The sequence below is a fragment of the Motacilla alba genome, chromosome 25, assembly GCF_015832195.1.
Source record: "Motacilla alba alba isolate MOTALB_02 chromosome 25, Motacilla_alba_V1.0_pri, whole genome shotgun sequence".
Taxonomy (NCBI): domain Eukaryota; kingdom Metazoa; phylum Chordata; class Aves; order Passeriformes; family Motacillidae; genus Motacilla; species Motacilla alba.
The window spans coordinates 472,412-589,838 of record NC_052040.1 but is presented as its reverse complement, the minus strand read 5'-3'; the positions used below and the strand labels follow the sequence as shown (position 1 = coordinate 589,838).

At 53.2% G+C, this 117,427-nt stretch overlaps 20 protein-coding genes across 23 annotated transcripts; 4 read left to right on the top strand and 16 right to left on the bottom strand.

Annotated features, from left to right (window-relative positions):
• Nucleotides 1–11,062: 11,062 nt before the first annotated feature.
• Nucleotides 11,063–11,767, bottom strand: LOC119711663 (loricrin-like). The gene is made up of 2 exons (XM_038162116.1): nt 11,746–11,767; nt 11,063–11,446 (listed from the first exon to the last, which is right to left on the bottom strand). Exon 2 carries the CDS (start codon nt 11,426–11,428, stop codon nt 11,105–11,107), a length of 324 nt encoding a protein of 107 aa, XP_038018044.1. The 5' UTR covers nt 11,429–11,446; nt 11,746–11,767; the 3' UTR covers nt 11,063–11,104.
• Nucleotides 11,768–14,473: 2,706 nt separating this feature from the next.
• On the bottom strand, nt 14,474–14,884 carry LOC119711483 (sericin-1-like). The gene is made up of 2 exons (XM_038161731.1): nt 14,635–14,884; nt 14,474–14,586 (listed from the first exon to the last, which is right to left on the bottom strand). Exons 1-2 carry the CDS (start codon nt 14,882–14,884, stop codon nt 14,474–14,476), a joined length of 363 nt encoding a protein of 120 aa, XP_038017659.1.
• Nucleotides 14,885–17,702: 2,818 nt separating this feature from the next.
• Nucleotides 17,703–18,446, bottom strand: LOC119711467 (keratin-associated protein 5-3-like). Its single transcript, XM_038161713.1, has one exon. The coding sequence runs from the start codon at nt 18,444–18,446 to the stop codon at nt 17,703–17,705; it is 744 nt and encodes a 247-aa protein (XP_038017641.1).
• Nucleotides 18,447–20,867: 2,421 nt separating this feature from the next.
• On the bottom strand, nt 20,868–22,405 carry LOC119711666 (proline-rich protein 4-like). Its single transcript, XM_038162119.1, has 2 exons — nt 22,292–22,405; nt 20,868–21,737 (listed from the first exon to the last, which is right to left on the bottom strand). The coding sequence occupies exon 2, from the start codon at nt 21,734–21,736 to the stop codon at nt 21,134–21,136; it is 603 nt and encodes a 200-aa protein (XP_038018047.1). The 5' UTR covers nt 21,737; nt 22,292–22,405; the 3' UTR covers nt 20,868–21,133.
• Nucleotides 22,406–24,346: 1,941 nt separating this feature from the next.
• LOC119711447 (keratin-associated protein 10-5-like) lies at nt 24,347–24,562 on the bottom strand. Its single transcript, XM_038161690.1, has one exon. The coding sequence runs from the start codon at nt 24,560–24,562 to the stop codon at nt 24,347–24,349; it is 216 nt and encodes a 71-aa protein (XP_038017618.1).
• Nucleotides 24,563–27,832: 3,270 nt separating this feature from the next.
• LOC119711668 (keratin-associated protein 5-4-like) lies at nt 27,833–28,678 on the bottom strand. Its single transcript, XM_038162121.1, has 2 exons — nt 28,661–28,678; nt 27,833–28,331 (listed from the first exon to the last, which is right to left on the bottom strand). Exon 2 carries the CDS (start codon nt 28,304–28,306, stop codon nt 28,067–28,069), a length of 240 nt encoding a protein of 79 aa, XP_038018049.1. The 5' UTR covers nt 28,307–28,331; nt 28,661–28,678; the 3' UTR covers nt 27,833–28,066.
• Nucleotides 28,679–31,995: 3,317 nt separating this feature from the next.
• Nucleotides 31,996–33,561, bottom strand: LOC119711631 (keratin-associated protein 4-9-like). The gene is made up of 3 exons (XM_038162040.1): nt 33,423–33,561; nt 32,892–33,353; nt 31,996–32,420 (listed from the first exon to the last, which is right to left on the bottom strand). Exons 1-3 carry the CDS (start codon nt 33,525–33,527, stop codon nt 32,223–32,225), a joined length of 765 nt encoding a protein of 254 aa, XP_038017968.1. The 5' UTR covers nt 33,528–33,561; the 3' UTR covers nt 31,996–32,222.
• Nucleotides 33,562–37,948: 4,387 nt separating this feature from the next.
• On the bottom strand, nt 37,949–38,787 carry LOC119711686 (putative small proline-rich protein 5). Its single transcript, XM_038162147.1, has 2 exons — nt 38,757–38,787; nt 37,949–38,302 (listed from the first exon to the last, which is right to left on the bottom strand). Exon 2 carries the CDS (start codon nt 38,279–38,281, stop codon nt 37,949–37,951), a length of 333 nt encoding a protein of 110 aa, XP_038018075.1. The 5' UTR covers nt 38,282–38,302; nt 38,757–38,787.
• A 1,868-nt stretch (nt 38,788–40,655) lies between these two features.
• Nucleotides 40,656–41,003, bottom strand: LOC119711709 (putative small proline-rich protein 5). Its single transcript, XM_038162186.1, has one exon. The coding sequence runs from the start codon at nt 41,001–41,003 to the stop codon at nt 40,656–40,658; it is 348 nt and encodes a 115-aa protein (XP_038018114.1).
• Nucleotides 41,004–43,735: 2,732 nt separating this feature from the next.
• On the bottom strand, nt 43,736–44,590 carry LOC119711685 (late cornified envelope-like proline-rich protein 1). Its single transcript, XM_038162145.1, has 2 exons — nt 44,564–44,590; nt 43,736–44,047 (listed from the first exon to the last, which is right to left on the bottom strand). The coding sequence occupies exon 2, from the start codon at nt 44,024–44,026 to the stop codon at nt 43,736–43,738; it is 291 nt and encodes a 96-aa protein (XP_038018073.1). The 5' UTR covers nt 44,027–44,047; nt 44,564–44,590.
• A 9,612-nt stretch (nt 44,591–54,202) lies between these two features.
• LOC119711466 (loricrin-like) lies at nt 54,203–55,771 on the bottom strand. The gene is made up of 2 exons (XM_038161712.1): nt 55,748–55,771; nt 54,203–54,886 (listed from the first exon to the last, which is right to left on the bottom strand). Exons 1-2 carry the CDS (start codon nt 55,769–55,771, stop codon nt 54,203–54,205), a joined length of 708 nt encoding a protein of 235 aa, XP_038017640.1.
• Nucleotides 55,772–57,596: 1,825 nt separating this feature from the next.
• On the bottom strand, nt 57,597–58,760 carry LOC119711448 (loricrin-like). The gene has a single exon (XM_038161691.1). The coding sequence runs from the start codon at nt 58,758–58,760 to the stop codon at nt 57,597–57,599; it is 1,164 nt and encodes a 387-aa protein (XP_038017619.1).
• A 3,310-nt stretch (nt 58,761–62,070) lies between these two features.
• On the bottom strand, nt 62,071–67,235 carry LOC119711465 (loricrin-like). Its single transcript, XM_038161711.1, has 4 exons — nt 66,999–67,235; nt 66,873–66,909; nt 63,015–63,269; nt 62,071–62,966 (listed from the first exon to the last, which is right to left on the bottom strand). The coding sequence occupies exons 1-4, from the start codon at nt 67,233–67,235 to the stop codon at nt 62,071–62,073; spliced, it is 1,425 nt and encodes a 474-aa protein (XP_038017639.1).
• Nucleotides 67,236–82,378: 15,143 nt separating this feature from the next.
• LOC119711590 (claw keratin-like) lies at nt 82,379–82,753 on the top strand. The gene has a single exon (XM_038161966.1). It carries the CDS (start codon nt 82,379–82,381, stop codon nt 82,751–82,753), a length of 375 nt encoding a protein of 124 aa, XP_038017894.1.
• A 9,119-nt stretch (nt 82,754–91,872) lies between these two features.
• Nucleotides 91,873–92,582, top strand: LOC119711591 (keratin-associated protein 6-1-like). The gene has a single exon (XM_038161967.1). It carries the CDS (start codon nt 91,873–91,875, stop codon nt 92,236–92,238), a length of 366 nt encoding a protein of 121 aa, XP_038017895.1. The 3' UTR covers nt 92,239–92,582.
• Nucleotides 92,583–106,404: 13,822 nt separating this feature from the next.
• Nucleotides 106,405–107,165, bottom strand: LOC119711564 (claw keratin-like). Its single transcript, XM_038161930.1, has one exon. It carries the CDS (start codon nt 107,163–107,165, stop codon nt 106,800–106,802), a length of 366 nt encoding a protein of 121 aa, XP_038017858.1. The 3' UTR covers nt 106,405–106,799.
• Nucleotides 107,166–109,274: 2,109 nt separating this feature from the next.
• LOC119711464 (claw keratin-like) lies at nt 109,275–109,595 on the top strand. The gene has a single exon (XM_038161710.1). The coding sequence runs from the start codon at nt 109,275–109,277 to the stop codon at nt 109,593–109,595; it is 321 nt and encodes a 106-aa protein (XP_038017638.1).
• Nucleotides 109,596–111,909: 2,314 nt separating this feature from the next.
• On the bottom strand, nt 111,910–112,338 carry LOC119711541 (claw keratin-like). Its single transcript, XM_038161894.1, has one exon. The coding sequence runs from the start codon at nt 112,336–112,338 to the stop codon at nt 111,910–111,912; it is 429 nt and encodes a 142-aa protein (XP_038017822.1).
• Nucleotides 112,339–114,303: 1,965 nt separating this feature from the next.
• LOC119711539 (claw keratin-like) lies at nt 114,304–114,774 on the top strand. Of its 4 annotated transcripts, none has more exons than XM_038161893.1 (2): nt 114,304–114,592; nt 114,650–114,774. In XM_038161893.1, the coding sequence occupies exons 1-2, from the start codon at nt 114,304–114,306 to the stop codon at nt 114,772–114,774; spliced, it is 414 nt and encodes a 137-aa protein (XP_038017821.1). The 4 variants fall into 4 exon arrangements, with proteins under 4 accessions (XP_038017821.1, XP_038017820.1, XP_038017819.1 ...); XM_038161892.1 differs by having other exon boundaries at nt 114,304–114,601; nt 114,659–114,774; XM_038161891.1 differs by having other exon boundaries at nt 114,304–114,601.
• Nucleotides 114,775–116,294: 1,520 nt separating this feature from the next.
• On the bottom strand, nt 116,295–116,615 carry LOC119711463 (claw keratin-like). The gene has a single exon (XM_038161708.1). It carries the CDS (start codon nt 116,613–116,615, stop codon nt 116,295–116,297), a length of 321 nt encoding a protein of 106 aa, XP_038017636.1.
• Between the last annotated feature and the right edge of the window lie 812 nt (nt 116,616–117,427).

Here is a 117,427-nt window from a genome sequence, read left to right as displayed (position 1 = left end):
AAGCAGCCCGAGTTGGCACAGGTGGCAGCTTGTCCCTGGGCGGCATCTTCAGATTCGCGGAAATCCAGCTGCCAGCCGGGCCCCAAGGGCCTAGGGCCTACCTGCTACTGAAAAGGCTTCTGCCCCGGAAATCAAAACTCACCGCCCCACGTTCCTGGTCTCAGTTTGCAGAGCTCCATGGGCACTCTCAAAGCAGCCCGAGTTGGCACAGGTGGCAGCTTGTCCCTGGGCGGCATCTTCAGATTCGTGGAAATCCAGCTGCCAGCCGGCCCCTATGGGCCCAGGGCCTACCTGCTACTGAAAAGGCTTCTGCCCCGGAAATCAAAACTCACCGCCCCACGTTCCTGGTCTCAGTTTGCAGAGCTCCATGGGCACTCTCAAAGCAGCCCGAGTTGGCACAGGTGGCAGCTTGTCCCTGGGCGGCATCTTCAGATTCGCGGAAATCCAGCTGCCAGCCGGCCCCTATGGGCCCAGGGCCTACCTGCTACTGAAAAGGCCTCTGCCCCGGAAATCAAAACTCACCGCCCCACGTTCCTGGGCTCAGTTTGCAGAGCTCCATGGGCACTCTCAAAGCAGCCCGAGTTGGCACAGCTGGCAGCTTGTCCCTGGGCGGCATCTTCAGATTCGCGGAAATCCAGCTGCCAGCCGGCCCCCAAAGGCCTACGGCCTACCTGCTACTGAAAAGGCTTCTGCCCCGGAAAACAAAACTCACCGCCCCACGTTCCTGGTCTCAGTTTGCAGAGCTCCATGGGCACTCTCAAAGCAGCCCGAGTTGGCACAGGTGGCAGCTTGTCCCTGGGCGGCATCTTCAGATTCGCGGAAATCCAGCTGCCAGCTGGCCCCTCTAGGCCCAGGGCCTACCTGCTACTGAAAGGGCTTCTGCCCCGGAAATCAAAACTCACCGCCCCACGTTCCTGGTCTCAGTTTGCAGAGCTCCATGGGCACTCTCAAAGCAGCCCGAGTTGGCACAGGTGGCAGCTTGTCCCTGGGCGGCATCTTCAGATTCGCGGAAATCCAGCTGCCAGCCGGCCCCTATGGGCCCAGGGCCTACCTGCTACTGAAAAGGCTTCTGCCCCGGAAAACAAAACTCACCGCCCCACGTTCCTGGTCTCAGTTTGCAGAGCTCCATGGGCACTCTCAAAGCAGCCCGAGTTGGCACAGGTGGCAGCTTGTCCCTGGGCGGCATCTTCAGATTCACGGAAATCCAGCTGCCAGCCGGCCCCTATGGGCCCAGGGCCTACCTGCTACTGAAAAGGCTTCTGCCCCGGAAAACAAAACCCACTATCCCACGTTCCTGGTCTCAGTTTGCAGAGCTCCATGGGCACTCTCAAAGCAGCCCGAGTTGGCACAGCTGGCAGCTTGTCCCTGGGCGGCATCTTCAGATTCGCGGAAATCCAGCTGCCAGCCGGCCCCTAAGGGCCCAGGGCCTACCTGCTACTGAAAAGGCTTCTGCCCCGGAAATCAAAACTCACCGCCCCACGTTCCTGGTCTCAGTTTGCAGAGCTCCATGGGCACTCTCAAAGCAGCCCGAGTTGGCACAGGTGGCAGCTTGTCCCTGGGCGGCATCTTCAGATTCGCGGAAATCCAGCTGCCAGCCGGCCCCTATGGGCCCAGGGCCTACCTGCTACTGAAAAGGCTTCTGCCCCGGAAATCAAAACTCACCGCCCCACGTTCCTGGTCTCAGTTTGCAGAGCTCCATGGGCACTCTCAAAGCAGCCCGAGTTGGCACAGGTGGCAGCTTGTCCCTGGGCGGCATCTTCAGATTCGCGGAAATCCAGCTGCCAGCCGGCCCCTATGGGCCCAGGGCCTACCTGCTAGTGAAAAGGCTTCTGCCCCGGAAATCAAAACTCACCGCCCCACGTTCCTGGTCTCAGTTTGCAGAGCTCCATGGGCACTCTCAAAGCAGCCCGAGTTGGCACAGGTGGCAGCTTGTCCCTGGGCGGCATCTTCAGATTCGCAGAAATCCAGCTGCCAGCCGGCCCCCAAGGGCCTACGGCCTACCTGCTACTGAAACGGCTTCTGCCCCGGAAATCAAAACTCACCGCCCCACGTTCCTGGTCTCAGTTTGCAGAGCTCCATGGGCACTCTCAAAGCAGCCCGAGTTGGCACAGGTGGCAGCTTGTCCCTGGGCGGCATCTTCAGATTCGCGGAAATCCAGCTGCCAGCCGGCCCCTATGGGCCCAGGGCCTACCTGCTACTGAAAAGGCTTCTGCCCCGGAAAACAAAACTCACTGCCCCACGTTCCTGGTCTCAGTTTGCAGAGCTCCATGGGCACTCTCAAAGCAGCCCGAGTTGGCACAGCTGGCAGCTTGTCCCTGGGCGGCATCTTCAGATTCGCGGAAATCCAGCTGCCAGCCGGCCCCTATGGGCCCAGGGCCTACCTGCTACTGAAAAGGCTTCTGCCCCGGAAAACAAAACTCACCGCCCCACGTTCCTGGTCTCAGTTTGCAGAGCTCCATGGGCACTCTCAAAGCAGCCCGAGTTGGCACAGGTGGCAGCTTGTCCCTGGGCGGCATCTTCAGATTCACGGAAATCCAGCTGCCAGCCGGCCCCTATGGGCCCAGGGCCTACCTGCTACTGAAAAGGCTTCTGCCCCGGAAATCAAAACCCACTATCCCACGTTCCTGGTCTCAGTTTGCAGAGCTCCATGGGCACTCTCAAAGCAGCCCGAGTTGGCACAGGTGGCAGCTTGTCCCTGGGCGGCATCTTCAGATTCGCGGAAATCCAGTGATTAGCCTGGTGCCCCGTCCCCCGGGGGCCCCATGCTGCTGTGTCAGTCTTGCACCTGTGAAAGAAAACTTACCATTTGAGCTCCCTGGTCTCCATTTTCCTGTGGCAACCTGGTGCTCTGGTGAATTTTATGTCCAAGATTTGTTCCCTGCAAATTAATTGGAATATATATTTAATTTTTTGAATTTTTAAAGTTAAAATAATAATTTTTAAAAAAAATCATTTTAAAAATCACAATAATATTATTTTTCATTTTAAAATATTTCCTTTTTTTAAAAAAATAGATTTTTTTTTAGAAAATAATCTACTTAAAATATATTTTAAAAACCCCTAAAAATCCCTGAATGTCCTTTGAAAATTCCCTAAACAGTCTTAAAAGAGCTGTAAAAATACCCCAAAATCCTTAAAATTACCCTCAAACCCCCTAAGAATGTCCTGATAAGACTCTAAATAACCCTCCAAAATTCACTGAAAACCCCAGAAATACCCTAGTCATTAAAAAGTCCTCTGCATACCCTCAATCATCCTAGAAGAGCCCTAAAATTTTTAAGCAGTCCTAAATAAGTCTCAAGAATGCCACCAAAAAAACTTCTAAAAACTCTTATTAGTAGTAAGAAAGCCCTTCAAACACACTGAAAATTTATTTTAAAAACCCTGAAAAAGCCCTAAAGCTACCTTAAACCTTCCCAGATAATTCCTAAAAAACTCCTGCCAAAAACCCCCTAAAATATCCTTTAAAAGCCCTGAAAAAAAAAAAATCCTAAAACAAGAAACTAAAAAACTGCTCAGTCCTTACCTATGACTCTTCAGCCTCCAAATACCATCCCAACCTTCTGACTGGGCTAACAGTCTGCATTTACTGGGGGTGCACCAGAGGATTCCGGGGCTGTCCCACCATCAGGGTGATCACCTGCACCTGCTGGGAAGGTCCTGGGGCTGTCCCACCATCAGGGTGATCACCTGCACCTGCTGGGAAGGTTCTGGGGCTGTCCCACCATCAGGGTGATCACCTGCACCTGCTGGGAAGGTTCTGGGGCTGTCCCACCATCAGGGTGATCACCTGCACCTGCTGGGAAGGTTCTGGGGCTGTCCCACCATCAGGGTGATCACCTGCACCTGCTGGGAAGGTTCTGGGGCTGTCCCACCATCAGGGTGATCACCTGCACCTGCTGGGAAGGTCCTGGGGCTGTCCCACCATCAGGGTGATCACTGCCTTGTGCTGCTGTTGAGGAAAACTGATGTTCTAAGGGTGCTGTTTAAAGTAAGCTCAGGGAATCTTAGAAAAAAGAATTCAAATTTCAATTATTATTTCTCTTTCTGTAACCACTGCTCATAGTTCTTGTTCTCCCGAGTGTGCTGTTCATAGCCACCAATAAAGTGACATGTCCCTACTTCGAAACCAAGCAGCAAGACTGCGAAGCTCACAACTCCTTGCTAATAAAATTGTTATTCTCTTGAGCCTTCTAATCCACCTCAAGGCTGCAGTCTTTCTTTCCATCCCCCGACAGCGTCAGCGGGGTCCGTGCTCAGCAATCTGCCCAGGCTGCACCCGAAAAGTCTGTGGGGTCAAAGGTATTGTGTGGGAACCATCAGGAATATTTCTCTGTCTGCTCTGGGGTGCCCTGACCCCCAGGGCAGCGCTGACTTTGACCCTCATTCATGGAGGAAATTTCCCAGACTTCAAGAGAGACTGGAATCCACGAAAGTGTGAAATTATAGAGAGCAGTGTAGGTGCATCACTTGGTGAGAAATTGAGGTTTTGGGATTTTTAGCGTGTTGTGGATGGAAGCGAGATGGAGAGCACAGGGTGTCATCCTGGGTTTCTTCTTCTTGGATTTGGGTGGCATTTTGTAACTGGGTGGAAAAGTCCGCATTGAGGCTCTTTGGGATCAGTTATTGGGTTAAAAGGGGAAATAATCCAGGTGTCAGCTCTTAACTGGATAATTTCATCTTAAAAGACCTTGGACCAAGAGATTGTTGGCCATTTTGTGCCTTCTGATGAAAAGCTGCCGAGCTCACAGCAGTGAGACTGTTTCACTGGCAAGAAATAATAAACGCTGAGTCTGAACATGAATTACTGCCTCAAGTGCCTTCAATGCAGAGCCAGAGGAACCCACAGCTGGGACCCTCACAGTGCTGCTGCCTGTGTCACCCCAAACTCAGCCCCGGTGGGAATCTCCCGCCCTGGGGCTCCCCCAAAAGCCCTGAGGGTCCCCAAAGAGGGAGAGCAGCCAGGGCTGCTGCAGCTGCCTCAAAAGCAGCCGGGACCTGCAGGGACTTGCTGCCTCTTGCCTCATCCTGCTGGGGAAGGAAATTTGGGCTCCAGCCCGTGGCCTGATCCCATTCCCAACCCACCGGGGGGCGTGGGTGGCTCTGCAGCCCCTCCTGTCCCAACCTCGGCGAGATGCCGAGAGAGATGTGCCCCTATCTGGAGATCTCGGGCCGGTGCCCGAGCTGCTGGGAGCGGCACGCCCTGGGCAGGGGGAGGGCTCCGGGCAGCCCCGAGGCTCCTCCGGGAGCCCAACGAGCTGGGCTGGGAGCGGCCGCCGCCCCCGAGCCTCTCCCGAGGGCTGGGGATGGATCAGAACCTGGTCCTGGATCCATCGGGGCAGGATCAGAGCCTGGGCACGGCTCCATCGGGGCAGGATCAGAGCCTGGTCCTGGGGATGGATCAGAACCTGATCCTGGATCCATCCGAGTAGGATCAGAGTCTGATCTCGGATCCATCAGGCCAGGATCACATCCTGATCCTGGATCCATCAGAACAGGATCAGAGTCTGATCTCGGATCCATCAGGCCAGGATCACATCCTGATCCTGGATCCATCAGAACAGGATCAGAGTCTGATCTCGGATCCATCAGGCCAGGATCACATCCTGATCCCGGCTCCATCAGGCCAGGATCACATCCTGATCCCAGCTCCATCAGGCCAGGATCACATCCTGATCCCGGATCCATCAGGCCAGGATCACATGGCGATCCCCAGGTGTCCCTGGGTGTCCCCACCGTGCCACCACTGCCCTGCCAGCTCAGGGCTCCTGCTCCTTTCTCACCACAGGAGCCCTGTCTGCTCCAGTCTGAGCCCAGTGACATTTGGAACAGCCTAAAAATCAGATTAAACCCCCTTTTCCTGCAGGAATTCTCCTGGTCTGCAACATTTTCTAAGCTTTGCCCGCGAACCCACAAACCCTTTGGGTTGTAGAGGAAAAAAAACCCATTTAGGGGACGTGAAATGCAGAGTTTAATGTGAGAAGGGAATTTCTGGCTGGCGTTTTTGGGGACCCAAGGAGGTGCTTCGTCCCTGACCTACATACACCTCTGCAGGAGTGCCGTAAACATCCTCGGAGCTCAGGATAATGAGGGAGGCTCCCTGGGAAGAGGCAGCCAGAGAACAGGACTGACCGGAAGGAATCCTCTCCTCCTCCCACCCCCGAGCCTGCCCGGAGCTGCTCCGAGCTGCTCCCGCCACTCCCGGCCCGGCCCCGGCGGATGCAGGTGAGAATCCACCGCTTCTTTTGGGGTTTAAAATCAGCTTTTGTGTTCGAGATGAGCCTTTGTGCTCCCATGGAACTGGTTTTACCCGGCGGCAGGACCGGATCAGCTCCCAGGCAGGAGGCTGGGTGCGCTCTGGGCACCTGCAGGAGCTGATTCATTCACGCCACAAGTGCCTGGGTGGTTACAGGGAGCAGCTTCCCTTTAATTGAACCGGGGAAAGTGGAGAAATGAAGGGAATCAGGGGGAAAAAGTCCTCAGAGAACCGGGAAAGGAAAGTTTCTTTTTACCTCTGGTGAAATCAAATGCAGGAAGGCTGAGGTGGGATGTTCGGGATCATTGGAAGGGATATTTGGGATTTTTGGAAGGGATATTTAGGATTATTGAAAGGGATGTTTGGGATTTTTGGAAGGGATATTTGGGATTTTTTGGAAGGGATATTTAGGATCATTGGAAGGGATATTTAGGATCATTGGAAGGGATGTTTGGGATCATTGGAAGGGATGTTTGGGATTTTTGGAAGGGATATTTGGGATTTTCTGAAAGGATATTTCGGAATTTTTGCAAGGGATGTTTGGGGGGACTTTCCTGCTGCCCTGACAGTGGCTGTGGCCTCAGGTTCTGCCCCTCTCCAGGACTGGAGCCATGTCCAGGCTCATCAAAGCCATCACTGACATGATGCAGAGCTCCCAGGGCAACGCCAGGAAGGGCAGGAAATCTGAGACCTTCAGCAGGAGCGAGTTCAAGAAGCTGATCCAGCAGGAATTCGTTCCTGTCAAGGTAACATCAGGGACTGGAGGGGGAAAAGAGGGTGGGAAAGGGACCTGGAATTGTTGGAGCAAGTCCAGAGGAGACCACAGAGTTGATAAAGGGACTGGAGCTGATGGATCCAGGCTGGAATGTTGGGAGTGTTGGGAATGTGGAGACCCAGAGCCCCTCCAGGATCTGCAGGGGCTCCAGGGAAGCTGGAGAGGGACTTTTCCTCAGGAACTGCAGGGACAGGACACAGGGAATGGGGTCAGGGTGACAGAGAAGTCAGATGGGCAGTTGGGGCACCAAAAATTTGGGATGTGAGAATGTCTTGCCCTGGGGACGCTGCAGCCACCGGGGGGAGGGAGGTCGTTCCTGCTGTCACCACATCCCCCTCTGCCCTCTGGGGTATTTCAGGGTGGTCGGGGGGGTTGGGGGTCTGCAGCATCCACCCCACATCCCGGGCTGGGCTGGGGTCTGTCCCCTCTTGGGGTTTTTCCTGCAGAGCTCCCGCGCCCCCTCCCCTTTTCCCGCAGGGCGCAGAAGGGGCAGCTCCACCTGTGCCCCAGGCTCTGCACCCCGGCACAAGTTTGGGCATCCTCCAGCACCGGCTGCTGCTCGGGATGGGGGGGTCCCGACCCTTCCCCACCTCGGCAGGGGCTGACAGGGTCGCGTGTCCCCTCAGAGGTCCCCGAGCAGCAAGTACAGAGCCATCCCCCGGCCCTCGGAGCCCGACACAGAGCCCATGAACAAGGAGAGGGCGCCGGCCAAGCCTTGCGTCTACTGAGGGCTCTCTGCTGCTCCTGGCACGTGGAGGGAGCAGGTGAGGGACAGCAGGGAGCTGTCACCCGTAGGGCACTTCCTGGGGTGGGGACAGAGCTGTCCCTGGGGCTGGTGTCACCCCCAGGTGACGAGGATCATCCTGGTGAGCCCGGCGCAGCGGGGAGGGTGGGATGGAGCAAGAGCTGGGCTCTGTAGGGTGTTTAATCAGCTCTAATTAATTAATTATTAATTAATTCTGCGCAGTAATTGGGCACCAATCAGTGCCAAGCAGAGCGGGTTGGAGGGAGGGACTCGAGTCCTGCCAGGTTTTGTGGGCAAGCCCTCCGTGTGTTTTCCTCCCTTTCCGTAGGATCCCCGATTGCTCCGATGCTGGGATCTCCTTCCAGCCTTTCCCTGCTCCTCCTTCCAGGCCAGGCACATCCTGGGACGAGTGAGGACCAAGCCCAGCTCCACCAGTTTACCTCCATGAGGCAAAAATATCCCCAGGTCTCCTTCGGTCCCGACGCTCCAGCGGTGTCTCCTCGGGGTGCTTGAAAAATGCAGCTTTGAAGGCTTGGGGGGGTGGTTGGGGGCAGCTTTTCTCTTTCTTTTTGTCATAAAAAGCAAAAATGGGGAGAAAGTGAAAAAAAATCCCTGGTAAATAGGGCTGGGATGAGCGGGGTGATTATTTGAGTCAGCCTGTACAGCAATAACGAACCCAGAGCGGCAATTCCTGGGGGAAAATTAAAAATTCATTGCTGGGAGCTCATCTCCAGCTCATTTGGAGTCAACAGCAGAATTCCCATGGGTTTTTGGCGGGGTGGACACACCAAAAAATGCACCTCAGCTGCAGCCAGTGCTTCAGCTCAGGTTTTCAGGGAGATCTTTCTGCACTGTAAATATCCCAAAGGCGTTTTTCCCCTGCTTATTTTCCCCCTTCTCACACAAACTCTTGGAACAGCACAAAAACCCAATAAAAACTGTCCAGCCTGGTGCCTGCCTGGATTTTTAGGAGCCTCCCGGGGCAGGAGGGTGTGGTGGGGAAGCTCTGGGGGCTGTGGGGTCCAGGAGGAGATGCTGGGGGTGGGGGAAAGTTTTTGGGATTTCTGCAACGCTGGGATCATGCAGGGGTGATCCCCCAGGGATGATTCCCCCAGAAATGATCCCCGGGGATGATCCCACAGGAATGATCGCCCAGAAATGATCCCCAGGGCTGATTCTCTGGGAATGATCACCAAGGGATGATCCTGCAGGGGTGATTCCCCCAGAAATGATCCCCCAGGGAGGATCCACAGCCACCAGAGCATTCCGAGGGTTCAGGGGGAACCCAGCTCTGGCACAAAACCCTGCATGAACCCACCTGGATCCTTCCAGTGGCCCGGAAAACACGGATGAGAGGTTTGGAATCAGCCACCTCAGAGGTCTTTCCCAACCTCCTCCATCCCGTGACTCTGAGTTTAGGGAAACACCAAGCCCAGAGGGATTTAAGGAATGTGACTTTTTATTGGGCACCTCACGGGGCCAGGGCACAGCTCGGCCCTTGCCAGGCTCCGGAGGGCACCGGGGAGGCTTTAGGAGCCCCCGGGAGGATTTGGGAGCCCTGGGGAGGATTCGGGAGACCCAGGGAGGCTTTGGGAGCCCTGGGGAGGCGGCAGGGAGCCCTGGGGAGGGTTTGGGAGCCCTGGGGAGGCAGCAGGGAGCCAGTCCCTGCCTGGCCTTTGCTGCTGGGGGTGCTGGGTGACCTGTGGGGACACAGCAGCTGGCAAGGGTTGGTACCAGAGTCACCATGGTCCCAATTGTCCCTGGGTCCTCTAACCCCTCCCCTGTCCCTCAGCGCTGCTGTGCAGGATCCCGGAGCTCCTTCCCAGGTTCTGGAGTAATTCCAGGATGGAGGAATCCGTTGGCTGGTCCATCATCAGCCACCAGACCTCCTGTCGCATCCACATTTTCTGAAAAATCCCTTCGCCCAGGATTTTTCTCCTGGGAAGCTGAGAAGCCTCAGAGAAAAGGGAAACAATTTTTGTCTCATTTGCTTCTCCTGTGTTTTGCTCGTCTGCAATGTGTTTGGGGATTGTTTACCCACAGGTGACTGTTTCATTGGCTTTTGATGTGAATTGTTTTGTCTCTTTGGCCAGTCAGGGCCAAGCTGTGTCGGGACTCTGGAGAGAGTCACGAGTTTTCATTATTACCTTTTTAGCATTGTGTAAATATCCTTTCTGTATTATTTAATGTAATATAGTATCATAAAATAATAAATCAGCCCTCTGAGAACTTGGAGTCAGATTCATCATTCCTCTCTGCCGTGGGTATCACTGCAAATACGACAACCTCCCTCCCTGCATCCCAACCCTGACCCCATCCCAGCTGGGAGGAGATTCCCCAAAGGAGGAAAATCCGCCCGTGCTGCCAGAGTCACCCGAGTGTGAGAGCAGGGAATGAGATCCGGGGCGGGAGCAGCCCTGTGGGGGGGTGTCTCTCCTTTTTCCCGGAAATGAGGCAGCTCCGTGTCACTGATCTGTCACTCCAACCCCGATTCCTGCCCGGCCAGCCTGTGTTTACAGCTCCCTGACTCACTGCGATGGATATCGCTGCGTTTTTATCTCCTTCCTGTGCCAATTGCCAGCCTGCAGTGGGAAAACCCCTGGCTGCTGCTTTTCCAAAGGTTCCTCTGCTTGGGCTGGATGAAATTAAGCCCAGGTTTAATTATAGCCCCTTCTCCTGCTCCCAGAACTTAATCCCTGCTCTGGAGCTGGCACCAGGAATGATGTGGGTAAAAAAGAGGGGAAAGGGTTTTTTTCTTCTCCAGGAGATCCCAGCCCTAAAACCCCATCCTGGGCTGGCTCAGGAGAATATTCCAGCCCTAAAACCCCATCCTGTGCTGGCTCTGGAGAACATCCCAGCCCCCAAACCCCATCCTGGGCTGCCTCCCTGGCTCTGGAGAACATCCCAGCCCTAAAACCCCATCCTGTGCTGCCTCCCTGGCTCTGGAGAACATCCCAGCCCCAAAACCCCATCCTGGGCTGCCTCCCTGGCTCTGGAGAACATCCCAGCCCCAAAACCCCATCCTGTGCTGCCTCCCTGGCTCTGGAGAACATCCCAGCCCCAAAACCCCATCCTGGGCTGCCTCCCTGACTCTGGAGAACATCCCAGCCCCAAAACCCCATCCTGGGCTGGCTCCCAGGCTCTGGAGTGTAAGGAAACACCAACACCAGCGGGATTTAGGGAATGTGACTCTTTATTGGGCACAGCCCGGCCCTTGCCAGGCTCTGGAGGGCACCGGGGAGGCTTCAGGAGCCACGAGGAGGTGGCAGGGAGCCGGTCCCCACGTGGCCTTTGCTGCCAGAGCTGGGACAAGGCGAGTGCCACGCTGTCACTTCATCTTCTGCTGCGGCATCTGCAGCACCTGCTGCTGCTGCTGCTGCTGGCCCTGCATCTGCGGCTTCCCGTGGCAGCCACCGCCACCGGAGCTGTGACAGCCGCCACCGCCAGAGCTGTGACAGCCGCCACCACCACCGGAGCTGTGACAGCCCCCAGAGCTGCCACCAGAGCTGTGACAGCCCCCAGAGCTGCCCCCAGAGCTGTGGCAGCCACCACCACCGGAGCTGTGGCAGCCACCACCCCCCGAGCTGTGGCAGCCGCCGCTGCTCTGGCGCTGCTGCCGGTGGCACTGGTCCTTCTCCTGGCGGGAGCACATGGCGCTGTGCTGGGTCACCTGTGGGGACACAGCAGCTGGCAGGGGCTTCTCCTTCCTGCTCCAGTCTCAGTCAGATCCCACATTTCTCCTTAAAGCTTGCACTGGATCCTTTTCCCGGCATTGTCCCACCGAAGGTGTTGGGGACACCCAGGCCATGCCTGGCTTTCCAAAGCCAGAGCCAAGACCCCAGACCCTCCCTCCACATCCCCACCTCTGCTCCATCCTCACCCACCCCAGAACAAATCCCAGTCCCCTTCCAGGTGTGGGGATCCAAAATCACCCCCCCGGGAGGGTTCTGGAACGCCCCCAGCTCTTACCTGAGCTGCTCGTGCAGGAAGAGATGAGGAAGGATGAGAGGGAATGAGGCTTTTGGGGACAGGAGCACTTTTATACCCTCTCTGCACACCCCACCTGGAGAAGCCCCTCCCTGTCCCGTTCATTTAATTCGCCGGTGGCTTTTTTTTTTATTTTTTTGCCTCCCCATTTCTCGGGCTCCTGGGGTGACTCACCTGATCCACGCTGGGATTGCCTCTCCTTATAGGTCGCCTTTCCTGTCCACAGAACTTTAATTGCCGGCTCTGCCTGCGCGGGGCCGGGCTGGGGGAGCCGTGTGGGTGGCCCCGGTTTCCCCAGGTCAAATTTGGTGTTGATCACACCCCGGGAGTGCTTTGGGTTCAGGGGGAGATGATGTCTCATCCCCAAACCACAACTTCCCTCCAGGATGGCCTGAGGTTCTCCAGGGCTGCAACTCCCCTAAAAACTGAGATGGGCCCTGAAGTGCCAAAAACAGATTTGGGAAAGGAGAAAACTCTGCTTTAGCAGGAATTCCCTCCGTGCTGGACATGGTGAGGGGAATGTCCAGCACCATGTCCAGTTCTGGGCCTGCATGGCAAGAGGGGCTGGAGTGAGTCCAGAGAAGGGAACGGAGCTGGGGAAGGGGCTGGAGAGCTCCTGAGGGAGCTGGGGGTGCCCAGCCTGGAGAAAAGGGGGCTCAGGGGGGAATTTCTGGCTCTGCACAACTCCCTGACAGGAGGCTCAGGTGAGAATCAGGAGGAATTTTTTCCTGGAAAGGGCGGCCAGGCCTTAGGAGGGGTTTGGAGTCACCATCCCTGGAGGTGTCCAAGGAAGGCCTGGCCGTGACCCTCTGGGCTGGGGACGAGGTGGGGATTGGGCACAGCTTGGACTCGATGGCCTTGGGGGGCTTCTCCAACCTCAGGGATTTTGGGATTTGCCTGGAATCACCTTTGGCTCATTCCTCCTAGAACTGGTCAAGACACGGTGGGGCGATGAGGAAACTCCAAGGTTTCCCGCCAGGAGGACCACAAGCAGCTGGAATTCTTCTTTTTGAAAGGAATAAGCCCTGCCCTGGGTAATGATCCAGGATTAGCAAGATGCCTAATTATCTGGCTGAGTCTCAGCCCGGGAACAAATCCATGGTTTTATTCCAGGTGAGCAGCTCTCATGATGCCGGAGGAGGAGGAGGAGAAGGAGGAGGAGGAAGAGGAGGAGGAGGGATTCCATGTTCTACTGGAGGCCTCGGCCACACACACAGTTGTGGGCAACTAGCAGACCCCCGGGACTTTCTCCAGAGCTTCAGGAACACCCTTTTTGCATTTTCCCTGATTCTCCAATTAGCTCCTAATTGGCCAGCAAATCCCGGATGCACAGCCCCACACAGAGAGCTCATGAGAGGCAATAATTTGGGATACTCCCTGTACCTTTCTGCTGCGTGGGCTGGGAATTCTTTAGGACCTCGGAGCTTGTTTGGCTCTTTCTGTCACTGCTTATGGAAGACATTGCAATCATTAAACAGGAAGCAAAAAAAAGGCTGAAATCTGGATTTTCCCATCTGGGAGATGCTGTGGTTTTGTTGGTGTGAAAAGGCTTGGAAAACACCGGGTGGAAAATATTTCCCTTCCTCCTGAGCTCTCCTGCCTTTGATTTGTCTTTGTCCAGGTTGATTTTATGGTGATCACAGGGAGATGGATGAGTGCTTCCTGCCATCCAAACCCCATCCACATTTGCTGGTACTCAAAACAGAGGATTTTGGGAAAGGTGGGAGGACAGGGCAGGTGAAGGAACCAGGTGAGCAACCTGAAGCTTCTTTAGTGTTGCTAAACTTCTGCCACGATCTAGAGCAGTGTCAGGACAAACTGTGCCTGGGTTTGGTCGCTGCTCTTCAATTGGGTTTTGCTCCGGCCTCAGTAGAAATGTGGTCAATGACCTCTTGGAAAAAAACACTCGAAGGAATTTTTGGCTCTTGGCATCTCCCTGTGCTAATTTCCTCGTGTTTTAATTGCTCTGAGTTTGTTAACAATGGGCACCTCAACATTTTGTGGTTGGCCACCTTGATGTGCCTTGGGTTTTGAATTGGGGGGCTCAAGGCAAACACCAGATTCAGACAAGGAGCCTTCCCGAGCCATCCCTGCTCCGAAAACAGGGAGTGAGCTGCTGCCTGCACCCTTTTCAGCAATGCCAGAAATTTCTGGTCCTCCTGACGCACTTGAGAACAATCTTATCACGGTAACATCCATTTCATGAATGGCAATACCAGAGCAATAAATTACCCAATTCGTTTTAATTACAAGCTGAGAAGAAATTTAGTAGCTCGTTGTGTAACGATGGAGCAACGCCCCTGGCACGACCCAGAGCTCTGGCAGGGCTGGGCACAGCGTTTCTAGAAAGGCTGGCTGAGGGTTTGCCACCAGCACGTAGAGGTACCTCCCCTAGGGGCGGCGTTTTGGGGCCAAACGGCAAAAAAAAAAAGGGGGTTCTTTGTCTGTAGGACTTTTTGGCTCAAAACCTCTCAGAAATAATGGATTATGGTGGCTCAAATGAAGTGACAGACTGATTCACACACAACTGTGCCAGCTGAGCAAAGCGTTTATTTCAGCACCCGCAGACAAGCTCAGGACAGGTTACAGGACACACCAGGGGAGGGGAAGGACACGCTGTCCTTGGAAATTGCTGGGCACATGCAAAGCTTTCAGAACATGGCACAGGATCCAGGGCATTCCTGTGGGTCACCTGCAGCTGGCGGGGTGATCACTTCATATTTGAGGACACTTGGTAGATTTGCTGCTGGCACTCCTGCGGCTTTCCATGGCAGGATCCCCCGCTGCTCCCGTGGCAACCAGATCCGCTGCTCCCGTGGCAGCCTGATCCGCTGGTCGCGTGGCAACCAGATCCGCTGCTCCTGTGGCAACCGGATCCGCCACTGCTCCCGTGGCAGCCAGATCCACTGCTCCTTTGGCAACTGGATCCGCTGCTCCCGTGGCATCCAGATCCGCTGGTCGTGCGGCAACCGGATCCGCCACTGCTTCCATGGCAGCCAGATCCGCCACTGCTCCTTTGGCAACCGGATCCGCCACTGCTCCCGTGGCAACCGGATCCGCCGCTGTGGCAGCAGGAGCGTTCCTGCTGGTGGCACTGGTCCTTGTCCTGACGGGAGCACATGGTTGGAGACCTGCTGGGGAAACTCATCCGTGAGTGAAGGCGTTGAGCAGGGACACTGGAAGTGTCCACGGCTGTGGGAGAGGTTTTACAGCGACTCCTGTGAGCCAGAGAGAAGTTTGAGAGGAGGATCCATGTTCACCCCTGAAAGGATTTCCTACCAAGGTCGTTGAGACAGAAACCAAGAAAGAAAGAAGGAGAAATAAGAGAAACCTTCAACTGCCTGTTCCGATGAGCTCTTTGTTTGTCTCTCATGAGCAATAAGTGTAAATTTATGAGTTTTGTAAGAATGTATAAAAATCATGCATGCTAGAATAAAATCAGGTTTGAAGCCTTCTGAAAATAGAGTTGCTTTGTGTCGTCTCTGTCCCAACTACGACGCAAGGCTGCCTTGGATGGGACTGAGCAGATTTTAAGGTCCCTTCTAACCCAGCCCTTTCCATGACTCCATGATTCCATGATTCCACAGTTCTAAGCCAGGTTCTTGAGGAGGAGAAGGGCTATCACCGCACATCTGCCCGTGGTGGCTCCTTTGGTCTTGTACATCAGAGGGAAGTAAAAAGAGAAGAGCTGGACAGGCTCCAGAGCAAGATCTGCAGAGCCCTCAGCCACCCGAGCCAGGAATTTTTATGTTTTCCTCCTCAGCAGAGAGATGGAGATAGGATGTGGAAGAGAAGTCCCCAAGAGCTCAGGATTGGGGAGAAGCTGGAGAGCATTAGGAGAGTAAAAATCTGATGGATCTGGACTCACCTGGATCAGAAGGAGCTTGAGAAGAGACGTTGAGGAGCTGAGACGCTGAGGAGAAACGCGGAGCGAGGGTTTTTAAAGCCTGGCTTGGGCTTCTCCTCCGGAAACCAGCTGGGGCCCCACTGGAGGGACCTGATTGCTCAGCACCCCGAGCACTTGACTAATTGGGAGTTTTTGCTCTGCTGTTTTGACACACGGAGCAGATCGATATCCTGACATCCCTCTTGTTACTCCATAAAAATGTTAATTGCCCACCACGCCTGGCCCGGTGGGACGCGGGGCTGGGAGAGTTTGGGATGGTTTCTGTCACCTTTGATTGTGGCATTTACCTGTTCCTTGTGCGCAATTCTGAACTGAGATGGGACAGGTGTTAGAGGGTGGGAAGGTGGGATTGTGGGGTGGGATTGTAGGGTTGTAAAGGAAACCCAGATATAAAATGGAAAGGGAACAAAAAAGGCCGTGGTGGTGGGTAGTAAAAATAAACATAATTGGACAGGGCATCAAAGAAATGCCGAAAAATTCTGAATAAAGTCAGCAAAGAAGCACTAAAAGCAGTGCTGGGATTTTTCAAGCCAGTCCTTTCTTTACTTAGAGGATTTCAACCCGAACAGAAGGAATTTAAAGCCCTGTAGGATGCGGAAAACGTCCTGGTAGGAGTGGGAGGACATTGGGATCTGCGTCTTTAACACTCCACTTTGGGGACAAAAGCGTCTGTGCCCATGGAGAGCTTCAGGTCTCATCTCCTGCAGGACTCTAGAGGCCACTGCGATATTAAAAATAGCCTGGATTGAATAAAAATGAAACACAGGGTCCAGGAGACTCCTTGGTCCCCAGAGGAGCTGAATCACTGGAACTGATAGATGAGGAAATCAGAATGCGACTCGGGATATTTCACAAACATTGGGAGAATGGAAATCCTTGTGAAACTCATTATTCACGATTAATTACAGCCCTGATTCCGTGATTGGGATAAACCTGTTCCATCGTTTGTCTCGGCAATGGAGACAAACACCCGAGCAGGGCCTGGGGGCACCTGGGCCCACGTATGGGGCATGATGGTGCTGACCCTACAGCTGCTCTCTGTACCCCCTACAAAGCTCCTGTTCCTTGGAGAGGCATCCCTGGATCCACAGGTACCATTCTGAGTGGGAAATGGGGGAAATGGCTTTTTTGGGGTCGTTTGTTGGTTTTGTGAAGGAATTGCTTTTGCAGGGGTTGGTGAGGGAGGCTTGGGGTGGTGTCAGTGTCAGTGTCCACCCTAAAACCCCCACCCTGCACCTGCTTTTGCTTCTTTCACTTTTCCTGCAGGAGAAATCCCCACCCTGGAGAAGTGGCTGATGGTGCCGTGTGCCACATCCTGACGCCAGGAGGGGATGGAGGCCCTCACCTGGGCTGAGGAGGTGCCAGGAGCTCCGAGCACGCAGTGCCGTGACTCACAGCAGCTCCACATCCCTGCTTGGCCCCAGAAATCCTCCCAGGGGATGCCTCTCCCAACCCTACCAGACCCTACCAGGAATTTGGGGGCTTTCAGAGCCATTTCCAAGTCTTCTTCCTGCCTTTTCCCCAGGGCTTCTTTTTTGGAGGTTTATGGTGCCAATCCAACTGTTGCCTTGCGGTCCCAAACAGACCTTCTGCATTTTCCCTCCCGGATAAAATGTGGATTTTTCTTACACAACTTCATTAATATTTAATTACCCCTTTGCATAAACACTCCGTGATGAAAACTGTTACTTTACCAACCAGGAAATTGCCTGGAGTGGAAACGAGGAGCCACCAGGTGGAACCATCCCTGAGCCTCCTCGTGAGGCCGCTGCAAACCCGGCTTTGGCCACCAGAGGGACCAGGAACCACTCAGACTGATGAAGAAGAGAAAACACGGATGCCAGGGGGGCTTTGAGCCAACATCTTTTATTCCTCCACTTCTGCTGTGAAATGAGGTGAAAAGCATTTTAAATTTCACAGCATCCGTGGGTCACAACTTCAGAGCGCGTTACAAGCAGAGGGACAGAGCAGGGATCGGTGACAACGCAGGACAGGGACAATTCCCTTTGTTTCCCCTCGCTCCTCACATCCTTTATTTGATCTTGCGGGCGGGCACTTTGCAGACCTGCTTCTGCTGCTGGCGGGGGATGCCCTTGGCCACGGGCACACAGCCCTGCTGGATTGGAGGGGGACAGGGACAGGGACAGGTCTGGACTGGAGGGGGACAGGTCTGGATTGGAGGGGGACAGGTCTGGACTGGGGGGGGACAGGTCTGGACTGGGATGCTCTGCACTGGGGGGGGACAGCTCTGCACTGGGATGCTCTGCACGGGCTCCCTACAGCATGGCTTCCCACCCTGGGCCACTGGGCCGTGGCACCTCTCGGAGCACACGGACCTCCCGTAGCCCTGGCACCCCCCTGATGCCCCGTAGCTGTACGTGGGCCTCCTGACGCAGCTGCCGCCCCCTCCGTGGCACGAGCCCGAGGAGCCCTGGCACCTCTCGGCGCACACGGACCTCCCGTAGCCCTGGCACCCTCCTGATGCCCCGTAGCTGTACGTGGGCCTCCTGACGCAGCTGCCACCCCCTCCGTGGCACGAGCCCGAGGAGCTGGAGTAGCCGTGGCAGCGCTCGGCGCAGCGGGGCTGCCGGTAGCCGTAGTGGCGGTAGTTGTGGCCCCTCATGCCCTCCACGCCCTCGCCCTGGCAGCCCGAGGAGCAGCAGGTGGCGTAGCCGTAGCGGAAGGGCGTGCGCCGCGTGTCCAGCCAGGAGCCCGAGGGGTCGTACCAGGTGGAGTTCAGGTTGAAGAAGGATTCTCTTCCGGAAGAGTAAATCATGGCGAGGCTGTGGGGGGAAAAAAACCTGGAAAAGAGATGGGTTGGCGTCAGCATCTCCTCTGGTTCCGTTTCATTTCCCTTGGGGTTTATCCTGATGGCCCTGCATCCAGAGGAAATTCCTGCAGCTGCCCAACGCTGGTCAGATTGTACCCAAATTGCATCCAAACCCTCTCTCTGACCTTCCCTTTCCCATTTTTCACCTCCAAGAGCAAAGCCAACCACAAGGCACCACCACATGTGGTGGCACCGCGGTAAATCCCACCCCAGGTCCCTCAAGGACTTGTCCTGTGGCAGAGTGTGGTCTGAAGGTCCAGGTGTGACCTCCCAAATCCAGACCCCCATCTAAGAAGGGATGAGCCTCACCAGGTCTCAAATGAACACAGGCACTGCCCAGGGGAGCAGAATGTGAGAGGCCAAGGGGCTGAGGGCTTTTATAGAGCTCCAAGTGTTCCCCTGAACATGAAACACGCAGCAGGAACGAGGATTAAATTATTTATTGGCAAAACATCTCCTCCATTTGGATGCTGTTCCCGGTGCCTGGCATGTTCTTCTTGACTCACCATTTCTGATAAGCATCTTTTAATTATAACATCGGTCCCCAGCGGGGCACATAAAAGACTGAGACGGCCTAAGCCCCACTTTGGATGTGTGAGCCAGGTAATAAAGGACTTATTCACCCTCTGCAGGGTGACCTGTGAGTCAGGAGCGGTGATGGCACCGCTGTGACCCTCCCCTCCTGCTGCCCGCGAGGAGCATTTCCAGCTGAAGCACGAGCAGGTGATGGGAAGAGCCAGCTCAGAGTCACCAAAAGCAAATTGTGCCCGTCGGTTTCCGTGATGCAGGGGTTGGCTCTGGGCATGAGGGAGCGAGGGCGGGCAGGGCCTGACACGGCTTTTCCAGGGAATTTCTGGCTGCCTCATCCCTGGAAGTGTCCAAGACCAGCTTGGACAGGGCTGGGATGGTGGAAGGTGTTCCTGCCCGTGGGAGTTGCAGTGAGATGATCCCTAAGGTCCCTTCCAACCCAAACCTTTCTGTGATTCTGTTTCTTCTCCATTTCTGCATTCCAGACTTCCTCCTCCCCTCATCCCCAAGTTGGTTTTTTGAGGTCCCTTCCGACCCAAACCTTTCTATGATTCTGTTTCGTCTCCATTTCTGCATTCCAGACTTGCCCCTCCCCTCATCCCCTCATCCCCAAGATGTTTTTTTTGAGGTCACTCCCGACCCAAACCATTCCACAATTCCACGGTCCTGCCCCGAATTCTGCGAGGTTTTTGGCACAATCTCCCACAGCAGCCTCAGGGTTGAACTGGGGGAGGCTTGGACTGGGTGGATGAAAAACATGGGGGTGAAAAAGGGGCTGATTCTGGTGCTGGTGCTGCTTAACAGCTTCATTAAAACCCTGGATAATGGGATGGACTTGGAAAATCCTCAAATTGGGGTGAGGGGCTGGGATGGGTAACTGGGATGGGGTAACTGGGATGGGTAACTGGGATGGGAGGGCTGGTGAAAAGCAGCTTAGGGGATAAACTGGACCAAATCAGACTTGGAAGTGAGGGCTGAGCTGGCCCTTGGTCTGTGGGCCCTGAGTCACCGTGCTGGGAACTGGGAAAAGGCTGGAAAGAAAATCCCTAATAAAAAAAAGGCTCTCCCAAGGTGAATTTCACAGGTAAGTGGTTTTTTATTTGGCTAGAATGAGACACGAGAAAAATAAATTGCTGTGGTGAAGAAAATGAGGATGAATTTCCTTTTTTACTTTCCCAGCTCTCCGTGGTGGTTGTGCGAGGACACGCCCGGGCCATGCCGAGGCAACGCAAAGAAATTCAATTCTTCATTTTCATGCCCTTTGCGGGAGGCTTTTCTGGCAAAGCGAGGAGAAGCAGCAGGTTACCCGTGTGCCTGCACCTTCCTGCAGGAGCGAAAAGGCATCCCCGGCATGCACAGCCACCCCTCCCGTGCCGGGCCACGCGCTCATTATCATAATTAACATGTAAATGAGGGTGCCCTCCCCGTGCACTGCTCCCGTTCGGGGGATGAAGGTGCTGGCACGGCCGCAGAGCAGGTGTTGGTGCCCGAATCTGGTGCCAGGGTGGGTAAATCACGGTGGGGAGGATTTTCCAGCCTGGAGAAACCCCTGCGGGCAGAGCTGAAACCCTCCCGTGCGAGCCCTGACTCCGATTTAAATGTACGAATTTCCTCGGGAGAGTCTTAATGGCTTTCGACATCTTCTGGCTGTAGTGTCGGTGATGCTTGTGGGGGCAAAAAAAAGAGAGGAACCGAGGGTTTGCTAAATAATTTTCAACTTTATTCTTGAATACACGGGGAGGAGATAAAGCTGCAGGAGTGGGTGATGCTCCTGCCCTCACAGTGGCTCCTTTTTCCCTCGCCAAGTCCTGGAGCTGCTTCCAAACACCCTTGAAGGTGAAACCCGGGAGAGCAGATCCGTGGCGGTTCCTCCGTGTCCGAGTGCCCTCAGGAGGGGGAACCCCCCCTGCTGCTCCCCAGGGAGAGCCAAAGCCCGGCAGGGGAGGACACCCCGAATTTAAAGTGTCGGTGCTGGGGGCAAGCAGGGGATCCCCAAATCTGACGTGCAAAGAGCAGCAGCGAGCCCAGAGCGGCTCTGGGAGCATCCCTTGGGCCGGGGGCGAACCCCCCCCAGCCCAGCCAGGAGTGGGGAGGGGTCCGTGGGCTCAGTTCTTCACGCAGAGCGGCACCAGCGTGACCTGCTTCTGCTGCTGGTGGCACGGGTGTGGTGGCAGGGGAACAGCGGGTGGGCAGCAGCGCTGGGCGGGCCGGGGGCAGCAGGGCACGGGCCGGGGGCAGCAGGGCACGGGCCGGGGGCAGCGATGCTGCAGCGGCGGGGGCTGCAGGACCACCGGAGGCTCCTCATCCTGCTCGGGACGCTGCTCCACTCGCCTGCGGGGCTTCCCGCACGAGTCGGGCTCCGGGCACGGCGGGCACGGGCGGTGCTGCTCCAGCGGCCGGCGGTGGATCTTCACGGGCGGGGGGCACACGGGGGGCACCGGGCTCACCTCCACCCGCCGCCGGGGCTTGCAGCTCTGCGGGGCTGGGCAGCAGGAGGGCCGCGGCGGGCACAGCTCGCCCGGGTGGCAGCCCCGGGGCGGGCTCTGGCTGGAGCCCTCGGTGTCGTGGCTGAGGCTGCCGGGGTTGGGGCAGATCTCGGGGGGGTCGTGGCAGTGCCCGGCGGAGCTGGGCCGTGTCCAGCCCTTGTGGCCGCAGCCCGAGCGGTGCTGGCACAGGTCGTGGTCGGTGCAATCTTTGTGCTGGAGCATCCTGGGGCGGAGATGACAGAAGCGGGAGTTATTGAGGGTGGAAAAGAATTCCAGGGGTTATCCAGTCCAGCCTGAGATGGATCTACATCACCCAGCCAAGAGCACTGAGTGCCACTTCCAGGAATTCCTCGGGCACCTCCAGGGATGGGCACTCCAAACCTCCCTGGGCAGCCCCTGCCAAGCCTCCTTTCCAGGAGGAAATTCCTCCCGAGTCCAAGCCGAGCCTGCCCTGGCAGAGCTTCTCTCCTCCTGGCCCTGTCCCCTGGGAGCAGATCCCGACCCCCCGGCTGTCCCCACCTGTCAGGGAGTTGAGCAGAGCCCGAAATTCCCCCTGAGCCTCCTTTTCTCCAAGCTGAGCCCCCCCAGTTCCCTCGGGAGCTGCTTCTCCCATGACTCACAAATCCTTTGAGGGTGACCAAGCCCTTGGGCATAAACAGCCCTGGGAAAACGCAAACAAAGCACCGACGCTTTTTTTTTTTTTTTTTTTTTTTTTTTTTTTTTTTTTTTTTGCTATTTCCAAGGGAAAACAGAGGAATCGGAGAGAATCCAACTCACCCTGCGAGCAGAAACGGACGGGCTGAGCAGGGAATCGGAGTCCTGAGGACAGAGCCGGGGCTGAAAGCTTTTATATGCGGCCGGGCTCTGCTGGGAATGAGGCACGTCCTGGGAATGAATAGCTGAGCACTGAGGCCGCTGCCGTGTGTGTGTGTGTGTGTGTGTTTTGTTCCTGGAGCTCGCTGTCGGGTTAATCAGCCGCAATTAGCGCCTGCCCCGGTGTGGCCAGCGCTCTGCAGAGGCAGTGGCCATTATGTCATTAGTCCTGGCCATGCTCGGACGGGCTCCTGCCCCGTCTTAGTCAGGCGGGATCCCGGGGTGCGGATACCTGGGATGCCGGGATGCTGAGTGATGCGCCCAGAAGGGGACTCTGCTGGCGGTGGGAAAACCACAGAAAGGCCCAGGAGTTCTTCCAGAGGAAGGGGAGGGAATCCACGGTGGCCCCAGGACCGCGAGGAGCAGCGGGTGGTGCTCCTCTGGGTGGCTGGGAGATGGGAATCCGGGATCCCCACGGGCACGGGGGGACAGTGGCAGGCTGGGGATGGGACGTTTGGAGGTTTACCCCCTGATTTAAATGTATTTATTCGCTCCCAAGCGCGGAGCACTTTGGCTACGGCAAGGAAAAGCCTTTTATGTGTGGAAAGTCTGGAATGGGGACACCAGAGGAGCGATGACCTCACACAGAAACAATTCCGGGCTCTGCCAAGCACCGTGTCCACCTTTCTGGCATTTTTGCTTTGATTCACGCTCCGTGGAGCTGCTCCAGTTTGCATTTCTGTGGCCGAGACATTTTTTAAGTACCAGGAAAATTCCTCTCCCAGGAGCCCCGCGGGGCTCCAAAGGCATTTCCATGTGGAGTGAGGGATGCTGGAAGCTCTGTCCGGTGGAATTTGGGTTTGAATCACTGGGAAAAGCATCCGCAGAATTCGGGGGTGTGTCTTCAGGGCTGTGCTGGCACCTGACAGGGCTCTGCTGTAATTTATTCCGTAGCTACAGGAGAGGTGGAATTGCCTGGCAGGAAGCCACGGGATTTGTGTGGAAAGATGAAAAAGACCTCGGGATCTGTTAGGGCCGAGCAGAATTTTAGGTTTAGAACTCATTGCCAGAGTCCCAGGTTTATGCTGGGTTTGGATTTTTTTTTTCACGTTGGAGGAGTTTTGGAGCCACTTGCCTTCCCGAGGATTTCACAAATCCCCAAGTGCGAACATTGAATTTCTGATCTGGTCTCTTAAAGTTTCCCACATTTTAATAGAACCCAGAGAAAATGACTCAGCGTTTCTGGATCCTTCAGGCTGGACCCAAATCTGATCAACCTGGGCTAGTGGGAGGTGTTCCTGTCCGTGGCAGGGGTGGGACTGGATGAGCTTTGAAGTCCCTTCCAACCTGGTCTGTTTAATAATCCAACCAGAACGAACCTGGTCTGTTTAATAATTTTAAAACCCTTCTTTAAAGCTCAGCAAATTCTTTGGGAAGATTCCCATTAGGAAAAAAAGACCTCCAGCTCTGGCTTTAGGACCGCAGAGATGCTTTGGTCGCAAACTGGATCTCAAATCAGCAGGAGAAAAATGATTTAAACTGATGCTCCTCTTGCTGAGGTGACATTTTTCACTTGCAAGTCCCATTTTCCCCCAGGTGAGCCCAAGGAGTTCACCAGGTACAAGGGGGCGTTGTCGTCCCAGAATGCCAAACATGCAAAATTAATTATGTTAATCAATTAGGCAAATGCTAAACACATCCCACACTGCTGTTTACGGGATAAAGAGAAATGAATAAACATAACCCAGGAGTTTGCAGAGTCAGAAGTCACAAATTTTATTGTCTTTCATGGCTAATTGGGGATTAAAGAAAGAGAAGGGAGAAGCATCCAACACCGCATCACCAAGAGGGGAAGGAAGAGCAGCGCCAGAAACTCGCTGGGCAGCGGCTTCAGCGCACAACCAAGGGACTAAAGGCAGCAAAAAGAGACGTTCTAGGTGTCCAAGCAGAGCAGGAGGAGCGTTTGGGTTGGGATCCGTGTCCACATCCGTGTCCGAGCCGGGGACGCGCCGGGCGAGCTCAGTTGCCGCCGCAGCAGCCGCCGCAGCAGCTGTTGTTGTTGTTGCTGCTGATGGTGTAGCAGCAGGACATGGGCATGCAGCAGGACTGCATGGGCATGCAGCAGGGGCTGCAGCACTGCATGGGGCTGCAGCACATCGGGGTCTTGCAGCAGCGGGGGCTGCTGTAGCAGCACACGGAGTAGTTATTTCCGCCACCGCAGCATCCGTTGGGCATCTTGGGGGTGGTGGGAGAGGAGGCGGAGCTGGAAGGAGCAGAGAGAGGCTGTGAGTGGGAGCAGGTTTGGGATTTGGGGTGAATTCAAGGCTCTCGTCATCCATTCACCTTTGGGGATTCTAGGAGGGCAAAGCCGGGGTGTCCTGTTTGTAAATTGTGGCAGCAGCTCTGGGTTTTTCCCGTGGTGCAAGTGCCCAATGACTCGTTCTGGTGTCTTAGGAAGAGGAACCCAGCACCGAGCCCTCACTCTGGCCCTTCTGGAATATTCTCCATGCCCCTCCCCTGTGTGGCCCTGTTGATACCCCCAGAGCCTCCCCGAACATTCCCAGCTCATCCCCACAACTCCTCGTGCAGAGTTTGTAAAACCCCAACGTCCAAGCCCCATCCCAGACCCCCAGCAATGCTTGGATCTGCTATAAATAGTAGACATCCAAATTTTGGATATCCAAAACTCCCTTTTGGGAGGTGAAGGAAGGGTTAGAAGTTCTCACTTACCCTGCTGAAGAGTGAGGAGAGGTGAAGGGAGGAGAAGATGAGCGAATGAAGTGAGCTGGGCCCGGAGCCCTTTTATACTCCCGGCCATCCTTCCTCCTGGAAGTGAGACAGCCATTGACCATTCCAGCTTCCCTGTTTATCCATCCAAACCCATATTTTTTAGCCATAGGTGTCGCCCGGAATTTGCATTTCGCCTCATTACTGGTGATCACCACGCTTCTTCTGCCTCGTCATGGTTTAGCCTGGAGATAATCAAAGGGCTCCCATGAATTTGGATGAATTTGTCCTCCCCGCAACCTTGCGAGGGAGCCAAAAAATGCGGCCTCGTATCTGCTGGATGCAGATGTTCTGGGACTGACTCAGCAGCAGCTGGTGCTGAATCAGTGCCGGAGCCCAGACCCAACCCCGGCGTCGTGCCGGTCGTTCCGTTGGAATGGCGTTTGGAGCAAATTGGGAAAATGTCAGGAAAATGGGGCTGTTTGTTTGTTCCTGGTCACTGGACGTGCACGTGAGGAGGGAGCCAGGAGTGTTTGGGATGTCTGGGGCTCAGTCACCCGCACGTGACTCTGTGTGAATCCGCTGTGGAATGGTCTGGGTTGGAAAGGATCTTAAAGATCATCCAATTCCACCCCTCTGCAGGGGCCATGGGCAGGGACATGTCCAGGCTGCTCAGAGCTCCATCCACCCTTTCCTTGGACACTTCCAGGTTTGGGAAGTTCTCGCTTTATATATTAATTTTTATTATTAGTTGTATTTTTATTAATATTTCAATTAAAAGGTTAAGGGGCAAGAGGCAACACGAGGGATGGTGGCTCCAGCACTGGGTGTGGAGCACTCCAAATCAACATTTCCCTCCTGCAGCCTTCCCTGGCATCCAGCTGAAGTCCAGGAATCCTGGAATCCTGGCCCTGAGCAGGGATGGAGGGGTTTGGAGTTGGTGCAGGACCCTCTGAGGGTGTTGGAAAGGGAGGGAGCCCAGAATGAACCAAAAGTGAGAAGATTGAGGTGGAAGAGAAGGGCCCAGCACAGAAACTTCTCCTCGCTGGGCTGGTGGAGCTGAGTGGGAGGCAGGGACTCAGGAAGAGACTTTGTTGAGGTGAAACCATTTTCTAGGAGGGAAAGAGGAAGGGAGGGACGTCAAGGTAGGGCAGAGCCTTGGGCAGCTGAACCCTGGCAGGAGCACCGGGCAGGAATTTTGGGAGGAATTTTTTCAGGGTCAGAAATTGCAGCTCTCAGTCGAGGACCTCGCCACATTATTCTGAGAGCTGCCTAATGAGAGGATGGTGGATCCTGCCCGGCCAGTTCCCTGCTGCTGCCTGACATCCTCAGGGATGAGGGGTCGGCCCAGGTGAGCTGGGACCAGCCCCGAGGATGGTGACAAGGACCTTGCTTTGCTCTCTGTGCAGTGCAAGGGGGAGCAGATTGAGATTTTAGAGCTGTTTCACCCCTGCAGGAAATGCCAGCAGCTCCTTTCCAGGCTTCCCTGGCATGAGAGCAATTCCTGGAGTGAAACGCGGGAGAAGCAAAGCGGTAATTGTGACTTCTGCGCGAAGGGCAGCAGAACACGCACGGCATTTCCTTCCTGGTGGGAGAGACAAATGCACTTGGACAGATCCATTTGTTAATTTACAATTAATGAATGGGGCAGAAACAAAGGGATGCACTCCACTTGTGCCTCCCGAGGGAGATTTTCCATTGGCAGCTGTGAGAAGGGAGGTTGAGGTGGGCATTTCCCACCTTGGATGGTCGTGTCCAGCTCTTGGTGGAACCAAGGCACCCGAATAATTTTTGGGGAGTGGGGTGTGGATCACAATGCAAACAAGGGATTGAAGCAGGGTGGAAACAGAGTCAGAAAAGGGCATAAAATGCATGAAAAGGATGGCAGCGCAGAACTTTCGTGCTTTGCTAGAGCCCCAACTGAGCCTTGAAGGCAGCAGAGGTTCCTCAGCATTTGTTTTACAACTTCAGCTCCGTGTGTGGTAACTCAGATGGCAGAACCTCCATGTCCTGGGTGTCAGACTGTCTGCAGGGACTGGCTGTGGGTCCTGAGGCAGATTCTGGCTGTCTGGGATGTGTCTGTGTCAGACTCTTCCTGAAAACATTCCTGTCTTTTGTGAGCTCATGAATTATTTTCATAGAACCAGAGACTGGTTTGGGTCAGAGGGGACCTTAAAAATCCATTTATTCTACCCCTCGCCATGGGCAGGGAACCCTTCCACTATTCCAGGTGGCTCCAAGCCCTGTCCAACCTGGTCTTGGGCACTTCCAGGGATGGCACAACCAGAAATTCCCTGGAAAACCAGTGCCAGGTCCTCACCACCCTCACAGGGAACGATTTCTTCCCAATATCCAACCTCAATTTCCCCTCTGTCAGTTCAACCCTTCTCCCCCTTGTCCTGTCCCTGCAATTCCTGATGAAAAGTCCCTCTCCAGCTTCCCTGGAACTGCTCTGTATCCTGGAAGGTGCTGTGAGGTCTCTACACAACCATTTTTTTCTCCTATTTCTCTGCTATTTTATACTGAGAGGGCAAATATCACCCCCAGAGGTGCCAGAAACTCCAGTTTGAATTAATTTACTACCAAGGATGCCCTGATTTTATTTGAGTGAACACCTTGGAGACAGGAGAATCCCAACACTGGGGAAAAACACCAGGAAAAGGTGAAAGGCACGGCAAAACCCTCTGGATGCACCAGCGAACAAACAGCTCAACACCAGGAGGTTGCAGGGTCACAAACTACAGATTTTATTGGTTTTTTTTCCAGAAAGATTGAAGCAAAACAGTGATGGAAAGAGTGAAACATCCCACACACCAAGAGGAGAACGAAGGGCAGCACCAGCGCTCACGGGAGAAGCTCGCTGGGCGGCGGCTTCAGGGCACATCACAAGCACCAGGCGAGGGAAGGCAGGAGAAGAAGAGGAGTTCTACAGCGTCTAAGCACAGGAGGAGGAGCGTTTGGGGTGTTATCCATATCCAAATCCGTATCCAAGAGGGAACGAGCCGGGTGGGTTCAGTTGCTGCCACCGCAGCAGCCGCCGCTGCTGCCGCCGCAACAGCCGCTGTTGTTGCTGCTGATGGTGTAGCAGCAGGGCATGGACATGCAGCAGGACTGCATGGGCATGCAGCAGGGGGTGCAGCAGGGGCTGCAGCACTGCATGGGGCTGCAGCACATGGGCCTCTTGCAGGTCTTGGGGCTGCTGTAGCAGCACATGGTGTAGCTACTTCCGCCACCGCAGCATCCGTTGGGCATCTTGGTGATGGGAGTGGAGGCGAAGCTGGAAGGGAAAGAGGGAGTTTGTCTTTTTCTCTGCTTGAATCTCCCAGAGCTTAAAGTATTCTTATCCCCAAATCCATCCCAAACTGGCCACGGATGTGCCTGGTGTCCTGAATCTCAGGACAGACTCCTGTGCTTCTGGCATTTTGTCCAGCACAGAGAGAATCCACCTGGCCGCAGCCCAAAACCAATCTCTGGTCCCCAAAACCAACCTGTGATCCCAAATCTTCTGCAGAGTCCCACCCCAAACCAGACAGCCCAGTAAACCCCGGAGAAGCCCAGGGAAACAGAGAATCCCAAAGTAAAGACAGGTAGCAAAGTCCAACTTACCCTGCTGAGCAGTGGAGGGAGGAGAGGAGAAGTCGAGATGATCGAATGAAGACCCCTGGGCTGGGGAGCCTTTTATACGCTCCAAAGCCTCCTCCCCTGGAAATGAGGCATCCCTCGGCAATTCCGACCCCGTGGATCACCGGTGTATCCCCTCACGTGCCTTCCTCCTCCGGTGTTTAATCTCTGCCTCTTTCTGTTTGCTCACCACCTCAATTGTGCCCCATAATTACTCCTCCAGAGGAACAACAGATGCAAATTTTCTAATGGATTTGCGTTAATGGCACCGGAGGGAGGGAGCTCTGAGGTGTTCCCATCCCTTCCCAAGGAATGACCTTGGGACACAGGGATGCTTAACAATGTGCCTGGGGGGAGCCAGGTGCTGAAGCAGTGGGACAACCATGCCTGGAACTTGGAGTTGTCATTGCTCATGTGTCCTCTCTGCCCTTTGGCTGGGATCTCTGGGGGCCGGTGGAAATTTTTGGTCAATGGGAATCCTTCTTTTCCTGCCTCTGTGGTCAAAGTTTAGGCTGAAATTTCCCCTTTCTCAGTCTTGCTCTTGGGCCTCCCTTCAGGGTGCTGGGTCCTCACACTCTCTGTTTTGTAATTTTTGTTCTATTATTGAGATTTTTTTTTGTTTTCATCCATGGAATGGATGGGCTGAGTCTAAACGAAGCGGCTTTCAAAGCAGCAGTGCACACGGGAGGGTTTTTCCCCGTGTTGGTTCCACACATCCCATTTTCTGAGATTATCCCAAAGGTTTCTGGGACTGAGGAGACTCGTGGTGATCACATTTGAGTGTTCACGTGAGGAACTGCGGCCACATGCAGAGCAGGGACAGCTCCTCGTTAGAAGATGTTGACGGTGCTTCCATGTGATGAGAGGGGCCTCTGGTAAAAGATAGGAATTCCAGGATGCTGAGGCAGCACCAATTCATGGCAAAAAGAGGCTGCCATCACATCCAGGAGACTCTGACTGTGAGGCTGACGTGGTGGCAGGTGATCCCTGGTGACTGGGACAGGATCTGCCTTTCCAGGATGTGACCATGACCTCTTGTGACGTCGGGTGTCCCCTCTGGAATTGTCCCCAGGGGAGCATTGTTTTGGTCACTCAATAATAACCAAGAGTTGCCTGCAGGAAGCAACGTCCTCCTTGTGTAAACCCTCAAACATCTCCCTTGAATCAATCATTCATCGCATTTTTATCGGGTTTTATTGCTATCCTGTTGGCCAAGATGATCCTGGTGTTGTAGTCATAGAAATACGGAACGATTTGGGTTGGAAGAAACCCCAAAATCATCCAGTCCAACCCTCCTGGATGGGCAGGGACACCTTCCACTATCCCAGGCTGCTTCAAGCTCCATCCAGCCTGGCCTTGGACACATCCAGGGATGGGACACCCATGGAATACCCTGTGCCAGGGCATCGCCACCCTCACAGGGAAGGACTTCCTCCTAATATCCCATCCAAACCTGCCTCTTCTCCAGGCTGAGCCACCCCACCACTGTCAGTATTTAGAGCATTTTCCCTGCTGTTCAACACCTTTTAACCTGTGCTGGGGTCAGAAACAACATCCACACAAAGTTCCTTTTATAGGCCAGGCCCCATCCTGTGATGTTTTTGGAAACTTTCATGGTGGTTCTGTGAGTTTGAGACTTTTGTGAATCCATTCCTGCAGCTTTTCCAGTGTAGGGTAAGACCACGTTGGATGTAGCTCTGGTCTAGCTGCAGGCGTCCCTGTCCATGGCAGGGGTGTTGGAACGAGGTGGTTTTTGGCACCTCTTCCAACCCAACCCATCCCATGATTCTGTGATTCAAAGATGGAATGAATATTCACAATATTCCTTAAAGAGAAAGCACTTTATTGAATGTTCTGGTCCGGGATATCCTTCTGTCTGATTTACAATAAATAAAAAAATTATTTACAATAAAAACCCTCCTGAAGACCCAAGCAATGTTTTCAGAGAGTCAAACACGTACAGAAGATGATTCTAATGCAGATGTTGCGTGTGAAGGTTGGAGGAAGCAAATCAAGCCAGAGCTCCGGGCATTTTCTCCAGACCTGCAATTCCGAGCTGAGTCCTGCATTTTAATAGCAAAGAAAGTCCCAGCCAGGGAGGGAAGGTATCGTTGACTCACGGGTTTGCTATTTTAGGAATGAGGCTTTTAGGTTGGATGCCAACCCTGGGTTTCCTTCCCGGCTCGGAACACGCAGGGGAAACGCTCTGCTCCCGTAAAAATTCAACGATTTCGGGGGGTTTCTAAGCTTTTATTTTTGGAAGATGGTGGTGGGAAGAAGATGCTGCCTGCTGTCCAGTGAGTAGTGAATCTCTGCTCTGGGACCAGGGGCAGGACCTGAGGGAATGGCTGGAGCTGCGCCAAGGAAGGTCTAGGTTGGATATTTCTGGAAAGTTCTTCCCCCAGAGGGTGGTGGGGCAACACCCAGGCTCTCCAGGGAATGGGCACGGCCCCAAGGCTGCCAGAGTTTCAGGAATGTTTGGATAATGCTCTCAGGGAAGCGGTGGGATTTTGGGGTGTCTGTGGAGGGGCAAGAGTTGGGCTCCATGATCCTGGTGGATCCTTTCCAAGTCAGGATGTTCGAGGAGTCTCTGATTTACGGAGTGCTGTGTTTTCTGATGGTGCAGTTACGCCTCCTTGCTCAGTCCTCGCCCTTTGAGTTTTAATTACTTCAGCTTTCCGTTCTGTAGTAAACCTGAGCTGAGGTGAATGCTCAGGAGGGGCAAGAAGGAATCAAGGAATGGTTTGGGCTGGAAAGGACTTTAAAGCTCATCCCCTTGCCATGAGACACCTCCCACTGTCCCAGGCTGCTCCAAACCCTCCAACCTGGCCTTGGACACTTCCAGGGATCCAGAGGTGCCCACAGCTCCTCTGGGCACCCATTCCAGAGGATCAGGAATGCTCTGCTTGCTTCAGACATGACTTTATTTGCGCCAAGAGCCTGGACAACTCTTTGTGTACCAAATGTTGTGCTGTGCCACTGGGGCACACCCAGGATCTTGGCCAAAGGCACAGATGGGGCCGGAATGAGGAGAAACTCTGGGCAAGGTGACAAATCCTGGGCCAGGTGACAAATCCCGGGCAAGGTGGAAAATTCTGGGCAAAGTGGCAAATTCTGGGCAAGGTGGCAAATTCTGGGCAAGGTGATAAGTCCTGGGCAAGGTGGAAAATTCTGGGCAAGGTGGAAAATTCCGGGCAAAGCCATGTAAGAACAACCAAAAGACCAAATGTTGTGTTTTGCTTAATGCCAAGTTTTATTGTCTACAAGTCAAGAGAGGAAAAGAAGAGCGGTCACAGTGACACCAAAGGTTTCCCAAACACCAAGAGGAGAATTAACACCCCACTAATATCTCATGCCTTCTACAATGGGTGGTAAATTCAGGTGTACTCAAGACAGTCAATAATTAAAGACAGCGATAACTAAAGGACAGAAAGAAGCAGCAGCTTAAGCTTGGAAAGAAGAAGAAAATCGCTATGAATTGGCTCCATCACCATGAGAACCAGAAGGGACGAGCAGCTTTTCACCGCCTTGTGCCCATTCTCGGAGCTCAGCAGGTCTTCCTGAGGCTGGCACAGCACTGCTGGATGGGGATGCAGGGGGTGCAGTACTTCCTCACGGGGGTGCAGCAAACCACCACGGGCTTCTTCACCACGCAGGAGCAGCAGGACAGGGACCCGCAGGGGCAGCAGCAGGGCCGTGGGACACAGCACACGGACTTCTGGCACACCTTGGTGCAGCACACAGACTGGCACGGGTCACAGCAGGACTGGCACGGGTCACAGCAAGGCTTCTGGCACGGGTCACAGCAGGACTGGCACGGGTCACAGCAAGGCTTCTGGCACGGGTCACAGCAGGACTGGCACGGGTCACAGCAAGGCTTCTGGCACGGGTCACAGCAGGACTGGCACGGGTCACAACAAGGCTTCTGGCATGGGTCACAGCAGGACTGGCATGGGTCACAGCAGGGTTTCTGGCACGGGTCACAGCAGGACTGGCACGGGTCACAACAAGGCTTCTGGCATGGGTCACAGCAGGACTGGCACGGGTCACAGCAAGGCTTCTGGCACGGGTCACAGCAGGACTGGCACGGGTCACAGCAAGGCTTCTGGCACGGGTCACAGCAGGACTGGCACGGGTCACAGCAAGGCTTCTGGCACGGGTCACAGCAGGACTGGCACGGGTCGCAGCAAGGCTTCTGGCATGGATCACAGCAGACAGTCTGGCATGGCTCACAGCAAGGCTTCTGGCATGGGTCACAGCAGGACTGGCAAGGGTCGCAGCACGGCTTCTGGCACGGGTCACAGCAAGGCTTCTGGCACGGGTCACAGCAGGACTGGCATGGGTCACAACAAGGCTTCTGGCACGGGTCACAGCAGGACTGGCATGGGTCACAGCAAGGCTTCTGGCACGGGTCACAGCAGGACTGGCACGGGTCACAACAAGGCTTCTGGCACGGGTCACAGCAGGACTGGCACGGGTCACAACAAGGCTTCTGGCACGGGTCACAGCAGGACTGGCATGGGTCACAGCAAGGCTTCTGGCAGGGGTCACAGCAGGACTGGCACGGGTCACAGCAGGGCTTCTGGCATGGGTCACAGCAGGACTGGCACGGGTCACAGCAGGGCTTCTGGCAGGGGTCGCAGCAGCAGGATTGCTGGCACGGGGAGCAGCACACGGTCTTGCAGGGGCTGCAGCACACAGTCTTGCAGGGGCTGCAGCACACAGTCTTGCAGGGACTGCAGCACACGGTCTTGCAAGGGCTGCAGCACACGGTCTTGCAGGGGGTGCAGCACACTGTCTTGCTCTTCACGACAGAGCAGCATCCCGTGGAACAGCATCCAGTGGAGCACATGGTGTTGGGAGAGGAGTGAAGGGTGGCTGGAGTGAGGATCTGGAACACAAAGGACTTTGAGATTCAACCCATCTTTCCACACTGCCCAGGCCCTCATCCCACTCCTATTCCACTGCCCAGGCCCTATCCCATTTCCTATTTCTTTGTCTTGAGTTGGAAACCCAAGATCCTCGCAGGAATCGAACCAACACTTGCTCTGTCCCAGAGATATTTGAACTCTCCTGGGAGCTTCCTGAATTTCCACCCCAAGCAGCTAATTTTCCACTGTGCTCTCTCCACCTTTTCCAAGAGGCAACAGATCAACAGTCTCAGAAAAATCTGGATTTCAGGGAGAGCCGTAGCTCATGGAACCCCCTAACACTAAAACCCTGCAATTGCAAAACCTTGGAATCGTAAACCCATGGAACCACAAACCCATGGATCCACAAAGCCATAGAACCAAAGAACATTTTCGGTCAGAAGACACCTTTGAAGGTCCATCCAGCCCAACGCCCTGCAGAGATCACACACAACGACCCAGCCTCAATCCATCTCTTGCCCAAAGCCAAATGAGAACCAAGAATCCCTGGTAGGAAGCACTCACCGTTCTCGTTCTTGCTGAGAGCTGGAGGTGTGTGAGGAGCAGAGGCTGCTGGAGACCTTTTATTGAGGTCGGAGTTGCCCTGCCGGACATGAGGTACCCCCCAGCAATCCGTGATTTACGCACTAAGCCTGTACTTATTCACCCAATGGGCCTTCATGTGTTTAGTCTTTGCCTCGTGGCTTTTGACCAACCCCTCAATTTTGGGTTATTATCAATTTGTTGTGTGAATTTTTTACAATTTTTTAATGTCAAGTTAATTCTTGTGGGACGCTCGAAGGCGTTGTTTCTGCTCGCTTTGCATATGGTAAGGCTGCTGCATGGAGATGATTAATTGACATAAAAATCCTAATTAAGATTGAGGTGCAGTGGATTCCATAGACGTGCAGAAGCTTCTGGACGTCAGTTGCTCCTTGATATGATTTTTAAAATAGAATTCCAGGAAGTGCAATTCCTTGGTCCCATGCTTTGCGTCTGAGTGCAGAAATGGTGGAGCCCAAAGTCCTTCTCTGGGGCCACCAGAAGGGCCAACCCAGAAAGTTCTCGATGTCCCATCCCTCGCTGCCTCATCCCATCCATGCATGAGAAAACATCTGGGAATAGAATCATGGAATATCCCAGGCTGGAAGGGACCCACAGGGACCATCCAGACCAACCCCTGACCCTGCACAGCCCCAAAAATCCCACCCCGTGCCCAAGGTGGTTGTCCAAACTCTCCTTGAGCTCTCTCAGGCCCAAGAGTTTGCCAATATCAATCATTTTCACTGCAAATTCATTGTACAAATTCGGAATTGGTTTCGGATCAAATCAGAGTGTTTTTCCAATTCCTCTTCGACGTATTTAAATAAAAGCAAAATGCAAAACCGCTCTGGAAGTTTTGCATCCTGTTTGTGCTCGGCATAACTTGATCTGCAAAATTCCAGTTCAATTCTTTTCAGATTCCAAGATGCCCTGGAGTAATGGAAGAGCCACCCACGGATGTTAATTCTGGAAAAACTCTGTGCTCAGCTCCCAGTCACCCGCTGGCAGTGATTATTGCTGATGCTAATGATCACGTTGTGATCAGCCATTAATGATAGATGTTAATATCTGTTTTGCATAAAAGCTCCGTGTGATGTCTTGAGCATCTCGAGGATCTAAAATTAAACCACGACTTTATTAAAAAATGATCTCTCTCCCGTCAAGGGAAATGTTTGGTGTCTGAGGTCACCCCCAGGGGTGGAAATGGGGGCTGAGCACCAAAGGACCCCCTGCATGCCTGGAGACCCCTCACTTCTGCTGGGGTGAGGGAGGGGAGATTTAGGCTGTGTTTGCACATCCAATTCTGGATGTTGAGGACACTTTGGGCCACCAGAACCTTCCATTTGGCTCCTGGCGACACAAATCCTCCGTTTCCCCTCAGTTCTGCTCTTGACATTCGGCCACGTCACAATTTGAGGAGCTGGTCCTGCTTCGAGGAATTCACAGGACCGTGAAGTCACCACTTCTCCAGGCAAGGCCATCCCAAGGTCAACGTTCCAGTTCCCTCGGAGCTTAATTTCCTATTGGCTTCAGCTCTGTTAATGACCTTGAGCCGGGTGCCGCCTAATTAGCGATTGACGCTCACACCGCATCTCCAGGTGATCTGCAGGGGATTCCAGAGCCTCCAGAGAAACTCCAGCACTAGAAATGTGGGGCATCGCCAGCAGGGAGGTGATGGAAGAGGGGTTGGCCAAAATGAGGCCGTTTTGTGTTGACTTTGTACGGATTTGGTGCGTCGGTTCATCCGGTGAGCCAAAAAAAAAACCTCATTGTTGCAGTTGGATGTGAACACCAGAGGTGTTTGAAGCTCTGCAAGGTGGATTCATAGATACAACAGCGATTTTACAGAGGAAAACATTCAAATTAGGGCCATAAAATGTCTCAATTATATTTTGCTTTGAGTGAAGGGATTGTGCAGGCTCTGAAAGATGCCCAGAGGAGCAGAGCTCTGTTTGTTTGGATTGGAGATCCAGGAAACCAATCCGGAGGCATATTTCCTCACAGATTGTCCAGGTTGTGGAATCCCCTGTGTTGTTATTTGACATGTTCTTAGCAGAGCAGAAACGTCCCTTCAGGCCACCTGGAGAAGAGGATTTCTCTTGCCAAACATTTGTGGTTCTTCGAGGCCTCCCCACCCTCACAGGGAACAATTTCTCTATTTTATCCCACCTAAAACTCCTCTCCATCACTCTGAAATAATTCCCTGTGTCCTGTCTCTGCAGTTCCTGAGGAAAAGTCCCTCTCCAGCTTCCCTGGAGCCCCTTGCAGATCCTGGGAGAAGCTCTGAGGTCTCCACAGGTTCAACATTCCCAACATTCCCAGCCTGGCTCCATGGGGGAAAGGCTCCTTATCAACTTCATGGCCTTCTCTGGATTTGGAAAAAGAAATAAAACGTGCCATGGCCAGTGATGGAGGAGAAAGCTGGAAGCTGGGGCAGCAGAGGGAAGTGAAAATCTCTGCTTGAAGACCAAACCACTGCTGTGGCCGTGAAACCTCACAAACTCAATTCCCACCTGCAGGGAGGGCAGGAATGAGTAAGAAAATTGTTTTTTTTTTTTCCAGGCTCCTGTGAGGCTGAGCCACCTCTTAGCAAGGGCGAGAACCCCCAGGCAGGTGAATCATTCATTGGCTCTGTCCCGACCTCAACTTTTCCTTTTTAACCCATTCCTCTCTAATGAGCATTTTCTCCAGAACCTATAAATAACTAATTCCAATTGCTTATTGACCAAGTGGTCATTTAGTGGCTGTTGCAGCACTCAGCTCACTCCAGGCTGTTTCCCACGCCAGGGATGGGTGATGAGGGGTGAATCATGCTGGGGAAACCTTCACTTATTTTACACTGCAGAAAACTGGTTAATTGAGGCTGTTCCGTGTTCCAAACCCTGCAGGTTTTGATTTTATTTTGGTTCCAAAAATAGCAGCGGCTCTGCAACACGCGGGGAAAACATGAACACACAGGTCAGGTGGATACCCGAACCCCAACATCTGCTGAGCCCAGGGCAAGGATTTGTTTCCCCCAGGAATTCACCCCACGTGCTCCTCCCAGCCCTGCAGGCATTTTCCATGGATTTCATGTTTCCTTGGCGTTCCTCCAGCTCCAGGGATTAAATTATTATTCCAAACCCACAGGAAAACAGTGATGCCACCAGACTAGCATGGAATCCCAGAGAAATCCCAGAGAAAAGAGGTCCCAGACCACCAAATCCAACCTGTGCCTGATCCCCACCTTGTCAACCAGCCCAGGGCACTGAGGGCCACCTCCAGGCTTTCCCCGGACACCTCCAGGGATGGGCACTCCAAACCTCCCTGGGCAGCCCTTTCCAAGGCCTGACCACCCTTTCCAGGAGGAAATTCCTCCTGATGTCCCCCCTGAGCCTCCTCTCCTCTCAGTTGAGTCCCCCCAGGAGTTCTCCAGACCCTTCTCCTGCTGCCCAGCCCCTTTCCCCAGCTCTGTTCCCTTCTCTGGTCACACTCCAGCCCCTCAACGCCCCTCTTGCCCACCGACCCAGCCCATTTAATGGAGCAGTGACTGAAAACATCCGGGACTGTTCGGTCGGCTTGAAACACCATTTTTATTGTCTTGCTGGAGGACGAAGCAGCAAAGCAAGGAGGGAACCATTCCCAGCTTTGGCAGAAGAAAGATAAACAGCTCAGAGCTCCTTAAACCGAGAGGTTTCATCCTAAAACTGCATCACCTCCGGCAGTTTTAGAAGGCTTTTCTTGGAGAGAAGTCATAAAGCTGCAGAGCCACGATCACTGGGACCAGCTGGAAGCTGTGGATGAGAAGCGAGCTGGTGCATCCTGGTGCTGGATCCTGCCCTCAGTACTTGGGGTAGGACGGTGGCAGCTTGCAGATGTTCTTGGTGACCTGGGGACAGACTGGGGGGCAGTAACGCTGCACTGGGGGGCAGCAGGGCTGCACGGGGGGGCAGTAACGCTGCACGGGGGGGCAGTAACGCTGCACGGGGGTGTAGCAGGGCTGCACCGGGGGGCAGCAGGGCGTCACGTAGCTGAACTTCTGCACAGGCTGCCTCTGGATGGTGTAGTGGCACGAGGGCCTCGAGTCGTGGCAGGAGGAGCGGGATCCGTGGCAGGAGGAGCGGGATCCGTGGCAGGAGGACTCATAATCGTGGCAAGACCCGCGGGAGCACATTGTCCTGGAGTACTGGCAAAGCTGTTTGGAGCAAGGGATCAATGTGGTGAGAGGTGGCTCTGATTCTCTTCTTATATTCCTCCCTTTTTCTTTTTAGTAATATTTTTTCTTGATGTCTCCTGTGAACTGTTTCTCTCCTTTTTTCACCTCCCTAATCCAGACCCAACACCCTTTCAATCCCGCCAGATCTGCTGGGAATGCTCTGGGAATTGGGGTGCGAAATCAGGTCCCTGTGAGTCAATTGGAGCCTCAAGAGCCCACCTGCCAAGCCCCAGCTCCAGCAGAGTTTGTGTCACCCGAGGATCCCTCTGGACCCCACCGGGATTCCCAGGAATCCTTGTCCTCCCTCCACCATTTCCCACCCCTCTCTCCCTCAACACATGTGGGAGGCACTTCCGTAAATCCCAGCTCCCACGAGACCCATAAAAACCTTTCTTGGAGATTTCAAGAACAGAAATGGTGAAGTTGGTCTTACCCTCTTCAGTTGCAGCGAGAAGTTTCTGGAAGCGAAGGCGAGCGACTGCGGAGGATGGGGCTGAGGGACCTTTTATCCTCTCCCGAGGTTATTTGGGGTGTGAGGCACCTCCTCACGATGACACCTTAATTAATTCTGCGCTCAATCCCGCAGATGTTTGCACTTCCCCTGATTTTAGGTGTTCCCTCCCTGACGCACCGGGCCCCATCCCGTCGGTGATTCCTACGGCAGGGATTTTGGAAGGGCAGCTCTCTCCCATTTCCTGGAGACTGACACTGATGTGACGGGTGTTAATTAGCAACGAGGGACACCCGGGATTGCATCAGGCACAGAAAGGTCTCAGAAACGCTGACTCCTGGGGTTGGTCCTCCGTTGGGTGCAGGTGACAGCTCAGGGTTTTAATTCCCCTGTTGTTGAGTGCCAAGAGGAAATGGGATTACTGCCTGCAATTCCTGGCGATGGCACAATGCCGGAAAATCCGGCGGGATCTCCTTGGCTCCCTGGGCTGGCAAGAAATAAAATGTTCCTGATTCTTCACGTGTCCCTCAAGTTGGCAGATGACTGGGATGATCCCACCAGGTTGTCCCACGTGAATCACAGGGTATTAAAGAGAAAAACATCTGACCCTGAGCTCTGTGCGAGGTTTGAGGATATTAACTTTTCCCATTCCTTGGTTTCTCTTTCCTTCTGCGGTCCCTCACATTTTTTTCACCTGACCTCACCAAAGGATTCAGAGAAGAGGAGCTGAAGTTTCAGCAAATATTGGGTTTTGTCATTACTGGTGGAAGTTTGGGCACTAAAGCTGGATTCATGGCCCTGTTTGACTCAGAGTTTGAAGTGTAAGAAAATGAAACTCCTTAACCTGGGAAAATGTTGCCCATTAGAGCAATTCTCTGACTGGGAAGGGAAGATTTCCCAAACTGGGGGTGTCCCACAGCTGTTCCCCAGGATAAAGGTGGCCAATTCCTCGTGGGGAGTTTTGTGGAGCAAGGGAGGATGGCAGGAATTCCTCATGGACGTTTGGTGACTCAGGTGAGGGTCCCTCAGCTGCCGCCCAGGTGACAAAGTGGGAGCTTGTGCGACAGTTCTCCTTTTGCCCACATTGATGCCCTCCAAAATCTTTCTACCTCCTCAAGAGCCTTCTAAAACCACCCAAAAAACATCTCTGAACCTTTCAAATTCAGGGCCTGCTCAGGAAAGCGGGATCTTAGAAGAGTTCCCATCATCCTTTGCTCAAAGTTCTTCCACAGGAATTTGGGCCTTCTGTTTTCAGAGGCTCAAAGGCTTTCAGAGATTTGAAATTTTATATCCAAGGTCTGAAATGGAGCTCGGAGTAAGTTATTGCATATTGAGAAGCAGCAATGTGACCTACTTATTCCACTTCCATTTAATTTCCTGGAATCACTGAGGTGGGAAAAGCCCTCTCAGATCATTGAGTCCAATCTTTGACCATCTCCCCCTTTCCTTTACTGACTTTCATTCATTCCCAAATGAATGTGGGAATTATTTGCCACCAAATTTTGGGATACTTTGGAAATACGAAGAAATTTGAATTGAAAACCCCTGAAAAAATTACCAAAAAAATCAAGGAAAATGAGAATAAAGGAATTCAAAGGCAACGAGGGTCTCATGAATCAGATTTATTGCTTCCCACACCCAGATGAGTCTGAAACAGAAGTGCAAGACAGAGAAAGATTCCCAACAAATAATTATGCTCTGAATAACTAGAAAAGGACATTTCCCAAATAATTAGCAAGAGTGACACCATAAAGGTTAACTAGGGGAGCATTTCATCCCCACAAGGCAGAGACCCAGGGGTTTCAGCGTGGACGAGACGAGCCGAGGTCGGGGTGTCCAAGGGAGGAGCCGGCGGCTCCGGCAGCCGGGGCTGGATCCTGTTCAGTACTTGGGGCACGCCGGTGGAAGATTCCAGATGTTCTTGGTGTACTGGGGGCAGTAGGGCACCTGGGGACAGCAGGGCACCTGGGGACAGCAGGGGGCAGGGGGACAGTAGCGCTGCACGGGGGGACAGCAGGGGGCAGGGGGACAGTAGCGCTGCACGGGGGGACAGCAGGGCGTCACGTAGGTGCATTTCTGCACCGGCTGCCTCTGGACGTAGCGGCAGGAGGGCTCCGGCTCGTGGCAGGAGGAGCGGGATCTGTGGCAGGAGAACCAGGATCTGAGGCAGGAGGAGCGGGATCCGTGGCAGGAGGACTCGTAGTTGTGGCAGGACCCGCGGGAGCACATCGTGCTGGAGTTCTGGCAGAGCTGGAGGGAAGAGAGAGATGGTCAGGCTGGAACAGCTGCCCCTTCCTTGGCTCTTCTTCAGGACTGGGATGGGAAATGTTGTTTCCCTCTGTTTTGGGATGTACGGGACATGGTGACCCTTCCTTTTGGAGGACACTCCATGATGGTGCGGCTCTGACGGGAATTTCCCTCCCAAGATGCTCCTGCTGGCTTTCCAAGGTAGAATTTCCCTCTAAAACTGCTCTGACTCGTCTGAGCTCTCTCTGCCTCCATCTCCTGCCAGTCTGGGAGTGAATTCCTTGCTGTCTCCCAAAGACTCCCAGATCTTCAATTGCTCCTGCTTTTCTGCCATCCCACCCGTGAGCAAACCAAGCACTCCTTGTGTCTGTTCGGACACCCAGTCATCAAAAATAAGGAATTTCTAAGACAAAGGAAAAGTCTAAACTCAGAACTCTGTGAACAACTGCTGCTCAAGAGTAGATAAATCAACATAATCCAACTCACCCTTGGATGGAGCAAGAGGAAGAGCTCGTGGAGCTGATGATGAGTGAAGGATGGACAGGGGATGCCGGACTTTTATATCTCCCAAAGGGTTGTCCTGGGAATTAGACACCTCTTGACAATGCTGACACAAACCCTCATATTCATATTTATCTCCTGTGTCTCGTTTTTAGCATTTCCGACTTGACGCAGTTAGGAAAAAAACCAACGATGACTTTTTCCTCAGCACTTTAATAAGCAAGGAATTACCCAATCTGCTTAGAAGGGAATTTTGGAGGCAGTTGCATATTCCCGTGGCAAAAATGAACCTACCCCTGGAGTTATTAAGTGATTTGTCATTGGGCAACTGGGATTGCATCAACTCTGGAGGGTTGACTCCTTCCCCGCGTGCTGCCCCTGGTTTTCTGTGGCAGAGTCACATTTTGATTGATAGGTTTTTTTCCCCTGACACAAGGGACTGTAATTAAGAGCCACAACTCCCAGGGACTTCATTAGAGGGAGGTCCTGGTGACTAGCTGGGACCCAACGCCTCGACTCCGGAGGTGACGCCAGAACGACGTCCCCCATCCCAAATTTTTTCCGTTCCCTTTGCCAACCGTCAGCTGTTTTTTTGTTTGTGCCATGATATTTTCCTTTTTTGAGCTCCTCCTGGATGGAGGGGGTTTCAAATCCTCAGCAGGAAGGGTTTGTGTGCGGATTTTACCTCTTGCCAACCCCAAGTTTCTGTGGGGGTCACATTTAATTAATTTAAGCAGTTTCATAATTTTTATTCTTTCCCGCATTTCGCTCTTTGATCCCAAGTTTCTCTCAGAGCAGCCCAAGGTTTTAGGACAATAAAATGGGTGATTGTCCCTTTCCTGTGACTTTTATCCAAGTGAGAGCCACAGGAACAACTCAGGGGTCAGGGAATGAGGCGACCTTTAGGGTCCCTCCCCATCCAAACTATTTTACGATTCTATGAATCTTTTTATATATTTCTGAGGCCATAGTTCAGAAACCCAAAAGCTTTTCAGAAAATCTTTTAGAGCTGAGGAAAATCTGAAGTCTTCTGGAAGCTGCTGTGATGTAGAAACACTTCGTCTGGGTGGATTAAACTCCTTTTTGGAGGAGGCCCTTGAGTCAATTCTCCGTCAGGCAGGAGGAATCCATGGAATCAGGGAATCATGGAGTGACTTGGGTTGGAAAGGACATTAAAGATCATCTCATTCAACTCTCAGGGTTATTAACTCAAGCTGAGTCTGGCTGCTGAGCTGATGCAGCCACAGAGCCTGTTCTGGAACCGGTGTCTCAGCTGGACTGGGAGATAAGGAAAGTCTGAGGTTGTCAAAAGTCCAGAAAGATTTCACACTTATTTTAAGTGCCTGCAATCGTCACTGAAAACAGTAATTTGGAGCTCAGTGAAAGAAGGAGGGCTAGGAAAAGCCACGAGGTGCTTATTTGCATTTATTAGACACCTCGAAATGTTTGTGACTCTGACTCAGAGGGACGAATGAAGTGTGAGGAGCTGCTGAGGAGGGGACTCAGTTCCCTCCAGTGGAATCCCGGAATGGGCTGGATGGGGAGGGACCTTGGAGATCTCCAGTGCCACCCCTGCCATGGCAGGGACACCTCCCACTGTCCCAGGGTGCTCCAAACCCCGTCCAGCCTGGCCTTGGAAACTTCCAGGCATCCATGGAATCACCTGTGCCACCCTCCCGTGAGCAATTCCTTCTGGATATAAATGTATAAATACATCTATAATATAAACATAAATATTCTGTGCATCAATATGTGAATAAATATGGTGCAGGTGAGCTCTCTGAGCCTTCAGCTACTCCAGGAATGCCTCTGGAATTGCTGGCTTTTATTATTTTGAAATTTTAGGGATATTTTGTGATCAGCTTGAGGAGAAAAGAGCGAGAAGTGGTGACTAAGAAGTCAGAGGTAACAATTATTCCGAGGAAAAAAGGTCAAAGAATAAACAGACCGTGAACTTCTCTTACTTTTGGAATTTAAATTTTATTGTTTTGGAGGCTGTCAGACAGGTGAAAAGCAGCAGGAATCATTCCCAGCTTCATGGAAAGCTGGGTCTTGCATGCTGAGAAAATTAAACCAAATTAGAGCAAAACCAGGAACCCAATTCTAATCACGGATGAGGAAGTTGAGGATCAAATTAAAAATGGGACTAAAGAACCATCGATTGAAGCTTTAGGCATGGAGATCATCCAAGGCAGGAGCCATCCAGCGTGCCCTCAGTACTTGGGGTAGGATGGTGGCAGCTTGCAGATGTTCTTGGTGACCTGGGGACAGACTGGGGGGCAGTAACGCTGCACTGGGGGGCAGCAGGGCTGCATGGGGGGGCAGTAACGCTGCACGGGGGTGTAGCAGGGCTGCACCGGGGGGCAGCAGGGCGTCACGTAGCTGAACTTCTGCACAGGCTGCCTCTGGATGGTGTAGTGGCACGAGGGCCCCGAGTCGTGGCAGGAGGAGCGGGACTCATGGCACGAGGTCTCGTGGCTGTGGCAGGAGCCGCGGGAGCACATTGTCCTGGAGAGGTGGCAGAGCTGGAGGGAAGAGAGGAACGGTCACAGCCGGCACCAGCTTATAGACATTTGCTCTGGGATTCCCCATTTTCTTCCTAATTCCCAGTTCTTCAGGGGTGAGAAAGAGGGGTCAGTGTTGTTGGGAGATGCTTTGATAATGCCTCACTAAACCCAGAACCTTTTGTGGATGGGACTTGATTTCCAAAGAAAAATTGGTCCTAACATCAATTTCCCTCGAGCAGCTCCAGACCCTCTGGTTCCTCCTGCTTAGGAACCTCCAAACCCGTTTTCCACAAAACCTCTGTCTGTATTTTCTACCCTTTCTGTTATTTTGGTTTGCCTTGAGCCTCTGCTCAAAGCCTTTTTTGTAATTTGTTTCAATAATTTGCTCTTGTGGGTGACAAGAACTTGGTCTCCAGCACGACCAAGATCCAGAGGTGAGGAGGGAGTGCCCGACACTCCAATTCTACCCAAACTCATGGAGAAATTTCCAGTTTCCTTAAAGAAACTCCAGGGGAAGAGAAAAATTGGACTCACCCTTCCAGCAGTGGGGATGGAGCTGTTTTGGAGCAGAGCAGTGAGTGAAGGAAACTGGGATGGGAAACCTTTTATACATTTCCACAGGTTTATCTGGGACATGAGGCATCCCTAATTACAGATCCCAGCCCATTTCTATCCGCTGTGTTCAGCTTCCCGTATTTTCCCTTTGATGCTCTGTGCTTTTAGCATTGTAATTATTAATAGCTCATTAATTCCTTCACCTCCCTATGAACGAGATTGGAAGGAATTTTCACGGGAAGTGCCCAATGGATCTGCTCATGGACAACATGGATCAGGCAGAAGAGGTGTTTGTAATCCCAAATTCCTCAGGGTCACGTGGACCAGGAGCTCCACATGATCCACCTCCATGTGAAAAAATTTTTATTGATGTTAATCCCTGGGGATTAGGTTTAGGGCAGGAATTCTGCAGGGGAATTGCACAACGGGGCCGGATATCTCGATGAGAGGTTTGCATTAGCCCAAATCTGTCCTTCAGTGATCATTCCAACCTGCCTGCCCCGTGTGGCCCAGCAAGGATTTCTACTCCGGGTGCCCACCAAAGCCACAGGTTCTGCCCCCAAACCGGAGTGGGTTCCTGTCCATGGCCCACAGGTTCTGCCCCTAAACCGGAGTGGGTTCCTGTCCATACTCCACAGGTTCTGCCCCCAAACCGGAGTGGGTTCCTGTCCATACTCCACAGGTTCTGCCCCCAAACCGGAGTGGGTTCCTGTCCATACTCCACAGGTTCTGCCCCCAAACCGGAGTGGGTTCCTGTCCATACTCCACAGGTTCTGCCCCCAAACCGGAGTGGGTTCCTGTCCATACTCCACAGGTTCTGCCCCCAAACCGGAGTGGGTTCCTGTCCATACTCCACAGGTTCTGCCCCCAAACCTGCCCCAGAGCGGGTTCCTGTCCATGGGGTCACAGATGCTGCCACCAAACCTGCCCCAGAGCAGGTTCCTGTCCATGGGGTAACAGGTTCTGCCCCCAAACCTGCCCCAGAGCGGGTTCCTGTCCATGGGGTCACAGATGCTGCCACCAAACCTGCCCCAGAGCGGGTTCCTGTCCATGGGGTCACAGATGCTGCCACCAAACCTGCCCCAGAGCAGGTTCCTGTCCATGGGGTCACAGGTGCTGCCCCCAAACCTGCCCCAGAGCGGGTTCCTGTCCATGGTTCTGCCACCTCTGTGGATCCCAATCCACCAAAACCTGGCCAAGGAAACCCAACCTGAGGCTCAGATGCTGTTTCACTCTGGTTTTGCACCCCAACGTGGTGTTGGGGGCAGTGGTACCAACTGCCAGGACAGGATGGTTTGGGGTCAACAGAATCCCAGATTTCCAGAATCACTGATGTTGGAAAAGATCTCCAAGACCACTGAGCCCAACCTTTGACCAGTCCACACCTGGTCAAGCAGACCAGAGCACAGAGTGCCAGGTCCAGGCGTTCCTTGGGCACCTCCAGGATGGTCCAAGCCCTGCTCACCCTCACAGAGGGGTTTTGGTTATTTTCTCTTCTGATTTTACCCAATATTTTTTATTTTAGCAGGGACAGAGTGCCGCTGTTGCTGCCAAGCTTCCAGCACTTCTGGAAAGATCTCAGGGATGATGAGACAGGGATGGACACACAAACACAACAATGTGATGTAGGAGACACTTCAGAGCCTGGATTTTCCCGTGAATCACGGGTGAACTTTGGTCTCCCATGCCTGGGTACAGGCCATCAATTACATCTTCTAGTCCCATAAAAGGCAGGAATGTGTCAACACTGGGATGGCACCGGGGATTAGGAGTGAGGCATGAGGGATTTAGGGTGATGCTCTGCTGACTCACCGTGATCCCTCAGACTGGAGCACTCACAGCTGAGCTGCGTTATCCCCGTGCACAGAAGGAACCCATGACACCTCCCTGAGAGGTTTGGGTCAGGCCAGCACTCCAGGGATTTTTGGGCACGTGTGGGAGGAGATTTGCTGTCACCTGAGAGGGGGGAGGAGGGAAAAATGAAAAAAAAAAAAGTGTCAAATGTAAATATCAGGAAGTGGGGCAGGAAACAGAAATGTCTAAGGTCATGAGAGGGCAAAGGCCCCATTCTCCAGGAGTGGCTCAGTGGGGAAGTTTCCAGCTCCATGAAATGTGGGATGAGCTTCTTGAGGTGTGGGATGAGCTCCAGGAAGTGCGGGATGAGATCCATGACATGTGGGATGAGCAGCTGGAGCTGTATGGGGTCTGGGATGAGCTCCATGAGGTGTGGGATGAGATCTATGAGTTGTGGGATGAGCTCCATGAGGTGTGGGATGAGCTCCATGAGGTGTGGGATGAGCAGCTGTAGCCGAGCAGCAGCGCTGCCACTCCCTGTGGTTGACTGAGGGGGTTTCACCAATGGTCTGGAACATTCACAGAAAATTATCCGTGTTTGCACACCTGACTCGGCTCTGCCTGGACCCACCTGTGCTTGCTGTAAACGCTGCAAGGGGGAGAGGCTTTCCCTGGGATATTTCTCTGCACCTTCGCTGCTGTGGCCTTTGTGGGAGGAGAAGGTGGGGACAATTTCCTGCTGGATTCCCGGAGCCTTTCCTGCTTCACTCCGCAGATGTGCGTGGAGATAACACAACTCCAGCTTGGGAGAGGTTCCCTGGCCCTTCCCAAGTCTTTCCTTCCATGGAGTGACACAGCCTGGATGGCTCCGGCTCAGCCGGGAGCGTAGGTGAAACCTTGGATTGCTTCGAAAGGATTCGCCTTGGAGATTTTATCTGCCCTTCCCACAAAGCCAGGCTCAAACCCAGCCTGGAGCCGCTCGTCTGGCTGGGTTGGCACAGGGTGGGTGAGGGGTGGTGGGGGACTGGCACCCCTGGATGTCCCCAAGCCAGGCTGGAGCCTGTTCCCAGCCCTGACGTTCATTCCCTGCTCCTGCAATCACCGACCTCACACCTGGCATTGAGGCTCCTCGTTATTTTAATTAAGAGCAGTAATAAAACGAGCGCTAATAGCACCTTTCTTGCTCCTTTCAAAGGTTCAGCACAAACCCTTGGCTAATTAAATGTCTCGTGCATTACACACAGCACTGCTCTCATCCCAGAGAGCCCCAAACTCCACAGAAATCGGCCTGGTGCAGTGAGAAATCCAACTGCAGATCTAAAATTCCTTTTTTCCCTTTCACATCTACAAGGGGGGCTCAGAACTTTAATGGTTTAGGTCAGTTTAAACCTCGGGAGGAAATGGGAGGGCTTTTTCTCACTCAAGAGGGGCGTTGAGGAGCTGGAGTGTGTGCAGAGAAGGGAGCAGAGCTGGGGAAAGGGGCTGGGGCAGCAGGAGAAGGGTCTGGAGAACTCCTGGGGGAGCTCAGCTGAGAGGAGAGGAAGCTCAGATGGGACATCAGGAGGAATTTCCCTATGGAAAGGGTGTTCAGGCCTTGGAAAGGGCTGCCCAGGGAGGTTTGGAGTGCCCATCCCTGGAGGTGTCCAGGGAAAGCCTGGAGGTGGCCCTCAGTGCCCTGGGCTGGGTGAGAAGGTGGGGATCAGGCACAGGTTGGATTCAAAGGTCTTGGAGAACTTTTCCAGCCTCAGTTTCTCTGTGATTCTGGGATTTCCTGCAGGGAGCACAGACCCATGATGGGATTTTCAAAGCAGGGAGAGTTCCCTGGCAGAAAAGACCAATCCAACCCAAATTTCTCCATTTTACAGGGGTCAGAAGGGACACTGAGCGCGACGTGGTCCTTCCTCTGCTCGTGCCCTCCTCTTTATGGAGATCAGGGATTTCCAGACTTCCAGGACAGAGCCTGCTCTGTGCTCACCATCCACCAACAAACTGCAAACCCTTCACAACGTGCCCGTGAGGGTCTGAGGCTCCGAGCCAAGGGCTGGGGTTGCAGGGAGGCTGATCTGCACCTTCAGCCCCAGACAGCTTTTGAAATCAGCCTGGCAGGCGCCCAAGGTGTGGGGACTGCAGGGCTGAGCCATCCCAGCCGCTGGAATGCCACGGGAAGGGGAGGGAGCTGTGGAAAGCAGCTCCCCTCAGCCCAGACAGGCTCGGGAACGATGCCAAAGATAAAGAAAACCAGTGGAAAAACACCAGGACGCCAGCACGTTTGATGAGCTTTAGGTTTTAATTCAATACCACTGAATATTGATATTTGCTACTGGAGACAGGAGCAGGGAACGAAGAACAAATCCCAATTCCACCGCGCTAATGCCACTCGGGGTTCCCAGGAGGAGGGAAAGGGGCCGGAGGGATGAGGCAGGGCCTGTCCAAGCTCAGGGACAGGGGACAGGAGCGGCTCGGAGCCCTTCACTTCTGCTGCTGCTGCGGCGGCCACTGCACCGGCTGCTTGATCTGCTGCTGCTGCTGCTGGCACGGAACCTGGGCCAGGGGCACCTGCCCCGTGCCCGTGGCCACCGGGCACTGTGGGGTCAGCACCACCACGGGGGTGACGTCCGGCACCGGGGTCACCTCATGGCACGTGAGCCCCTCGGAGCCGTGGCAGGAGCGGTCTCTGTCGTGGCAGGAGGAGCTGCCGCCGTGGCAGGAGGAGCTCTCGGAGCTGTGGCAGCCTCTGTTCTCACGGGAGCACATCTTCGGGCTGGCTGAGAGAAGGTTGGGAAGCTGGGAAGGAGAGAAGGTTGGCATTAGGTGCAGGGAGGGCACGGTTCCCATCTCTCCCAGATTCCCCAGCAGGATTTGTCTTTCTGCCCACACAGTTCCCCCAGTTTGGGGCTTCGTTCCTGCAGTGCTGGATCAGCCTGAACCATCTGAACACCCCCACGAGACCCCACAGCAGCCCTGGCCTCTGGTTCTGGACCCCATGAGCCATTTCCCTGCAATTTTTTGAACCTTTTCCCTGCTCCCCTTGAGCCATTTCCCTGCTACTTCTTGAATAATTTTCCTGCTCTCCCTTGAGCCATTTCCCTCTTCTTCCTTGAGCCATTTCCCTGCTATTTTTTGAGCCATTTCCCTGTCATTTTTTGAACCATTTCCCCTGCTCTGCTTTAGCCATTTCCCTGCTATTTTTGAACCATTTCCCTGGTATTTTTTGAACCATTTCCCTGATATTTTTTGAACCATTTCCCTGCTATTTTTTGAACCATTTCCCTGTTCTTCCTTGGCTGCATCCCGGGATGCTCCTGGAGGAGCAGATGCTCTGTGTGATGCTGGGATATCCCGCACCAGCAAGAGGCATCTTGGCAAGAATCCCAAAAATCTCGTAGCCTTGAGGGGCCCTGGCACAGCCCACACTGGTGGCAGAGCCCCGGAAAAATCCACTTCCAAAGGCAGGTGCCCAAAATAAAGACAAATTCCTCTGCCTTCCTCCCTCCTGGTTTCCTCTGCTCCCTCCAGGCCCAATTTCCTGAGCATGAGGAAAATCCTCTGTGCACATCCCAACCCCTGCTGAGGATTGCTGGGATTTCAGGGAGGCAAAAGGCATCCGGGATGCGGAGCTGGAAGAGGATCCCGTTGCTCCTTCCACTCACAGTTTAAATCCGCCTTCTCTGTCCTTTCCTAAATTTCTTCAAGGAAGAAATTTCAGTACTTCAAGGAAGAAGTTTTAATACTTTCATCTCCTGAATATTTTCCAAACTAGCTTAATAAAGGAGTCAGGCTTATAAAAGCAATTAAAATTCCCAGCTTAACCCCAAGGTTTCTTATGAAAGCTCAGCTTGCTGTCTCCCATTCATCCTCAAATCCCATTCTTTGCTTTCATTAATTTCCAGTTTGTCCTTTAGATGCTGGAAAGCACCAGAGTAATCCGAATATAACTACAGGTAATAAATTTTGCTTCTCAGCACAGGCAGTCCTAATTTTTGGCAGCACAAATCGGCCCCAGCCACAGAGCCGAGGATTTGTCTCTCAGTAACCCCAGGAAATGCCCCCAGAGCAAAGCTCAGCTCAGGGCAGGGAATTCTCATTGGAATGAAAGGTTAGCAGACACTCACCTGGGCTGTGAAGGCTCTGGAGGAGGAGTGGAGCTGAGTGAATGAGCTGCTCTCCCCTCCAAGGACTTTTATACACTTCCCAAGTCCCTTCCTGAAAATGCAATAACGCCCTGGGGGAAAAATGACCAAGGTATTTACAAAACAGCCCCACCCCTAATTACCCACCACCTTCAAAAGCTCCTTCCACCCGATTTCTTTGATTGACTTGTCAGGCTCTGGATTGTCTTCCTCGTCTTACACAGCTTTAATTGCACCCTGCCCCTGGCGGGCTCGGAGTGAAAACCGTGTGGGCGGCCCGGCTGGCTCACCCTCACGGCACGATGAATTTTAGGTTGCAAAACGGGTGGCAAAGGTGGTGAGTTTTGGGGTTCCTGTCCTCCCGAAACCTCTCACCTGGAGTCTGGCAGGAAGGAGAGGTCCCAGTGCTCCGTCCTCCCCGACTGGTCTTGGCAGGAGAAAAACCTTGGGGTTCTTGTGGAGAAAAACCACCATTCTCAGGTTGTCCCCATGAAAAATGGCAAATTCTTAGAAAGTCCTGGTTGGATGTGCTTGGAAAACATCCTTAAAGTTGTTTTCACCCCGTGAGGCACCTGCAGGCACCAGAACTGAGCCGAGGGTCCCCTCTCTGGCAGGGTCATTTCCCAAATAACAAAACCAGGATGGTGAAGTCTGTGGCCGCTGTGGGAGGCTCTGGCTGGGAGGTGACCTGGCGAACCCAGCTGGTGGCACAGGCCACTGTTGGAAGTGTTGGCTTCTACCTGCAAATTCCCCAAAAATGTAACGAGGTTTCCTCAGCATGAGGGAGAACTTCTCCCCACGGAGGAGCCCAGGAACAGCTGGAGCACCTGGGGTCATTCCAGACCCTCCTGGATGTGTCCCTGTGTCACCTGCTCCAGGTGACCCTGCTCCCCCGCTGTTCCGGGATTCTGTGATTGTGAGATCGGGGATTCTGAGCTTCTGTGGTTCCATGGTTCTGTGATTCCCTACCTGTGTCCATCTACCTGGACATCTGCTCCTGGAGTTTCTACCCCACCTGGTTTTACGGCCATTCCACCATCACTGACACAGTCACCACCGATTTTCATTGCTGACGTGTTTCTTGGCCAACCCCAAGATGCCCCACACAGAATTTCTCTGAAATTTTCCATTTTTTTCTGGTATTTTACTCAGTTTTATTTGCCAGGCTCTGGAGCAGCGATGGGAAATCGGCGCCGACGGAAGCCGCTTGTGCAAACCTTGCACCCGTGAGTAAGCTGTGAGTAAAATGCTGGGTCAGAGACCACGCATCCGAGCTCCCCACGCATGCTGAGCTCCACCAGCTCTTCCCTGGGGCAGGATGGGAGCACCTGGGTGCAGAGCACTGGGGTGGTGCAATCGTGGATGCAACCACGGCTTCGCAACAGCCCCGGCTTGTCATTTCCCCTCCCGCTCCCAGCCTGACTATGGAATTCCAGCAGGACTCCTGATGTGTTCTCACTCACTTCCCACCTGAAATCCCTCATGGAGCCATGAGGTTTGGCTGGGCAGAAATGCCCTGAAGCCGAGGGGTGGCAGGTTTTGTTGGGCAGAGATGCCATGAAGCCGAGGGGTGGCTCCCGTTTGCTATCACTGAAATGATTCCTGGAGTTTCTATCCAGAGGCGCCACTTGGAGACTTTCATCCAGAAGCCAGAGCCGTGTTTACTGCTCAGCCTGTTTACCAACAGCTGCAGGAGAGGGGTTTGGTTTGCTTGGTTTGACAAGCACCGACAGGCTCGGGATGAGTCCTGGCTTATCAGAGCTGGGGATGAGTCCTGGCTTATCAGAGTCGGGAATGAGCGAGGTGTTATCAGGCTTTGGGATGACTCCTGTGTTATCAGAGTTCCTCACAGGATGACTCTTCCCTGCCCTGTTGCGCAAGGAGAGGGGAGGAAACCTCGCTGTGCCAAGGATAAAACCCAGCCTGGGACTCCTCCCAGCCCCAGGCTGGAGCTGAGCTCTGGGGAGGGCGGATCAGCTCCGGCTCCTCGCGTCCAACCTTGGGTGCAAACCCGTCTGCCCTGGGTTTATTAAATATTGAACCATCCAAACCTTGGGAGTGCTCTTTGATAGGAGCCTCCAGAACCAGGGAGTAAGAAATGGGATTTTCAAGTTTTCTTTCTTTTGGGAGGGACTGAAATTTTGAGGTGTTTTTGGTCAGTTGGATAAACACAAGTATTTGAAGGCTTCAGGCCTGGTTTTGTGGAATTCTCTGGGAATTTGTTTGAGATTTCCAAGTTTTTTTGCCTCCCTTAATGAAGGAAGGAAACCCACAGAAATATCAGTAATGAAGTGGTAGATTTTAGAAATAGAAATAAAAGCAAATAAATGATAACGCTGCCTTATTTTAGAATGGAATTTAATAGGGCTGGTGACAAAATCTTGCATCATTGTCCCCACATGATGATCTTACGACACTTTATGTGTGAAGGATCCTGTGGCATCAAACACGGGTTTAGAGCTCAGAGGATTTGGGTCTTTGGTGTTTCAGGGCAGAGTTTTCTGGATTTTTATTGAGTTGAAAAAGTCAAAATCCCCCCAGGTGGGTGAAAGCAGAATGGTGAGAAACAAACAATGTGATTTTATGTCTCACTTTTAAAGGAACCCAGATCTACGGGTGGTTTTTTTCCCCTTCCTAACAAGTATTCAGATGAGTCAAACAACCCCAGAGAAGATTAAATGTTGGGCAAACCCCACGTCCCAACCAGCACTGGAACCGTCCTCTCCCCGTGCCTAATTTAGGTCCTGATCCTATCAAAAAATGCCATGAGCAGGTTATGGGGAGGAAGCCAAGGAGCTCCTTGGAGTTGCCTCATGCTCTACGTGCTCGGGGTTTCGCCATCCCCGGCAATCTCCGGAGCAGGAGCTGGGAGCTGGAGCCAGGTAAACAACCTTTCACTGCCAGGTCACGCTGTAAATAATAATCAGTCAGAAATTCCCTGGGAGATTGGCAGATCTCCTTAATGAGGCTCGTGGGGGCTCCACGGGGTGGGAACAGCAGCTCCGGCAAGAGCCAGGTTTAGAGCAGAATCCCAGGATTTTGGAATAGTTGGGGTTGGGAGGGAGATCTCCTGAGGAAGCAGGGGGCACAGGGACACGTCCAGGTGGGGTTGGGATGTCTCTGCAAGGGGTGACCCCACTCCTTCCCTGGGCAGCTGTTCCAGGGCTCTGCCACCTCCATGGAAATAAATTCTTCCTCTTGCTGAGGTGGAACTGGGGTTTGGTTTATCCTTGTCCTGCCATTGGGCACCACTGGGAAGAGTCTGGCACCACCTGAACTTCTCTGGTAGTTGAAAGTGCTGTATTTTAATTGTATTAACATAAAATTTACATTTAAATTGGGTGTAAAATACACATGACAAAGGTCCTTTGTGCTGGGGAGATTCCTTGAGGATCCATTTGCATTTTGAGTGAAGGAGCCAGAAATGCAAGAAATCATCCCAATATTGAAACCACCCACAGACTGTGAGGTTTTATTTTCCAACCCGTGATCCAGAGGAGATGGAGAAAAGAACCTTTTCCCATCACCACAGCACAAACCCCTTTTTTCCAGCAGCTCCTGGGAGATTGTTGTCAGCACAGCCCCACGTGAGGAATGCGGAGCTCTGTGATGAAATGACACCTTCAGGGTGGGAGAATTCCACTGTGGCACATCCAGGGGCACTTTTGGCATGTGGGAGAGGCTGCCGGGCCAGTCACTTCTTCTGGATGGGGGGCCACTGGGTGCTCTGCTTGCACTGCTGGCTCTTGATGGCGGGGACAACCACGGGGCATTTCTGCTGCACCACCTGGGCGCATCCCCCGCCCGCAGGGCTGAGCTCTGGCCCGGGGAACATCCCAGTTCCATATGTCCCATATCCATACCCTCCCCCGTAGTACCCTGAGCCCTCAGAGACCCCCCCCATGCTTAGGGTGTCACTCAGGGGTGCAGAGTATCCATACCCACCCCCTGCTCCCTCCGCCATCCCTGAATTCCCTCCGTGGTAGACGGATCCTCCACCTCCCCCTGCGCTGCCGATGACCGACCCCACATCCTCGCTGCCATACCCCATCCCCACTCCAGAGCCGTAGACCGGCACCGTCCCTACCATGGGGTCCCAGCCAGACGTGACCCCACAGTCCCCACTGGTGACCACCAGGGACCCGTCGGCATCACACGAGAACCTCCCTGAGATGCTGTAGGGTGCTGGCGCTGGCGGGGGACGGCAGGACGAGGGTCCCCGGCTGTAGGTGACGGAACCTTCCCCGCCGCATGAGAAGGAGGCGCGGCCGTGGCGGTTGGCGAAGGCCCCGGAGCAGAAGCCGTGGTGGCTCATGGAGATGTCCCGGCTGTAGCCCCGGTTCCGCCGGGACCATTTCCGCCGCAGACAGTGGTAAAGCTGGAAGAGGAAAGGAAAACACCCCTGAACTTGCACCGTTTCGCTTCGTGTTGGCGCCAAGGCAGGTGGGGAGGTGCCAGGCGGTGCGGCCGGGGACTGGGGCAATTCCAGGCTTTGAAACCGAGCTGTTAGAGAATCATGGAATTGTGGGGTGGTTTGGGCTGGAAAAGACCTTAAAGCTCATCCAATGCCACCCCTGGCCATGGGCAGGGACACCTTCTGCTGGACCTGGTTGCTCCAAGCCCCTATCCTTCAAATCCAAGGATATCTGGGCTCTTCCTGGATTAGCTTTCCTCTTTCTACCTCTATTTCCAGAGAATCCAAAAGCTGGAATATGTTCTGAATTCAAAATCTGAAATGTATTATTTTCCCCTCTAGTAACTGCCGTGGTTTCCCCCACTCATTTTCATGTCCACGGAGCTGCAAAAACACCGAGGATCATCCTCGTTTCTGTTCCTCAGTTGTTGCAAGAGCAATGAATAAAAGTTTCCACCCTGGCTCTGTTACTGCAGCCCCAAAATTCTTTTGTAGAAGGTGATTGGCCCAGACACAGAGGCTCGTGGCCATTCTGAGGTCCAGCTCAGGGTTGTTGCTAAATAATATAACCCCCCACGTGCCAACCCCACCACAGACCCATCTGGATTTTTACCCTGCTCATCCCTCTGCATCCCGCTCCGGTGCCTTGATTTCACCTTTCTCCGCAGGGATTGGACCCAGAACGGAGCAGGAGCCCACCCAGATCCTGAGGATTTGGCTCAGGGCAGAGGAGTCCTGCTGCACGAGCACGAGCCAAGGTCTCAAATATGCTGCATCCCATGACTAGGAAAGGATAAAATCCCAGGAAAAAAAAAAGAGACTTACCCTCTTCAGCCATCGGAAACACATTTAGAAGGTAAAAGTCGACTGAATGAGGAGCTTAAACAGCCTCAGGAACATTTATATGGCGTTTAACATGTATGGGAAGTGAGACACCCTCGGGAATGAGAAGGATTTATTTACCAAACTGCGATTTCAGTGTTTGCTTTGACTCCCGATCCATATCTCCCTTCACACCGCTCATTTCGCTGCCGTAATTGTTACTTCTGCTTAATGAGCCCGTTCCTGCTCCCCTGCCCTGGGCTACGCAGGAACCCTCCGGCCCCCAGCCCCGGGAGAGGTGGGTGGGGGTGTGGGTGTAGGAGAATGCACAGCGAGAGCGGGGACCGTGGGGCACTGCGGAGGAGCAGCTCCCAAAGCTCTGGTGACAATCCGATCCCTCCCCGGGTGCTCCAGGGGGAACTTTTTTCCGAGGAAAACATTTGCATATGAACGAGAAGGCCTTTCAAAGTGATTGATGCCCTAAATGGGAATTTTGCAAGGGTGCTGGAGGTGCTCAAAGAGAGCGTAAAAGCAGAATTTGCGGAGGTGTCAATGTCCCGATGCTTAAACCCAGCCTGGCTGGATTACGCTTTAATGAAGGATTATGCCTCCGCATCCCTCCCTTCCTTCTTTTTCACCTCCTTCCTCTGCTTTGGAACCAGCACCGGGGCCGCAGAGCAGCTCTTGGAGGCTGGACCGGCTCCGGAAAGTTCTGCTGCGGGGACAGAAAGTTCCAGTTTTTGGCCAAAGCCCCATCCCCGGGCAGAAATCCGTGCGTGGGGCCGTGGGGCTGCCAGGACAGGGTGCAAAGCCTGGGGAGGGGGGATTTGAGGCCAGGAGGAAGATTTGGAGCAGCCTGAGGGATTTGATGCTGGTTTTATTCCCTCCTGCCCAGCCCGGGGCTGGCTTGGCTGGTTCACAGGTGAGGCTTCCCTCTGGGTACACATCATGGAATTCCAGAATCCCTGAGGTTGGAAAAGCCTCCCAGACCATCGATCCCAGCCTGTCCCCGCTTTGTCAGCCAGCCCAGAGCACTGAGTGCCCTGTCCGGTCCTTCCTTGGACTCCTCCAGGGATGGGGACTCCAGCCATCCCTGAGCAGCCCCATCCAAGGCCTGACCACCCCCTTCCATGAAGAAATTCCTCCTGGTGTCCACCCTGAGATCCTCTGGCACATCCTGAGGGTGTTCCCCCAGCTTGCTGCAGGAAGGGGGAGGATGGCAAGGCCGTGGATGTTGTCATGGATGTTTTATTGCCCACCTGGGGCATCACCAGCTGCTGTTGGGTCATCCCCAATCCCTGCTCTTCCCGACCGAGCCTGCTGGGCCTGGTCACATCTCCCATCGGGTCCACAGAGGTAGTCAGTGGGTGCTGGCACCTCAGAGGACACAGAGGACCTGCATAATGCCCAGGCACCAAATGGTGTTGGTGCTGTGGTTCCCTTGAATTTTGGGGTCTTCTGTTCCTCCCTCATAGAGCCCAGGTGGAAAATGAAGGTGCAAAACTTCTGGGACAATAAACCAGGCGGCTTTGGAGTGAAACAACTCATCAGAGACATTTCTACATCCCAAGACCATGAAGTGCAGGTTGGTAGTGCAAGAAAGAAATGAATTCCCAAAAAAAAGGGCAGGTTTGAGCAATCGTAACATTTATTTGATGCAAAAAGTGTCAGAACGTCATCAAAGGCACCCCAACACCAGGAGCAGGGCGCAGCAGGGCAGTCCTGGAGATCTCACACGAGGGTGCAGCGTCCAGGGACAGGAGAGGACATGCGGGAAGGAGCAGGCAGCAGAGCCAGGGCTGGAGGCAAAGAGGAGCCGTGGCAGACTCAGAACTGGAGCTGGCCAGGGCTGTTACTTCTGCTGGCAGGGCCAGTAGGAGCTCTGCTTGGTCTGGTGGGACACCACGCTAGGGATGACAATGGGACATTTCTGCTGGGAGGAGCCTCCGCCGCCACCTCCAGAGCTGATGATGATGGTCTGGCCTGAGGAGCCGCCGCCGTATCCTCCTCCCATCCCATAGCTGGATCCTCCACCGCAGCATCCGGAGGATCCACCGCTGCTTCCACCTCCAATGATGGTCTTTGATCCTGAAGAGCCACCACCGTACCCTCCTCCCATGCCATATCCTGAAGATCCTCCACCACAGTATCCAGAGGAACCTCCACTACCTCCCCCTACAATGATGCTCTTTGATCCTGAAGAGCCACCATATCCTCCACCCATGCCATAGCTGCCCCCACTGCAGCATCCAGAGGAACCTCCGCTGCTTCCCCCTACAATGATGGTCTTCCCTCCTGAAGATCCACCATATCCTCCACCCATCCCATAGCTGCCTCCACTGCAGCATCCAGAGGAACCTCCACTACCTCCGATGATGCTCTTTGATCCTGAAGAGCCACCGTATCCTCCACTCATCCCATAACTGGATCCTCCGCTGCAGCATCCAGAGGAACCTCCACCTCCAATGATGCTCTTTGATCCTGAAGATCCACCATATCCTCCACCCATCCCATAGCTGCCCCCACTGCAGCATCCAGAGGAACCTCCACTGCTTCCCCCTACAATGATGGTCTTCCCTCCTGAAGAGCCACCACCATATCCTCCTCCCATCCCGTAGCTTGAAGATCCTCCACTGCAGCATCCAGAGGAACCTCCACCTCCAATGATGCTCTTTGATCCTGAAGATCCACCATATCCTCCACCCATGCCATAGCTGCCCCCACTGCAGCATCCAGAGGAACCTCCACTGCTTCCCCCTACAATGATGGTCTTCCCTCCTGAAGAGCCACCACTGTATCCCCCTCCTATCCCATATCCAGAGGAGCCCCCACTGCAGCAGGATCCACCTCCTCCACCACCAGAGCTGATGATGACTTTGCCGGAGCCCCCTCCACCCCCGCAGCAGGAGGAGCCCTCGGACTGGTAACTCCCGTGGCAGCCGGAGCCCTGGCTGTGGCACCCGCTGGACTGGGAGGACATCCCATGGCAGCCTCCGGAGCTTTGTCGGGAGCACATCTTGGAGCAGTGACCCTGCAAGGAATGGAGCTGTCAGGAAGGAGAACCTTGGAGATGCAGCTGAGCCCTCCCAGTTCAGGAAGGAAGAGTTCCCAGGACTTGTCCCATCTTCTTCAGCCCTCCTTTAAACTCCCCCCAAGACCTGCCGTGACATCCCAGGGAGATCTCTGCAGGTCACAACAGTTCCAGGAGCCCTCTGCGTGCAGGAGGGTTGGGAACACTTCCCGAGGTTTGCACACATGCTCTGACACGCCTAAAAAAATGGTGTGGATCCTTCTGGATGTCTCACACTGACTCAGCAGCTGAAAGTTCAGCTTTCAGAGCTCCACCTGCAACGCCCCTGTCTAAGGAAGGGAGCTCTGTTGGCACCTCCAGTTGGTTTTTGGTGGAGCCACCACAGTTCAAAGACAAACTGGTGGAGGGATCTCCCTGCGCAGAGGTTCCAGAAGTTTCCGTACTTACAGGCTTACCTTCGGTGCTGGTGGGAACGTCGTGATGCTCGGTGTGGGTTGAATGAGGAGCCCTGGGATAGCTGAGCTTTTATACTGGCTGCACCGCGCTCCCGAGGGAAGTGAGACACCCTAAGGAATGCTGAGAGATTTATTGACAGAGCCTGGCCTCAGCTGCCTCCTTCCTTGACTCACCTGCAGCAGAGGTGATGGGAAGGAGGCGCATCAGCCCCGTTCTCTATCGCAGTCGCTAATTCTGCTTAATGATTCCCTTCCGGGAGCCTCGCTCCAAATTTTTGGGACAAACGACATCTTGGGGTCAGTTTTGGGGGGGGGGCTCGATGTGTTTCTGCTGGGATGGAGCTCCCTGGGTGCTCAGGACAAAGTGGGGACTGAGCAGATGCCAAGCGATGGGGATTGGAGTGAGTTGGAGCCAGAGAGTGATGGAAGGATGAGGATGAAGGATGTGCTTGAGCAGAGTCACAGAGAATTTTGGAGAATTTCCTTGAGGACTAGCAAGATGGGGAGCAGGAGCATGTCCATCCTCCTGGGAAAGGCCAGAATTGCCACCCCAACGGAGTTCCCTGCTTTGGAGCTGCCCAGATCTGTGTCAGAGGACGCTGTGAGGGTGACAGTGACAAAAGGGACTTTTCCCTTCAGTCTTTGATGATCCCAAGGTGGATGTGGCTGTTGGATTTCCACGGAGGTCTGTGCTCAGCTCCATCTTCCAGGGGTCTCAGTCTCCAGGCTGGAGCGGGGAAATCCTTCTATTTTCTAACCTTGGAATCCTTCTATTTTCAAAGTTGCACTTGAAGGCCATCAAGACCTGACCCTTGAACTCTAGGACATTAAACACACTCTCTACCTCAACAGGACCCATTTCTGAGGGTCATCAGTGGCCACCCCACCCACACCTGAGCAGGGGAATCACCTGGATATGTTCCCCGCTGGAGGATGACGGTTTGTCAGCACAGCTGTCCCAGCACCAGCTCTGTGTCACGCGTGTTTGGAGCCTGACAGCAGCATCCGCCCTCCTGGGACACTGAGTAGAGGAAGGACTAATAGGGGTTTTGGCTGTGGGGACGAGTGACAGCAGCAGCAGGTCCCAGCTGTCACCATGAACGTGACTTTGAGCATGTACACGCGACACCCTTGGGATGGGGACAGGGCCACCAGCAGCGGGGACACACGTGCAGGGGCTTCCTTTGTTCGGCCTTGGAGTCCCTCCCGTGGCCTTATCTCTGTTCTCATCTCCAGATCTGAGGTGTCACCGCTGTTCTGGCTCCCAGCTCTGGCGTGTGGGTGTTGTACTCCTGAGGATCTCAACACCTTGATCCCTTCCGTGCCTTCAACCTGCAGGGACTTGCCCAGATTAGGAGTTAGGATTAGCCAGACTCTAGCCAGACTCAGGATTAGCAGCTCGTTGGCGCAGAGGGACACCCAGGATGAGCAGCTCGTCCTGACCCAGGCATGAGGAAAGGCCATGGAGGTTTTTGGAGGGGTGGTGAGAGGAGCTCCTGCAAACCACAGAGTGTGGAGACCCCAGGGAGGGACCTGAAAGCACTGGGCCTGTAGCACATGGATTTGTTTGCCAGAGGTGTAGGAGAAGCGTGGCTGGAGCACAGGGTTGGCACTACCACAACCTCTCCAGGTTAGGGAGAAGTTTTGATACCTGTGTTGGGTAAAGGGAAATGGGGATGTAAAATGCTTTGGGGCCACATTCTGAATTTTGTGATGCTCGGCTGGGCCCTTTTCCCTGCAGTCCTGGAGCCCTCGGGAAGGGCTGGCGGGTCATGGTGCTTCTTCATCTCCTCACCGCAAACACCTTGGTGGGTGGTTGATACGAGAGAGGACAAATCCCTGGCCAGATCCTACAGCACCCTGGATCCCTTTTCCCACCAGATTCCCTCAGGCACAGTGATGCTGACAATGTGGGGCATGATCCTGGAGAAGACCTCTCTGGTTTTCTCCAAAAGGCAGGAATCTGTCGGTCATGATCCTTCAAGAGTTTCATGGCCGATGATCCCTGTAATTCCTGATTTTGTTTCCTCCCTACCAGGTGTGTTTGTGAGGTGAACAAAAAATCCCCGGGCTTAAAGTTGAAGTTTACTGGACTCAAGACTAATCCCACCAGTTCCAAAGAGGACTTTGGGAATCTTTTTTGAGAGGATTTTCCCACTTTGAGAGGAAAGCCACCTGTCTCTGAGCTGCATCCAAAGGAGAGTGGGCAGGATGGTGAGGGAGGGGTTTTTCTGCTCTGGTGAAATCCCACTGGGAATGCTGCGTCCACTTCTGGTGTCCCCAACATAAGAAGAACATGGAATTGTTGGAGCAAGCCCAGAGGAGGCCAGGAAGTTGATAAAAGGAGCTCCTCCCCTATGAAGCCAAGCTGGGAGGGCTGGGAATGTTCAGCCTGGAGGAGAGAAGGTGGTGTGGAGACCCCAGAGCCCCTCCCAGGATCTGCAGGGGCTCCAGGGAAGCTGGAAAGGGACTTTTCCTTAGGAACAGGACACAGGGAATGGGTTCAGGATGAAGGAAGGGAAAATTAGGTTGGATATAGGAAAGATCTGTTGATGAGCACCTGCTCCAGTGCTGGAGGCTGGAGGACATTTCCCAGCAGAATGTTGTGGATGTTTTATTCATTTTTTGGGCAAAGGAGAAAAGCAACCTCACAAACCAGTTCTGTCCGTGCACAGAAATCTTTATTTCCCGTCACATTTATGGCACAGAGGAGCCACCTGGGAGTTCACAGCACAGGGATGCAGCACCAAGGGAACACAAGGGACGGGGATGTGCTGGGGAAAAACTTGAAGGGCAAAGACTCGACCGTTCCTGATGGGAACTGGAGCTGGCCAGGGTTGTTACTTCTGCTGGCAGGGCCAGTGGGAGCTCTGCTTGGTCTGGTGGGACACCACGCTGGGGATGACAACGGGACATTTCTGCTGGGAGGAGCCTCCGCCGCCACCTCCAGAGCTGATGATGATGGTCTGGCCTGAGGAGCCGCCACCGGATCCTCCACCGCAGCACCCAGAGGATCCGCCACCGCCTCCCCCTCCCATGATGATCTTCCCTCCTGAAGAGCCACCACCGGATCCCCCTCCGCAACATCCGGAGGAGCCTCCTCCTCCTCCACCGCCAGAGCTGATGATGATCTTCTGGGCTGATCCCCCACTGCCACCACCGGATCCTCCACCGCAGCATCCGGAGGAACCTCCACCACCTCCACCTCCCATCATGCTCTTTGAGGAGCCGCCGCCGGATCCACCACCGCAGCATCCGGAGGAACCTCCACCACCTCCACCTCCCATTATGATCTTCATCCCAGAAGAGCCACCACCGGATCCGCCACCGCAGCACCCAGAGGATCCACCACCGCCTCCACCTCCCATCATGCTCTTAGAAGATCCACCACCGGATCCGCCACCGCAACATCCGGAGGATCCACCACCGCCTCCACCTCCCATCATGCTCTTAGAAGATCCACCTCCGGATCCGCCACCGCAGCACCCAGAAGATCCACCACCGCCTCCACCTCCCATCATACTCTTAGAAGATCCACCGCCGGATCCGCCACCGCAGCATCCGGAGGATCCACCACCACCTCCGCCTCCCATCATGCTCTTAGAAGATCCACCGCTGGATCCGCCACCGCAGCATCCGGAGGATCCACCACCGCCTCCACCTCCCATTATGATCTTCATCCCAGAAGAGCCACCACTGGATCCTCCACCACAGCATCCGGAGGATCCACCGCCGCCTCCACCTCCCATCATGCTCTTGGAGGAGCCTCCGCCGGATCCGCCACCGCAGCACCCAGAGGATCCTCCACTACCTCCACCTCCCATCATGCTCTTTGAGGAGCCACCACCGGATCCTCCACCGCAGCATCCAGAGGATCCTCCACCGCCTCCACCTCCCATCATGCTCTTTGAAGAACCGCCACCGGATCCCCCTCCGCAGCATCCAGAGGAGCCGCCTCCTCCTCCTCCTCCACCAGAGCTGATAATGATCTTCTGGGCTGATCCTCCAGAGGATCCTCCACCGCAGCAGGATCCGCCTCCTCCCCCGCTGGAGGAGCCCTGGGACTGGTAACTGCCCCGGCAGCAGCAGCAGCAGCCGCAGCCGTGGCACCCGCTTTGTCTGGAGCACATCTTGGAGCAGAGACCCTGCAAGGAAAAGCTTTTTACTCCAGGGCAGCCACCGGTTCTCATGAGAATTTTCCAAGGCCTGTGACCCTAGTCCAGGCCAACACCACTTTGTAGGGTCCAGGATCATATTTTAAAGACTTTTATCCCAAAGCTGTCCCATCTCCTTATCCCAAAGCCATTCCATCTCCATCTCAATACTGATGAGACACAGCCTTCAGCAGCACAGGCTGATCCTGCTTCTGTTTGGTCTGGTGGGACCAAGGCATCCACAAGAGATTTCAATTCACCCCAGCAACTTCCCTGCCCTTCCACTGCCACCCACCAGATGTTTGTTTCCAAAACTTTTGCATTTTGGAAGCAGGAAAGGAGGAGAAGTATCCCTCCCTTGGGCAGACATGGACTTACCCTTCTCGGCTCTGACCACGGACACCTCAGGGCAAAGCTGAGCGAATGAAGCACCCCGAGATCCACCAACTTTTATACCGTTTTTCCTGAGTGGGAAGTGAGGCATCCAAAGGAATGGTGTTAGGTTTATTTACCAAACAGACTCTCCTCCTCCTTCCCACTTGTCCTGACTCACTGGATGCGGACGATGCCTCTCCCGTGCATCACTTCCTCGGCTGCCCTGCATGCACGGCAGGTCCCACACGTGAGCTCGGCCCCCGCGGTTGAATTCCCGGGTAGGATTCTGGGGCTCCAGTAGGATTCTGGAGGTTGCCACCCTCCACTCCAGACGGGAGATGCCGCTGGTGACCGACACCAGAAGGGGCTGAGGAGCCTCGTTTTACACACTGGAGGAATGGGGGGGGATTGGTGGGGTGTCGGTGCAAGGCTGGGAGTTGGACTTTGATGATCCTTGGGGGTCCCTTCCACCTCAGGATATTCTGTGACTCCACCATCCTGTGACTGTGGAGATTCCCAGGGGAACGGGGATGGGACTGGTGTTTCTGGGGCACCACAGGAAACCCCCATGACTGTGGGAGATTTCCCACCACAGCAGCCAAGTGTTGATGGGGATTTTTGTTTGATTCCCCACTCAGGAGAGAGCCGAGGTCAGGCAGGCCCCACCACTTCAAGTGATGGAGATGGAGGGATACCAGATCCAGCATCTCCCCTGTGCGGCAGCATCTCCATGGATATGGACCAAAAGGATGAATTCCTGCCCATTTTGGGGATGACTCTGGCATTTCTGAAGAAGCCACAAGATTGGAGGCTGTGCTGTGGCTCCTGCTGTCACCCTGAGAATTTCTGTAATTTGGATCCTGGTTTTCTTGGTCCTGGGCCATTTCTGAGTGCAGGAATTTCTGACAGCACCATTCCCACCCCCCTGAAGTGAAACCCCAAACTCTGGCTTTGCCCTGTGCCAGCGATGCCTATGTTTGTGCAGTTCCCAACCACTGGAATTTTAGCACCTTCGATGACTTCCCATAATAAAATCCCAGGAAACTCAGCTATTCCAGTGGCAGCACTGTCTGGAGGGGCTCATCTGGATGTGTTTTGAGGTGTTTGCCTCAGTGAGGTCCCCACGGGGGAGAGGGCAGAGGGTGGAGGGGCAGGAGAAGCCATTACGGCCGTGGGTCACTCCTGTTTCTCCTGGGACAATTCCAGGTGTCCGTCACCTGCCTCGCGTAGAACAATTCCGAGTTTTAATTCCCTTTCCCTGCTAATTGCTGGAGTAGACCACATCAAAGAGATCGCTCCCCACAGGGAAACTCCCTCTGAAGACTCACACCTGGAGCTGTTCTAGCCCTATGGGAATGAGGAAATTCCCAGGTGTTCCAGCCTGAGCATCCCAGCCCTTGGAAGAGCCTTGCTGGAGTCCCTGATTCCACTGGGAGTTCAGAGCTGGAAAAGTGCTGGAGAACTTCATTTCTCTTCCATTTGTGAGAGCACCAGGAGCTTCTGCGCCACCTCAGGAGGGGCCTGAGCTTCTCTCACCCCATAATTACACCTTGAAATCCTTCATAGCTGAATTTTGTCGTCTTCGCTCTCTGACCCCACTCAGAACTTTCTTGGGCATCACCAGGATTTTGGTGAGGTAGAGAGACCCCAGTGATCAACTCAGTGGTACCTTCTCTGACAGGCAAAAGTCAGGATCATCGCCATCATCAAGAGACATTAAAAAATGACTTGAGAATATTTAGTGAATCCAAAATCTCTTCTACCAGTGGGGTTTCAGTGAAGTTTTTGCTCTGGAGCTTTATTGCAACAGCACTGGAATCAAACCAGGGATGGAAATAAAGCAACTGGGGCCGGAAAATCCAACCACTCACACATGGAACTCTCTAGAACTGCAAGTTTTATTGTCTGGTGCAAGCACTTGAAAACTGAGGCAGGAACAGGCACACGGAACAACCCTGGCTGGGATTACGGATGCACAACACCAGAGGTTCCTGTCAGAACATTCCCAGGGGAAGGGAGAAGAGGACAACGCAAATAATCTTAAATTTAATAGAAGAGGAAATGTCAGGCATCTTCATATCTTGGGCTTCCTTGGTGGCAGAGTCCTTCTGGCAGCCACTACTTGTGCTTGGTCTGCGGTGGCCAGCAGATGGGCTGGGTCTGCTGCTGCATGGACATCCCTCCAGAGCTGGAGGAGCCACCTCCACCTCCACCTCCACCTCCACTGCCGCCCCCGATGATGACGACGGGACCTTGGCTCTGGTGGCCTGAGCCTCCTCCACCTCCACCTCCTCCTCCTCCACTGCCTCCCCCAATGCAGATGGGACCTTGACCCTGGTGCCCTGAGCCACCTCCTCCTCCTCCTCCTCCACCACCACTAATGATGATGGGACCTTGGCCCTGGTGCCCTGAGCCACCTCCTCCTCCTCCTCCACTGCCACCTCCAATGCAGATGGGACCTTGACCCTGGTGCCCTGAGCCACCACCTCCTCCTCCTCCTCCACCACCACCACTAATGATGATGGGACCTTGGCCCTGGTGGCCTGAACCTCCTCCTCCTCCTCCCATGCCACCCCCACCGATGCAGATGGGACCTTGGCCTTGATGGCTTGAGCCACCACCTCCACCACCACCACCACCACCACTAATAACGATGGGACCTTGGCTTTGTTGACCACCACCACCACCACCTCCTCCTCCTCCACTGCCCCCTCCAATGCAGATGGGACCTTGGCCCTGCTGCCCTGAACCTCCTCCACCTCCTCCACCTCCTCCTTTGCCACCACCACCTCCTCCACTAATGATGATGGGACCTTGGCCCTGGTGCCCTGAGCCACCACCACATCCACCTCCTCCTCCTCCACCTCCTCCTCCTCCTCCTTTGCCACCACCACCTCCTCCGCTAATGATGATGGGACCTTGGCCCTGGTGTCCTGAGCCACCACCACATCCACCTCCACCTCCTCCACCTCCTCCTCCTCCTCCTCCTCCTCCTCCTCCTCCTCCTTTGCCACCACCACCTCCTCCACTAATGATGATCGGACCTTGGCCCTGGTGCCCTGAGCCACCACCACATCCACCTCCTCCTCCTCCTCCTCCTCCTCCTTTGCCACCACCACCTCCTCCACTAATGATGATGGGACCTTGGCCCTGGTGCCCTGAGCCGCCACCACCACCTCCTCCTCCTCCTCCTCCTTTGCCACCACCACCAATGCAGATGGGACCTTGGCTTTGCTGACCTGAGCCTCCTCCACCTCCACCACCTCCTCCACTAATAACGATGGGTCCTTGGCTTTGTTGCCCACCACCCCCACCTCCTCCACCACTGCCCCCTCCAATGCAGATGGGACCTTGGCCCTGGTGACCACCGCCACCTCCGCCTCCACCACCACCACCGCTGCCTCCACCAATAATGATGATTCCTTTGCCCTGCTGGCCTGAGCCTCCGCCTCCACCACCTCCACCACCACCTCCATCTATGCAGATGGGACCTTGGCTTTGCTGGCCACCACCACAACCTCCTCCTCCTCCCCCTCCGATGCAGATGGGTACATGGCTCTGGTGGTCAGAACCCCCTCCTCCGCCACCTCCACCCCCTCCAATAATGATGGGACCTTGGCTTTGTTGCCCTGAGCCCCCTCCACCTCCTCCTCCTCCTCCTCCAATAATGCAGATGGATCCTTGGCTTTGCTGGCCGCCTCCTCCTCCTCCTCCTCCACCTCCTCCACCTCCACAGGAGGTTGATGGCATGTGAGTCTGATAAATGATCCCACCACCGCCACCGCCGCCACCACTGCCACCGCCGCCGCAGCAGCCGCCTCCTCCTCCTCCTCCTCCTCCGTGGCAGGACGATCCCTGGCTCTGGTATCCTCCTCCACCGCTGCTGTGGCAGCATCCTCCTCCACCTCCTCCACCTCCTCCGTGGTGGCAGCAGCAGCCGCAGCCGCCACCGCCGCCGTGGCACCCTCCGGACTGCTGGGACATCCCTTGGCCGTCGCCCTTCTGCTGGTGGGAGCCCATGGTCTGTGTGATGGGAGTCCTGCAGGAGAGACAAAATCCGGGCCTGAGCACTTCCAGAGGGAGGGAAAGCTGTGCTACTGGGCCACCCCATCCCCTTCCAGCAGGGAATTGTCTTCTCTTCTCTTTTTGCTCCTTCCGCCGCCTTTGACTGATGCAAAAATCGTCAATTTAAGGAATTAATGAATTAAACTGAAAACCCTTGGAGTTTTCAGCTTATTCCATCTACACAATCTCCTTATCCAGATATAACTGTTCTTTTTTTTTTATCTAGGACAACAATCATTCCTTAGTAATTCCCTCTTGCAAGAGGCGAACGAGGCCGTGGTACCCCAGAATTACCCTCATCCAAATGTGGTTTGGGAATTGTGAAAGGGCTGCAATGCTCAGGGACAGGGATTAATATTCCCTGGCCGCAGGAAAGAACCCGGCTCGTCATTTGCATAACAATAACTCCATTGCACTTTGAAATTCTTCAACCCCTCTTTCAAAGGAGCTCAGTGTTTCATTTCTCCTCCACGAGAAGGAAGAGGAACAGCCTGTGGAAAAGTTGTCAGAGATGCAAAACAAAGGGGTGGGAAAAAAAGCCCAAAACTTCAGCAGCTCCAGGGCAGCTCTTGCAGGGTTTGATGTGTGTCTGTCCCCGAGGGATGCTCTGAAGTTTGAGCTCTTCTTTAGCGCTTAATCCCCACCCCAGACACGTCCTTGTCTGCCGGCAGCAGGAATTGATGTTCCTGTGAAGGGAAGGGACCGCTCTGAAAGGAAAAGATCAGCAGGATCCGCTGTCCAAATCGCTCCTCCAAGAAATGAAGTGCTTAAAAGAAACCCCTTCCCCACCCAGATGAAAGAGGATAGAGCCCGACTTTGTGTTTCTGTTCGTTTTCCACTTTTTTTTGTTGTTGTTGTTGTTGTTTTGCAAACCCTCTTTTTCCTGCTTTTTCCCTCAAGGTTTGTTTTCCAAGAATATTCAGGAGTTGTGTGTGTGTGTGTGTGGTGGCACCACGTAATGCTGGGCCCAGAGAGACCCAAGGGGCTCCAAACCCAGATTTTCCGTGTCCCAGATCTCTCCTTTTCTTGTGTGGGTTCACCATCCCTGAACTGGTAGGAAAGAAACAAAACGTAACTTCAAATAAAGAGGAATTTTTGAACCGTGAGACCCCAAAGCCTCATTTAACCCCACATTTCCACTCCAGCACTCCGAGCCTAATCAGCCAAATTAATTCCCATCAATAGCGCGGAATCTCTTACCGTGTCCCACGGCACGAACCAGTGGAAAGGAGTCAACGGGACTGAGGGAACGTGGTGTGGGAGAACTTTTATATAGGATCTGGTCCTCCTCTTGGAAAGAAGCAATGATTGATTTATTTACGGCCCAGCCCCGACTGCCCACTTACTTCGCATAATCTCGGGCTCAGTCATTGCGCAGATCGCTATCGCCCTTCCTTCCACCACCTCTTTTGTTGTTGGTGGCGTTAAAATTATTGGATGGCTCCACCTACTCTGAGCAAAGTGAGGAAACACCAAAATCCAGCCGCATTTTCGGCGCAAACAAGTGATTTTTGATTTTATGCCCCTCTCTGGAGAAGTGCAGCCTTCCGGAGAGGAAACCTGGCGGGGGTTTTTGTCTTTATGGACACGGGGAATTTATTTCTCATTCTAGAAAATATTTCTGAGCTGCCAGAGGTGGCCCTGGCGTGTCATTAGGGTGTGACGCAAGCCAGGCTGTGGATTATATGTTCCTGAATGACACCCACGTTATTGCCGGGGACACGTTGGGCTCCGATGAGTCCGAGGAGCTGCAGCTCCCCAAAAACACAACAAATGCCTCCAGAGCCAGAGGTTGGAGTGATGCAAATCTGGGAGGCTCCGGGTGATTTACAGCCCTTGGAGGGTTTGACCTACTGAGAAGTGTTGGGAAGAAGCCCAAAGAAGCCCAAAGAAGGAGTGAAATGGTCCTTGGGGAGATTTGGAGAAAGGCTGAGGGAGTTGGGGCTGTTCAGCCTTGAGGAAGAGAAGCTTTGGGGTGACCTCACTGTGGCCTTCCAGGACCTGAAAGGGGCTACAAGGAACATGGGGAGAGATTTTTACAAGGGTTTGGAGAAGGGGGAAGGCGTTAAGAGTGAAAGAGGGGAAATTTTGGGTGGATAGGGGGAAGAAATTGTTCCCTGTGAGGGTGATGAGGCCCCCACCCCTGAACTGCAGGGGAACCCGCTCTGGGTAGAGTTTGCTCCCACTTTTCCTGCCTTTCTTCTGCCAACCTGGAATTGTTCCAGACAGCAGCAGGAAGTTCCAGACAGCAAAACTCTCCAGCTCCAGGCAAGCTCCAAAGCGCCAGAGTTGGGAGGATCTTTCCCTCAGATGGAGCTGATTGAGGCAACGGGAAGTTGATTTATTATTTCAGAGCCGTTCTTGGCGCCAGAGCCGCAGGCTGTGCCAGCCAGGTGCCACCTTCCTGCCCAAATCCTGCCCTGGAGCACGAGGCTGCTCAGCCTTGTCTCAGTTTTATCTCGTCCTCCCCACAGAACCTGGCTGGAGGTGACACCACCACGCGGGGCACGGGACAAGGGGGCCCCTCCTCAGGGTTGTGTTGGAGGCTCTCACCTGAATGGGATTTCATGGGATTTTTGTTATAAGAAGTCGCCAAATATATAGATATTAAAAATTCTTTAACATATATATCTATATCTATATAATAAAAAATATAGATATATATTAGTTTTAAAACATATTTATATATATAAATAAAATAAAAACATATATATGAAAATATTAACATTTATATATATATAATATTAACATTTTTTATTTGGAAAACTTTTGGAAGACTCTTCTCCATGTCACTCCCAAGAAATGCTCACACACACCTGGCTGTCGGTGTGTGTGAGCAAAAAAAGTTCAATTAAAAAAAAAAACCAACAAACAAAACCCCCAATAATTAATTGCCCCGTTCAATAAATAAACAGAGCAAAAAAGTGAAATAAAATAAAAGTCACCTTCCCTTTTCCTGAAATTTGGTGCTGTATTTCCCACAAAAATGAGGGGAAATTTAAATTAAATTAAATTAAAATTAAAATTAAATTTAAATTTAAGTTCAGGAATGCTCAGCTCTCAAGGGGAATGTCCAGGCCCCTTCATGGACTGGGAGGAAAGTGGGGCAGGGAAGGGAGAGGTGAAGGGACCCGTGCAGGTCTGGAATCAGATGAAGGGCTGTGGTTGCAGCACATCCTTTGCATATCTGGAGCAGTTTGTTTATCTCTGCTGCCGGGATCCAGGGCACTCAGGATGCACCTGGCAGGGTCCAGCATGTTCTGGCACACAAAAAAATTAATCTGGATTTCTGGGGCCATTCTCCTGATTTCTGGGAGCATTTCTGATTTCTGAGGGCAATTTTCCTCATTTCTGGGAGCATTTCTCCTGATTTCTGAAAGATATTTTCCTGATTTTTGGGAGCCATTCTCCTGATTTCTGTGTGTATTTGTCCTGATTTCTGGGCACAATTTTCCTGATTTCTGGGTGCAATTCTCCTGATTTCTGGGAACAATTCTCCTCATTTCTGGGAGCAATTCTGATTTCAACACCTGCTGTGATTTGTATCTCCCTGCCAAGGAATTTCGACACGGGTGACGAGGTTTGTGTACCCCAACCAGGAAAACTTTCCCCAATAATTAATTGCCAGTGGTTTTGGCAGTGGAACAGTCGATTGTCCAGCTGTGCCTTGCTTCCCTAATTTCACTTTTATTTGGTCCCTGCACTTTGCCACCACCATTTAAGCCTTGGCCACACCCTGGCTTCCATTTTCTTCTTTCCCCCTCGCTGGTTCCTCATTCTTCAAGGTTGGGAAATCCTTGGAGCTTCACTGGGAATTCGGGAGCCGGGAAATGGGATGAGCTGGGCCTGCCCTTGGCATGGCCCAGAGCAAAGCTCAGCTTAACACAACCTTGCCTGGCTTTAAATCTGAAGCACAGGAATGGCCTGGGGGTCAAAATGTTTCCGACTGCTCTGATGAATTCCTGGCAAATTCCTCCAAAGCTTGGAGGATCAGGAGGTTGATGAAGGGGATTGGAGGCTGTTCTCAAATGGATCCAGGCTGGGAATGTTGGGAATGTTGAGCCTGTGGAGATCTCAGAGCTCTTTCCAGGGTCTGCAGGCGCTTCAAGGAAGCTGGAGAGGGACTTTTCCTCAGGAACTGCAGGGGCAGGACTCAGGGAATGAGTTGACACTGAAAGAGGGGAAATTTAAGGTGGGTATGGGGCAGGAATTGTTCCCTGTGAGGGTGGGGAAGCCCTGGCCCAGGTAATTCCATCGATTTCCCATCCCTGGAGGAGTTCCAGGCCAGGGTGGAGGGGGCTTGGAGCCACCTGGGCCAGTGGAAGGTGTCCCAATGTGGCCAAACAGAAACGATTACTTTTAAATAACTGAAATTTCCGAAGAAGTGGAAGAACATTTTGAAAATAATATTAAATCTGTGAGTTTCTGGCAAGCCAGGACCTGGAGCTGAGCCAGACACTGGCGGCAGATGAAACAAAAAGGAGGAGAAGTCAAAATTGAGCAAGAGCCCCGCTCCCTGAGAGGTGCAGATCCCTTATCATACCCACGGCCTCATCATGGGAGGGTTTGGTAATGGCAGCAAAATTGGGGCCACTTCCTTCCTGCACACATCCACAATCGGCCCATTTCAGTTGTGTCATCCCAGCTGCCACCAAATTATCCCTGGAGCTGGGCTTCCCACCATGGTGGTGACCAGAGAGACTCCCAAGAGTGTCACCCACCACCTGCTCAGGTGGGAAAATGAGTAGCTGAGGTGGAGACAACACAAAGCAGCACTCTCCATTTTTCAGGAGGCTTCAAACTGTTTTTATTCTAGCATGAATGCTTTTTATACATTTTTACAGAGCTCATAAATTTACTCATTGGTCAGGAAAGACGAAGAAAGTGCTCATTGGAATGGGCAGTTGCAGGTTTCTCTTATTTCTCCTTTTTTTTCTTGGTTTCTGTGTCAAGGGCCTTGGTAGGAAATCCTTTCAGGGGTGAACATGGATCCTCTTCTCAAACTTCTCTCTGGCTCACAGGAGTCGCTGTAAAACCTCTCCCACAGGAAAAGAACCTTTCCTTCTGCTTCCAGAGGGGGAATGAGCCATGGGAGGGTCCCACACCCACCCCGGAGCCCTGTGGGGTGACCGAGGCACCAGCTCAGAGCCAAACATCCTGTGCTGATAAGGGCACGCCTGGCTGGCCAGGGCATCACGGGCACTCACATGGAGGTGACCGATCCATCAGGGGACACCTCGGTGGCTTTGGGGACAGGACACCTGACAGGATGTCCTGGGAAGCAGCTGCCACTTGCCCAACCCCCTGGCACAGCAGGGAAGGAATATTTTTGGTTTTAACGGTGCTTTTTTTTCCCAGTTTTTCAGTTTTTAGCTTTAATAATTCCTGGGTTGGAGCAGTGTGAGGGGAGCCAGAGCTGTCTGGAATTTTATTTGCACAGCAGGATCCCCTCCCAGCGGGAATTCCACTGTCTCCCAGTACCCTGGGCTAGGAAAAGCTGTCCTTGGGTGGGACGAGGTAATTTTTGGGGTTCTTTCTAACCCAAACCATTCTGAGGCTCCATAATTATGACATTTCAAGACGTCCCCAGAGGGAACAGCATCCACCATGGAGAGAGGGAAATAAATCCTCGTGGTTTTGTCTTGTCCCTGCAGCTCCAAACATCGGAGCGAGTTTTTAGTTGATCTTCATTTGCTCCAAACCTTTTATCCTCACCCACAGGAGTTTTCCAGAGCCCCTCCTGGGCATTTTTTCCGTTCTCTCTCTCCTCCCCACCATGGAGCATTTCTGGGATGCCAGGAGGGCTCGTTGGCCAGGCCTGTCATTGTCACCCAGACACCAGCGTCACTGCCAGCCCCATTCCAGCGTCCACCAGGGATCCGTGGGGACAGGGCAGGACAAACTCCTCGGGAAGAGGGAGCTGCTCGTGCCCTGGCCAGTTCAGCTGCATTGCTTCCTATTTTTGAGGATCCACCCAGCTCTTTACTGGGTCATCTGCCCAGTTTTTTCCCTGTGACACTGAGGCAGCTTCCTCCCCTTGTTGTTCAGAAAATTACAGTCATCAAATGGAAAGTCTTAATTGCTCCATTCATTATCCTCGGGAGTCATATCCGACTGTTAATTTATTTTGCCTGGGAACTCCCCAAAGGCTTCACGAGGTTTTTGGCCTAAATCAGGATTAGCTGCTCTGGGGACAGTTGGAGGAAGGAATGTCACCAACACAGCGGAGCTTCTCAGTGCCACCAGCTCCTGGCACCACTGAGGCCACCAAAACCCACCCCAATTTTCAGCTGCCAGCTCTGGAGCGGGGAAAAGCCTGGCTGTGATTTTTGGGGATGTTGGAGCCTTTCCCCCTCACCAACAACTGATTTTTGGTTACTTCCATGCGGATTAAATAGAGGACAGGAAAACCAGGACCTGTTTTGTAGGACACATCTTTAAATAAGATGTTTTGTGAGGGGTAGAGACATCTGGAAGTCTCCTTGTCCTCTTTCCAAGGGCCTAGAGTGACAGGACAAAGGGGAATGGGTCAGGTGGAGGGAGAGAAGGTTCAGATGGGACTTTGGGATGGAATCCTTATTATGATGGCGGGGAGGCCCTGGCACAGGTGGTCCAGAGAAGTTTTGGATGCCCCTGGGTCCCTGAAATGTCCAAGGCCAGGTTGGATGGGGCTTGGAGCAGCCTGGGATGGTGGGATGGGATGAGCTTCCAGCCCCTTCCAACCCAAACCATTCCATGATTCCACCATGCTGAGGACTCTCATTTCAGCGCCAGGATCACCCCAGATCCTCCTGGTGGAACAGCAGCCGTAGCACAGCCGGGTGAGGCCAGCCCTGCTCGCTCCTCATCCCATCAGCACCACCCAGAGAGAGCTCGGGGAAGTTGGGATGGAGAGGGAGGAACATCTCGGAAAAGCAGGAAATCCCATCATATTATATTATATTATATTATATTATATTATATTATATTATATTATATTATATTACAATATATTACATTATATTATTAAATTATATTATAAAGTTATGTTATAATATTATATTACAATATATTATATTATATTATAATGCATCATATAATATATTATATATAATATATACCATATTATATATAGTAAATAGTATATAGTAAATATATAATAGATACAATAATATAATATATATAATATATATTTAGTTTATGTACTGTTTAATTAGGAAATAGTCAGCTTCTAATTGTGATGGCATGAATCATGACATCTGTATTATCTCACCCTTCCCATGAGACTGAAAATGGAGTTAAAATTTTTGAAAAGCCTCTCAGTTGCCCCACCTCTGGGTCGGAAAAGGGTTCAACCCAACATCTCTGCTCCCTTCCAGAGCAAGAACCACCCCAGAGGAGTCCCGGGGAGCCCGGACCTGCTTTTCCAGCTCTCCACACACGATGGGCCCCGCTCCATCCCTTTATCACAGCGGCATCAGCGGAGCAGCAATTTGGGATTTCCACACCGCGCTGCTCCACCTTCCCCACCCAGAGCCGCTCTGAGCTCCCTGAATCCCGCGGAGTGTCCCCAGTAATTTATGCCGGTGTGGGGTTTTTTTGTTTGTGGAGTGGTTAGTGGTTTTTTTTGTGAAGTAACTCTGTCCCTCTGTCTGTCCCTCTGTCTGTCTGGCTCCATCCAGGGCGGGATCTGGGCTGGAATCAGCAGAGCTCGTAATGCAGCAGTTAATTACCGGCACCCCCGTTAATTATAACATATAATATATAATATATAATATATAATATATAATATATAATATATAATATGTATAATATATAATATGTATAACATATTATATATTTTATACATTATTATACATTATACATATATTATAATATAATTAATATAATATAATTAATGTTATATTATATTATATTATATTATATTATATTATATTATATTATATTATATTATATTATATTATATTATATTATATTATATTAATAGATAATCTAATATAATATAATAGAACAGAATATAATATTAACTAATATAACTAATATAATAATTTATGATTAATAATTCGTTCCAAGCGCTTCCGGCCGCCACGGGAATGAGGGCGGTGAGTCAGGAGGGAACATTCCAGAGGCTCGGCTCCCGCGCGGCCACAGGAGGGTGCTCCGAGACCGTCCACGGAGGACTCCACCGGGAAGATCACATCCCACACCTGGACGGGCAGCGCCCCCGTGGTTGATGGAAAATGGGGATTTTCAACTCTGAGTTCAGTGAAAAGGGAGGGACAAAAACCCCAAATTATAAACAAATAATTCCATGCACAGAGGTTTTATTGGGGATGTTGGGGATGCGCCGGAGAGAATGAAATAATGCAAACCACGGAGCAAATTCTCTGGCTTGCAGCTGATACATCTCAGGTGGGTATTTCATGTATTTATTGTATTTGAGGGGTTTTTATTATTATATTTAAGGAGTAAATGCTTTGAGGGTGAATTGCTTGACACAAGAGACTCCCTTGACTTGAAAGTGAAGTTCCGGTTTTCACACTTTTTCTTTTTATTTCTGGTTTTTGTTTGTTTGTTTTGGTTTGGTTTGGTTTTTGGTTTGGTTTTTTGTTTTGTTTTGTTTGGGTTTTTGTTTATTTGGGTTTTTTTTCCTGTTTGTTTCCTATAGAATTAAAATCCCTGAATGCCTGAGGTTGGAAAAGCCCTCCCAGACCATCAACTCCGACCCGTGCCTGGCACTGAGTCCCTGGACACCTCCAGGGATGTGACCCCACCACCTCTGCGGTCAATAAAACGCGATTTCTTTACAAATTTCCCTCTGGAACAAAGTCGGAAGCAGAAAAATAATAGTTTATTTTCAGCGGCATTGGCAGGGGGAGCCCTTTGGTGGCACTGGGGCCGCCTGGAGGCAGTGTCATCCATGTGGGTGGTCGAGCCCACATCTCCTTCACACGGCCACCGGAATCTCCGCGTGCCGCCGGGACCGGAGGAAAGAGGAGAAGAAAAGGAGCTGCGAGACCCCAAAATCTAATAAAGGGAATTCATGCAGAGGATGAAAAGTCCCAAAGGTGCCAGAAGGTTCCTAAAAGTGCCAGAAAGTTCCTAAAAGTTCCAGAAGGTTCCTGAAGGAACCAGAAGGTTCCCAAACGTTCCCGAAGGTTCCCAGTGGTGCCAGAAGGTTCCTAAAAGAGCCAGATGGTTTCCAAAGGTTCCAGAAGGTTCCTAAAGGCTCCAGAGGATTCCTGAAGGTTCCAGAAGGCTCCTAAAAGAACCTGAAGGTTCCCAAAGGCTCCAGAAGGTTCTCCAAGGTGCTCAGGAGTGGTTTCAGCAGGAGAAGCATGGTGTTCCGGGGATCTGCCCCTCGGTGCTGGATGTCCTCCTGCTCTTCACGCCCCGGCCGTGCCCCGGGCACCCAGCGAGGTTTTACTGCCCGCAGTTGTACTGGTAACTGTTGGACCACTGGTAGGAGTAGGGGCAGGAGCGCTCCTGGCACGTGGGGCCCGCGGCGCACACCTGGGGACACCTGAGCACGCCCTGCCCACAGCGGGGCACTCCCAGCTCCCGGCCCTGCGCCAGGAGCTGCGGGAAGGGCGCGGGGCAGGAATCCAGGCACCGGGAGCTGCTGCACGACGAGGAGGAGGAGGAGTGCCCTTCCACGACGCGCATCTCCACGCAGCCCGGCCGGCAGGGGCTGGCCAGGGTTTTCCTCACGGTGCAGACCTTGGCTCCCGAGGGGGCACAGGGCGAGCAGGGGCTGCAGGGCACCAGCCCGGAGCTGTGGCACTGCTGGGGGAAGGTGGGCATGGAGCTCTGCATCCCGCTGGGGATGAAACACTGCTGCTTGTACTGGTAACCGTAGTAGGACATGGCTCCGGGGATCCTGGAAAACACAGGAGGGAGCTGAAGGAATTCCCTACTTGGCTCTGAGGGGAGCTCTCAGCCCTCAGCTCTCCACCCAAACTCAATTTTCCCTAAAAACTCCCCCACAGCTCCAGCTGTTGAGGGGAGCAGGGAGCTGTAATCCCTGGGAAAAGGGGAATTTCGGGACCTGGGTTTGATGCTGAGGTTCTCAGTTTTTTAGGATAAGGACTTTCATTTATTTCCTTTCCAGGTGCCTCGCCTGACACTGGAATTTCTTTTTGCCAGCAGAAGGAAAAGCTGGGATGTCCTCCTGAAGGACCTCCTGGGATGACCCAGACCCCTCCTCTCATCCCAGGGTGCTGCAAGCCCTGTCCAACCTGGCCCTGGACACTCCCAGGGATGGAGAATACATGGATTTCCCTGGGCCAGGCCCCCACAGGGAACAATTCCTTCCCAAAATCCAGCCCAAATTCCCCCTCTGTCCCCCCTGACCCCATTCCCTGTGTCCTGTCTCTGCAGTTCCTGAGGAAAAGTCCCTCTCCAGCTTCCCTGGAGCCTCTGCAGATCCTGGAGGGGCTCTGGGGGATCTCCACAGGCTCAGCATTCCCAGCCTGGCAAAGACTGATCCAAACCTGGATCATTATCACTTGGACTACTAAAACAAGTGGCCTTTAATAAAGGAGAAGTCTTGAACTCAATTTTAACAAAGCAAATAAAAACTATGGATCCAAGAAGAAGGTGAAGAAAGCTCACATCCCAAATCGGGCGAGGTTCTGTAAATCTCAGGCTCAACTTTAAAACCATTTTCCTGTCTCTGCCTTTGAAACGCCAGCAACAAACCCAAGAAAGAACCTTTAACTGCAACAACCCTCTTCATTCCCAGATGCCAGTTCCAAGTCCTAGCAGAATGGTATTTTCTTAGGCGTAGAAATAGGGAAAGAACTTACCGAGCTCGCGGTGGAGAGTAGGGACTGGGTGGAAAGCTTGGAAATGGGGGTTTTTATATGGAGTTTTTATAGTCCTTCAGGCTTCATGGAAAACCTGAGCCACGGAGTGCCAAATCCTAATAAGCCACAGCAGAGAATTTGTTCACATGCAACTTTTTCACTGGCTGTAATTATTTTACTCACTTGAGCTCGTTAACGCATTGTTATCCCCAAATCCTGCGAAAAACACCTCACACCCTGTGGGTTCTTTCCATTTGAAAGCTTTATGGGGAGAAGGAAAAGCCGCCTTTTATCCAGCTGACCTCGTTAGGAACCTGAAGAAATCCATCCCTCTCCTCCTAAAGCTCCTTTTGTCGGAGCGGCCACGAGGAAGCAGTGCTGTGGGAGTGGGAATTGATTGGGGCCATCCCAATGGCTCTGGGGTCATCCCAACAGCTTTGGGACCATCCCACCTGCTCTGGGACCATCCCAACGGCTCTGGGACCATCCCAACGTCTTTGGGACCATCCCAGCGTCTTTGGGACCATCCCAACAGCTCTGGGACCATCCCAACGGCTTTGGGACCATCTCAACAGCTCTAGGACCATCCCAATGGTTCTGGGACCATCCCAACGGCTCAGCTTTGCACCCAGAGCTCAGCTCTGTCCCCATGCCGTGCTCTGGGCCCTCGGAAGGGATCCTGCTGCCGACATGTGATGTCATTAGGGTAATTAGCAGCCTTTGATGTGCAGGGACGCAGCCCTGAAATTGGCTTTGTGCTGGCGTTGCCCGTAATGGGGCTGAGCCAGGCTGGCTTGGCTCGTGTCAGACATTAATGAGCATTTGTGAGGGGTTTATGAGGTCCTGTTATGAAGGTGATGCTTAATGTCCTGCTCCTGCTTCATGTGCAGGTAAACACCGGGTAGAGCCAGCTCAGCACCTCCGGTGTGTCTTCATTAATCAGGAGCGTCTTAATTGATCACCAGAGTGTCTTCATTTACCACTAAAACGTCTTCATGTATCAGCAGGGCAAAGCTGAGTTTTGGGGTGAGAACAGGCTCTGATAAAGGTGTTTTTCCCTTTTTCCAGCTCAGAGCATCCCTTGGAAAAGCAGCCCGGCTGGACGTGGTGGTTTAACTGTGGTTTTATGTAATTAGTCAATACACCACGTGTTTGTGTGTTGGAGAGGGGAGCAGAGTCATCAGGGAATTGTGGGGTGGTCTGGGTGGGAAGGACCTTCAAGAACATCTCATTCCACCCCTGCCATGGGCACATGGGGGGTGGGATTGTCTCTCCGAACTCCTGACAGGAGGTTTGGAGCCCACATCCCTGGACCTTGGTCTGGGTGACCATGCAGGGTTAGGCAACAGCTTGGAATCAATTTTCCAACCCCAGGGATCCTGGGATTCTGGTTTTGGTGTTCCATTGGTCTCAGGGATGGGTTGGATCCCTGGTCCCTGCTTTTTTGAACACTTCACCCACACTGGTGTCCACAGGGCTCTCCCTCCTCCTGGGCTCAGATCTCCCTCGATCCTTTCAGTTTTATCTTTACAAAGTCAATGAATTTTTTTTGTTTTGCATCTTTACCTTTAGAAGAGCTGGAATTGGATCCTTCAGCCTGTCTGAGCTGGAAAATCGAGCTGACACTGCTCTGTTGTGCTCCTCACTCAGCTGCTGAATTTTGGCCACGTGTCACCTGTTGATTCATCACTTTTATTTCCTGGTTGTGCCTGAGCTGTTACGACTCTGTTAACAACGACACAGTGACAACATCAGGGCACTAATGAGCTTTTATGATGTGTTTGGAAACACCTGCAGAAAGCCTTGACATGATTCTTGTCAGGGTTAATGTTTGTGTTCGCAGAAATCCACCCTGCAGTGACAGGAGCCCTGAGCAGAGGGAACAAATCCCAGCACTGTGGATTCCTCCCACGCTGGAGTAAAGATCTGGACTTTTCATTATTAACAAATCCCTAAGATAAGATTTAACATCTAGCTTAATCTTCGGCTGGCTGAAACCAGTAATTAGGTATTAATTCCAATGTTTTTGACTTTGGGGGTGAATTGCTGGCCAGTTTAATCTGAGGTGAAGGCGGATGTTGCAATCCCCGTGGTTATCTTTGATTATGGTGGCTGTCCCACCCCTGGAAGTGTCCAAGGCCAGGATGGATGGGGCTTGGAGAAACTTGGGACACTGGAAAGTGGAATGGGATGGTCTTGGAAGTCCCTTCCAACCCAAGGGAGAAGGCTTTGAGGTGAGGTTTAATAAAAGAGAGCAGAAGTAGGAAAATAAGGAAAATACATTTGGTTTTTTTAACCGAATGGGAACCAGAACGGGGCAGTTGCTGGGGGTGGGAGTGTCCGTCCAGCTCACACCACTGCCACCCTCGGCATCTGTCCCAGAGCCTCCTCCTCAGGTTTAGCAGGATGATAACCCCAACAGCAGGGATTCATCAGCAGCTGGCATTCCAGAGGCGTCTCCTACTTGTTGTGCCCAACGTCAGCTGTTCCAGCAGCTTCAGGTGCCCTTTGGTCAGAGAAGTGACTCCACAGAAAAAATGCCTGACGAGGTCTTGTCTCGGTCACACCCCATTTATGGCCCTTTTTGCCATTCCCCAAACCCAGTCATGATTTATGGTTTCGAAAATATGGGGTTTTTAATGTGATATTAAATGTGGTCTTGCCTCTCTTTCTGTTTTATTGTTCGAATGTGTAAATTGGGTACTCGGTGTTGGGTTGAAAGAGATGTCCTGACTTACTTGGGTCTATAACTATAAAGTTCAGGATTTTTGCAGTGTACCAGAGCTTTGATCAGACTTTTTATTAGCCTAAAGAACCCAGAATGCAGGTTATTCATCTTTCATCAAATATTTCATTCAAGAACCCAGAACTCCAGTTTATCCCTCACTTTTTCAGCTCTTCCTGGGCTGAATCAAGGATATTTGTATCCAGAAAAATGCCTGGTTCCCCCCTGCCAAAGAATGAGTCCAGTCATGGAGAAGATCAAGCCTAAACCCTATAAATATTTTCCCTTTGAGATGCAGAGACAAAGAATCCCCTCCCTATAAAGCTGAAATTGCAGAGTGGAGAAGGCAGTAAAGGACAGGTCATGCAGGACACAAGGGCAAACCAGTAATTAGCAAGAGTGATTTATCTAAAACAATTAGCATCCGTTAACAAAGCTGAATCTGGAAAGAATCGTGGTTAGTAATTGATTAGGAAGTTCTGCATGTGGGTGATTCACGTGCTGGGCACTTCGAGGCCGGGTATAAAAGCGCTCGACCTCGCATCTCGCACCATCATTCTCTTGTCTCGCTCTCTGGTGCTGTAGGTAAGTGAATTCCTAAATTCCTGAACTCCTGAGCTCCTGAATTCCTCCTCTAACCAAGCCTTCGAGTGTGGTTTTGGGATCAGGCTGACATTCTGCTGGTGGGAACCACTGGGTGTGGCACTCGGTGCTCTGGTCTGGTTGGGAAGGTGGGGATTGATCACAGGTTGGACTCCTGGAAGGATTTTCCAACTTCAGCCACTCTGGGATTGTGTCAATGAAACCATTTGTGGCTGTTCAGCCACTGGGAAATGCAGATCTGGGCGAGATCTAAGTAACATTCCATGAATTTTCCATTTGTGTTCAGTACACAATTCAGGGACGTATTTTGGGTGCTGAGCTATCAGAATCCTCCCTGCCCCTTGAGCCTCTTCGTGGCCTTTCATCCTCATGTTTGATTATGAAACCCATCTGAATTTTGTTTTATTTTCCTGCCCCACAGATCCCCCACCCCCGAGCCATGGTTCACTCCCTGAGCCCCTGCACCGACGGCAGCGCCTCCCCCTGCGGCGTGGCCGTGCCCCAGCCCGTGGCTGACTCCTGCAACGAGCCCTGTGTCCGGCAGTGCCCGGACTCCACGGTGGTCATTTACCCTCCTCCCGTGGTTGTCACCTTCCCCGGGCCCATCCTCAGCACCTTCCCGCAGCAGAGCGCCGTGGGCTCCGTGGGAGTCCCCGAAGTCGGAGCTGGCATCGGAGCAGGCGTCGGAGCCGGTGTTGGAGCTGTCGTTGGAGGTGGTTTTGGTGCTGCCCGAACCCCTGGAGCTTCTCAAGTTTATGGTGGGGCCAGATGGGGCCGGGGGTACCCAGTGGGCAGCTGCAGACCCTGCTGCTAAGGCCAGGGCGTGACCGGCGGAACGCGGCACCACGGCCGAGCTCTGGGGCACGGCGCTCAGGGAGAGCTGAGCATTTGGGGCGGCATTAAAACCATCTGTGGATGTTTGAACGCCTCAAAAATCCATTTCCATCCTTCTACCCTTCCTGATTTTCTTTCTCTAAAGCTTTTTTTCTCTTTCCAAGCATTCTGTTCTCAAAGCTATGGGCTGTTCCTGATTCCATGGGGGCTTGTTGGGATCTTTGTGGCAGTAGGTTTAGATTAGGGAGCAACTAGGATTTTAGATTTTTGAAATTTAGATTTTAGGGAGAAATTAGGAGGGAATTCTTTCTTGTGAGGACCTGGCACAGGTTGCCCAGGGAAGCTGTGGCTGCCTCATCCCTCTGGAAGTTTCCAAGGCCAGGCTTGATGGGGCTTGGAGCAACCTGGGATGGTGGAAGGTTCCCTGCCCATGGCAGGGGTGGGACTGGATCATCTTTAAAATCCCACCCAAACCATTCTGTGCTTCTGTGACTGTGGCAATGTCAAGGATCTGATCTGACACCCTCTTCAGATCCATTTCTAAGCTCTTTCCCTGGCTACTGATGGATAAAAATGCTTCTGCAGCTCCCCATCCCCTGCTCTGCTGCCGTGCTGCGTGACCAGGGCTGGCTGTCACCAGGAGGAGCAGCCCCAGACATTCCCTGAGTCACCCCGCATCAAACCACGGCTTGTGGGTGATTTGTAACCTGTGCTGTGTCTCACCTGTTCTTCCTCAATAAACCAGATGTCACAGCAGGTTATTGGCCTGTGGGTGTCTCTGTGTGTCCCCTGTCCTGCTGCACCAACCCCATCCTGTCACCAGGAGAGTGAAATTCCCAAGGGATCTGGCCGAGGTCTGTGGTCTGTGGGCCACAGCTGTCCCTTCCTTCCCCACATTCCCAGTTTCCGTGGAGATTTTGGCTCAGTATTGGCTTTCCTGGTTCCTCTTCCTGGTGTCCTGGGGATCCTGGCAGTGACAGGAGCAGAGCACAGGGTTGGAAAACCCTCCAGGATCACAGAGTCCAAGCTGTGCCTGGTGCCCACCTGGTCCCTCAGACCAACGTCCAGTCCTTCCTTGGAAACCTCCAGGGTGGTGACTCCAAACATCCCTGAGCCCCTTCCAAAGCCTGGCCACCCTTTCCAGGAGGAATTTCCCCAAATTTCCCACCCTGAGCCCCCCCTGGCGCAGCTCGAGGCCGTTCCCTCTTGTCCTGCCCCATTCCCTGGGATCAGATCCCAAATTCCCCATGGCAGATCCCAAATTCCCCCTGGATCCCCTTTTTCTCCAGGCTGAGCCCCCTCAGCTCCCTCAGGATCCTCCATTCCCTTCTCCAGCTGCTCCAGCCCCGTTCCCACCCCTGGGCACTCTTCCCCTTCAATAACCGGGATAACCTGGACACGACTCTGATGCTCCCTCATGGAATTGGGGATTTCTTCCGGAATAAATTGATAATAAACCTTTCCCCATCTCTCCTGGCCGTGTTTGAAATGTTATGTAGCGTGTGAGGAACAGCGCCAGTGTCTTTAAGGATTGCAGGGTGACGTGGGAATGTGGGATTATTCCAGGGCAGTCACTCTTTGGGGAATTATTATCCTCATGTGGAAGGAAAACAAAGTTGCCCAGGCACTGTAATAATGTGTAATTAATGTTGGCGAGCTCTGGAGCAGGTGATTAAACCAGATTCTCCCCAGCCACATAATCCTTACAAAAGAGAAATCCCTCAAACCTCAAAAGCCAGGGAAAAATCCCCCAAACCTCAAAAGCCTTTGTTGTTGGGAGTTTTTGGGAACGAGCTGCAGCTTATTTACACCTCTCGAGATGATCTTTCATGGCCTAAATTGAGATCTGTGTTTACCACAAACCAGAAAAATCAGTGAAGTGATGGAATTCTGCCAGTGGGTTTTGACAGAACTATTTTTGATACATTTTTATTCCTTTTGCTGTAAAATCCCCTGGTGTGAAGTGTCCTTTCACAGGACTAAAGACATCAGGTGTCTCACTAAGCAAATTCAATGCCTTTTTAAGATAGAAGCATTTGCTAATATCTCTTAGGTTCATTATTGAGCCTAATTATTCAATTTAATGATAATTATGGGTTAACGATATCCATTGAAATATGGCGAATTTTGAAATTCTTGTTTCTCTTGTTGCCATTTTTTTTCTCCTGTTCCATACCCCACTTTCCCTTCTCCAAAAAGGCTGCACTCTTTAACAAATAATTTGAAAATTTAGTCCAGTTTGGCCCATAACCGGGTGCCCAACTTCTCATTTGGGACAGGTTTAGTCTTTAGGGAAGATCCTGAGCCTGGCAGGGAATCTTGGTGCTAGAGGCAGCTCCTGTGGCATTAAATGTTCCCAAGGGAACATTTAAATGGATAATTCCCCAGTGAACACATCCCAGAGTCGGAACGGAATTACAGGAGGTTGTTTTCAGTTATTTAAATTACCCGGCTGTCGCCTGTTATGATAATGTCGCAGCCAGGCCGCAAGCTCCTCTCACCATCCCACTTTTCCTGAGCCTCAGGACACGAAAGAATTCAGGTTTTAGGATCTGGGAGAGATCAAGGAAGCTGTGGAGGAGCTGGGGGTCGGGAACCGGAGCGACAGGAAAGGAGGAATCGGTTCAGACCAAAAGAGGGGAAATTTAGGTTGGATTTTGGAGAGGAATTCTTCCAACTGAGGCCCTGGCACAGGATATTCCATGGATTCCCCATCCCTGGGAGCGCCCCAGGCCAGCTTGGAGCCACCTGGGGTGATCTTTGAGGTGTCTTCACCCACCCAGAACAGGTGTAGGAGAAACTCAAATGTTCCTGAGACATCAGGACAGATCCATGGAAAATGAGCAGGGAGGCCCTGGGAAGGGTCTGGGCTGCAGTTCCAGGATGATCTGGAACTTCCTGACTTCTCCTGACGAGCTGGAATGAACAGGTGAGGAAACGTCCCGTCCCTGTTTGGTGACTCCTGTGACAGGAGCATCTGGGGTGAGGAATTTGGCACTCCAGTGTCTCCAGAAGGTTGACCCGCAGCAGAGGAGGAGATCCTGGAGGTGCCCTGGATCCCTGGAGCTGAGGGACGCCCTCAGAGCCGCGACACTCAGAGCAGGAAGGGGAAGTGAGGTGGGAGCCAGGTGGCTCCAGGTCAGCCTTGTGGCGGGAGGTGACGGCGGGTGACAGGGCTGGGACTGGCAGGAGATCACCACCCGTGGGTCCTGTCCCCAGGGAAAGTGCCTCGGGATTGATCTGAGGGGCACGTCAGCAGGGGAGGGCATCACAAATGGTGCTGTGCTGGCAAACTTGGGCAGGGACGGAGGTTAAGTGGGACCAAAGGACTCAGAATTTCACCCAAATCTTTGGCTTCCTGGGGTTTATCCCATCTCCCCTCCTGTGCAAGGCTGTCCAAGCCCTTCCCTGCTCTCCGTGCAGGCAGGAGAAGCCTTTGTGTGCCAGAGGCATCCCAGGGAGATAAGCTGAGCTTACCGCGCTGGGAGACTCCACCATTTCCTAATGCTTTCCCCGGGGAACCCAGCCCATTCTGCTGCTGACAGCAGGAGGGTTGCAAAACCTCTCCTAAAGGCTTTGCCACTTTCAAAGGGCTGCTCTGATTTACTGGGGCCGTGCTCTGCTTGGAGGGACGCTCCTCCCTGACTCCCCCCTTCCTGGGGCACCCCCAGCTGGGGCTGTCCTACTCAAATTGGGGCGCTGAGGAATCTGACCAGACCTCGCTCTTGGCTGGGGCTGCTCCTGCCCAGACAAGGAAATGGAGCTCTGGAGCTCAGCTCTGCTCCTCGGAACTGGCTCCAGGTCTGAGTTTTGGGGAAATCAACGACAGGATGGAAATAAATGGAGGTCGGGCTGGAGGCTCAGCGTTTCTGCTGACTGGTTTTCTGCCCATGGAATGGCTTCTCCAACCTCCTCCCTTAATTATTTTCTCAAGCCTTTCCTCTGCTTTGCTCTGAGAGCTGGGAAACGCAGAAATGCTTCTGCAGGAGGCCACCATGGGAAGAGGAGGGGTGGCCATGGCTATCTCTGGGAAATCAGCCCGGAGGTGACCCCTCAAAGTCACTGCTGCAATAACGTGTGTGATTCCTGCTGAGCTCTTTGATGTGGAACTGGGCTCACGGGGGATCCAGGCAGCTCTGCCTGGGCTCTGCTTGTTGAAACACCTATCATCTTTAGTATTCTAAACCTAAATCATCTTTGGTATTCAAAACTGAAACAATTTTTAATACTCTACATCTAAATAATCCTTTGTATTTGAAGCCTAAATAATTTTTAGCATTCTAAATCTAAATAATCCTTAGTATTTGAAGCCTAAATAATCTTAATTATTCTAAATCTAAATAATCTTTAATATTTTAGACTTGAATAATCTTTAGCTTTCTAAATCTAAATAATCTTTCATATTTTAGACCTAAATCATCTTTAGTGTGCCAAACTCAAACCAGTGCTCCTGCAGGGGCACGGCAGGGGCTGGCAGGAGCTCCCTGAAGAACCGGCTGCCCCATCTGCAGAGGAGCTGAACCCTCCAGCAGCTGGCCATGGCTTGGCTGCCTTTGGTCTTTCTTCTTGGGTGGCTTTAACCTCGAGTGTCACCGATCTCCTGCCTTGGACGACCATGAGATCCCCCTCAATCTCTCTTTTTTTGTGATTTATTGCCCAAGCACAAACCCCTTTGCTCCAGGAGCCTCTCTGGGGGGCAAAATCAAGCGAGCCGTGCCTCGTTCTGGTGAAATATTTGGGTAAACCCAAAGCCAAGGGTTAGTTAAGGCTTCTTCCTCTGCTAGGGGAAATGAGTCAGGGCAGGAGCCATTGAGATGGAGATGTGGTGACAGTCCCTAACATCCGGAGTCTGGCCTGCCCTCTCATTGCAGGGCTCCTGAGGGTGGCTGGGGGGGTCCCTCTAAAGTGCCCAGACAAAAGCAGAGCAGACATTTGAAGCTTCTAACCAGAACAATTTTAATGGAAATGAAAAGCAGTGAGGAACAGAAAGAAGAGGTTGGCAGAGATTCAGAAGGGGCTTTGACAAGCAGAGTGTTCCCGATGGTGGGCGATGTTTTTCCTGGTGGAAATGGTGGAGTTTGCCAGTCCAAATGTGTTTCTTTTTTTCGTGTTCACTGTCAGGTGAGGTGCAGCAGGGACGGAACAGGAGCTCCTCTGCTAAAAGTCACCTTTGGTCAGAGTCAAAGTGGATTTTGTTGCAGAAACTCCCACACAAAGTGGCTGCGGATGAACTTAAAAAGCGCTTTCCTCACACCCAAAAGTCTCTTTCCACTCCACCAAAGTGCCTCAGCCCTTTGGGAGGGACAGCTGGAGAGACAGGAGATCCTACAGAGGGCTACATGGAGTGTCCTACACAGCCTGGCGCCCACGCATCCCCCAGAGTCGGAGATGCGAGCGCTCAGCATTCCTCAGCACCACAACCGAGGCCATGAATCCGTGTCCTGCGTTCCATCCCGTGAGCGCTGCTCCTGCTGGGAGCAGCTCAGAGGGTTCTGTCCCCAAACTGAACGGAGAAGGGGAGACTTAATCCCAGGTTTCCAAAGTTACCCAAGTTACCCATGCAACCCAGGAGCCCGGGGAGCCCCTCAATCCTCCCCGAGAGCTTCCCAACGATGTCCCCGTTCAGGTTGGCGTAGACGGTCCCACGGATGTTGCCGGAGGGGTGGAAGAAGTTCCCAACATTCCTGAAACCGGACGGGGGCACATCTTGGCACTGGTCCCGGTGGAAGCTGAAGGAGCGCCTGGGCCGGAAGTTGGAGCTGCCAAAGCCACCAAAGTTGTCATTGCCGGCCTGGGCGCAGCACGCGTTGTCACAGCAGTCCTTGAAGGAATTCATCCCTTGTTTATTTGGAGAGGCTGGAACACACACCCAGAAACAAAATTTATGGGCTGCTGAGGGCAGAGCAAAGGCTCCGACTCGGTCCCTCCTGTGCATCAGTTTCACCCTCTTAATTAACTCGTTTATTTTTGTAATCTCCTCAATCCCAAACAACTTTGCTTTTTTTCGCCCGTCAACTTTTGGAGACTGCTGACTAAACGTAGTGAATGAGGGTTTTGCCAGCTGAGAGCTGAGCTTTCCCGCCCCAGAAATCAGAGAAATGTAATAAATGAAAGAAAAATGCAATAAATATCATCCAGAACTGAAAATGACTTTTTACTACAAGATCGTGGCAGCAAATTTCCAGTTTTCAGCGCTTTAAAGCCTAATATGAAAAAAGCACAGGAAAGGACAGGAAAAAGCCTTGAGTGGAGCAATTCCTTGAGATTGCAGGGAATTTTGTGCTTGGCGTTTGCTCTAAAAAGACAAGAAACTTCCCTCAGAATATCTCTACCTGCACATAGACACAGGTTTGTATTTATATGTTATATAAATATACGCAGACACAGCAGTAACTATTAAATAAATAAATAAAGACTATACATTTAATATATATTCATATTCGTATCCATATTCATATTTTTATATATAAATTTACTTATAAAGAGATATTTGGAGAAACACATGCACAGGAGAGTAGAGCCAGTACAGACCTCTGCTTTGCCGAGAGAAGTTGAGAGGAGAAGTCGAGAAGAACGGATGACTTTTCGGAGTCGGGGGTCCGTTTTTATACCTTCCAAAGTGTGTCACCCGACTCCTTATTCCTCCAACCTACGTCACAACCATTTTCATATTTTCCGTGCTCGGCGTCGCAGGCGCTAACGTAAACCCTTTAGAATTTCTTTAATCTTAAAGCATTTCTAGGGAAGTTGCCCTGAATTCCTTGTGGCCAAACCGGGGAGATACTTGAGGAGATATTTATTAATTTTGGGAGATATTTATTTGGGGAAATTTTCAGATTATTGAGGCAGTGTCCTCGTAGGTGGGCCGTCAGCTTGGCGTTGGCGCCTCCGGTGCAGCTTGCGGAGGACAAAGCGAGATGTTTTGCTTTGGTGCGCTGAGGATTGAGGAGCCTCCCCTCAGCATCTCCGTGACCTTCCTGGTGGAGGTCTCCCACTGGGTTTGTATCCCAGCTTCTCCAACAACAACTCAAAGACATTTTCCAACCGCATTGTGGGTGTTCCCAAATGTTCCTTCCTATTTTAAGGGATTTTTTTTTTTCGGATAGTTTTTGACTTTCATGGAAGAGCATCACGTTAATATGGCTCAGGAAGCAGAGACCTTGGGGAGTGACCATGTTATTAAATCTGGAGGTGTCTTTTGGTGGCAAACTATTAATATTTAAATCCAGCAACACTTTGCAAATTGAAAACATTAATGAGTGCTTATGAAGTGCTTTGGTATTCAAAATTCGGAGGAAGCCTCAACATCCTGCTTGCTCATTATTACGCTTATTTTATATTCAAATTAATGCCAGAAATTAGGTGAAGGTCACCCAAGGAGCTCTGTCCTAAACTCCAGAGTTCCTCCCTATCGCAACTTCCGCACGTGGTGATTCTTTGTGGAAAAAATACCAGCAGGGTTCTTTTAGTGTTCATTTAATGCTCTTTTAGTGCTAGTCCTGATAATTTCTTTATTTCCAGATCAAATTGAGGCTTGAGTTCGCCACTTTGCTCTGCTGAACTGGGGTGAACCCAGTGAATGACACTGCAAAACCCTCCAGTGAATGACACTGCAAAAAATGCAGTTGGATTTCTGTTAAAAACATTCTTCCTGCTCCTGCAGCAGCATGACTTCGATTCAGGAGCACTTTGGAATTAAGATTTATTTATAGTTCTGCTCCTTTTTCCTAAAGTTGATGAGGTTCGATGTGAAATCCCTACATTTACATTTCCTTTTGATGAAACACCATGGTGCATCTTTCTACCGAACACAAATACTTTCAAACGTGTGGGAAGGTTTTCCTTTTTTACTGAATATTTCTCTCTCTCCAATGACCTTGAGAAATCAGAAACGGCTTTTCTGTAATACAAAAAAAAAATTCAGATTTGACAACGGAGGCATTAAAATGGTATCAGGAATGTTGCTGGCCCAGAAAACGTTAAGATGAAAGAAACCTGTAATATATGGGACATACGGGAACACACTAATAATCCCAAACAATGAGGAAAATTACATTAATTGAAGATATGACGTGTACAGGCAAATTTGTTTGCCAACCAGTAGGGCTCCAAACCTTTTGAATCCACAGGGCGTCTGAGATAAGCCAGGAGGGAAAAGCTGGAGTATAAAAAGGGCTCGGAGCTCAGGGCTCCTCATCAGCTCTCCTGCCTTCTCCTCCTGGTGAACTCGGTAAGCTTTTCCTCCTCTCTCCTCCTGGACTGGGAATTTTTCTTTCAGAATTTCTCTTGGGGTTTTGGCTCCTCTGAACTGTCAGGATTTGCTGTTCCTTTTACCTGGGCTTGCTGGGTTCAGCTTTTAAAGCTGCAGGTGGAACTTTCCTGGTCCTGTTGGTACCTGGGTTCCCTGATAAGGGATTTTCAGGACAGCAGAGGTAGGAAAGGGTTTCCCCACCATGACTCTTGGTGGGTTTTTCCTTAAATCTCCTGTTTTAAGTGGGATTTCGGGTCTGTCTGGCTGCACAGATGTTCTCATGTGTGTCCACGCTCCGTGGTTTCTTCTGTGGGCTCTCAGCATTTCCAGTTGCAAATTAAAATGGGTGGAAAGCACTGAAATGGGTCTTAGGGTGATGGACCCAAAACCTGAGGGGTGTTATCACAGGAAAATTCTGGGATGACTTTCCTGATGGAGTCAGGAATGCAGAGCTCCACGAAAAGCTGATTTCCTAAAAGAAAATCAGGGTTGCTAATTCCTAACCAGGTTCTCTCAGAAAAAACCCTGAAGCAGCAGCAAGGTTTTGATCTGTGGCCACTGATTCCATCATCAGGGGTTCCACCAATGCCAGGAATACAGAAATGGTTTAATACAAATATATTGAATCTGCATTAATACAGGATATAAAACAATTTAAAGGCAGTGGGTAGATAAGCAGATTATACAAATGGGGTATAAGGAGGAGCTGAGGTCATAATTATTCCTTTGCCCTTGTTCTCACGGGACGGGTGAAGAAGATTTCGTGCTCTGAGATTGCTGCTACTCCTTGGAGTATTTACTACTCTTCCTTTCCTCCCCGCTGCAGGTTTTACCTCCATCTCCCAAAGATGACTTTCCTCCAAGGCCAGTGCGAGGACGACTGCTACTCTTCCTGCAACTACGGGGGCCTCTACGGTTACCGGGGCTACGACTGCGGGAGCCCCTGCGGCTACCGGGGCTACGGGAGCCTCTATGGCTCCCGCGGCCTCTACGGCTGCGGTGACCGCTACGGCTACGGCAGCTTGTACGGCTACCGGGGCATCTTTGGCTCCGGGGACTGCTACGGCTCCGGGGGGCTCTACGGGGGCTACCGGGGCTTCTACGGCTCTGGGGACTGCTATGGATACCCCGGGTTCTACTCTGGCCGCTACGGGTACCCCTTCGGCTCCCGCTACGGCCAAAGGTTCGGCTTCGGGGGCTGCTACAGCTGCTAAAGCCGAGGGAGCCACGCTGAAACCCAGCCCGGGTTTGGTGGGATTGATGGAGAGTCCAGCAGTGGAGACCATGGCTGGGCAGAGTTTTGTGGACAAGAGGCACGGCCGGGGTGCTCCGAGAGCTCTGCGCTGCTGCTGAAGGGCTGGCGGTGATTCGGCTTCATCCTGCTGTCCCAGCTCTCCTCTCGACCCAGAACTTCTCCTCAATCCTCCAAGCAAACCTAACTCCGTGTTTTGTGTTTTTGGTTGTGCTGTACAAAATGTTTCCTCTGACTGGATGATGTGGGTGTCATGTGACTTTGGGAGTGTGGTTTTTCCATTCTGTATCCCTTTAATGTTATCTCTGCCTTTCTTTCCTATTAAAGATATTTTTTCTGCATCAATTCAGCATTTCTGGGTTTATTTGTCATTTAAGTTTCTCAAACAGCTTGAAATCTTTGGTATCCAAACTCCCCAGGAAGCCTCAGCACCCTGTTTGCTCTTTTTTTTAACGCTTATTTTAAATTCAAATTAATGCCAGAAATTGGGTGGAGGACATACAAATATGAAATCCTTCACAGCAAAAGGATTGGAAGACAAAATTATGAACTCAATTCTGTGTCCAGTTCTGGGCCTCTCATGCCAACATGGACATGGAGGGGGAGGAGCATGTCCAGATAAGGGAATGGAGCTAGAGCAGCTGGAAAAGGGAATGGAGGATCCAGAGGGAGCTGGAGGGGCTCAGCCTGGAGAAAAGGGGGATCCAGGGGGAATTTTGAGCTCTTCCAGGTGGAACTTTGGGATCTGATCCCAGGGAATGGGACAGGACAAGAGGGAACTGTGGTGGCTTTGCTCATGTGGACGTTGGCCTGGAAAACTCAGACCACCCCCTTGATTTTCCACACAGAACAGCAGAAAATCCATTGGAGCTGAATAAAATCCATCTTCACAGGTGCAGTTGCAATAACACACTAAATCCGAGGACCAAAAGCCAGAAAATGGGGGGGGAAAGTGGGGGAAAGGCAAATAATCCCAAAGACAAAAAGCCGATTGAAATGTCCTCATTCCTCCTGGGCAGCCCCTTCCAAGACCTGACCAGGAGGAAATTTCTCCTCGTGCCCAACCTGAGCCTCCCCTGGCACAGCTCAAGGCCATTTCCCCTTGTTCTGTCCCTGTTCTCAGGGATCAGATCCCAAATCCCCTCTGGCAGATTCCCCCTGGATCCCCCTTTTCTTCAAGCTGAGCCTCCCTAAGGATTCTCCATTCCCTTTTCCACCTGCTCCTGCTCTGTTCCCTTCCCTGGACTTTCTCCAGCCCCTCAATGCCCCCTTGCCATGAGGGGCCCAGAGCTGGACACGGATTTGAGTCCAGAAAGTCCCTTCAGAATTCCACAGCTCCCAGAATATCCACCCAAACCAAGGACACAAGCAAGAAAACAACTGGAACTCCAGAGATATTTTTTTCAAATGCAGAAAGTATTTAATAGAACAAGAAGAAGAGCTGGCACAGATACAGAAAGATTATAGTTTTGGGATGCTGGAGGCAGCTCCAGGAGATGAGTCACTGCTCTCCAGAACATTCCTTTTTGCTGAAGTTGTGTTGTTCGTCCTTCAGGTCCTCGTAAATGCAGATCAAAGGCGAGACAGCCGTAACGCTCCCTCACCCAGGGCTGCAGCGCCGTGCTGGAAGGTGCTTATTGAAAATGGAGATGACACCGAATCTAATTTCACAGAGGTCCTCCAGCCCCATTGCAGCAGCTCTGAGAAGTTTCACATGAATTGCAGACCGCCCCTCCCGTTGCTGAAGGGGCCGTGGGATGGTTTCAGTGCAGAATATCAGGAGAGTTGAGAAAGGCAGGAAGGAGGAGACAGAGACAACAACAAAAGACAGAAATTCCAAGAGGTTTCAGAGCACAGCAAAGCCCCCACTCGTGGTGGCTTCACCGTGGGGGCTCCGCACTTGTGCAAACATCAACAGCGGGCTCATCCGTTCGTCTTCCGTGGGCGCGGGTCCGTTGGCGGGGATTTTCCCCTGGGATCAGCAGCAGGGGTAGCAGCAGGAGTAGGAGCAGCACGAGGGGTAGTAGTAGCGCGTGGTGCAGCGCCGGGAGGTGCAGCAGCTGCCGTAGGAGCGGCGGCAGCAGCTCAGCGTGCGGGTGATGCAGGGGTTGCAGCTGTAGGTGCGGGTGCAGCTGCGGTAGCAGGGGGAGCAGCACAGGGTGTAGCAGCGTGGGGAGTAGCAGCACGAGGAGTAGCAGCAGGACATGGTGGGGTGCAGGGGTGGTGGTGAGCCTGGCACAGGGCGGGAGAAAAAGGGGGAGAAAAAAGGTTTGTGAGGGCGGAGTCGTGGTGTGGGCCAGGTGCGGTTGGGTGGAAATGTTGAGTAAATCCCTCAGGTTTGCATGGGATTTTCATGCCATAGATTCCTAGAATCCAAGATCCTAGAATTCCAGAACCCCAGGATTCCAGAACCCCAGAACCTCAGGACTGCAGAACCCCAGAATCCCTGATTCCAGAACCCCAGGATCCCAAGATCATTGAGGTCGGAAAAGACCTCCAAGATGGAGTCCAACCCCAGCCCAGAGCACTGAGTGCCACATCCAGTCCTTCCTTGGGATGGGGACTCCAAATCTCCCTTCCAAATCCCAAAAACCCTTTCCAAGAAAAGAAAATCTTCCTGAAGAAGGGATTTGTTTGGTGTCCAGGCTCCCGGAACAGGCAGCTGAGGTAAATCCCATCTCAGTGAGGGAGTCCCAGTGTCTGACTCGGATCCCTCCTGGCGTTTTCCGGAGTTCTTGGAAACGCACAACTCAAGGAGTTCATTAAGTCTCCAGCCTCCCTGTCTGCTTTTAATCTTGGCACATCAACGATTCCTTCTCCTGGGCAACACCGGCTTTGTTAGTGCCAGTTCTAGCAGGGACACTCTGCTGGACAGAGAAGGATTAAACCCTGCAGCTCAGAGCTGCCCCAGGGACTCCAGAGGGACAAAAACAATTCCTGGGACTTTTCCATATTCCCCATTGCAACATCCCACCACAAAGAGCCATTTCCTCCTTGCACAACCACTGCCCGGGCCTGAAAACTCCAGGTGTCACCACGGGGAAAAAAGAAACCCAGAACTTCTAACTCAGCTTCCCATCTCTGCCATTCCATGGGAATGTCCATGCACTGATCCCCCCAGATTGAAAGCATCCAGGAGAAAACACCCACGAGCGAAGGATTTGCCCCCAAGTTCAAGGATTCTCCAGGAGGACGGCATCTGGACTTACCGAGTTCAGTGGGAAGAGCAAACCAAGAGGAGCCGTGTGAGGAGCGCCGGGGTTGGGAGCATTTTTATATTCCCATTGTGGAGGTCGGAGCAGTTCCCCGAGAGCTCTCCTTAGTCACGGGACAAATTTGGGAAGTACATCAGCAGCCCAATTGCTATAATTGTTTTCCTCCGCATTTAGGACAATTTTGGCATTCCTGGGGTTGCTCACTGTGATTACAGCCCGGGAGATTCTTTCATCTCCGGACTTTCCAGGACAGAGGGATTTCTGGGAAAGCACCTGGAGGACATCTGGGAATGGGGCTGGAGGCTACACAGAACATCTCCAGCCCCAATTCCTGGTCAGCTGGGAAGCCATGGATTGGTTCTTTACCCCGTGGCCCCACCAGGGAGGTGGGCACTGCACATTTTGGGGTGACGTAAACCAGCCATGGAGCGGAAGAGAATCACCCCGAGCGCTCCGGGATTTCCGTCACAATTAATGACAGGCGTTCCATTGATTCTTTTAGCTTCTTCTGCTGCCTATAATTTGTCCTAGGAGAGGTGCAGGCAGAGGCACGGGATCAATTAAGGCAGCATCTGAGAAATGTGGTTAATTTTTACGGTGTGAGGGTTTTGGGGGTGTTGTTTTTTTTTTTTTCTTTTTTTTTTTTCCCAGATGAAATTATTGGAAAAACTCGCTTGAGCCGTGTCTTGTGATACCATTCACGTGTCTGACGTTTACAGGGTTTATATATGGGATCCATGGGCATGAGCTGGCCAGAATCCCTCCCTGTCCTGGGCTGCATCCATGGGCAGGGAGGGTCAGGAAGGGGCTTCTCCCCCTCTGCTCTCTCTGCTGGGATCCCACCGGGAATTCTGTGCCGGGTTCTGGTGTCCCCAAAATAAAAGGGATCTGGAATTGTTGGAGCGAGTCCAGAGGAGACCACGAATTTGATAAAGGGACTGGAGCCCCTCCCCAATGGATCCAGGTTGGAATGTTGGCAATGTTGGGAATATTGAGACCCCAGAGCCCCTCCAGGATCTGCAGGGGCTCCAGGGAAGCTGGAGAGGGACTTTTCCTCAGGAACTGCAGGGTCAGGACACAGGGAATGGGGGCAGAGCGGGAATTCGGGTGGGATTTTGGGAAATAATTTTTCCCTGTGAGGGTCTCAGGTTATTCCATGGATTCCCCATTCCTCAAAGTGTCCAAGGCCAGGTTGGACAGGGCTTGGAGCAACCTGGGACAGTGGGATGTGTGGTCCTTCCAACCCAACCGCTTCCATGGTTCCATATCCACAATAATGAGCCAAAGATATTCTCTTTCACCTTAAAAAAAACCAAAAAACAAAAAACAAAAAAACTTTTGGGATCCTCCTCAGCTTTAGGGATGAAATCCAGGTCTCCAAAACTCACAGGAGTTAAAAATTAACAAATTATTTTCCTGCCTCGGGTGGGCTGGAGAGCACAAAGGGCTGGACGTTCCCCTCGGGAGGGACTTTCCTGAGGCAGGAATCGCTCCCCGACCTGCTGTGGTAGCATTTTCCAGCCGGATTTCTGTCACTCTGCTCCAGGGGACAGTAGGAATTATAAATAAATATGAATAATTTAAGGAAAGAATAAACCTCCTTTGGCCGCTGGGCTCCCTTCCCCTCTCTGCTTGTGATACTCGAGGAATTATTTAAACCGGGAGGGTTGAAATAATCCAAACATTGCCACAGGAACTCTAATGACTGTTTTGGGAGGGCGCTGATACCAGAAATTCTGATGAGGCTCAGCACTTCCCCAATGCCTGTCATTATCCTCATTTAATATGCAAATGAGGCTTGGCTCACTGCGGGGGAAGGTCATACAGGGAGGTATTTGCTGAATTTTAAAAAAAGCCTCTTGATTTGTGCTGGGAAGGCTGAAAATCGGTGTTAACAAGATTTGCTGCTAAATTATTTTATTATTTTAACTCCTGTAAATTCCCTTGTCCCTTCTGACATCTGGATTTCATCACTAAAGCTGAGGAGGAGCCAAAAAGGTTTTTAAGGCAAAAAAAAAGTGGGTTTTTTTGTGTTGCCAGGTTGAGCTGAGAATAGATTAATGACCCCTGATGGAGAGGAAACCAATTATTTTAATTGAAGGTGTGACACGGGCAAATAAATTTAATTTTGTTGCTGTTTACATTGGTCAGATAATTTCTGAGTGACCAAAGCACCTCCCAAAGGGCCGAGGGACACTGAAGGGCCAGGAATTGCTCTGGGAAGTTCAGCAAATGCAGGACATTGCTCAAAGTCCCTTCAATGATCCAAATTCATGCAAAATTTGGGTATCCCAAACCCTGAAAATGCAAAATTCCTGCAGAAGCAGGAATTGACTTCTGTGCCTAAAAACACGGGGAAGAACTCAAGAAAGAGTTCAGTCATTCGATAGAAATTTAATTTATAGAACCTCTTGTTAATTAGAGAAAGACGGAGTGAAATTCCCGGGGAATAATAAATGGGGACATTTAATGAATGGCTCTGATTCATGGGACGGGTTAAAACCTGCTCATCCCCATTCACTGCCTTTTTTTTTTTAATATTTTATACAAAATTTAAGTCCGAACATTTTGAAAAAATGCATCCTGAAAATACAAATAAATTCCAATTGCTTTCAATCTCTGCAACAGGAAAATTTATTTTCTACTCCGCCCTTTTTAAACTTTTAAACCAAATTCATGCCAAAACCACGGCAAGTTTAAATAAGAAATGAATCCCTTCAGCTGCTGAATTTGCACGTCCTGACCAGCGGAGGGAAACGTTGGTTTGCATTTTTAGTCTGTTTTATCAGATCTGAACTCCCCAGAAAAAGGAAAAGCCGGAATTCCGGGATCCGGGAGAAGCCTCCGGGATCTAATCCAAGCTGTGTCCCGGAATTCCAGGAATTCCTTGGACACCTCCAGGGATGGGGATCCAGCCCTCCCTGAGCCCCTTTCCAGGAGGAATTTTCCCGAATTTCCCACCCTGGCAGAGCTCGAGGGGCAGCAGAGCCCGAGCTCAGGGAATTGGGGATTTGGGGATTTGGGGATTTGGGGATTTGAGGATTCGGGGAAGAGATTTTAAAGGGACTTCTGTGAGCCAGAGAGAAGTTTGAGAAGAGGATCCATGTTCACCCCTGAAAGGATTTCCTACCGAGGTCGTTGAGACAGAAACCAAGAAAGAAAGAAGGAGAAATAAGAGAAACCTGCAACTGCCTGTTCCCATGAGCTCTCTGTTTGTCTCTCCTGACCAATAAGTGTAAATTTATGAGTTTTGTAAGAATGCATAAAAAGCATTCATGCTAGAATAAAAACCGGGTTTGAAGCCTTCTGAAAATGGAGCGTTGCTTTGTATTTTGTGTTTTATCTCTGTCTCAGCTATGACAGGGATCTGGGGATTTGGGGATTTGGGGGTTTGGGGAGGGAATTCCACACCCTGCCTGCACCTCGGGGCTGTGGGGAGACAATTCCTGCTGGAAATCCCTTCCAAAACTGGATCTTCCTGCGGGGCAGAGCTTGGGCTGGAAATGTTCCCGCCGAGTCCTGATTCATTTTCCCTAAATCTTTGTATTTTTCAGCTGGTGCTTTGGAAACAGAATTGGTTTTGGTGGAAGAGGGCATGGCGAATGTGAATTTTGGAGCAGACAGAAATCGAGGTGCTCAGTGCGCCCTCGGTCCCCTCAAATTTTGCTAAAAACCGCAGATCTGAGAAACTGGTGCCACGCTTTGATTTTTTTTTCTATGTGTGTCAAGTAAATAATTAGCAAAGTCAAACACAATATTAAAAAGAACATTAAAACACAACCGAAGGCAGCGATGTGATGCAAGATCTTTTAATGAGAGTAAAAAGTTACAGCTTTCAGTAGCACAGGAGGTTCACGCCGTATGCACTGAGGAGTAGGTACTCCCCAGAGCAGAGGTTTGGGGAGTAAAGCCGGTGTAGGAGAGGAGCAGAGCTGTCAGCACAGCCCCGCTCCTCAAAAACCTCATCCCGAAAGACGGAGAAAGAACAGCAAAAAAAAGAGAATTAATCAGAGCAACAGCGGGCATGGAAGAGATCCCAAAGGCTCAGGGAACCGGAGCTGGGCCGGAGCGAAATCCACCCAGGAGCGAAATCCACCCAGGAGGAAAATCAATCCACCCAGGAGCCTTCAGGGCTGGCTTTGGGGTTCTTGGGGCTCAGCACTGGTAGCAGGGGTAGCAGCTGCCGTAGGAGTATCTCTGGAAGTAGCGGGAGGAGTAGGGCGAGCAGTAGCGGGGGCTGAAGGTCGGGCAGTACTCGCGGTAGCCACAGAGCCTCCCGTAGTAGCCCTGGTAGCCGCAGGGGCTGCCGCAGTCGTAGCTGCGGGAGCTGCAGACGGTGCCGTAGCTGCAGGGGGAGTAGCAGGAATCCTCACACTGCCGCTGGTAGCAGAAAGTCATCTTGGGGCTGGGAGGGAGGCGAGGCTGGGAGGGAGGAAAAGAGGAATGGGAGAGTTTGGGTTGGGAGGGAATTAAAGCTCGTCCTGTTCTACCCCAGAACGGGCAGTGACACCTTCCTCCAGCCCAGCGGGCTCCAAGCTGGCCTTGGACGCTTCCAGGGATGCGGAATCTTTGGAAGATCCCGAATTTCGGGCCTCCCCGCCCTCCCAGGGCTCCCATCTGGAGCAGTTTGAAGGGCGAGCTCGGAGACGGATCCAGCGGGAATTCGCTGCTTTTGGGAGCCCCGTGAGAGGATGGGAAACAGCGCGAGGAGAGAAGGATGGACCCAAGGGAACCTCTCCGCCCAAGGCCGCCCTCGGCGGGAAGAACCTTGCCCTGATGTCCCACCTAAACCTCCCTGGCACAGCCAATTAACAATAAATCCTGAAATAACCCATAATATCCTCAAATGATGTATTTCTCAAGCCAAATTTCTACATTTACTAAAAGTAGAAATTAATAATTGATTATATATATATATATATATATATATATATATATATATATATATATATATATAAAAAGCCATATTATTATAAACCCATATTTACTCTTTTTTATTTATATATATTTATATATTTATATATTTATATATATGATTTCATGGTGGTGCAGCAGTTCGGGGTATTGGTTAAAAATAGGGTATTAACCCATATTTTATATATATATATATTTAAAATATATATATAAATATATTTTAAAATAGATCTCTATATATTTTAAAATATATTTTATATATAATATTTATATATCTATTAAATATATATATGTAATTCTAAATATATTTTATAGTATATTTTTATATATTTGCATATATAGAAAAAATACAGATTAACACCCCCGTTTTCAACCAATACCCCGAACTTCACGGCCACGAAATCACTTCTAAACCACAATTTCAAAGCTTAACTCCCACCCCTAGCCCTCCATGGCCAAACCCAGCGGCAAAGCCAAGCCCCTTAAGCCCGACTTACCTCGCTGAGCAAGAGCTGGGGCTGAAGGCGCGAGTGCGGAGCCGTGGCTGGGGCTCCCTTTTATACATTTATCTGCCCCGGCCCGTGGTGCTTTCAGCTCCTTCTCATCGCGCCCCAAACTCGCCCCGCACGTCACCCCGCAGCTGATGGGGTTGTTTTCCTCGCTTCGGGATCCTTACTCAGCAGCCGGGGCTGCCACAGGGATGACTTCGCGCTGCTCCCTCCTTTCATGTCCAGCCTCAATTACAAACGGGCAGCGAGGGTGGCGAAATCCGAGCTGCAGCCGGAAAAGGAAGGAGGGATATTGAGAGCAGAATTAATGGATGCTCGCAATCCCAATTTGGGATGAATGGGCAAAGGGTGATGTGCGAAACCTGCAATGACCCTGGATTCATTTAGGGAGAAGGAATTTCAATTGTTTTTCCAAATGAAAACCTCTGGAAATAATTTATTGTTTGGGTCTATTTCAAAATCGCGGGGTTAGGCCAGAATATTTATATTAATTATATTTATATTTTTATATATATTTATATTTACATTACTTGTATTTACATCATTTATATTTATATTTCTTAATTTTTACTTTTATTTATATTTTTAGAATTACTATGAAGTAATTCGACCCAATTTCGACAAGCTCCGAAGTTGTAGAAGAAAATGGGGATCCTTTCCCGTGTGAGACTGGAAGTACATTTGAATAAAACCAGACATCAATGACTGAAATGAACCGCAGAGCAGGTAAAAATCCCCAACAAATCTGAATTATTTCAAGCAGAAATAACCATTTTTGAAATCTCCAGGTGTGTTTTACGACATTTGAAATCTCCAGGCGTGTTTTATGGAATCCACTCAGGGTGGATTCAGAGCCAGCCCAAGCAAGGCGAATTTCGCAGGCTCCAAAAAAGATCTGCTCGGTGTTTGTTTTCCCTTCCATCACAAAAAGATTCGCTCGGGGTCCCCTGACAAGGACAAAGATTAAAAAAAAAAAAGGATTTATCTCTGTAACGACCGCATTTTCCCCCAAAATCCCAAACATGGTTTAATGTAAATTCTTCATCTTGTTGAGGTGTTTAATTCGCCCTAATGAAGGTGAATAATGCTGGGGTGACCTTCACCTCCAAACGCTGTTTTGCTGTTTACTCCCATCCCAGGGGAGGATAATGACAGGCAGCACCTCAGGAGTTCTGGGCCTTTCTCTAAATTTGGAAAATCAAAGCCTTCATTAAGACTTATTAAATATTTTCGGGCACAAAGCGATTTATTATTTCAATATTAACAGCGCCGCTCTTATGTAACACCCGCTCCAAAAACGTGCATTGGGGTGTCCTGTTTCCTGCCTTTATTAAAATTCTGATTTATACCTTGGGAATTGGGTCTCCGGGAGATTTTTTTTTTCCCTCTCTAAAAATACACCCTGGACATGCCAATTCGATGCTCGCAGGGCCAATTTTCTGGAGGAACCAATAATTTCTGGCCGAATCAATATTTTCTGGCTGAATCAATAATATCCCCCGGCGCGGCGGCTCCGAATCCCAGGAAATGTTGGGAGGGATGCTCCAGTGTCATCAGGAATTATGAAAGTCATCAAAAGCACAGCTTGTGCGTCCCTTCCACGACTATTCCGGGAGGGGGGAAAAAAAAGCACGACAAAGCACATTCGGTCTCCCAAAGCTGCCGCGTTGGGAATTCCGCGCGACTTTGCTGATCCCGAGGAGTCGCCGCTGTCGCCAGAAAGCGCAAATTCAGCGCGATGATGATGGCCAGCCTTAATTGCGCTGAGTGGCTTCGGGATGAAAGGGATGGGGCGGGCGGAGCCTCCCGGTGACGGTGCTGGACCCCGGCGAGCATCGGGATATCGATTTGGGGTGGAAAAGCGGCCGGGAATTGGGGTTGAGCCCGACGCGTGCGGGGTGCGCGGGGCGGGACCGGCAGCTCCATAAAAACCCCGCATCCCTGCGGAGGAACCATTCCCTGCTCCTGCCTTCTCCTGCTTGCAGCCCAGGGTAAGTGGGAACAGATCTGGGGAATCCAGAGGATGATGAAGGGATGGATTTGGGGCTGTTCCCCCTCCTTTTTTTTTTTTTCCTTCCCCTGATAACCTACAAATGCTTCAGCCAAAATTGATGTCGTGACTTAGGGATCATCCCTAAGTCTTTCCTCCCTGGATTTTTAATGTCTGAGCGCTCCAAACAGCCTCAGTCCCGCACGGATCCCCTTTTCCCTTCACTCCTGTGCCCCAGCGCAGCTCGGAGGATTTTCCAGCCCTGTTCTGGCTCGGGGTCGCGGTTCACAGCCCCATTTTCCAGCGGGGCTGCGTGGGAAAGCTCAGGATGGAGGATTAGGGGGAAGAACTGGCCGTAAATTCGGGATGGAGCGATGGACGAGGGCCCTGGGCGGTGGTTGGCTGCCTCTCCCTCCCCTGCAGCGCTTACTCGGGGTTTACTCGCTGTCGGGACTCACCTCACGGGTTTTTTTTTTCCTCCCTGCCAGCCTCGCCTCCCTCCCAGCCCCAAGATGACTTTCTGCTACCAGCGGCAGTGTGAGGATTCCTGCTACTCCCCCTGCAGCTACGGCACCGTCTGCAGCTCCCGCAGCTACGACTGCGGCAGCCCCTGCGGCTACCAGGGCTACTACGGGAGGCTCTGTGGCTACCGCGAGTACTGCCCGACCTTCAGCCCCCGCTACTGCTCGCCCTACTCCTCCCGCTACTTCCAGAGATACTCCTACGGCAGCTGCTACCCCTGCTACCCCTGCTAAACCCGCAGGGATTTCCCGGGGATTAATGGGAATTAATGACGGAATTCCCGGCCGGAGCTCCGACGGGACTTGGGAGAGCTCGGGGTTCCTCTAAAGTTCTCCGATGTTCCTCCAAAATGCTTTCCCCCACTTTTTTTTCCCTCCTCTGCTGTGTCTCTCAGCCCTCCCTGGGTTTGGTGGTGTGAAGGAAACTGGGTTCAATGTTTGTCACAAATCGCTCATTTACGGCTCTTTCCCTGCTCCGCTTAGTGAAACTCGGAGCGTGCCTGTCCTAGGGATGAATTTCTGACTTCACTGCCTTTGAAACGGTGCCAAAAAAAAACCCAAAATCGGCCAATTATCTTCCTTTTATCAGGCTGGAAACAAGTGGGAAAGTCTGAAAGCGAAAAATCGACAGCTAAATCTGTGCCGGTGAAACCGGGAGATTTTCTACACATATAAATTCCTGAATTCTTTCTGCTCTCTGCGCTGTTTTAGATTGCGATTGTGAGCTTTACTCTCATTAAAAAAACCTTGCAGCATCACGAAGTGGCCCTGGTTTGCTTTTTTCTGGCGTTCTGCTTTTCCTGGGCACAGATTTTTGTGCCCAGCTCGGTGTTTTAGGGGGTCACACCAAGCCCTGGGGCTTTTCTGAAACCCCTTCTAAGCTCAGCTGCACCCACACGTTTTGCAAACCAATAGCGATGCCAAATCACTCAGAAAATTAATTCAAAATCCCGAATTTCCTAGGAAATATTTGGAAATATTCCTTTAAATTTGCTTTCGTGCCCCAGGGGGTGTGCAGGCACTGGACACAGCAGCATCTGTAAATCACTGACACACGGACCGGCTGCTAATTAATTAAATTTCGGGGGATAACACCAGAAACTGGGAGCAAACCCCTCTTTCTGCCGTGCTTTTGTGCTGGCCCTACCTGGGATTTCCCCATCTTTCCGCCTGGAGAGACCCGATCTGTTACACAGCAGAAAAATTCAATTTTTCAGTGCAGAAAATGTCGCTTTCCAGGGCAGAAAAATGTCACTTTCCCTTCACTCCAGGCTCTGCTGGAATGACGCAGGAAATGTGAAGTTCCCGGGCTGCTCCACCGCGTCCCGGGGAGGAGGAGCGACTCCAATTATTCATCACCGAGGTGTCTCAAGAGTCTGGGCACAAAAGAGCTTGGAAAACTCAATTAAACCCTCGAACCCTCATTGTGAGCGTAATTGCCGCCCTTTGAACAGGCAGAGGCATCCCCGGCGTCCCAGGATCCCAGAATTTGGGTGGGAAGGGACATCTGGAGACCTGCCCGGGCACAGTCCCGCCAAGGGAGCAGAGCTGGGTTGGGCTCAGCGCGAAATATGAGCGCAAATCCCACCGAAAAACTTTCCCAGTACAACCGGGGGTTGTGTTTCCAGCAAATTTCAGGCTGGAAATTATAAAAAAAAAAAATTCCTAAGGGTTTTGATGAATTTTGATGAATTTATCCATTCAGAAGCCCAAGCTGTCTCCTCGTCTCTAAATTCAGCTGCAATTGGTCATCATTTTAATCTTTTATTTAATTATCGCTAGTTAATAAAGTCTGGGGAGTTTCAGACAAGTTCCCAAATAAAAACGGGAAAGCTTTCTGTGTCTCGGGAGGCACAGGTGAGACCGTGTGAGAATAAAATAAATTAATAAATTCTTCTGCCTCAGCCCTGACTTAGCTGCTTTAACAGCGGTCAGATTAAAGAAAGAGTTAAAAATCATGGAATTTTAATTCATGGAATTTTAACATATCTTTTGCTCGCTCCAACAATTCTAAAGATAAAACTTAATAAATCCAGATCTGGAGGATGAGGAGACAAAGCAGTTCATTGTCGTGGCTGTTTGTGCAGAGCCACGCTTGAATGGGAAAGTTTGAAAGGAATAAAATAAATTCTGACTAAAGCGACATCGAACTGCCTCAGCTCGTACCTTTGAAGTGACTCTTTCTCAACAACGAAGCAGCTGAGAAGAGAATTGTGCTTTAAATAGATTAATAACAGCCCATAAATACATAACCCGGCGTCTGAGAGGTGCTTTGAACTGCCAAAATTATCACTGTGCAGAAAAGTGAAGACATTATAACTTTTTTTGTTGAAGGACCACAAAGGAATAAATAAATTAATTGATACTTTTGCCTTCGAGCCTTGGAATAGGGATAATGACTCAATTCCATCCTTTGTGTGCTGCAACAGGAAAATGTGAGAGCTGCCGAGCCTCTCACCGGCCTTGTTCATTCGTGGATGATAAATGTTGGGCCTTGGACTTCATTTGGGGAAGAATTTCTTCCTGGGAAGGGTGCTCAGAGCTGGATGGGGCTGCCCAGGGAGGTTTGGGGTCTCCACCCCTGGAATTGTCCAAGGAACAAGCGGAAATGGCACTCAGAGCTGGGTGGGGATTGGCCAAACATTGGATGATGATGCGGAGGTTTTTAAAACCGGAATGATTCTGGGATGCTGTGAACATATCCCAGCTCAACATGGACCATCAGAGGAGAGAACCCAGAAAAACCAACCAAAATCCAAGCGACTGCAGCACTGCAGATTCGGGGTGAGTTTTAAGATCCCTTCCAACCCAAACCATCCTGTGATTCCACGATCGGACATCCCACACCATCGCTCAGTTAGAGACTCATTTACGGCCAGGATGGAGAAATCCACGACAAAAGAAACGGTTCGTGCAATGCAGATTCTTTATTGTGAGTGAAAAGCCCACAGGCGCTGCCAGCCAGAGACAAACCAGCAGCAGCGCGTTGGAAACGCGAAAATCCCAAGGCGGCGGCGGCAGCAGCAGCAGCGAGGCCCAGCCCGGGCTGCAGCCCAGAGATTGCCCCGTGCCAGGGCGGCTCCGGGCTCGGGGCTGGGCAGAGCAGGGCAGAGCCTCGGCCGAGGCTGGGCACAGCTGCCCGGGGGCGCAGAGAGGGGGCAGCTTTAGGAGGCAGTGCCGGGGAGCCCCAAGGCGCCGGCCGGGGCTCTGCAGGGTCAGCGGGCAGGGACAGGGAGCCTGCAGCTCCCGGGGCTGCCGGGCCGGCCCTGAGCAGGGGCTGCAGCTTCAGCCCGGCTCAGGGGGCACCAGGCAGCGGGGGCTGCTGGAGGAGCCCGCGGGCAGGGGCAGCGCTGAGCTCCGGCGGGATTTGGGGTTTAGCAGGGCCCGCAGGAGCCCCCGAAGGAGCGGGAGCCGCGGCCACAGCTCCCAGAGCCCCCAAAGCCGCCATAACCCCCAAGGCCCCCGTAGCCCCCAAGGCCCCCAAAGCCCCCAGAGCTCCCACGGCCTCCAAAGGCGCCCCCGGAGCCGGATGCCACGAAGGGAGCTCCGGCCGAGCCCACGGCGCTCTGCTGCGGGAAGGAGCTGAGGATGGGCCCGGGGAAGGTGACCACCGAGGCCGGCGGCTGGATGACCACCGTGGAGTCGGGGCACTGCCGCACGCAGGGCTCGTTGCTGGTGTCAGCCAGAGGGGCCGGGGTGGCCACGCCGCAGCTGGGGACACACATGCTGGAGCAGGACATCCTTGAGATTGGGAAAGGCTGGCAGAGCTGCAAGACAAGGCACAGCCGCGGCTCACGCCAAGGACTCGGCCCAAAGCCCTCGAGCTGCTCTCCTCCACCCGGAGCCCGTGTGCCAGGACTCTCTCTGGGTCATCCCAGGCGTTCCCGGCGCAGCCCTGGCACGGCTGCAGCGGCTCCTGGGATCCCCTGCTGCCCTCACCACCCCCTGCTCCCGCCTGCCCACGGCAATGAGAAAATCTCCCTCCTCCAAAGCACCAGGCTGGCCCAGGCCTTGAGCCCGCTGAGGGAACCCCAACCATCCCAGCTCTGCCCCGGGACAGCTGCTGGGGCACGGGGACAGAGATCCCTTGGGAAACCCACACGCAGAGATCCCTTGGGAATCCCACAGGCAGAAATCCCTTGGGAATTCCACAGGCAGAGATTCCCCGGGGAAGGCGCAGGGGAGGAAGGGAGGACGGAGGGAAGACTCGCACTCACCACAGCGATCAATGAGCAGAGATGAGTGGGGAGAGCTGGATGCAGCCCTGTGGAGCCCTCGGACCTTTTATACACCCCAGAGTGCCCGGGGCACCGTCCGGGGGGAGGGGGCAAACCCCCAGTAATTAGGAATTCAAGCTGACGAGTTAAATGGCACAGCTAATGATGGGGGACAGTTCTTGGCCATCCCCTTTTTGCAGATATTGGTGTTCAAACTTGCCCGGACTGATGGGAGGAACAGCTTTGGCCCATCATTAGGTGACAGTCACGGTGCTGGTGCAGCTCACTCAGCTCCCAACCCCAATAACCCAGATTTGTCCCTAATCCCTCACTTTGATGACAAAGAATCACGAGCATCCTTTGGAACATGTCTCTGTCGAGGACCAGAACCCTGAGCCCCAGACCCCCATGCCTGTGAGCTAGAGGTGCCCAGCTGGGCCTGTCCTGGGCCACCCTGGCTCTGGGGGGCTCGGCCAATACCCCCTGGGCCACCCTGACTCTGGGTGGCTCGGCCAACACCCCCTGGGCCGGCCCTTGGTGCCGGCTGGGCAATGCCAACCCTCCAGGAGAGCTCAGCCAGGACCCAGCTTGCAGACACGGGGCCAGAGGAGCTGCAGGGACCCTTCAGCTCCTCCCGTGGTGTCCCCTCTGTCATGTCTGTCCCGGGCTCTGTCCCACTGCTCTCCCCCTTCCCTGAGTGTTTGGGGTTCCACCAGTGGGATCTGCCCCATCTGGGGGCCAATAAGGGAAACTGGGACAGGGAAACCCCAATGTCCTCCAGAAACTCCGAACCCTACCCCTAACCCTCACCCTAACCCTGACCCTCACCCTAACCCTAACCCTAACCCTGACCCTCACCCTAACCCTAACCCTAACCCTAACCCTAACCCTAACCCTAACCCTAACCCTAACCCTCACCCTAACCCTAACCCTAACCCTAACCCTAACCCCACCCCTAACCCTCACCCTAACAATTCACAGACGTGTCAGGGGACCCCAAAACCTGGCGATGAACATTTTTGCTGGCACGGGCAGTCGGTGGGATTTGGGAGCCACCCCGAGAGTGGCTTCTCCTTTGCCCAAGCTGCCTCTGTTTACCAGCCCGTAAAAGGCCGCTAATGACAGGGGTGATGGCTGGGGCAGCGCTTCAAAGCTGCTGCAAGATGCCGGGAATTGTTCTCTGTAAGCAAAGTGAGGGATTAGGGACAAACCTGGGTTTATTGGGGCTGGGAGCTGAGTGAGCTGCAGCAGCACCGTGTCTGTCATGTAATGATGGGCCACGGCTCTCCCTGCATCGCCTCTCTCCTGTCCACTCATTTCCACACCAGTCTCCACAATGGGGGGATGACAGATTTTTCCTGCGTCCCTTCACTTTATGAATTCCCAATTATTGGAGGGGTAGGGGGGGTCTGCCCGCACCCCCGGACGATGCCCCGGGCTCTCTGGGGTGTATAAAAGGACTGAGTTCCCTGCACAGCTCCATCCACACTCCTGCACTTGACTCCTCTCCTCACCCGGGTAAGTGCAGCTCTCCGGAGCCTCTCGAGGATCTCTCTCAGCTCAACTCCTCGCTCACTCCTTTGCCTCTTTTCTTCCCGCAGTGTTTTCCAGAAGCCTTTCCCAGTCTCCAGGATGTCCTGCTGTGTCCCCAGCTGCGGCGTGGCCACCCCGGCCCCTCTGGCTGACACCAGCAACGAGCCCTGCGTGCGGCAGTGCCCCGACTCCACGGTGGTCATCCAGCCGCCGGCCTCGGTGGTCACCTTCCCCGGGCCCATCCTCAGCTCCTTCCCGCAGCAGAGCACCGTGGGCTCGGCCGGAGCTCCCTTCGTCGGGGGCGGCTTCGGCGGCTCCTCCGGACGCCGTGGGGGCTCCGGGGGCTCCGGGGGCTTTGGCGGATTCGGAGCTTTCGGGGGCAGCTGCGGCGGCGGCTCCAGAAGCTGCGGGCCCTGCTAAGCCCCAGCGCCATCCCTGACCCAGAAGAGCTCCAGCAACGCCCCCGGCCCATCCCCGCACGCCAAGGCCCGAAGGAAGGACACACCGACAGACAGACAGACAGACAGACGGACAGGCATGCCCCGGCCCCGCTCCGCCGCCTTCCTGCCGCGCTCGGAGCCCCGCAGCGATCGTTGCCCGCTCCCGGCACGGCCCCAGCTCGGCTCCTGCTCTGCCCGCGGCCGCGACACGCGGGGAGCGCTCGGCCAGGGCCCCGCTCCGCTGCCGCCCCCCTGCCCCGCACGGCAATAAAAGCTGCCTCGCATTGCAATCTCCTCCGCCTCTCGGCTGCTCTTTGCTCCGCACCCGCTGCCCAGCCCGGGCCGGCTCCCGGCAGCCTTGCGGCCAGCCCCGCTCGGACACGGCGGACGAGAAGCGCCGGCAGCGCCCGGGCTCCTCCTGCCCGCCCTTGGCCACCCCAGCCCCGCAGCACAGTCCCCCCGAGCCGGACCCTGCCCAGACCCTGCCCGGCTCCTGCCCGCTCCGGGCTCCTCTCTGCAGCCCCTCAGGAGCCCCGGCCCCTTCGCCAGCCCCCTGCCCTTGGCACACCCCCCGATGGCAGATGCAGCCCCATAGCCGTGAGGATTGGGGGTCGAGTGGAGCCCCCCGAGGGACCCGGCCCCTCTCGGGGCTCTCGGGAGGCTCTGGCTGCACAGGGAGGGGGAGAAGAGCCCCAGCAGCGCTGCCCCTCCTTCCTCATCCCCCCGAACATTCCTGCACCCCGCACCGCCTCCTGCTCCCGTGGGTCCCTCCGCGGCTCCTCGGAGCGCTGCCGGTGCCCAAAGCCCTGCTCTTGGGTCACCCACCCCTCACCAGGGACACGGCCCTGCCCAGGAGCAGCAGCAGAAATTCCCACAGCCCCGAGGTCTGGGAGACACACTTTGCTGCCCCTGCTCACACTGAATTAGATGGCCAATGTTTAAATATTAATTAATAGATTCGTTAATATAGGATACACTGGGGCTATTGCCATAATATGGGCAGAGGATGAAAAAAATGTCATCTAAAATTGATCTATATGAACCTAAAGCAAATCTGAAATCCCAAATCCAGGGAGTTTTGGTGTTAATTAAGGCAGAAATTTTCTTACATATCAATAGGCAATAGAAGGGACCTCAGCAGGGTGGGAACTCCAAGCTCCTGCTCCAAGAGCTCCGTGGGACTGAGCCCTGTGGTCATTCCACGGTGTGGAGAGGAGACTGGGTAAGATCTGCTGGGGTCTGTCCCCTCCCTTCCCAGCTGCCACCACCTCCAGCTGGACAGGCCAGAACACCTGGGACGTGCAGAGCTCATCCTGCATTTCCCTGCCCAGTGTGGGAGAGGTTTTACAGCGACTCCTGTGAGCCAGAGAGAAGTTTGAGAGGAGGATCCATGTTCACCCCTGAAAGGATTTCCTACCAAGGTCCTTGACACAGAAAGCAAAAACGAAAGAAGGAGAAATAAGAGAAACCTGCAACTGCCTGTTCCGATGAGCACTTTGTTTGTCTCTTGTGACCTATGAGTAAAGGGTAAATTTTTAAAGGATTTTTAAAAAGCATGCCTGGTGTAATCAAACCAGGTTTGAAGCTTTCTGAAAATGGAGTGTTGTTTTGTATTGTGACCATCTCAACTACGACAGCCCAGTCCCAGAGGTGATGTCAGCCGTGCTGCTCCTGCTGAGGATTTGGAAGAGTTTCTGCAAGGCCCTCGTGGCCCTTTCCCATCCTCAGCCAAGGCTTTGGGGGTGTCCTGCCTTTCCTGCTGCTGGGAGAGCACGGGGAGCTGGGGGGGATGAGCTCCCCAAGCCAGCGGGGTTGGACATCCCCGGATGGGACACACGGAACCAGCTGTGCCCGGGCTCCAGGGCACTGCCCAGGGGCATTGCAGCAGCCCAGCAGACACCCAGGAGATTGGGCAGTGGGGAAAAGGGAGGGTGAAGGAAAACCAGGAGTCAACATTGCAATGCAAGACAGCTTTTATTGCAGGGGGAGGGCAGGAGGGGCTGGGCAGAAGAGCAGGGCCAAGGCCAAGAGCTTCCCGTGGCCTGGCCCTGGGCTCAGCCCGGTCAGCAGGAGCAGCCCCGGGCGGGTCTCTGTGCCCGGGGCACCAGGAGCCCGGCGGGGATGCTCAGGCAGGGCAGGGACAAGGCAGAGCTGCTTCCCAAGCTGGCACCAGACTCCCGAGGTGCAGAGCCCGGCGGTGCCGAAGGAGTTTTGGTCCACAGAGCGTCGGGTCGGGATGTGCCGGGGTTTCTCCTGGAGCTCTTCTTGGTCCGAGGCCGCGCTCGGGCTGGGGCTTAGCAGGGCCCGCAGTTGCCATTGAGGTAGCGGTGGCCGCTGCTCCAGCCGCCGTAGCCACAGCTGCCATAGCCCCCATAGCCTCCATAGCCCCAGCCTCCGTAGCCACCACGGCTTCCGTAGCCCCAGCCTCCATAACCTCCGTAGCCCCCGTAGCCCCCAAGGCCCCCATAGCCCCAGGCGCTCCCACGGCTTCCAAAGGCGCCCCCGGAGCCGACTCCCACGTAGGGAGCTCCGGCCGAGCCCACGGCGCTCTGCTGCGGGAAGGAGCTGAGGATGGGCCCGGGGAAGGTGACCACCGAGGCCGGCGGCTGGATGACCACCGTGGAGTCGGGGCACTGCCGCACGCAGGGCTCGTTGCAGGTGTCAGCCAGAGGGGCCGGGGTGGCCACGCCGCAGCTGGGGACACACAGGCTGGAGCAGGACATCCTTGAGACAGGGAAAGGCTTCTGGAAAACACCGCGGGAAGAGGCAAAGGTGAGAGGAAGGAATTTCATGGAAGGAGACAGAGAGAGATCTCCAAGAGGCTTCGGAGAGCTGCACTTACCCAGGTGATGAGAGGAGTCAAGTGGAGAAGTGTGGATGGAGCTGTGGAAGAACCTCAGCCCTTTTATACACCTCAGAGAGCCTGGGGCTTCAGGAAAGGGGGTGGTGACAAAAAAAATCCGAGTAATTAGGAATTCACGCTGACAAGCCTCATCAGAGAGATAATGTTGCAAGATAATTCCATGGCATCCCCTCATCGGGGACACAGGTGTGAAAACGTGTCCTGGACATGAAGGAAGTGAGGGGAGGGACAGCTGTGGGCCATCATTAGGTGACAGACACCGTGCTGCTGCAGCTCACTCAGCTCCCAGCCCCAATAAACCCAGGTTTGTCCCTAATCCCTCACTTTGCTTACAGAGAACAATTCCCGGCATCTTGCAGCAGCTTTGAAGCGCTGCCCCAGCCATCACCCCTGTCATTAGCGGCCTTTTACGGGCTGGTAAACAGAGGCAGCTTGGGCAAAGGAGAAGCCACTCTCGGGGTGGCTCCCAAATCCCACCGACTGCCCGTGCCAGCAAAAATGTTCATCGACAGCTTTTGGGGTCCCCTGACACGTCTGTGAATTGTTAGGGTGAGGGTTAGGCTTAGGGTGAGGGTGAGGGTCAGGGTTAGGGTTAGGGTTGGGGTTCGGAGCTTCTGGAGGACATTGGGGTTTCCCTGTCCCAGTTTCCCTTGGTAGCCCTGCAGATGGGGCAGATCCCACTGGTGGAACCCCAAACCCCCAGGGAATGGTGAGAGCAGTGGGACAGAGCCCTGGACAGCCGTGACAGAGGGGACACCACGGGAGGAGCTGAAGGGTCCCTGCAGCTCCTCTGGCCCCGTGTCTGCAAGCTGGGTCCTGGCTGAGCCCTCCTGGAGGGTTGGCATTGCCCAGCCAGCCCCGAGGGCTGGCCCAGGGGGTGTTGGCCGAGCCCCCCAGAGCCAGGCTGTCCCAGGGGGTGTTGGCCAAGCCCCCTAGAGCCAGGGTGGCCCAGGACAGGCCCAGCTGGGCACGGCTGGCTCAGGTGCATGGGGGTCTGGGGCTCAGGGTGTCGTGGCTTGTCAGAGCTGTGTCCCAAAGGATGCTCGTGATTCTTTGTCATCAAAGTGAGGGATTAGGGACAAACCTGGGTTATTGGGGCTGGGACCTGAGCTGCAGCAGCACCGTGTCTGTCACCTAATGATGGGCCAAAGCTGTTCCTCCCATCACCTGCCATCGGTCCAGGGCACGTTTCCACACCAATCTCCCTGATGTTGAGGTGTATAATTGTATTGCAACATTATCTCTCTGATGAAGCTTGTCAGCTTGAATTCCTAATTACCTGTTTTTTTTGCCACCGCTCCCTTTCCTGATGCCCCAGGCCCTTTGGGAGATGTATAAAAGGTCCAAAGGTTCCACAGAGCTCTATCCACCTTCCACAGCTTGACTCGCCTTATCACCTTGGTAAGTCCAAGCCTTCCCTCCGCTTTCCTTCTTCGTCCGTGGCTTTCTCAGGGGACTTTGTCTGGGGCTTTCTGGAGGAACCTTTGGCTGTGGGCTCCACTTGCTCTGCTAGAGCAGAGCTGGGATGGTTCGGGTTCTACCAGGGGACCAAGGGCTTTGGAAGCTTGAGGACTTTGCTCCTGAGGATGTCAAAGTCTTCTTGATTCCCGTGGGCAAGCAAGACTCGGGGATGGTGAGGGCAGCAAGGGATGAGAGCAGGCATCTCGATGGAATGGGGCTTGGTTCAGAACGACAGGGATGAGCCAGAGCGAGTCCTGGGACAACTCCAGCTGGGGGAGAGCAGCAGGGCTTTGGGCCGAGTCCTTGGCGTGAGCCGCGGCTGTGCCTTGTCTTGCAGCTCTGCCAGCCTTTCCCAGCCTCAAGGATGTCCTGCTCCAGCCTGTGTGTCCCCAGCTGCGGCGTGGCCACCCCGGCCCCTCTGGCTGACACCTGCAACGAGCCCTGCGTGCGGCAGTGCCCCGACTCCACGGTGGTCATCCAGCCGCCGGCCTCGGTGGTCACCTTCCCCGGGCCCATCCTCAGCTCCTTCCCGCAGCAGAGCGCCGTGGGCTCGGCCGGAGCTCCCTACGTGGGAGTCGGCTCCGGGGGCGCCTTTGGAAGCCGTGGGAGCGCCTGGGGCTATGGGGGCCTTGGGGGCTACGGAGGCTACGGAGGTTATGGAGGCTGGGGCTATGGAAGCCGTGGTGGCTACGGAGGCTGGGGCTACGGAGGCCGTGGAGGCTACGGGGGTTGGGGTTGTGGAGGCTATGGAGGCTATGGGGGCTATGGCAGCTGTGGCTACGGCGGCTGGAGCAGCGGCCACCGCTACCTCAATGGCAACTGCGGGCCCTGCTAAGCCCCAGCCCGAGCGCGGCCTCGGACCAAGAAGAGCTCCAGGAGAAACCCCGGCACATCCCGACCCGATGCTCTGTGGACCAAAACTCCTTCGGCACCGCCCGAGGGCTCTGCACCTCGGGAGCCTGGTGCCAGCTTGGGAAGCAGCTCTGCCTTGTCCCTGCCCTGCCTGAGCATCCCCGCGGGGCTCCTGGTGCCCCGGGCACAGAGACCCGCCCGGGGCTGCTCCTGCTGGCTCGGCTGAGCCCAGGGCCAGGCCACGGGAAGCTCTTGGCCTTGGCCCTGCTCTTCTGCCCAGCCCCTCCTGCCCTCCCCCTGCAATAAAAGCTGTCTTGCATTGCAATGTTGACTCCTGGTTTTCCTTCACCCTCCCTTTTCCCCACTGCCCAATCTCCTGGGTGTCTGCTGGGCTGCTGCAATGCCCCTGGGCAGTGCCCTGGAGCCCGGGCACAGCTGGCTCCGTGTGTCCCATCCGGGGATGTCCAACCCCGCTGGCTTGGGGAGCTCATCCCCCCCAGCTCCCCGTGCTCTCCCAGCAGCAGGAAAGGCAGGACACCCCCAAAGCCTTGGCTGAGGATGGGAAAGGGCCACGAGGGCCTTGCAGAAACTCTTCCAAATCCTCAGCAGGAGCAGCAAGGCTGACAACACCTCTGGGACTGGGCTGGGATTGGTCAGACACATGGGAATGTCCAAGGAGGCTCCGAGGAGCCGCGGTGGGAACCACGGGAGAAGCAGGAGAAGGAGGCGGTGCGGGATGCAGGAATGTTCGAGGGCATGAGGAAGGAGGGGCAGCGCTGCTGGGGCTCTTCTCCCCCTCCCTGCACAGCCCGAGCCTCCCGAGAGCCCCGAGAGGGGCCGAGTCCCTCGGGGGGCTCCACTCGCCCCCCAATCCTCACGGCTATGGGGCTGCATCTGCCATCGGGGGGTGTGCCAAGGGCAGGGGGCTGGCGAAGGGGCCGGGGCTCCTGAGGGGCTGCAGAGGGGAGCCCGGAGCGGGCAGGAGCCGGGCAGGGTCTGGGCAGGGTCCGGCTCGGGGGGACTGTGCTGCGGGGCTGGGGTGGCCAAGGGCGGGCAGGAGGAGCCCGGGCGCTGCCGGCGCTTCTCGTCCGCCGTGTCCGAGCGGGGCTGGCCGCAAGGCTGCCGGGAGCCGGCCCGGGCTGGGCAGCGGGTGCGGAGCAAAGAGCAGCCGAGAGGCGGAGGAGATTGCAATGCGAGGCAGCTTTTATTGCCGTGCGGGGCAGGGGGGCGGCAGCGGAGCGGGGCCCTGGCCGAGCGCTCCCCGCGTGTCCCGGCCGCGGGCAGAGCAGGAGCCGAGCTGGGGCCGTGCCGGGAGCGGGCAGCGATCGCTGCGGGGCTCCGAGCGCGGCAGGAAGGCGGCGGAGCGGGGCCGGAGCATGCTTGTCTGTCCGTCTGTCTGTCTGTCTGTCGGTGTGTCGGTGTGTCCTTCCTTCGGGCCTTGGCGTGCGGGGATGGGCCGGGGGCGTTGCTGGAGCTCTTCTGGGTCAGGGATGGCGCTGGGGCTTAGCAGGGCCCGCAGCTTCTGGAGCCGCCGCCGCAGCTGCCCCCGAAAGCTCCGAATCCACCAAAGCCCCCGGAGCCCCCGGAGCCCCCACGGCGTCCGGAGGAGCCGCCGAAGCCGCCCCCGACGAAGGGAGCTCCGGCCGAGCCCACGGCGCTCTGCTGCGGGAAGGAGCTGAGGATGGGCCCGGGGAAGGTGACCACCGAGGCCGGCGGCTGGATGACCACCGTGGAGTCGGGGCACTGCCGCACGCAGGGCGCGTTGCTGGTGTCAGCCAGAGGGGTCGGGGTGGCCACGCCGCAGCTGGGGACACAGCAGGACATCCTGGAGACTGGGAAAGGCTTCTGGAAAACACCGCGGGAAGAAAAGAGGCAAAGGAGTGAGCGAGGAGTTGAGCTGAGAGAGATCCTCGAGAGGCTCCGGAGAGCTGCGCTTACCCGGGTGAGGAGAGGAGTCAAGTGCAGGAGTGTGGATGGAGCTGTGCAGGGAACTCAGTCCTTTTATACACCCCAGAGAGCCCGGGGCATCGTCCGGGGTTGCGGGCAGACCCCCCCCCCCCCACCCCCTCCAATAATTAGGAATTCACGCTGAAAAACTTCATAAAGTGAAGGGACGCAGGAAAAATCTGTCATCCCCCCATTGTGGAGACTGGTGTGGAAATGAGTGGACAGGAGAGAGGCGATGCAGGGAGAGCCGTGGCCCATCATTACATGACAGACACGGTGCTGCTGCAGCTCACTCAGCTCCCAGCCCCAATAAACCTTGCTCTCACCCTAATCCCTCGCTTTGCTTACAAAGAATCCTGAGCATCCTTTGGGACACGGCTGTGTGCAGCCACGCCACCCTGAGCCCCAGCCCAGCCATGCTCCTGAGCCAACCGTGCCCAGCTGGGCCTGTCCTGGGGCACGGCCAGGTCCAGCCTGGCTCTGGGGGGCTCGGCCAACACCCCCTGGGCCAGTCCTCAGTGCCAGCTGGGCAGTGCAGGCCCTCCAGGTGGACTCAGCCAGGATCCAAGCTGGAGGGTCTGAGTGGTTCTGGGTCCTCTCTCTGTTCTCCTGCTCCTCTCTGTAGGTCTCCCCTTACTCGTCAATCCCGCTCCTTATCCCACCCGTGTCACAGCCAGGATGGATCGTTG

Coding starts and splice junctions, on each gene's coding strand:
- LOC119711663 (XM_038162116.1), bottom strand. CDS start 11,428: ATGTGCTCCCGCCAGGAGAAGGACCAGTGCCACCGGCAGCAGCGCCAG.
- LOC119711483 (XM_038161731.1), bottom strand. CDS start 14,884: ATGTGCTCCCGTCAGGACAAGGACCAGTGCCACCAGCAGGAACGCTCC. Junction 14,587..14,634: donor CGGGAGCAGTGGCGGATCCG/GTTGCCACAGGA, acceptor CCAGCGGATCAG/GCTGCCACGGGAGCAGCGGA.
- LOC119711467 (XM_038161713.1), bottom strand. CDS start 18,446: ATGATTTACTCTTCCGGAAGAGAATCCTTCTTCAACCTGAACTCCACC.
- LOC119711666 (XM_038162119.1), bottom strand. CDS start 21,736: ATGCTCCAGCACAAAGATTGCACCGACCACGACCTGTGCCAGCACCGC.
- LOC119711447 (XM_038161690.1), bottom strand. CDS start 24,562: ATGCCCAACGGATGCTGCGGTGGCGGAAATAACTACTCCGTGTGCTGC.
- LOC119711668 (XM_038162121.1), bottom strand. CDS start 28,306: ATGCCCAACGGATGCTGCGGTGGCGGAAGTAGCTACACCATGTGCTGC.
- LOC119711631 (XM_038162040.1), bottom strand. CDS start 33,527: ATGTGCTCCACTGGATGCTGTTCCACGGGATGCTGCTCTGTCGTGAAG. Junction 33,354..33,422: donor GCTGCAGCCCTTGCAAGACC/GTGTGCTGCAGT, acceptor AGCCCCTGCAAG/ACCGTGTGCTGCTCCCCGTG. Junction 32,421..32,891: donor GCTGTGAGCCATGCCAGACT/GTCTGCTGTGAT, acceptor GACCCGTGCCAG/TCTGTGTGCTGCACCAAGGT.
- LOC119711686 (XM_038162147.1), bottom strand. CDS start 38,281: ATGTGCTCCCGCGGGTCTTGCCACGATTATGAGTCCTCCTGCCACGGA.
- LOC119711709 (XM_038162186.1), bottom strand. CDS start 41,003: ATGTGCTCCCGCGGGTCCTGCCACAACTACGAGTCCTCCTGCCACGGA.
- LOC119711685 (XM_038162145.1), bottom strand. CDS start 44,026: ATGTGCTCCCGCGGCTCCTGCCACAGCCACGAGACCTCGTGCCATGAG.
- LOC119711466 (XM_038161712.1), bottom strand. CDS start 55,771: ATGTGTTTCCGATGGCTGAAGAGG. Junction 54,887..55,747: donor GTTTCCGATGGCTGAAGAGG/GTAAGTCTCTTT, acceptor TTCCTCTTCCAG/CTTTACCACTGTCTGCGGCG.
- LOC119711448 (XM_038161691.1), bottom strand. CDS start 58,760: ATGTGCTCCCGACAAAGCTCCGGAGGCTGCCATGGGATGTCCTCCCAG.
- LOC119711465 (XM_038161711.1), bottom strand. CDS start 67,235: ATGGAGGTGGTGGTGGAGGTGGTGGAGGCGGAGGCTCAGGCCAGCAGG. Junction 66,910..66,998: donor TGGAGGTGGAGGAGGCTCAG/GTCAGCAAAGCC, acceptor TCAGGGCACCAG/GGCCAAGGTCCCATCATCAT. Junction 63,270..66,872: donor CATTAGTGGAGGAGGTGGTG/GTGGCAAAGGAG, acceptor CCAGCGGGGGAG/GAGGCGGATCCTGCTGCGGT.
- LOC119711590 (XM_038161966.1), top strand. CDS start 82,379: ATGGTTCACTCCCTGAGCCCCTGCACCGACGGCAGCGCCTCCCCCTGC.
- LOC119711591 (XM_038161967.1), top strand. CDS start 91,873: ATGACTTTCCTCCAAGGCCAGTGCGAGGACGACTGCTACTCTTCCTGC.
- LOC119711564 (XM_038161930.1), bottom strand. CDS start 107,165: ATGTCCTGCTCCAGCATGTGTGTCCCCAGCTGCGGCGTGGCCACCCCG.
- LOC119711464 (XM_038161710.1), top strand. CDS start 109,275: ATGTCCTGCTGTGTCCCCAGCTGCGGCGTGGCCACCCCGGCCCCTCTG.
- LOC119711541 (XM_038161894.1), bottom strand. CDS start 112,338: ATGTCCTGCTCCAGCCTGTGTGTCCCCAGCTGCGGCGTGGCCACCCCG.
- LOC119711539 (XM_038161890.1), top strand. CDS start 114,304: ATGTCCTGCTCCAGCCTGTGTGTCCCCAGCTGCGGCGTGGCCACCCCG.
- LOC119711463 (XM_038161708.1), bottom strand. CDS start 116,615: ATGTCCTGCTGTGTCCCCAGCTGCGGCGTGGCCACCCCGACCCCTCTG.